This window comes from Conger conger, chromosome 5 (assembly GCF_963514075.1).
Source record: "Conger conger chromosome 5, fConCon1.1, whole genome shotgun sequence".
Taxonomy (NCBI): Eukaryota; Metazoa; Chordata; class Actinopteri; order Anguilliformes; family Congridae; genus Conger; species Conger conger.
This window is the reverse complement of record NC_083764.1, coordinates 19,863,419-20,004,004: the sequence shown is the minus strand read 5'-3', so window position 1 is coordinate 20,004,004 and position 140,586 is coordinate 19,863,419. Positions and strand designations below refer to the sequence as shown.

Genomic DNA, 140,586 nt, shown 5'->3' with positions numbered 1-140,586 from the left:
ACTATGGCAATCCTAAGAAACAACAAGGTGGACAAGTACGTAAAAAGTCAATACTGACAAATGAACAAAAGGCAGTTTTACTCAAGTTCTTGATGAACCAAATCCCCTTAGGAACCGATCAGGAGGAGGAACTAAAGAAAATGAAAACTTGCATCACAATTGTGGACTTCCGTGAACACCCGTGTTACCCTTTACTGAGGGCTTACGACTGCATAGTGTTTCGTGACCCCAAAACAAACCAAAAGAAACTTGTCGAAATTTTTAATGACGATGCCTTCAATAAGAATAACGAGTTGAATGTGAAATGCAGTTTTAAAGTGCAGTTTCACATGTGGTTGTTGGAACTTTCTGAAGCAGTGGTTCTCTCAGAAAAAAAAAAAAAAAATGTTAAGGTGAAGTCTTTCCAAGCAGAGGAGATTACATTTCGGCAGTACCTCCATGATGTTGTTGTTCCTGTTCTGGCTATCTATAAGAAAGCTCAACTGGAAAATGAACTTCCAACCTTTAAATCAACCTAATGCTAAGGAGGAGGATTTTAACCAGACAACTATATCTCCCCTGTTTTTCTAACTAAATAAGGTAGGAGAAGTACAATGTCTGAACACCAGAGCAAGTGGATCAAATGTTAAACTTTATAGGTTCAGTCTGTGATGGGTAAGGATATTTATGATGGAGCCATAAAGGAGAATAAACTGCATCTTTCAATCAAGCAGTTGCAGAACCCATTTGCTTTTAAGACAAATAAAGATGTGAATCATGTCTTTTTTATATTTTAAAATGTAATTAATAAAAATCTCTTGTATTTAATTATGCAATATGTTTATTCATTGCTCAGATCTATGTTGCCTGCTATCATTTTGTTTTACTCTTAACCGTATGAAATTTGTCAAACTAAATGAAACTGTTTATTAACGATGTGTTGATTGTAAATCAGATATAAATGTGATTTGTCTTGACATTTGTTATTTTAATTATGTGTATGCATGATTTATGTACATGGATGGATTTGCTTTCTATTTTCCCCTTTGTTGTTATATCTTCATGCTTTATTAGTAACAGTTGAAATAAAAATGATGTGCACTTTTTCATTGTCTTTTTCTTTTCTTTTTTTATTGGTTGTGTTGTTATGTGATGTGTGTTTAACTATGAGATTTACAGTATGTCAAACAGAAAACGTAGTTTATTTTCTTTCCTCTGGGTGGCAGCCCAGAGCAATGCTGTTTTCCTTCAGTGCATATAACCTTGTGTGACAAGACATGCAAGGACAGAGAAAACATAGGCATAATCCATAGGACCTAAAGTCCATGGACCCCATATTCATATTCCACCCCACTGTATATCTGTATTTTCGCGTTGTAGATGTATTTGCTTAATGCTGATTGTTACTACTGTTATTGCAATCACTCTTGTGGATGTGGTGACTTCATGATGTCCGATTTTTCCACTGAATTACTATTGTCTTTCAGTGTATACACACAGGCAATCGAGGTCTGACAGAGTTGCAGCTCAACATTCTCCATGTGTTGCGGCTAAACATTAATGAATGTTCACACGCATTGTTTCTATTGTTACCAATGAAGTGCTGGTTCCCTTTTTTTCATGAATGAATCTGGGTGCTGCAAGCTATGATTGGCTACCTGTGTGACTGAGCTGGCATTTGTTGTGCGTTTCTTCCTATTGAAAAATGTTCAGGCTTGGTCGGGAACGGGAGGCTGCAGCAGTAGGGCACGCCCCTTACTATAAATTCCAAGCTGCCAAGAACGTCTTTTGGACCTGTAAGTAGGATTCGAGAGGTGATTATTTGCAGTTGTCGAACATAATTTCCAATTGTGTGTATAGCCTTGCTCGCGTCTATTGATTCAGCCTTGCTGATTGTATGTGAGGAACGAATTTACAAATAAATCTAACCGCAGGTGTGACTTCACGTCTGTATATTGTCCACAATTTCAACGGTAAGTCCGTGTTTATGTTTTGTTACTTTAATTTTACGTTTTAAATTGATTTATTTTTAATATTTTATGAATGAGGTATAAATAGAAGAAACTTTGCTGTTAAAACACTTATTGGTCGCTGTTTCCCTGTTACAAATAATTTGTTTAAAGGATAGTGTGTCGATTTTACTGATTGTCCCCGAAATTACGTTGTCTCACAATATACTCGCTATTATGTCGCTGCTGACCATGCTAAAGATGGGGTCGCAATTTCTATAGTGATGGGTTCTTATTTTTGTAAACCGTAGCCTATTAAAACATGTTTTTAGATGGCTTATTTGAAATGAACCCTGCACATGATTATGGATAGCATGATTATTGGTTTGGGAAACTTACACAAAGACGTTCCGTTTTGGTGTCTTGTAGGTGGAGGCAGATGTAGAATATTGTGTCGGCGAGGAGTTGCCTAAAGTTTTGAGCATAATGGAATTGCGCTCTTTTGGTTAAAACTGAACGTGCGTTCACATACTTTGTTTGCACTGTTTATGAGTACAGGGAAGCGTAGGATAGGTCGTATCGCTCATGACAACAAAAGAAGACCCTCGATCCTCAATACTTTTCTACCACTGCTGTTTGTCGTTATTTAATGCTTTGCAAGATAATGTTGAGCTTGTGTCTGCAGCAGGACGTCCGACAGCACCTTGTTTGTAAGTTTATATTTGCATAAACCAACCAATGCTGTAGCTTTCTACAGAATCAAGCCAAATGAAGGCTATCCACATATTAATATGCTTTCATCAAGACACAACAAGGAAAAAGTAAACGGCCGATCTAAGATCTCTGGTATTCCCAGCAGTGGTATATTTTGGTCTATAAGATGACAGGGCTAATAAATATGAAACACCCAGCTAAGTCACTGGTCCTTAGTGCACTGACATGCCTTATGAGCTGGAATTAAACCGTCATCGTCCATCGTGTGCCCAGTGTCTCATCTTGCAATAATGACTTTGTGCTTGTTGTTTTCTTGATAATTGGCTAAATTAGGTTATGTGACTTATTTTTTTTTTTTTTGCATTCTTCTGGGAGCTTGTGGTCTTTCACATTTTCATTCTTGAAGACACGTTTACCAGATGCATACCAGTAAATCATCCTCATGCTTGCCATTTCCTTGAACTGCTTTTTCCCCCAGAATCTTTCCATTTCACTGCGCTCATAGTTAAACACACATCACATAACAACACAACCAATAAAAAAAGAAAAGAAAAAGACAATGAAAAAGTGCACATCATTTTTATTTCAACTGTTACTAATAAATGTCCATTGATACCGAAATGATTTCTTGAGCCTGCTGTTCTCTCTGCTGGTCACTATTATGTAAGATCCACTCCCCAACTCCATCATATGGCAACATGAGCTCCACCCCTTTAGTTTATTATAGTAATTTTACTTTAGTATAGTATAATAAATCTTTCTCTCTCTCTTTTTTCTCTCTGCGTGCTCTGTTTCCCTTCCATTGCGGTAAAAATAAGCCCTGTATAAATCAAGAAGAGGTGTATTGGGAATCTTTCCACATCCTGCTTTCTGCTTTTATATTTAGGTTTCCTGTAAATTCTTCCGGAACTGAGAGGACCATGAACATAGGCCCTTTTGTGCTGTATACTCGCTTCTGCCTGTGTTCTGCACAGGTAACACAGGGTCATAGTGCCTTCTGTGGTTATTGGGGTACGCCTGCCACTGGTTTGTGTTGTGCATTGGCTTAGGTTGTGGAGTCTATTATGCGTAACTGTCACCTTCCTGTCAGCTTTGACCAGTCTTGCCATTCTCCTCTGACCTCTCTCATTAAGAGAACAGAACTCAGAAGCTCACTGGATGTTTTTTTGTTTTTCGCATCATACTCTGCAAACTCTAGAAACTGTTGTGTGTAAAAATCATTCCATGGTCAAAGTCACTTGGATCATATTTTTTCCCATTCTGATGGTTGATGTGAACATTAACTGAAGCTCCTGACCTGTATCTGCATGATTTTAAGCATTGCACTGCTGCTACACGATTGGCTGATTAGACAATCGCATGAATAAGTAGGTGTACAGGTGTTCCTAATAAAGTGCTCAGTGAGTGTAGGAGCCAATAATTCTGGAGCCCACTGTAAATGAACGTGTACTGTTATTATCCTTTTCCTTTCAGTTTTAATAACTTTCCTTCCCTCAGATTGTTGTCAGTGTTAATGTACTGCGCTCCTCATTGTTAATAAGAACCGGAATAAATAACTATTACTACTATTTATTTGTCCTTTCTCCCAGCTCTCTGTTTGTGACTGGTCAAGAGATGACCCAGGTGATGACAAGCACCCCTATGGAGGACCTGCATCATAGTCCCAGGGAAGACCGGCCTTCCTACCAGGTACAGTCTCTCTGCACTGTGTGTGTGTGTGTGTGTGTGTGTGTGTGTGTGCATGTACACTCAGTGATCACTTTAATAGGTAGACCTGTACACCAGCTTGCTAATAATATTTAATGTGGCCACAACTGCATAAAAGCATGCAGACGGGGTCAAGAGGTTCAGCTGTTTTTCAGACCAAACGTCAGAATGGGGAATAAATGTGATCGAAGTGACTTTGATGATGGATAATGGGGCGGCCTGTAGCGTAGCGGTTAAGGTATATGACTGGGACACGCAAGGTCGGTGGTTCTAATCCTGGTGTAGCCACAATAAGATCCGTTGGGCCCGTGAGCAAGGCCCTTAACCCCTCCAGCAGAGGATTGTCTCCTGCTTAGTCTAATCAACTGTACGTCTGCCAAATGCCAATTATGTAATGTAATGTAATGGAGTGATTGTTGGTGTCAGACAGGGTGAATCTCAGAAACTGCTGCTCTTCATGCACAACAGTCTCCAGGGTTTGCAGAAAATGGTGTGAAAAACAAAAAACATCCAGTGAGCAGCAGTTCTGTGGGCAAAAACACCTGAGTTACAGTAGCTGGAAAACTGCACAGAGTAAAAGCCGGAACAGTTTCGGGTGAAAGAAAAGCTTTCTGTGCTAACTCATTCTTCTCATGAAAGCCTCTCTGCATTTATTTCAGTCTCAGACTTTATATGGTGCTTTTATTATTTATTTTCTTTCACCTGTCATCATCTCATCATGGTGCCCAGCCAAGCCATCCCCTGTCTTTTGTGGTGTGGGAGTCTGAGCTGTACAGCTTTCTCAGAGAAAGGGCAGAGAAGGGAGGGCCCGGCTTCTTATCCTGCCACTCCAGCTGCTGTCCCAGGGGAGCGTGGCTACTCCAGCCCCATGCTTTTCCAGGATGGCCTTAGGCCAAGGTCCAAAGGTCTGTTTTCAAAGTAGCATTACTTTATGGTGATGTTTTTTTGAAGACGCACCAATATTTTTTCCGTGTTCCGTGCTAGTTTTTTAAAGACCAGGAAATAGTCTAATGGAATGTTCTGTTATTGGGAAGAGGGGCTTAGTCCTGGATTTTGTGACATTGTCTGAAAAAGCTACGGCTGTGTGAATTCCATAGAGAGCATATGTATGGTGTGTGGGAGTGCAAGTGGATGCACAGTGCGTTCCACTGCAGACCAACAAGTTATTTTCTTCTCGCACCCCAGCTGTGTCCTGCCTCACTCTCTCTTAATATCAGCCACAGGGGGACTTGGCACCCGGGCGCCTTTCTGCCACTCAGCTCTTGCTCAATTGCTCATGGTCTCCGCTCTGCCTCACCACAGCTGTTTGAGCGACTGTAACTGCCAGCCACTTCCCCATTCGTCTCACCATTTTCATTTCATTTCCAGGCCATTTTCATTGGCTCTTCCTCCCCGAGGGGCTCATGTGGGCGGATGCACGGGACTAGGAGCCCGTACCTTGTATGCAGCTCTGAGAGGCATTGTGATGTTTCCGGGAGAAAATAAGTTCCCACTATTCTAGCATTGGTGGAGGACTAGAACATTGTTGTTGGGGAGAGCAGGGTAAATTGTCACACTGTTCATTTCTCTTTTATATCCATTTTGTGTGACTTTGGTTTCAAATTCCTGTTTACATACTACACTGTACTACATACTACTCTGAGGTAAGGATGGTTTTCTTACTTTTCACCTTCAAAAGTAAAAAAGGCACTTCACACTTTACATAATAAAACGTTACAAATGTTCAAAATTATATTTTTGTAGAGGAGAGAATAAAGATAATAAAATATACTTTAACTGTCTGATGTTAAGCTGACCTTATATATAGATAATTAGCACACATTATACATTGACACATTGAACTTTGTTTCAAAGACTAATTTGCAGGAAAGGCGATGTCACAACCCCACATATGCAAGTTGTCACAAGTGCACACCCTCTGCTTAACTGTCTTTTAAATATGAAGATGTAATAAATATGTGCCTGAGACTTAATTCTTTCCTTAATTCGAGCCATTACACTACAGACGCACAGTCACGTGACACTGCTATTGGTCCAGGAACTGGGCTGTGTGACTCATGTCTGCTGCTGGGATCCTGCAGTCATGGAGCCAGGGTCTGTGCCCTCCTCCCCACTGTGTGCAGCGCAGTAGCAGATGTGGTGTGCGTCTTGTGGCAACCTTCATGCAGACAGTGTGTGTGAGGCATCTGATATACAGGACTGGTCTGAGCTAAGTGTCTCATTCCAGGCCAGGGGGTATTTCTCAAAGCAGGATTACCAAGTTAGCTGGATAACTGCATTGAATAAAACCTGGAACAGATCTTAAATCCATGTTTCAGATTTTGAGAAGGTTCCAGGTTTTACTGAGTGCAACTATCCCGCTGACTCAGTTCCTGCTTTGAGAAATACCCGCCCCAGGTGTTTCTCTTTCTCTCTTGTTCTCTCAGCTCTGGGCATCCTGTGGTAAACTTGCTTAGCCTGGGCTGTCAGCCCTGACTGCAATTTTGCATATCTCTCTCTTCTTTCTCCCTCTCGGTCGCACACTGAAACACACATAAAATGGCAGTCTAAGAAAAGCTGTGTCATTTTCCTCTTCTCCTGGGATGGGGAGAGAGGCATACTAAGGCCTTAGATGCAGGGAATTATAATGGGGTCTCCTTGGGATCTCTTGCTGGTTCCAGCACTCTTCTGCATGTATTCCCCAGGTACTTTTACTGATCCTGGCATGATTGAAGTGCATCCCAATTCACCGACAGACCAGTGTATTCAACGCTTTATACGGGAGTGCCATCCAAGCATGCAGGATCATACATTTTCCCTCAACCTATGAGATAATTAGCTTCTCCCTACAGTATGAATCCTCTGTTGCCCTGTGCATTAGAATGATAAAGTATTCCTCCTAAAAGTCTCTGCCAAATGTCTGAATGCTATCCCACAGAATTGTTTTAAATGCTTTTCTCATTATAATGGCCAATAATTTGCAGGAAAGGCTTTTCTGTACACATGGATTACATCCCCCTGACATACGTTGTCTGCGTCTCTGCGTCTGTCTGGCAGATCTTTCCGGACCCCTCGGACTTTGAGCGATGCTGTAAGCTGAGGGATCGGCTGCCCTCCATCGTGGTGGAGCCCATGGAGGAAGAGGAGGAGGAAGTGGAAAGCGGTGAGCTGCGCTGGCCTCCCAAAGACTTTCTGGTTAGGGAGGAAGAGGAGGAGGGAATGGGCAAGAGCGAGGCAGGGCAGCCAGCTCAAAACTGTAAGCACTAGAGGCACACCATGCGCATGGATACACACACTCACTCACACACACGCACACACACACACGCACGTATACATAAACAATGCATACTCGCTCTCATACGAATACACTGAGACATGCATGTGCGCATACAGATACACGTAAATGATGCGTACTCACTCTATTACAGACACACATGTGACAATTGCACACACACACACACAGGCACACATACACACACATACACACACACACACAGACTCCATTTCGTCCAAAGGAACAAAGAGCACCATGCCCTCTCCTTGCACCAGTCACATGACTGAAAGAGATTCTTCCTCCAAGCCATCACTATGGTGTCTTCCATGCGGAGTCCCATCTTCTTTTTTTCTCCATATCCGTGTACAGTATTTTTATGATTATTGTCATATGAGCATTATTATGCAAGTAAAACTGTGTGTCTAAGAAAGTGTGTACAGTAGTGTTTGTGTCTGTGGGTGGGTTTCTGTTCATATTTTGCCTAGGGCGGGGGATGTTTGAAGGGGCAATAGCACAGATGTATATTAGGAGCTGGTGAAGTTCAAGTTGGGTGATGAATCGCAAAAGAGGAGACCATGCAGGAGGCACCATGGGACGAGTGAAATATTTGCCTCCATCTTGTCACCATTTTCATTTACTATCGGGTTTGAACAAATGTCCTCTGCAGGCGGACAACATTAATGTGGCTCACATACCCAGCTTGGACTTAAGCTAGGTTTTGAAACAGCTGGTAGTTGGTTGGCCAGTTCAGACCAGCTACAAGCTTGACATGGTTTAGCTGGTTGACTAGTTCAGACCAGCTCCCAGCTTTACATGGTTTGATCAGCTCAAGCTATAAAACGGCTGGTAGCTGGTCCACCAGCTCAGACAAGCTACCAGCTCAAGCTGGTTGACTAGCTAGACCAGCTTGCCCAACTCAATTTTAAAGTCAAGGCATAGCTGTATTTTACAGCTGGGTAGTCAAACAAACCCCCAGTACCCTGATTTCAATTATGTTAAAGTCTGTATTGTCTGAATTTCCAGTGGTGAGATGGTACACTTGTTGAACTTGTTGTGACCTCTCTAATTACCTTGCCAGTAAACTAGAGACCGTAGTTTCCAACTGTTGTCATTACATTTCTGTTTCAACTTGTGACAATGTTACCGTGACACATACTGGGGACAAAGTCCTGTTTTGAGTCATTTTGAACATTGAACATCAAATATTGATGTCTCATTTTGATTCTTAAATATCATAGCACCTCTGTGCAAGATCTCTCCCTTCATTTCACTCTAGTCCTTAGATGGTATTATGTGAAAACAATACTGATTTATGGCTTTCGATTAGCATCAAAACCTTCAATCCCACAATCTGTTAAGTGTTTTCATAAATGGCATATAAACCTCAATTTGACCTTGTATACATTCTTCAATGCTCTGCACCCTGCCATTTGGGAAAGTAGTTTATTCATGGGGAAGGTTAATCTAGATGAGAACGATAAGGTCACATACTTTTCTGAGAAGACAATATAACCTATAGCCTCTTAGTACTACCCTTCAAGGTGTTCGTTTTTTTTTTTTTATCACACCAGAGGAAACTTTGTTGTAAAAGGAACCAAACTTTTGGGGTTTTTCCATTGCACTTCCACCCACTTGCACTTGTCTTTGTCCTAGCTGTCTTTTACTGAGTAAAATGAAGAGTGTGTCTGTTCCCTCTTTTTGTCTGTGCTGCCTCTGTTTTATTATTATGGCCATTTTTAAAGCTCAGGGAGATTGGATTGGCTGTCATTTTGTTCTTTCCGTTTTGGTCAAAGTGTTCAATCGCCTTCGAGTTTGTAAATAAACATTTGAAAGTTCTTTCCAACCAGGGAGTGTCTGGCTGAATGCGTGATGTGACGTTGTGAAGTGGTTTGGGCTTGAAAAGTGTGAATACAGCAGGAACTCTCAGACCTGGTCTCTAATTCTGTCTTCCCTAACCCTAACCCTAACCCTCTTTCTCTCGCACCCCTGTCTAAGTAACTTCCTGTCCCTCTTGCAATAAGCTGTACATTTCAGTATGTTTGCATGTAGGTGTTTGCACATGCATGCACACACACACACACACACACACACAGCAAATACCAGTGTAACTCCCCACCCCTATGCACACAGACATACTGGCCACTAAACACACCATCCCTTTTTTGTTCATAAGGGATTCTGTGTTTGCATTTTTTCTTATTACCCTGTTACCTTCAGGCTCTGCCTCACACTGTAATCAGCTTGAGCAGCCTGGCTTGATTTATAGGTGGATCCAGTGTCATCGTGTCCTTCGCGCTTCACTCGGTAGGTAGTTCAAGCCTCCATTTCCCTTTCCGTCAGCATCATCCCACTCTCGTGGGAGAGGCCCCTGTTACAGCTGGGCTCACTTCTGTCCGCAATTGTCATTGTCACAGCAAGGTTCCTGTTGAGTGGCTGGGATAAACAGCCTGCAGACTTGCAGCCACATCCCTCGGTGCCACGGTAGCCAGACCCAATTCGCTGGAACAGACTGAAAACATGACTTCAGCACTGTTTCAGTCATACATTTTGTACTGGTCAGCTGACACCTGCATGACATTATTGGGAAGATGATTGATGTACTTTATTGAACCCTGTGGGGTAATTTGTCCTTTGCATTTGACCTATCCTAATTACTTGGGAGCAGTGGGCAGCCACTGTGTGGAACCCAGGGAGCAATGTGGGGTTAAGGGCCTTGCTGAAGGTACCAAGAGCTGTGGCGATCTTATTGTGGCTACCCCAGGGCTTGAACCACCAACCTTCTGGATCCCAGTCATGTACCTTAGCCATGACGCTATGCTACGCAATATTCATTGTCATAATAATTACATTTAACTATGATTGATGTCATTTAAGAAGAAGATAAGCCACAATAAGCCACTGGCTCAGGCTAACCAGATTCCAAGGTCCTTGAGGTAGTTCATGCAGGATGATCACTGACACAGCTGACATTTCCCTCCTTCCTGTTTTCTACTTCCTGGAAACAGGCACTTCCTGCGCAAATGGGTCATGTTAAATTAAATGGGCAAAAAGTCTCAATGCATTCTTGATGATATATGTATGTATTTCCAGGATGTTGCTGAGTGTGGGTATGTCCTCCATGCAATTTTCCAATGGTATGGTGGAAGTGTCATAAGATGTCCGCCCAATTCTTGAAATTAGACAAGGAACAGCGCTGAATTAGACAGAATGGAGGAGGGATTGCGTTAGTCTGACACTGCAGTGTTGTCTGCGTATGTCCTGTAAGTTGAACCACTATTACAGACCTGAGTGGAGACACCGATATCTCTCACTGATCGTTCCTGGCATTTTTTCCAATGGAGACAATCTGACATCTGACACTGAGCTCACCTAAAGCCCCCCCACCCCACCCATAACTCCTCCTTTTCCCACCTGGGTCCCCATTTTAAAAATTCACGCCAGAACATGACCAGTGTATCCACACACATACAACCAAGACGATCTCTGTTTACACTGACATTGACCCCGTCAGTTCACTGACCTCATTTTTCCATCCCTTAAAACACCTCCCACAGGAAAACTATGCTTTCCTCTTTGCAGTCATTCTCACTATTTCAAATTATTTTCAGGATTTGTCAGAACTTTCGGACGTGAGAATTACGAGAACATTACTTGTTACGTAACTTTAAATAGCAGACTGTATAAGTTCAGCAAAGTGCAGTGTTCCAGAACTTTTCAGTAATAAAAACGGGTGTATGAGCTTGTCTATGGCATGTACATGTGCGACATACAGAAATATGAATCAGTTAAATAACAATTCAAAATGGTTTCTCTCATCTTGTTTGCCATCTGTACATAATGTAAATCGTGCATGCTCCCATGTCTGGCAGATACTGTCTACTGTGTACAGTATCTGTCATTAATATAAATAGACAGCTGATGTACCCTGTAATCTTACCTGCTTACCAGAAAGAAAGGAGGGTTGAGGGGATAGAAGGAACAGGAGACACAGGTCGAAGGAGGGATAGTGGGCGAAAGTTGGGGATAATAGGACAGCAGGTGAGAGGGGTGGATATGGAAGGAAGAAAGGACGGAGTGTACAACAGAGTGATTAGAAAACGGGAAGAAGAGAAATCACTAGGAGAGGAGACAGCCAGGAATGCATGAAATACTCAAACAAGTACTTAAAAAATAAACAACTTTAATAAATGTGTTCAGTATCTGACCCGAGTCTGGAGATGACAGAGGTTGACCGATGGGGAACAGAAAGTTAGAAAATTCCAGAAAACAAAAACATCTGGCTAAAAGAAGAGAAGATTGGTAGATGGATAGGAAGCGACAGCTTGAAATCCGGGGCGGGGGGGGGGGGGGGAGGGGGTAGCAGTCTCCAGATTTAATTTCTCCTGTCCTTTTTTCAACCCCGACCTTACTACTTACTTTTCCCTCTGCTTATTAATCCCTCTCTCGGTCCCTCCCTCCCCCAAAATCAACCTCTCTTATCTCATCTCATCTGGCTGCCTCTCTTTCCTCTCAAGAAGTGAAGGTTACAGGGGCAAGAATGTTTAAAAACAATAAACCCAGAGATTCTTTCCAATCAGGCCTTGTTAAAATGCTATTTATAGATGCCTTTAAAAATAAGCCAAAGACAGTGTCCAAAATTCAAATGGCTATCACATATACGTATACCACACACACAGAAGAAGCACAAAAACAACTATGCAAACTTCACTTGTAGTTTTTAGTCGTAATAACGTACCAGGCAATACTCATGGTAACGTATTCCAGTTTTTTCAGATTCACTCACATGGTAATTCACTTTGACTCACTCAGACAAATGCATTTAGATTCACTCACACAAAGGCACACTTATTCGCCTCCATTTGCCTACCATTAAGCTGGAAACAGTCCAAGCCAATGTCCTCAAATAGACAGTTACTGTTACCAGACAACAGTTAGCACACTTCAGTCCTCTGGCTCAACAGCACCCCCTGGTAACCATACAAGTTTCTGTGATCTGCAAGGAGGAAAGCCACTAAAACAGCACATGAATGGCATGCCATGTGTTCTGACATACGGATGTATATTTTACAGAACAAGAAGGTAGCTTCTTTTATTGTATTATTGACCATAACCTTAGCTCCTTCATTTTTAAGCATTTATTGTAAGACACACAGTGCCCAGTAAGTCACAAGATGAGATCAATCCAATAATAGCCTGGTCTATTTAATGACACAGAAAGCAAGCATGGCCAATTCATTTTCTTAGTAACTTGAGCACCTGAAAGTACCTAAATAAGCAAGAGGGATCCAGATATTATCCAAACAAAGAATTCAAAGGTTTTGAAGAGGAAAGGAGCAGATCATAATCAAGCTTGATTGTGGTCTGTAGCAGCCTGTAGTGTAGTGGTTAAGGTTAATTCCTGGGACAGGCAAGGTTGGTGGTTCTAATCCCAGTGTAACTACAATAACATCAGCACAGCTTTTGGGCCCTTGAGCAAGGCCCTTAACCCTGCATTGCTCAAGGGGAGGATTGTCTCCGTCTTAGTCTAATCAACTGTACGTCACTCTGGCTAAGGGCGTCTACCAAATGCCTGTAATGTAATGTAATGTAATATACTATAGTACTGTAGAATTGAAAAATGCCTTAAAAAAGCATGAACATGACACCAACAAGGCACCAACAGATTTCCTCCCAGTCTACTGACAATTAGCCTTGCGTACCAGTCTTGAATGTCTGAAGATCTCTCCGGAATTTACTGTCTGGGGTCTGTAGTAGTTCAACAGACACTTCACATCCACGTTTCCACTTTAAAACAAAATATTTTCTCATGATTTGCTTCAAGCTCACAAAATACTAATCTGGTCTTCATCAGGGAGTTTTATATCAAACCAATGTCTGCACTGTCCACCTACCTGCGTCCAGGATGAGCTGGTGAGAGAACAGTATGGGGTGTTCTATGAGGGAAATGTGAAGCCTTAGCAAAATTCTTTTTATTGATAACTCACCACTACAGAAGATCACTCCGCAAAGAAAAAACATCCTTGGCTTAAATTTTACCCAAAAGAAAGAAAGGCTAAATGACAGTAATAATATTGAGAACAATGAACACACTAACAATTATAGCATATCAATAATAAGAACACAGTAACATTACAAGCATCCATTTTTTAATTTTCCCAACTTCACAATGTTTGTACAATGCGATTATGGGTAATGTAGTCTGCACGGAAGTAGGACAGCTCTGTGTCCTGCAAGATGGACCAGTCCCAGTCCCCTTAGCCAATACTTTCTTTCATATAATGGATCGAAAGTATCCCCTGGCATGGCCTGTCAGCAGAGAGTAAAGGTGTGCGTGTAGAGTAAACAGGGAGCACGGATACCTCACGATATTGTTATGGCAAGCAGGACATCTTCCACAGACTGAACTGAGAACAGTTACTAGCGTCAACCACAGAAGAAGAGCAGTGGTGTTTGCTAGCCCAGTGCATAACTTCATAGAGCAAACAGTGAAAGGGAACCATGACAACCATGCCAGGCCTGCATACACAAAAACCTCAAGCTCCTCCAGTCTCGCTTTGTACTTTGAAATGTGTCCCTTTTACTCTGCTACCCAGACTACTGTAAGATAGCTTGAGTGAACGGCAACACACCCAAAGCCTTGAAACCTTTCCCTTGGTCTGGATGGCTACATGTACATTCTGTCTCTGCAAGCCAATGTGTGGGGCGAACATATCCACACAAGCACTTTGGGGCAGACTGCTGTAAAAGTGTGTGTGTGTGTGTGTGTGTGTGTGTGTGCAGCTGTGTGCTGTGTCCAGTGTGCCACAGCATGCCTTCCTGTGTGTGATCCAGTGTTGTGTTCCTGTCAGGTGCGTAGGCCTCCGTCAATGGGTTCTCGTGAAAAAGACTCCGGGAAGGAAGTGAACCTTCCGGAAGTATAATTGTGCTGAAATTATTATACATTAAGCAGTCTGGCCTTTGCATGCACGCATTTCAAAACTTCAAAATAAACAATCAGTCCAAAAAGAAAAAAAAGGCAAGAGAGTATACATACACACACACTCCTTTCCAGTTCACGGTAAATCATGAAAACGTTAAAATCAACTTTGTCTTCACAGCGACTATATCATGAAAACGTTTTAGAATTAAAATGAAAGAGCATAAAATAAATCCTATATGAGTATCTTTGTTTGTTTGTTGAATGCCATAGTGGGTATGATAGGCCAGGTGTTAGGTGGTTCGAAGGTAAACCCATTGGAGTCTCTGAGTGACAGGATGTTGGGGCTGTCAGCAAGAAGCAACACTGCAAGATCCAGCAGGGAGTATGGGAAGATGAGTTCTCTGGATGTTGACGGGGGCGGGGGCAGACTCAGGAGTTATCGGAGGGAACGTGCTCTTCGAAGCCCTCGCTCTCCCTGACTAGCGCCCTCTCCAGGATGACGCGGCCCTCCTTGTAGCGCTGGCTGTCCTCGGTTGCAAATTCGTAGATCCAGCCCAGCTTACTGTTGCAATTCTTACAGCTGACATCACGCACCATGTGTCTGCCCGTCAGCATCACGCGGTCCTGCACCTCGCTGTACTGCAGGTTCACCACCTGGGGGCGACAGCAGAGCATAAGATCCAAAGCCATAGACAACAATAATTCCAAAGGGTCCAAAGTGCTGGAACCCTATTGTTTCTGTTCAGTTTTGTTCTTTGTTAAACGTGAAAGGACACCAACAACTGTTAATTGTAACACTACGAAACATGGCACTTAGGTTATTGCTACGAGGCTTATCGGCCCCATGGTGGCGCTGTAACGCAGCCATTTACATATTAGCCCATGACTCCTGAACTCCTGGTCTTCAATCAAATTTATGCCAAACAAAATGTATATTCTCACAATCAGACTGTTTCTGGTCTTTCTCTGCTTTTGGTGGTATGGTCCTCAAATGTGAACCAGGATTTGTCCAGTGTTGTGGCTGTGACTCCACCGTGTTTTTAAGCTGATCAGGCACAGCTACAAGCATCTGTATCCACTTACAAAAATACATTTAGGTGAGAAAAAAAAGCTTCCACTGAGTTTGAAATTCCACTGAGTTTGAAATTCTGTTACTTTGTTTCAGTAATATTTTGAAGAGACCTGGATTCTGATTGTCGCCAAAGGGTTTAAGAATAGTAACCATTTTATTTTGGTAAGTCATTTTCAGGTTTGTGTTAAACATAGGGCTCCAATACATCATCATCATTCTGGCCAACAGGTAGTGGTGAATGAAGACGACGATGAACAATAAAATACAAATGAATTTCAAGAAAACGATTCAGTGAATAGATACGACTAAAATGTGCAGCCTGTGTACGCAATTTACATTTACGTCATTTGGCAGACGCTTTTAATCCAAAGCGACTTACAAGTGCATAGGTTCTTCCACAGGTTAAAAGCATCAAATCCATAACTAGCGCATGAAGAGCTGAAACATGCGTGAAGAGCGACATGCAATATTACATATGGGTTTACTATCTTACTAAAAACAGGCTTAATAACAGTGAAAGCGTGTTGGTGCGTAGTGAGGGCGGCGGCCGTGCCTTGTTGAAGAGGAAGGCGCGGCCGGTGGCTCCGGTGAAGCGTGTGGAGATGAGCTCCGAGCGGTTGGTGAGGATGGTGTCGCAGTTGGCGCATGAGAAGAGGCGCGTCCCTCCAATGTGGTCCAGGAAAATCCGCCCCATGGTGCCGTCGTCAACTGGGACCGACCTGCGAAACACACACACAAGCTGTGAGCAGAGCACCACTTGGCCAGGTTGGGGGTTGGCCAGTGGGAGCGGCTAGTGGTTAAGGTAAATGACTGGGTCACGCAAGGTCGGTGGTTCTAATCTCGGTGTAGCCGCAAAAGATCCGCGCAGCCGTTGGGCCCTTGAGCAAGGCCCTTAACCCTGCATTGCTCCAGGGGAGGATTGTCTCCTGCTTAGTCTAATCAACTGTATGTCGCTCTGGATAAGAGCGTCTGCCAAATGCCAATAATGGTAAATGGTAAATGGTTGGCATTTATATAGCGCCTTTATCCAAAGCGCTGTACAATTGATGCTTCTCATTCACCCATTCATACACACACTCACACACCAACGGCGATTGGCTGCCATGCAAGGCGCCGACCAGCTCATCAGGAGCATTGGGGGTTAGGTGGTGTCCTGCTCAGGGACACTTCGACACAGCCCAGACGGGGGATCTGACTGCCAGACGACTGCTCTTACTGCCTGAGCCATGTTGCCCCACATAATGTCATGTAATGAAATGTAATGGGTTCAATGAGACAGCAATTTTCTCATTTAGTGCAGAGAACAAGAGGGTGATACAATAAAAACAAGGAAAGTATGAGATATGGAGAGAGGAAAAGAAAGCATAAGATAGATAGCAGAGCAGATGGCCTTGTTGTTGGTTATCCCTTAGATATGCATAAACAAACTGAAATTTAAGATCTCTCAACTGTACCACCACACTTTGTTCCCTTCGTCTGGAGAGAGAGGTTATTATTGTCTGTCAAACAATATGGCCTGCTTCAAGTTGCAGTGGCTGGTTGGTCATCTCAGTGTCACCCATACATTGCACTCCACACTCACTATTCACTAAGCATATTTCCCCATCAGGCTGAATAAAGTATGACCTAAACTAACCTTCTTTCTTTCTAACTCTGTTGCTAGTGTTTACACCATGATGCACACTAAGAAGCTTGGCCAATCCATTCCTGCTTCTGCTGCTATGGCTTCTATCAGTATCGGTGTTGCTCACCTTCCTATAGGGTACCCAGACTGGAGCCCGTGTATCAGAATGCACTGCCTTTACAGGTCTGTGGAGCCGCAAAGCTAAAGGCAGCAGTCAGGCTTCAGCAACGACCGCGTCAATGTAGATGGGCCCGAATGTCCCTGCAAGACAGCAGAGTGCGACTGAAAGACATACAGCAACGCAGTGTGTGTGTGTGTGTGTTAATGTTACAGATCACAGTGACAGGGCAGTGAGTGTGTATGTGTTATAAGTCACACACAGTAGCCTAATATTGACGTGAATATCCATTTCACATTTGTATTTCAGGTCAGCAGCAGCAATGTACTTTGTGTCATTTGTTTTATCATACAATATAACTATTAGAAATTATTGTATTTGCTTAAGAAATTTTAACATTAAAAAATAAACGCAGCAGACTAGCATAGCCATATTTGACACACAAGACGCGTTTCCACCAATGAAATACTAACGGCTAGTTATCTGTGCGATCATTAAAACAACAATGTATATATCCAACAAAGGAAAACATTGATGTTCTTCTACGCGGGGAGCTTCTTATTTGTGTGTCAATAGCAGTGGCCATGCACAAGGACATTCGAGTTCACCGCTGCGCCACATCCTGCCGCGCACCAAGAGCTACACATCAGCTATGAAAATAGTGCTGAAATAAAAATGCGATAGCTATGCTAGCCACAGATCCTACCGATGGCAAAGAGAAGTCACCAGATCGCCACAAACATTACGAGTACGTAATATAATGTAGCGATTTCTAGACAACAGCATGCACGTCCTCACACAGTCCAGGACAGCGTGTGGTCAGAACAAAACAAAACAGACTCCGCGGAACGAGCCAATGATAAACGATCAACACCATTTTTGATAATCACATTCTAGGCAATATAATGAAAATCTATAACGTTTTTCCGGTAGCAACAGCCTCAGAATTGTTGCCCTTTAAAGCGGTGAAAGTGCAAATCAATGAAAAAACGGAAATAATAAAATAAGACTGGATTGCTATATGGCGAGGTACTCAATTGTATAATTTAAGTTGCCGTACCCGTTAAGGAGAAGCACGGTGCTCACCCCCCACTTTAACAGCCTATGACTTCATGTCTTGTGAATTCGCCGGGTGGCTAAAATCGACAAGAGCCATGCATCCGGCAATTAACAAGCCTATACAGGTTGCAAACGAAGTACTGTAACTATTAAGTTAAGGAGCAAACGTTAGCAAGCTATTCTAGCAAACGCTTAAAGCACAGTACGTTAGCTGTGTTAAAGTAAAAAAGGTTCGATGTCACGTTTGCTCAGTGTTGTCAGACAAACCAGCGGGTTTAAAAAAAAAAAAAAAAAACAGAACCAACAAACAGAATGGTGAGACAACATTACAATAACTATTTTGCGCAATACAAAGTAAATACTTGACAAACGGAATTGCCTTCCATCACCCAGCTCCCCACAAAGTACACATTCACTCAGCTTCAAGAACCTTTTTTTACCCCAAAACTTGGTTTGGTGGCAATGTCGTTAGACATTTGTTGACACACAACTCTAGCCTCTCACCTTCCGACGGGTTTTGCCGGGCTTCTATGCCCTCACTTCACACAGAATTGATATTTTCCGACGTATAATTATTCTAACTAGTTTCTCGACCCTATTCCCTTTATTTTTCTTCTGTTTTGCCTTTCTCTCTCTCTCTCTTTGTCTGTACAAGCAGCAGTATCGCGGTAGATCCGTTGTTTTCTGCCTCAGCTGTTCCCGCAGCCTGTATCAACATCCGGTATGGTGACGTAGCCCCGCCTCTTTGATCAGCTGATCGAAAAAGAATGAGCCGAATGAAGATTCGTCAGCAGTGAATTTATTGCGTTCAATTCGCTCTGTTACCCCAGTGTCAAACAGAGAAGTGCATTGTGCTTCCCATGTCAGTAGTTAACCGTAATTATGGAGTGTTCTGTGGCTTGGCAGGCTTATGATATAGCAAGGATATAGTAACCCTTCGAACTCCGCCAGATAGTTTTGTTTGTTTGTTTTGTCACGGGTTGTGCTACATTTTGTCCCGGTTGGGGCGAGCAATACTTCTAGGGTTGCCACCCGTCCTGGATTCTCCGGGACTGTCCCGGATTTTTGTTGTCTATCCTGGAAAAAAATAATGAAACGAAATGTCCCTGAATTTTTCGAGTGTTGCATACAGTAGTATTGCTGAATGAAATGTAGACAGCGTATCCAGTGTCCGTTCCTAAATGTAATGTAACAAATGGTGCAGAGACGTTATTAACCTTCACGAATTACACTCTTTATTTTTGTAATGAAAGAGGAATTGGCACCAAGCACAAGGTAGTTGCGCACCACATTCCTTCAGGCTCACGCACCCTCGAGAGCGATTGACAGTCCGGCTTACTCAGTTTGCCAGCTTCGTATGTGTCCAGGACTGAGGTGGCAACCTTAAATACTGCCTGTCTGTCAGTATGGGCACAAGGGGACAGAAGAACAGTCAATATTTTAACAAATATTTAAATGTATGTTTCAACTTGAAATCTCAAAAAGCACCACATGCAAGGCATCAAACGTATTAAAAATTGTTAGATTTTAATACTTGAGCAACAACACCAAATGCCTGCACATAATGTCACCTACCACAAGAGGGAGCCCACAGACAGTCCTCATGCAATCCTCTTTGCAAAACATTTAAATATAAATATCTGCAAAATAACCGTCTCATATGGTTATCTTCTGTGCTTGAAGACTTCAACACATATTCACAATAACATTACAAAACATGTTGCATGTATAAAAATGCCCTCTATTAAAATCTGACAATGTGCACTTTAACCACATGTGACATAAATAAATGATGGGTCTTCATCCCAAACATTATGGGGGGCACTGTATATACATTTCTGGACTATCACTGAGTGTATTCAGGAGCACACTTTCTGGAAGTAAACTGTAGTTTTAGGAAGTCCCACAGACAGGAAGAGACAGAGCCATATTTGGGTCCAATGACAGTCCAAATGATCAGAGAGGAATCGTTATGGGCTTTTTATTATATATATATATATAATATGTATATATACATACATATTACGACACTTCTGCAGTACTGTTGGAAAACAGTATGGAGGATAAAGTATGTTTAGTAGACAGTACATATTTTGACACAGTAGTTTAGAGACTGTTTCAGGGAAACCCTGGACATACGCATATCATACAGGGATTTTAATTACACTACATTTAGGGAATATTTCACCTATTTGACCATTTTCTCATCCAATGTACACAGTTATTATACTCAATAGTAGGCATTAGCTGTAATGGAGAAGGCCTATGACTTTCAGACTTCAGGCAGTTATTTAATTCAAAGGAAGTTATTTTTGGTCCCCAAAAATGGGGAGACTATATATAAAAAGTGCTTTAATTCCTACGCAGATAACCCAATGTGGATGTAATTTCCTTCAAATTAAAGCTGACAACCTGCAATTTATGCTCATGTTAGTTGGTTTATTTCAAATCCAATGTGTTGGAGTTCACTGCCCAAATACTTATGGACTGCAATTTATATGGCACTTCGCCACAAAAGGTAATCAGAAATGCATGTCCTTGAAGAGCAACAGATAACACACTCTTGAGCAATCCAAGCCCTGCTACTTATCTGTTTCTTCTGATCATATGATCAGACATATCTGCAGTCCACCTTATGAGGGTTTGCAACAATGCTTAACCTCTCAAAATGATATTACTAGTTTTATTGCCTTAGGATATTCTCTGTGGAAAAAGCCACTGTACTGTACATGCAAATCCCGTATGTACCGTATCTATCCTTACCTTGTTAATGGGCTCAACATTAATATCCCTCCATAGACTTGAATGACTGTCCCCTCTGCATGTATTGCATGGGGAAATTAGCAATAAAGTGTAACTTTACTGGAAACCTGTAGTCTCTCTGTAACATTTACAAAGCACCATTGAAAATAAATGCTGCAGATAGGCTAGCTTTAGGAATTATCTGTCCTCTATTCCCTAAAACAATGTGAAGATAACAAACAATGCTGTTGACAGTCCCTCATCCCTCTTTCCTCCCCTTTCCACTTCTGAATGAATGCTATGCACGATTATGGCTTTGTATATGGCTTCCAGCTGAAGTTGTCATCAGGTGTTTTTCACACATTTAACAATTTGAACATTGACAAAGGTCTGCACATTACCCTATGAACAATTGATAGAAGAAGCAGCAGCAGAGCACCTATTGTATGGAAAAGTGATCAGGAGGTGATTTGATGAATTATTATAGTAACTTGACCTTGACCCTGTTGGTTCATATTGTTCCAGTAAGAAACTAGCTTTATCAATAGGTCATTTCCAAGCAAGTTGGGCAATGTACCATGTATAGCAAATAACTAACAATCACCGATGACCTCAAACTTAAGAAAAGCTATAGGCCTACTGATATCCCCATTTTATTTCTGTCGGTTAATAACAAATGTGGGATGCAAAGCAACTACTTTCTCTCATGAAAAGTCTGTGATACTTCACAGTGTAGTAAATGCCACATCAAAGCCTTTTCCACTCTTAGTTAATCAGGAAATTAATTTTAAGCAAACATAAATTGGCATTGTTCAATTCAAACACAGGTTACAGATGCTTACACAAACCCTGTTCGTCAATCACCAGTCCATCTTGCCAAGTGTCGCCGACGTTCTGCAGCACTAAAATTATTTTTAACATTGCTTGTGACCGTTGCCACTGCTGGGAGATTTATTAATCCTTAGTAGGCTAATGAGAGCCAGCAGATGTGCTCATATAAAAGAATCTGCAGCCTGAGTCCTTATTGTTTTTTTTAAATGAATGTAGAACAATGATCTTTGCATTCTGTGATCCTTACAAAGAAAATAATGTAGGACTAAATGAGCAAGCATGTTTATTGTTATGGTTTATATGAATTGAAATAACCTACAGATTAAATTCATGCATATGTTTTCTATCTTGGAGAATGTACAGTAGTAAGCTATTTAGTATTATAATTTATTCCCAAAAGATCACTTTATCCAAAGAAGTCAGTTGCATGGCAATACATAGCCTATAACCGAATTAGACCAGAGTTTTGTCAATCTTTCGCTGCTTTTATAACTAATTATTAGTATACAGCTACATATTTGTATGTTTATGTGGATTGAAGAATATAGGCCCACGCATTCTAGCAATAGCCAATTGGCAAATTCTGGGAGACAATGTATAAGTGCAACAATATAGATTTTGGTGATAATACAGCTTGGATCAACATTCTCAGTTGTTCAGATGGTTTTGACGGCCCCAGTCAACAGTACTGATAGACAGGGAGCTTTCTCTTGTTACAGTAGCATCAATGACAGGCGCTCGTAACTACAACAATGCAATAAAAACAGACACACGTTAACCCTGTTTTATTTTAGCAATGCAATTTCAGCTCTATTTCTAGCAGTGTTAAATTAAAGAATAAAAAGCAAATTTTATTCTTTCTTTCTGTGATGGATTAAGTGAATTAGCGATTAGAATGCATCAATGTAATTCACTCGTAGGCTTATTTAACAAGGAATACCCCATTGAGATCAAAATCTCTTTCGCAAGGATCAATTTGAAAATTAAAGTAGGCCCATGAATTCTAAAGTTACCCCCTTCATTGCATTAAGTTATTATTATACGGGCTAAGTGTATGATTAAGTCAATATGGGTGTTGTGTCTCGACCTTGTGGGGAAACAAACCCAGTAGAATTGCACTACGCCACTGCCTATAGGTGCAACAATGCTTGGAAAATGTACTCATTTGTACCCAAAGAGAACCTGAACCTTGATCCTTGAATAACAAAAATGTACCTCCAATGTCATTTCATTTCTGAGAGTGTTTGATGGGAAAGGGACATTTCGTAACCTCTCATGAAGTGAATGAACTTAACCCCTGTTCTAATGGATGCTCTCTTCTGGATGTGAATCCCGTAATGAACCCCTTAACATATACGATCACAGATATGTGATAAGAATGTTGTTAACCCCTTAAGGCTCAGCTTAGTGTTTTTTTGGATTCATTCCTTTTTTCAGGGTGCAATTTTCAATCCCTATGGTAGGGATATAACATTTGAGAGTGTTAAAACTCACAGTTCTATCTGTATAACTTATTTTAACATGCCTTTGCTTATTTAAAAAAATGTGGGTGGTACAGCAAGTGTGGGGGGTCCTCACCTTCTCTGCATTTTATATGAAATTCACAGGAGAAATAAAGTAATGTTAGTGTTCTTTTCAAGTGTACAGCAGACCAAATGCATAATAGTTTTTCATTCAAAAAATGTGCTAACTCTGAGAAATGTTGATAGAATGTCCATTGTTAATCAAAGCCACTGCACTGACCTTGATAGACCACAGTCAACACTGCAACCTACAAGCTGATTCCAGGAATGAACATTACATTAGATGGTTTTTATTTCAATGTTTCACATGAAGATTATTCTGATATTGTGTAAGTCTATGTTTGTTCTTCCATGGGTTTTACATAATGAATATTTTGTAAAAGGCCTCTGCTAATGTCCTGCCACAACAAGTGTGTCATAACAGAACCTATGCACTTTCACAGGTGGGTAATAAACTTACGCACAATCAAGAAGGATCTGTTTGTGTTTCCAGTTTCATGTATGGAGATTGTGGATGGATACTTTTTATTATTTTAATGCATATTGAAGCATATTAGGCATTAAATTGAGGCATATTACCAAATATCTTGGAATACTAATGTTTTGTTTATTGATCAAACAGGTGTGTTGTATACACCTCAAAAAGGGTCAGCCTTTCCTGAAATGTTAATAATCACTTAATATGATGATAAATGCACTTGTATTACGTAGGCTACTGTTGGTCCAAACTCCCTTTACATATGAAAAAAAATATCATCAAGCAGTGCAAAAAGATTCACTATGTAAAAGCAATTAAGCTCTTAGGCTTAGGATCTCCGAACTAGGCTACCTTTAGATAGGCTTACTGTACAATTTAATCGTTTAAAGTAAGCTAATAGCCGCAATCTCCACAAACGTTAACTGCAAATGTCAACTCGATCATAAGGTACCAGGTAATTAGGGAAAAGCGGCTTACCTGTTTTCCCATACCAGACTCCTCCCTTTTCCCATTTCACCCATTTCTGTTTCTCCTTTGGAGTAGCGTTTCCCTGGCATTCTGCTGCTGTGTGTTCTGGGACCTGAGGCCAAGTTGCACCTCCAGGTACTAGATTATCTGTCAGCATCTTGAGTGTGGTCTGCTTTGGTGCTTGTGCAGCTGCTTTGGCTGCTGTGTCTCCTCTATCATTACCTTTAGATGTGCCATCCTGGCCTTTTGTGTGGGCGGCGCATTTGCAAACCGCAATGCTTTTAGGGAGTAAAACAGCTTCGAGCAGGTTTTTCGCTCTGTATAGCTTTTCTTGCCGAAGTGAGAAAACCCCAAAACCTGTACTGAAATCAAGTACTTGTACTCTCTTTTTACCTAATCTTATTCCCTCTGCAGTAATCATGTACTACCCCAAATGCCTATCTACTGTGTGTATGTCTACTGTTTGATCCTTAGCTAGGTGACACGCCTGCGTTAAGGCAAACAACTCCGCTGCTTGAGCTGATAGGTATCCTGCCAGTTGGGCGGATTCTAGTGTCTCATTCAGGGTCACTATAGCATACCCAACCTGGCTGTCACCTGTATCAGGGTTTCTGTTTGGAGACCCATCTACAAATACCTCGAGCTTGGAGTTAGGGAGAGGGGTAGAGGGGAGGTCTGGTCTGGGAGACAGGACTTTGATTGCTCCTAAACAGTCATGTGGTTCTCTGTCATCTGCTATGGGGAGAAGAGTAGCAGGGTTTAGTACAGTACATTGCTTAATTGTAACATTTGGTAATGACAGTAAAACATGCTGGTAGTGCAGCATCCTTGCAGGGGAGACATGTGCTGTCTTCTGGTTCAGCAGGATCTCAGCTACTGCAGGAGGAACCAAAACTGTTAGTGGGTGCTCAGCAACCAAGGCGGAGCAGAAGCAGTCACAGCCCTCAGGCAAGGGGGCAGTCCCCTTGCTACAGCATCCAAGCGCTGTGAATAATATGCAGTGGGCCTCAGCTGTCTTCCATGGTTTTGCAGGAGGACAGCTGGCATGTAGCCTGCTTTTTCATCTACCATCAGCGTAAATGGTTTCTCCATGTCAGGTAGCCCCAACGTAGGGGCCTGCTGTAACTGTCTTTTTATTTTCTCAAAGGAGCACTCAGCCTCCTCTGTCAAAGTCACATGGCCGTTAGCAGTCAGGTTATGGCCGTGTGCCATATCCTGTGGTTGTTGGGTCAGTTCAGCATAGTCAGGAATCCATTGTCTATAGAAGCCAGTCATTCCTAGAAAAGACATGACCCGCTTTTAACCTTTTTAGTTTTTGGGTATTTGAGCAATTGCTTGTACTCTCTCGTTACCTAATGTTATTCCCTCTCCAGTGATATTATAACCCAGGTATTTAACTGTAGATCGTGCCAGCTGGACTTTATTTGGCTTTACTTTATTTCTCGTTTCTGCGAGGTATGTTAGTAGACTAACGGCATGTGCTTCGCATGTTTTCTGATGTGCTGAACAGACAAATAAATGATCAACATATTGGATCATTTCCTGTTCCAAATTTAAACGCCGCTAGATACTCTTGTAATGCTGTTAAGAATACCGCGGGTGATTCAGCGTACCCCTGGGGCATTCAAGTCCAAGTATATTGTTTTCCTTTCCATGTAAACGCGAACAATGGGAGCTCTTTGCTGTACTACACTGTTTACTGTGTGTAAATCTTGAACAAATCTCCATAAGCCATGTAAGGGTAATTTTATTTATTGATTCTTAATTGACAATGTGTGTTAACATAAAGACAATCACATCATTACAAATAACCTTTTAGTGTTAATCCTTATTACTATTAGACCACTTTTGAATTAAGTGCTTACTAGGAGTCTTTCTCTGTCTCTCCCAGCAGACAGGCAGCCTTTGACCTTAATGTCTCTGCTTCTCAGCTAGCACATTCTGGTCTTACAGCAAGGTCAACAAGGGGTATTCAGAAGACAAAATACTGATAAATGTTAGTGGCCAGCTTCATGTCTTTTTGTTTTGGTAAAGCCCCTCTTTCTGGAAAAGTGTGTATAAAGAGTATGTCTGATTCAAATCAGAAAGTTGGTAAGCTTTCTCACTTTCAGTTATTTCTTTGCAAATAAATACGAAAGTTAAACTCAAGTATAGCTACCGTTGTTTTTATTTGTTTCATCAGACGATGCTCACCTGTGAAATGTTAAAAAAGGGCCTTTTTCCCCCTAACAGCCATCTGGCTTTTTAACTGGTAATAATGGTTTTAACAGGTCATGGTCCATAACCCCCCTTATTCAGACACTCTCTTGCCCAGTGTCCAACAAAAATTATGTCTGCCAACAATTCTTTGAATACTGGCAATTACCCTTCTTCCGCTTTGCGGGGGGGATATTGCTTTTTGCAAGGCCTGTAAGTTGTTTTTGGTACCGCAGCTAAAGGGGTCGCCCTTCTGAGGAGACCCACGCTTGTTTTGGAGGAGTTGTTGGGTGTATTGTCTGGCTTTGTCAAGTAAATCTTCGTGAATGGCAGGATAGCCAGTCACGTAGTACATTACCACCTGTTTGGTGGTGTGCATTAAGGGGGAGAACCAATTTCCGTCCCCCCTTTTTACCCAATCTTACACACAGTCCTGTGTCCGCCCAAGTTTTTTCAGCACTTTTGCACTGACACGGGCCATGCTGCCTGCTACGGTATACAATGGTTTTTGGTACTCATTCAACTTTACAGACATTGCGCAAATTCCAAACCAAATACAACGCATCCACCACTAGTTTTTCTTTTTCACAAAACCCCTCTGCATATTCTTCATCTCTCCCTGCTGAAATATGCTTTACATGTAAATCTTTAGGGTTCATACAATGTCCGTTTTTTCCCCCCCAAAAGTCTTTTGCTTTTTTCCAGCAATGCTATGCCATCTGGCACTGGTCCAAGTCCCATGCATACCACACAAATTATTTCTTAACTTATCCCTTTCTTTTCACAGCAACTTCCATTGTACATTCTATGTTAATACACAGTTTACACAACAGGTCTCTTCCCAGTATATTGACTGGGCATATCGGGGAAAAAAGGAAAGAATGCTTCAGAGTGGGAGAACCCTCAATTTGCATCTCACACTCTTCAAGCTTCTTTGTATAACGTTCTGTATTACAACCTCCTCCTGCATCTCGACTAAACATAGTTTCTCCAGACATTTTGGGTTTCTTTCCTGTCCACTTTTTAGCCATTATTACAGAATGTCCAGCTCCGGTGTCAACCAAAAATGTAAGTGCTCTGCCACTTACTTGCAAATTCCAAATGGGCAATTCCCCAGGTTTTCCTTTTCCTCGCGGGGCAGTCAGCCGCGGTCCATCACCTCCCTTATTCGGACACTCTCTTGCCCAGTGTCCAGCTTTTCCGCATTGCAAACATGCGTCTGATCCTGGGGGTACGAACGGGCAGCCTCAACTTCCTCCCCGGCCCCCGCGACCTCTGCTTCTTCCCCGTCCTCTCCCTCTTCCCCATCGGAGTTGGGTCGACAGGGCGGCGTCCTCGGCCTGTCTTTTTTTACCGCCTCTGGTTTTCGCCTGGTTCTCCGCGTGGACAGCGTGCCGTACAACTTCTGCCATTAGTACTTCCGAAGACCAGGGTCTATAGACTGACACAACGACGCCCCCTACATGGGGGTCGGGGCATTCTCCCATGGGCAGCTGACTTCAGAGTCCGAATTTTCAAAAACACGTCTGTCCCTTTGAGACAGCTCTATATCCTGTGTTCCATACTCTTGTTCCCATACGGATGCAGCGTGTTCGTTGCGGTAGGGTACCTCACCACGTCTGCAGGTGGTTGCTCTCCTGCAGTCACCATCTTCGCACGGGCCCGGTGACTCATCCAGGTGGAACGATTGGCCTGATCCGGTCCTGCCGCTCCCCAGAGGTCAACATGTCCGCTGCTTCCGTCTTACCCCAGGCACTTTTACCCCAGGCACTTTTACCCCAGGCACTTCCGCGACTGCTTGCGTGTCTCACCTGTGGGTTATCCCAGTAACAGGCCAATTGCTGCGGGGAGGGGGTCGTGACTGGTGGGAGTGGTCCTGCCAGTGCAGCCCCCGGTCCCGCTTGGGCTGCCGGTTGGGGTGGTGGTAGAGCCGGGTATTGAGGAGGAGGTGCGGTTGGGCAGTCGAAATCTGGATATAACTCAGAACAACTCGACATTCGAGGATTAGACACGGGAAATGGCAGTGAGGAATATTCTTGTGGAAGAGGTTGCATTTCTTTCTTTTCATTTTCTAAATGTGCTCTTTCCTCTTTTTTTCGAATTCCCCTTTTTGGTTGTTTAGCCTCCCGCACTTTTGCCTCATTCCACCATAATTTGAAACTTTCCCAATTCACCTTTTTCTTACCCTTTTTTATTTCTTTTTCTTGTAATTTCTCTTTTAATTCTTGAAGGAGGCTTGTACTGAAACTCCCCTTTCCCGGGAATCACCGTGCTTCTTATACATGGTATATTTAGGACCTGAGAACTTCGCACAGTCCTTTGGTACTGTTTTCGAGCAGCTGCTACCCATGGTTCCCAAATTTTCTCAACCAAGATGTTTAACTGAAATGTCGATGTGGGTCTGTTTGTTCAGTTCTTAGTATACCTTTTCTGTGTGCCTCGGCCTGTTTACTTGTCCAACGGTCTTCTGTCGTGCGCCGCTGTTGCCACAGTAGTCGTTGTGTACTACTTCTGTCACGTACACGTCGGGGTATTTTGTCTTTGCCAATTTAATTGATGTTTTTCAAACCATAAGCCTTCTTCCTTGCGTAGGAAATAGAACCTCGTGAATTACTGTACCGCGGTTGAATTGTTATCCATATTGGTCCTGTTTTTTTACTTTTCCTTAGGTAGCCTACCTCTTAACATTGGGGTCTGACTCCAGTGATGGCAGTCTCTTTCTCAAACTTATAGTCTGTTGTTGTGCTCACCTTCTGTATTGGCTTTTGAAGTTTTCGGATCCCTTATCAGTCACTCCCCGGGAGACAATCTTTCCGCTGTTGGGTTCGCTGTCTCCGAATGCACCGAACTGGTTACAGTCGTCCGAGCTTTTCAGGACCTAGCCCTGGCAGGGCATACTGTCTCCTCCCTTTGGTGCAAAACTTCTCTCCTGCTAGGAAAAAAACTGAGTTAGAAACTCACCCCTCCTTTACAGAAACTTGTTTTTGCACAGACATGTATTAACACAATGACAGCCCTTAGAATCATTTGAACATACTTTGATATTATTTTTTGTTTCTAAGCTCTAAAATATTAATACAGAAATTTTCCTTTCACACCAGTCAATCAAAAAAAAAACTACAGCTGGTAAAATTATTGTCATCTGATTATACTGTGAGTCTCTCTCTCTCTCTCTCTCTCTCTCTCTCTCACACACACACACACAATCAGATAATTGATAGTGAAGAGATATCAATGGCACCCGTCCTTGAACAAAAAGTCCAGCCCCAACAACCTACCTCTAATGCACTCTGTCAACCGTGTACATGCGTTAAAAACACAAGCAGATAGATGAACAAGACAGAACGCTTAGGAGACATACAGCAGGTAGTACAGGCAGTGCAGCCGGCAGAGAAACGAACGGGCAGACAACGAAAACATTGGGCAGGAGGATCAGAGAAGCATTCCACAGACTAGAGGCCACATTGAGAAGAACATGGTCACCCTCGGACAATTTATACTCACTGCATTTCTCACGGCACTGTTGGGACTTCATCCAGCATTCCCAGGTTTTTTTCTAATTTTACCTTTTCTTCTTCCATCATTGCCGGGGCTAACTTTGTGAATTCCCTGCGCTCAAAAGGCTTCAGAGTAAATATTAGAAGACAATCAGTGATATTGTGCTCAGTTAGCTAGTGTTGCTGTGTAAATCTGTGTAAATGGATATTTGAGAGGGAGAGGTGCTGATGATAAGTGCATTGAAAACTATAAGGCCACTATTAGAATCGTTATATTTTCAGACAGCGTGTTCAGTTACGCATTTAATATGCATTGAATTATTTGATACAAATATATCTGAATTTAAGTTTTTGTAGCTACATTTGTGTCTCCTGTTGTGTGATGTGTAAATGTACCTGCAAATTGTACCTGGGCCATTCCATGCTAACTCCAGTAGGTTGCCCCTCTTGGGTTTTTCTTGTTTACGGTGTATTGGTAGACAAATTCCTGAAAACTTGAGCTTCATGCTCCTTTTAGTTTTCCCGGTAGAACGATTTAAAGTTTGCCGGATGTCGCAGAAAAGAAAAGACATGCCCTAAATCTTTGTAAATTTGTATGTAGGGATAATATTGTATGTAGAACTAATTTCTTACCTCGACACGTCTATTTTCCATATGGAGACCAATTTTGTGGAGGTAATATCTCCAAAAATAAACACACTTTTATCATTTTAATTGTAAATGAGAGTCATCTGAGAGCACTTTCTCAATGTGTAAAGATAAACAAACATTGCTAATAACATTAGCTGAGATATAACCCATAAAATATTAAATTTAGACCCGTTCAGAAACCAGTGTCAGAAAATCCACCTGACCCTCTACTTCGGATATGTTGAAGTTACATCCTTAATCAGCTTGTCTGGAACTAGGTACTCAGTACCAACTATTCTAACTTCATACATCTTTACATACCTGTAACACCCCTATAACACTTGATCAATCTCAAAATGTTTTTATCTTTGAATAGGATTTATTATTTTGTTTGGATCCATTCAAAGAGTTTTAGTATTGCTTGGAGGACAACCTGAAAATAAGATATGCAGACTCTGATGATGTTGATGGGTCACAGACATCAGGAAGTCATGCAAAGTATATGCAACCAAATACAAAACATGACTCTTTTATTTGACATTATGTTAATTTGTCTCAAACGTTAAAATGGTAATTACTAAATGGTGAAACCAAAATGTTTAAAAAATAACCTATAATAAAAGCTCTGAGTCTATGCTTTTACCGTGTTTGAATTGTTTGATTACAAACAGAGAAAAGGCAGAAAAAGGTGACCCAAACTTTTGAATGGTAGAATGGGTCTCAGCAATGGATGCTTTCATACTGTAGTTCTCAGCAGTATGTTCCTGTTTTTTTCCTCAGTGTCCTGTGCCTTGCAGTCCCTGCTAGATGCATCAAGCAATGTCCTACCAGGATGGAAGACCCACCAGGTGAGTGCATGTTTTAGAGTAATGCATTCGCTCATGGTGTCTCTTGCGTCTGTATTACAATATGTAACTGCCTTATGGGGCAACTAAGGATACTTTATCAAGCAAAAGCACTGGCAATGGTGTTTGTGTTTGAGTCTGAAGGTTTGTGAGTGTGAGCCTGTGAATTTAAGTGTGTATGTATGTATGGATGTATGGATGTATGTATGTATGCATTTATGTATATGTATGTATGTATTAGGGTTGCCACCTCAGTCCTGTAAAAATCCTGGACACATACGAAGCTGGCAAACTGAGTAAGCCGGATTGTCAATCGCTCTCGAGGGTGCGTGAGCCTGAAGGAATGTGGTGCGCAACTACCTTGTGCTTGGTGCCAAATAAAGTGATACAAAAATAAACAGTGTAATTCGTGAAGGTTAATAACATCTCTGCACCATTTGTTACATTACATTTAGGAACAAACACTGGATACGCTGTCTACATTTCATTCAGCAATACTAATGTATGCAACACTCGAAAATATTTAGATTCTAGGAGATTTTGTTTAATTCTTTTTTCAAGGACAGACAACAAAAATCCGGGACAGTCCCGGAGAATCCAGGATGCGTGGCAACCCTAGTATGTATGTATGTATGTATGTATGCGTATGTATGTATGTACGTTTGTGTGTGTATGTATGTATGTATGTATGTGCAGGTAAAGGTTCTTTGTGCCTGTATCATTCAGACAAGCAGCTGGCATGCCCTGCCATGTGCCCAGGCCATGTCCTCCTCCCCCTTCCCTTCCTTTGGTGAGCGTCTTCACTGTTCACTCTGTCCAGAAATGATTAGCAAATTAGTGATAATAATCAATCGCTCGGTGACTTACAGGAAAGATAGCGCCAGTTTATCGCACTGAGAGGTGCAGTTGCCTAGCTGCCCGACTTGGCACGTTTTTGGGTCAGAATCAGACTTGTCCTATGACACAGCTGCCGAAACACTGTACAACACTTACACAGGAAAGCTGCAGAGCAGCACAACCTGTACAGTAGTTATAGTACTAATATCTATGAAAATGTCTAAAATGTATAAATGTTAATCTGATGTTATATACCCTGATTGTAATCCAGTCTATATGTCCTCCACAGTACACAGTCTAAGGCCCTCAGATATAACCAGCGTGTCTGCTATTGGTCTCCCACAATCACAAAGGTACTGTGGTCAGGGGAGCTTCTCTCTCTCTCTCTCTCTCTCTCTCTCTCTCTCTCTCTCGCTCTCTCTTTCTCTCTCTCACTCTCTCTCTCACTCTCTCTGTCTCTTTCTTTCACTCTCTCTCTCTCTCTCTCTCTATTAATTGTATATTTATTTGTGCAGGAGAACAGCGTCCAGAGTGATGAAGCACTTATCTGGTAAGTATATACTATTCTACTCAATTAAGAATGTATGTGCAAACATACATGCTCGCATGCTTGCTGCTCCAAAATATTGAGTAGGTAGGCAATGTGTGTGCTATTGATGGGTATAATTTTATTGTATTGTTTAACTGGACAGCACAGATTCACCCTGAACTATCCCTTCCTGAACTTCAGCACAATTAAATGTTCTCAATAAAAGCATTTGCGTATGATGATATGACAGCAGAATCAGGAAGATGTGCTGCATCAGGAAGATAGACCAGCAGCATAAAGTAGGAAAATGTTTCTGTCAGCAGTAAAACCTTCTCCCGGTGCCAAGTGTCAACTCATACCAATCGCCTGCCTTTGAAAAGTAATATTTGCACAGGGTTTCTCAGGCCAGCTCTCAGTACCCTACAAGAGAATAAGTGGAGCATATAAAGTGTATAACTACTGTCTAACCATAGAATGCAAATAGCCTTGTTTCAGCTCATAGTTAAAGTTGGGAGGTGTTTTAAACCAGGTTGAAGTCATTAAAACCCATTTTTAGTCACTCCAGAGATGTCATGTTACCAAACTACAGTGCTGGCAAGTCATTTAGGACTTTGTGCATCACACAAATATTTTTTTCCAACAATTGTTTACAGACAGATTATTTCACATTTAATTCACTATATCACAATACTCAGGGGATAAACTGAAAAGTTTACAAAATGTTACACTACATTGACTTGGAAAATTCCGGAAAATGATATTAACTTTATTAACATTATTTGAGTCAATTGGAGGTGTACCTGTGGATGTATTTTAAGGCCTACCTTCACACTCAGTGGCTCTTTGCTTGACATCATGGGAACATCAAAAGAAATCAACCAAGGCCTCTTGACCTCTACAAGTCTGATTCATCCTTGGACGCAATTTCCAAATGCCTGAAGGTACCACGTTCATCTGTACAAATAATATTACGCTAGTGTAAATACAATGGGACCATGCAGCCATCATACCGTTCAGGAAGGAGATGCATTCTGTCTCCCGGAGATTTGGTGCGAAAAGTGCAAATCAATCCCAGAACAACAGCAAAGGACCTTGTGAAGATGCAATCGACATAACCTGAAAGGCTGCTCAGCAAGGACGAAGCCACTACTCCAAAATACAGTCTGCAACTGCACATGGGGACAAAGATCTTACTTTTTGGAGAAATGTCCTCTGGTCCTAAGACAAAAAAATTGAACTCTTTGGCCATAATGACCATTATTATGTTTGGAGGAAAAAGGATGAGGCTTGCAAGCCGAATAAATCCCAACCGTGAAGCACGGGGGTGGCAGCATCATGTTGTGGGGATGCTTTGCTGCAGGAGGGATTGGTGCACTTCATAAAATAGATGGCATCATGAGGAAGGAAAATTATGTAAATATATTGAAGAACCATCTCAAGACATTAGCCAGCAAATGGCTATTACAAATGGACATTGACCCACGCATACTTCCAAAGCTGTGGCAAAAAGGCTTCAGGACAACGAAGTCAAGGTATTAAAGTGGCCATCACAAAGTCTTGACCTCAATCTAATCAAAGATTTGTGGGCAGAACTGAAAAAGTGTCTGCGAGCAAGGAGGCCTATGAACCTGACTCAGTTACACCAGTTCTGTCAGGAGGAATAGGCCAAAATTCCAGCCACTTATTGTGAGAAGCTTCTGGAGTGCATCTAAACTTCTGACCCACTGGGAAAGAAATAACAGCTGAAATCAATCATTCCCTCAACTATTATTCTGATCACATTAGGATAACAACTTAAAATAAAGTTGCGATCCTAACTGACCTAAAACATGAGTTTAAATGGATTTGGCTGAGTTGTATGTAAACTTCCGACTTCAACTATATGCATGCAACGCCATGTCAATGCTTCCACTCCATGTGAAGTTGCATCAGTATAACATGGACACTCTCATATTGTGATACTTAAGCCCTTTCTATGTGTGGGGAACCAATGTAGAAATAGAAGGAAGTGCACCAAGATCACAAAGAAGTAACTGAAGAAGGAAGAAGTAACTGATTCAGCAAGAAATTGATTCAGACAGTAAAAAATTACAGGTGGACTCCCCACAACTCTCAGCACCTTACTTCAGCCGTTAGATCAGATCGCCTTACCCAGAAATACCCCGACAGCCAGTTCAGTATTCTACAACGATCATCAGGCCACCACTTAGTACCTTGCAGTGGTCCCTAGACCAGCTTTCAGCACCCTACAAAGGTTCACCGCTCTACCATTTGCAATATCTTTATTACCCCAATATTGTAGTGGCCATATCAGCTGGGCTCTACTTGGCAATCTCCAGACAGTCTCAAAGCCAGCAGTTTTTTTTCCATGTACATTTCCTAAGAGAATGATAAAAGGCTATGGAACAATCCTCACAACACATTGGGATCAGAGGTCCATAAAACTGAAAGCTATGCTGAGGAGGCAAAAACATCAATACTTTAACGCCATCCAGGGTTATTAGATTTCCGAATATGTGTTTTTGGACAAAATTCTAGGTGGTGCTTTGGGCTATGATATCACCACTAACTTTTTCCCAGGCGGTGCTATAGCACCGGTAGCACCACCAATTTTGGCGCCGTTGCTGTAACGTACCGGGAGTTTCTGAAATCAAATACCATGTTCTGAAATGCACAGATAATTTGTTGTACGTTGTATGATTGAAAGTGTTTTAAATTTATTTATTTATTATGCTTAATCATATAGGGAGATTGAATGTTAATGTTGGTCTGTACTTATAATAAGTTGTTGTATTTTTTAATAATGTATTTTGTATTTAATCTAGGACCTCTGAAATTGTATTTGTCTCGGTGCAGTAGTTCCTGACCTTACTTACAGACTTGGCCTATCTACCTGGTGTACTGTACTAGACTTATGTCTGCACTCCTTTTCATTTTATTTTAGAGCTGATAGCCATGGTCAACCCAAATTTGATCAGCCTGTTACCTGACCAGACCGACACACAACAAAGGTAAGACACTGTCTCTAAGTGCATGTCCAGTATGTGTCTCAGTGTGTCTATGTGTCTCAGTGTGTATCTTTGTCTCAGTAGGTCTCAGTGTGTCTCTGTGTCTCAGTGTCTCAGTGTCTCTGTCTCTCTGTATCTAAGTAGATATCTGTCTGTGTTCCAGGAGTCTTTTGGATGAGGCTGATGAGCTGGTCCTCTCTTTTACCACTCATAAGGTTTGCTGAACTCTCTGAATTCATGTCTCATTGAATCATTTCCTCCCTGAGAAGGTCATAGATCCTATTACAAAGTTCTCTGTATCCTTGGTGCCTTCTATTTACATACACTGGTATCCTAACAGCACATAGAAAGGGCTTAAGTATAACAATAAGAGTGTGTCTGTATTATACTGATACAACTTTACATGCAGAAGAAGCACTGTGTTGTTTTCATACTGAAATGGTATTTGGTGTAAAACAGCAAACAGCAAAACCACCCCCTCCCCTTAACTGTAAGTTGAAAAACTGTCAATTTGCATATCATGGTTATGCTATCAGGGTACAAAGGTGTGCAGTGTTACGCTAATGCATAATACCTGGAATGTGGGATATATCTTGCTCTTTCTGAACTACAAACAACACTACAGTGGGAATTATTGCTACCCTGAATAAAAATGGAGAAAAAAGGCTGCTTATAATAAACTAAATGAATAATGATCTATATTTATTGTTCAAACATACAGGGAAATTTACTTTTAGTTCAATGCATGTACTCTCAGGCTTCAATGTTTTGATTTAGTAATGTCAATGTAATGACCTGGTTTTCAGGTTTTGGTAGATTGTCCAGAAGGACATTAACTCCAAGCATACACCAAAATCCACATAGAAATGGTTAAGTAAAGGTGTTTGCAGGAAGTATTAAACCAGGGGTGTCAATGATTGTGGAACCTGTTTTTTGGGGAAATATTTTTTTATTTGAAAAATGTAAGAATTCGGTTGATTCCATTCAATCATTAATAATGTGCACGACTTTATGCATGTTGGAAAATATAGCTTATGACTAGAAGTATATTTTTGTTGTTGTTGTATACAGTACTTTTTGTGCAGATTTATCCAGGGTGCCATTCTCACAGTTTCTGTCTGTCTGACTGTCTGTCTGTATGTCCGTCAGGTTGAGGACTGGAAGCTGGTTCTACTGTTCATCCCAGTGGATGACAACTGTTACTGTTCTGAACAGGTCAGCAATCGCAGACAGCTGCAGTCACTGATAGTTTGTTCTGAGTGAGACCCCACCACTCCACCCTCTCTCGCTCTCCAATTCCAAAAAAAGATTTATTGGCAGGAATATAGTCAATATTGCCAAAGTGTATAGTAGTGCAAAAACAACAACACCACTCCAGTACAATTCTACTACTACTACTACTACTACTACTACTACTACTAATAATAATAATAATAATAATAATAATAATAATAATAATAATGATGCTGATGATAATAAAAATAATCATCATCATCATAATCATAAGCATCATAATCCTTTCCCTGTCTTTCTACACCCCCTCTCCAGACTAGCACAATGGTAGGAGCAGCTATGCAGCAGTTGGAGATGACTCTGGAGACACTGCATAGAGAGGTAAGCTAACTTGTGGGGATGTTTGCAGGCAAGAGCACAGATGCTGTCTGGGAGACTCTCCCCTCTGCACTGCATTATCAAGCATCCCTGCCCTGCTATCAGTACTGCACACTGCCCACCATGCAAGGGGTGTGACAACATTGAGTAGTTGCTCATCCCTCTACCTGTCTTTCATATCTATCCATTTTTCTAATTCATGCTTATCCTTCATCCCGCTTCTATCTCTTTCATTTTCAATTCACCCTCAAGATAACATTCAGTTCTATTTAATAGTGAGCATTGAGAGCCATTTTTAGGCGTTTGTCTGTTTGTTTATGTCCTCAGCTGCATCGTACCGTGGTCAGCGTTGTTGTGTGGGGAGGGCAGTCTGAGGTCAAACTTCCTCAAAAAGACAGGTTACCGCACTTCTTTGTTTCAACTAAATCATTCTCATACACGCATATCATAAAAATCATGATTTACTGTATTCATTGACATTAATGTAAAATGTGCGTTTCTGTATCGTAGTGTGCAGTGTGTTCTGTAACCCAACTGTATGTGGTGATATCAGCAGTACTGTGTGGGCTTACATGTGCTGACGGTGTGCATGTGTTAACAGAGGGTGCCAGTGCCAGGACACGCACAGTGCAGACGAACTCAAGCTTATGAAAGCCATTGTCAGCCAAGTCCTTCAGGTATGCTACCTCAACAGCTGTGTCTGTGTCTAACCTCAGACTGTCAGTGTTTTCATATTAGTGAACCACGCTTACAACTCTATGTTGTGTTTTCAAACCTCAGTTTACTTAAGATGAAAAGCAACTTGAATCACTTAAGTAAAATACCCAGCCATGTACAGTGGTGTGAAAAAGTGTTTGCCCCCTTCCTGATTTCTTATTTTTTTGCATGTTTGTCACACTTAAATGTTTCAGATCAAACAAATTTAAATATTAGTCAAAGACAACACAAGTAAACACAAAATGCAGTTTTTAAATGAAGGTTTTTATTATTAAGGAGAAAAAAAATCCAAACCTACATGGCCCTGTGTGAAAAAGTGATTGCCCCCCCTGTTAAAACATAACTTAACTGTGGTTTATCAAACCTGAGTTCACTTTCTCTAGCCACACCCAGGCCTGATTACTGCCACACCTGCTCTCAATCAAGAAATCATTTAAATAGGACCTGCCTGACAAAGTGAAGTAGACCAAATGATCCTCAAAAGCTAGACATCATGCCGAGATCTAAAGAAATTCAGGAACAAATGAGAAAGATCTCAATTACTTTCTATCAGTCTGGAAAAGGTTATAAAGCCATTTCTAAAGCTTTGGGACTCCAGCGAACCACAGTGAGAGCCATTATCCACAAATGGCGAAAACATGGAACAGTGGTGAACTTTCCCAGGAGTGGCCAGCCGACCAAAATTACCCCAAGAGCGCAGCGACGACTCATCCAGGAGGTCACAAAAGACCCCTCAACAACATCCAAAGAACTGCAGGCCTCACTTGCCTCAGTTAAGGTCAGTGTTCATGACTCCACCATAAGAAAGAGACTGGGCAAAAATGGCCTGCATGGCAGAGTTCCAAGACGAAAACCACTGCTGAGCAAAAAGAACATTAAGGCTCGTCTCAATTTTGCCAGAAAATATCTTGATGATCCCCAAGACTTTTGGGAAAATACTCTGTGGTCTGACGAGACAAAAGTTGAACTTTTTGGAAGGTGTGTGTCCCATTACATCTGGCGTAAAAGTAACACCGTATTTCAGAAAAAGAACATCATACCAACAGTAAAATATGGTGGTGGTAGTGTGATGTTCTGGGGCTGTTTTTCTGCTTCAGGACCTGGAAGACTTGCTGTGATAAATGGAACCATGAATTCTGCTGTCTACCAAAAAATCCTGAAGGAGAATGTCCGGCCATCTGTTCGTGACCTCAAGCTGAAACGAACTTGGGTTCTGCAGCAGGACAATGATCCAAAACACACCAGCAAGTCCACCTCTGAATGGCTGAAGAAAAACAAAATGAAGACTGGAGTGCCCTAGTCAAAGTCCTGACCTGAATCCTATTGAGATGCTGTGGCATGACCTTAAAAAGGCGGTTCATGCTCGAAAACCCTCCAATGTGGCTGAATTACAACAATTCTGCAAAGATGAGTGGGCCAAAATTCCTCCACAGCGCTGTAAGAGACTCATTGCAAGTTATCACAAGCGCTTGATTCCAGTTGTTGCTGCTAAGGGTGGCCCAACCAGTTATTAGGTTTAGGGGGCAATCACTTTTTCACACAGGGCCATGTAGGTTTGGATTTATTTTCTCCCTTAATCATAAAAACCTTCATTTAAAAACTGCATTTTGTGTTTACTTGTGTTGTCTTTGACTAATATTTAAATTTGTTTGATCTGAAACATTTAAGTGTGACAAACATGCAAAAAAATGAGAAATCAGGAAGGGGGCAAACACTTTTTCACACCACTGTAAATGGATTGTATCTTAAAATAATGACAGCTTTCATAAAAATATCCAGCTCTATAAATTGACTTGTGTTTTAAATAATGTAATCTATGCAGGTTGCTCTGGATAGGTGAGTCTGTTGTATTTGTCTACACTCACGGAGCACTTTATTAGTACACCTGTACACCAGCTTGTTAATGCAAATTTTTAATTAGCCAATAATGTGGCAGCAAATAATGGCATAAAAGCATGCAGACATGCTGAGTGAGCAGCAGTTCTTCAGGAAAAAACACCTTGTTAATGAGAGAGATCAGAGGAGAAGGGCCAGACTGGTCAAAACTGACAGGAAGGAGACAGTAACGCAAAAATAACCACACATTACAACAGTGGTATGCAGAAGAGCATCTCTGAATACACAACCCATCAAACCTTATAAGTGGATAAGCTACAGCAGCAAGACCAATTAGTCAAAAAGATATGTCTAATAAATACCTAATTAAGTGCTCACTGAGTGTATATTCTCACAATCTGTCTAGGAGTCTATAGGTCGCCACCTAGCGGAGAAACAATGGTATAGCGACCGGGATGACTTCACTGTGGTGCTGCAGGCCTCTGCCCTTCACACAGACAATGCCTCCATTCTTGTGAGTGACAATAACTTAAGCCTCTCTAGGCCCTTCACAATAAGATAGCGACAGCCCAGTTGTCCCATGGAATGACTGAATACAGTACTATCTTGTGTACAGGAAAAGAGTACTTCAAAACTGGCATTACAGCTGTGGGAAAACATGGTGAGTCACATGAAGATATCACTGATGCCTACTGAGAGACAAATCCGCATTAAAAATGCCCACATTGTCACTGTCTCTGACACTAATATACAGCAAAAAAACAGGCCAGAATGAAAGCGTCAGACTGTATATGAACACTTTACCCTTGTGTCGTCTTGAAATTCTGTATACTCCCCTTGTCCTAAGGGTCAAAAATGACCCGCCTTCACCAAACCCCTAAAATGAAGCAGCTTAATTGAATTTTAAATTTTAAAATCTATTTTGCATGAAGAAACAACCTGTCACTCATCACAAACTTTGTCATCAAATTGAAAAAATATCCTTTAGGGGGTTAAACATTAAACATTTTTAACCCTTCAGACAAGGGTTAACTTTCTAATGAATTTATTGGGGATGGATTTCATCAACTACCTGATAGGCCCTGTCAAACTGAGCATTAAAAACTGTGTGGTTGAAAGTAATATAGTAATAAGTTATGCTCATCGGTCTAACCAATCACCTTCATCCTCTAGCTTCAGCCAATAGGAGGTCAGAGTGAGTCGGAGCATGATGACAGCATCACTAACATTCTATGCCCAAATGAGGTGAGAGTCCTTCCTGGCTGCAATCACTGTGTTCATCCTTTTCAACCTTGCGTTTCCCTTCCAACCCTTCTTCATTCTCCCTTTCTTCTCCGCAGGACCGCCCCTTCCTGCGGACAGAGAGAAACTCTCCCTCAGAATCTCAAACAGAGGACCAAGCTATGCCTGGCTACCTCTTGGACCCTGTGAGATTTCCCATTAAGTTTCGGTATAAATGATGCGTAATGTGAGAAAATACAGTGACATTTTTTGTTTTGTTTTGTCAAACTTTCAGGAATACCTGCCGTTTTTGTCTGCTTTACTAGTTAGGGAGGTTGAGATGTGGTTTCGGCAGAATTTTGCAAATTGTCCCTGTGTTTTTACATATATTTACATTTGTAGATCATGGGTAGTGAAATCAACTGTGAGGACCGAAACCCCTCCCCATCTCTTCCTACCTCTGGTAAGACCTCCCCGTTCACACCATGGATACTGTAAAGAATAATTAGATTGGCCTCAGTCTGTCAGTACACGAGGACAAAGCTCTATGGTATTCTACAGTCGCAGCCATCTTTGTCCAAGATAGAGTTTACAGATGTAAATATGAATGCAATGGATTCAGTGCAAAATGGTTACACCTATATCAAGCATTTTTCCATTACTCAATCTGCTACTCAATCTGCTGTTGCTAGGTGTAGGGAATGGGGCAGGGAATAGTTGGCTTTACATAGAGCTGTCACCAATTTACTTTTGTGCTTTTACTTTTATTTTTCCATTATTTTAATATTGGTTGTGGGTAATGTAGTTTTATCTCCCCATCAGTTCATGCTCTCCGGCCTGCTGATGTTACAGTGGTGGCAGCCATAGGCGATTCTCTGACGGTAAGTCTGTCTCTCTTTGTGTTTTCAAAGCCCTTTGGAACTTTTTCCTGCCATCTATGTCTAACATTTTGTCCTCCTGCTGTCTTCCCTTTACGCAGGCTGCCAATGGAGTCGGTGCTTCTCCCAACAACATATTTGATGTCCTTCGCCAGTACAGGGGTCTGTCCTGGTGGTGAGGTCATCCTGCTTATTATTCCATCGATGAGACTGTGGCAAGACTGTCTACACCTGCAGTTCTCATTCAATGTGCTGTATGTGTGACGCAGACCTGGGTAGTAGTTTTTAATTTTAATACTACGCTTGTCTGGTATATTGGAAGCTATAACATACTTCAAACTCCACCTCTTGGTTGGCTAAATTGCATCGAGCAAGATCAATCGAGCTCAGAAACGTATTTTAATCCAAAACAATTGCCTAGTTGACCCAGGTCTGGTGTGTTGTGGTGTGTTGTGAGATGGGCCTAGAGGTTGACCTGACTTTCCTGTGGCTTTCAGTATTGGTGGAGATGAGAATATCACTACTGTCACCACCCTTCCTAGTGAGTCTCTCAGCATGGCCTTTGCAGACATGTAATATTGATACACCTTCATACTCCATGTATATGTAACATGTATGAACGTAGACTTTAGCAACTTTGTGTGGTACACTCATTTCCTTTCAGACATCTTGCGTTCCTTTAATTCCAATCTGACCGGATACTCGGAAGGGATTGGGAAGCAGGACACCATCAAAGCTTTCCTCAATCAGGCTGTGGCAGGGGCAGTCAGCAGGTGAGTCTCCCAAATTCTCTCTCTGTCCCTTTCTCTCTCTTCTTCTGTCAGAAGATTTCCGATTTTCACTGTTAGGTTCTCTCTTTGTTTGTATTTATTACTTTTCAGGCGTTCTTCCTGTTCCTGTTTTTCTGTCTGTCTGTCTATCTGTCTGTTAGTCTGTTTATATTTATTGTTGTATCTATTACCTGTTTTATTTCCTATTTTTATCGGGGGTTTTTTTGCATTTCCGTATCTATGTATTTACTTCTGTCATATTGTGTCCATCTGTCTGTGTCCTTATCCATCTGTGTTTATCTCTTTGTGCCTTCACCTGTCTGTCTATATAGAATCAATATTTTCATCTTGTGGCAAAAATGTTTAATCTTTCTTTTCAGTGACTTGCCTGGCCAAGCACGCCGGTTGGTGGAAATTATGAAGAATGACTCGGTGAGAAATATATAAACACGCACCTGTCCATCGATGCATGAGAGCACTCACACGAGCCTATGCCTTCTTGCAAGCAGCCACGTTTAACTTAACCTTCTCCCCCATGCAGCGCATCGATTTTGAGAATGACTGGAAGGTGATCACCCTGTTCATAGGGGGAAACGACCTATGTAGCCACTGCAAAAACACAGTGAGTATTAAAGCTAACAACAGGCTGAAGCATTACATTAAACTACTTTACATTAGATTGCACTTCATTACATTACATTATATTACATTAATTTGGCAGACACTTTTATTCCAAGCAATGTACAATGAGTGCATGCTGAAGGTCTCCGGAACAAATGCAAATGCAGGTCAGACAAAGTATAATTCTATCATAAAGTAGCAGGTATTTATAGGTGGAGCTGAGGGGGATTGGGCTTTAGTGGGGATTTTTTAAACAGCTGCCTTCATTCCTCCGTATTTCCTTTTCCTACAGGTGTTTTACTCCGCAGAAAATTTTGTCTACCACATCCAACAAGCTCTGGACATCTTCCATAACGAAGTACGAATATTGAAAGCTCATCCTCTTTCTCTTCCTCTCACTGTTTTTTTTTTTTTTCAAGAATTCACAACGGTGTATTATACAGGTAATCATTTATGTCCTTCTAATACTCAGTCGAGGTTACTGACACACCAGATACAGAAGTGGAAAAGGTCAACACGCACATCACATTATCTGCAGTGCGATGTTGCAAGGAGGAGCTCTAGGGAACGTCGTTTCGTAGATTGTACTCTTTCTGCATTCGTTCTGCGTGTTAGTCGTAAGGGATGTAGTAACGATGTCTTCCCACTAGATGTCACTGGTGCATCAAGCAAAGCAATTATTTTGTCCCTTAGCCTGTGACAGGCCGGCTTAGATTTGGTTCTCACTGTGCTGAGCCCCAGGTAGTGCTCAACCCTTCCCTCTGTCCTTTTCTCAGGTGCCCCGTACCCTGGTTAATCTTGTCGAAACCCTGCACATTGTTCCGTTACGGAAACTGCACCAAGATCGCAGTCTGAAGTGCCCGACCTGGCTTGTGAAGTAAGTGTCTTCTTCATTATGGATGAGGCACTGAGACCAGTCTGATATTATACATTAGACCACTGCAGTGTGTAGTATTACATAGGGCATTGCACTTGTTAACAGGGCTGTTGGTAGAAAGGTTAATATTGAGGGAGTAGTTCTGTAAGCATCCTGCTACAGCACGCTCAGGTAGTGTTCAACAGTCAGTTATTTAACGGAGTCTGCTAAATGCATAAATAATAAATGCTCAATGTGGCTGAAACATTTTGGGAGCTCACTGAAATATTAATATGATTCCCTGGCACTGCTTGCTGTTTGGATGCTTGTTACTGATCATTAATTACCAGAACAAGCATGCCAGAAAATTTCACAAGGCCCTGCTGTTGTTTTATTTTATTTTTAATGCTTTTGGAACAATCAAAGAAAGAAAGAAATTGATTGGAAGAAAAAAGGAGAAATGGCTAATCTTTGTGCTGCAATGCTAGTTTGTGCGGCAATGCTAGTTGCAGTAGTAGTCGATTCAGGAGAGCGTGGGCAAGCTTGTTCTCTACTCCAAAGAATGTGATGTCACTGCCATTTCTTTTCCACACCGTGAGCAAACAAGTTTGGCTTGCACTGACACGAGACGCCAGAAGACTATTTGTGTCAAGCTAAACCACAAGTCTATTGACCAGTAGAGGTCGCTAGTGCACCAAGAGCCATCACCATACTGGCCAGATGAAACCCTCCATTACATTACATTAATGGCATTTGGCAGACGCTCTTATCCAGAGCGACGTACAGTTGATTAGACTAAGCAGGAGACAATCCTCCCCTGGAGCAATGCAGGGTTAAGGGCCTTGCTCAAGGACCCAACGGCTGTGCGGATCTTATTGTGGCTACACCGGGATTAGAACCACCGACCTTGCGTGTCCCAGTCCTTTACCTTAACCACTACGCTACAGGCCGGCCCTCAGTCCCTTCTTGGATGATGCTAGTGCCAATCATGCATAGCCCTACTGGGCTGTCAGTCACAAAAAGGACCAGTGCCTTAACAGGCTGAGCCACCCAGCAACCCCACTATTGATTCTCATGCTTCATATTTATCCCTCCATTTTATGCCTTCTTTCCACCAGTGTTCTGTGCAACTGTGTCCTCCCCCCTAAAGAAGGCTCCAAGCAGCTCCAGACCTTGGATGACCTTAACCGAGCCTATCAGGTAGGTCAGGTCTCCCCTGGGTATAACAGCAACTAAGCCAATCAGAGAGACACCATAAAAAAGAGAGTTAACTTCCATTGCTATTCCAGTGAAAACGGTTGCTTTAAATACCACATCAACCTCAGGAGGAAAATATCTGGTCAATCAGTGGCATGGGGTCATGGCAAAGAAGCTGACCTAATCCACTGGAATTCTCAAGTATTATAATACCAGTTCTGCTGTATTATAACCATTCATGCAGTGTTTTCAACATGAATCTTCAGTACAATATTGTACAGACACATTGCTATCAAAATTCAGTTCTTGCTGTATTATGATAATGTATTGCATATGCTGTATATGGGTAAAGATGCTCTCTCTCTTTGTCTGTCCCTCTCAGAGAGGATTGTGGGAGCTTGTAGAATCAGGTTGCTATGACACACACTCCAATTTCACAGTGGTTCTGCAGCCGTTCTTCAGAGACGTGGTGATCCCCCTGCTGGAGGTAAGATGCACCATCCGTCTTCTTCTTCTTCTCACTTATAGAATACGTTCTGACTCAGTTTGACTTCCGAGAAAATGAAAGTTTACACATCCTTCTTGCCCTTAGCCACACCGCGCAGTTTGTATAACGCAAACTGTGTCATTCCTTTGTGCAGCAATGCGTGTGTGTGTAATCAGGATCTTGTGGACTTTTTAAGGCAGAGCAAAGCACCTCTCAAAATGGCTGATGTTTTACCACATATTGACATAGCGTTGTATACTTTAGAACAATGCTCCCCAAACTTCTCTTTAGTTTCATCATGCCAGATCCAGGTATTTAATGAGCTCCATCTCAAGCACACCTGATGCAGCTAACCATGGGCTGCTCTACAATGTGTCTCATGTCCATAAAATAATGTGACAATGGCTCTCTCTCTCTCTCTCTCTCTCTCTCTCTCTCACAGGATGGCCGCCCTGACCGTTCGTACTTCACTCCAGACTGCTTCCACCTCAGTCAGAAGTCCCATTCCTTGATGGCACGTGCCCTGTGGAACAATATGGTGGGTCTCATACAAACACACTCTTATTTTGGACCACATACAGTGCCCTCCATAATATTCAGGACAAAGACTCAGGATTTATTTATTTGACTCTGTACCCCACAAATCTGTAATAGAAAAAAATGCATGTGGTTAAAGTGCACATTGTCAGATTTTAATAAAGGTTTATACATAGTCTTTACATTTCAGGGTACCAGAATGTTTGGGACACAGCAATGTTATATAAATGAAAGTAGTCAATGAAATGGGGTGATAGAGGGCACACATAACTTCCATACTTGATGTTTGTCGCTGTCTTTGTGTGTTTGACAGCTGGAGCCCCTGGGTAGTAAGACCTACACACAAGACTTCAACTCAATCCCCCCCCTCAAATGTCCTTCCAAGGTAAACCCTTTAGGCCAGTTTCTTTACTAACAGTGGGATTCAGCCAATGGGCCCAGGTGAAGTGTGAACTAATCATGAAACATCATGTTTTAGTACAGACTTTGAGCTGAAGACATTCCCGCTACTCATTAACCACAAGACAGTTAGCGACAGCTCTTTTTGTTTAATTTCAGATACAAAACCAAACATGAGGCATTGAAGTATACAGCCGAAAAGCATGTTAGGCCTTTGTTTAACAAACCTCGACTACAGCACGACTCCAAAAAGGCCGAATTATACTTACTGTATGGGTGTCTCCTAACTCTTCACAGACTTCCCCCTTCCTGAGGACCTATCAGAACAGCAACTACACATATCAGGGCCCTGCCCCCACCCCTCCACCAATCACGGTAAGGAGAATTTGCTAAAGTAAGCTGTTCAGTAACAGTGTTATTATGGTTAAGGCATGCTAAGGCATACTCACCAAGCTGAATTAAAACAGCTAAGAATAATATGCTTTTCACTGGTTCTTTCTACCTCACAATAATTCTGTTCGGTTTGACCCCCCTGCTCATAATGTACTTGAATTCTAAGGAATAATCTATGATTTATTTTGTTCCAAACTGGTTAAACTACCGTGATTACTATGCACATCAATGTCAATGGTGAAAAGATCCCACTTTACAACATGAATTGGCATTAGCTAATTTGTTAATGATGTACATGATGTAAAAATTCAGCGTGAAATTTACTTCAACTACTGACCAATGCATTAGTTACATGAGTATTTATACTTTAGCAAACCATAGGATAAACGCTTAATTAGTTAAACATGAACAAATACATTTTTTATTCAAATGTGAATCAGCATTGACTAATGTAGTTGTTCAGGATGTACAAATACATGAACACACCTGTACAGATTAACTTAGTAGTCAGTAGTCAGTTAACAACTGCAATAGCAAATGCCAATTCATCTAGCATTATTGTAAAGTGTTACCAGTGAAAATTAGGTTGATAATGAAGAATATGGAGATGAAGGCAGTAATAAAAAGTAGCTGACTTCCTTCATCCTTTTGTGACAATGTTGGTCTGTTTGTCCCTCTGTCTTTCACCTTTCCCAGAACTGGGGAAGTGACTTCACCTGTGTGGACCGTGCACCATCGAATCCTGCCCCCACCTCAGGTAAATCACAGAGAGATTAATCTGAACCAAGGGCCAGAGAGTAGGAGAGAAAGTGGGAGAGGGAAGAAAGGTTCTTTGTCATAATTGCTCAATTAGTCTATTTTGTATTTGAAACATGTGGTTGTGGGCTGTTTTGGCACTGGTGGCAGAGTGGAGTCGTGCGTGGTGTGTTAAAGTGTGGTGTCGTACATCAGGGGTAATGTAGACATGTGTGTGAGTTATGGCTACAGTGAGGGAGGGGGCTGACTGCGGTCTCTTATTCAGTTCACAGGTTACGACCGGCGGATATCAAGGTCGTGGCAGCACTAGGAGACTCTACAACTGTGAGTGTGTGTGTGTGCGTGTGTGTGTCAGAGAGAACATTTGAGAGAGAGAGGGAGAGAGAGAGAGAGAGTGATGCTATGCTGCAACATCCATCTAATATAGGTTCTGCCTCTATATACAGTATGTATGTTAATGTTGGAATGAGTCAAGGTGAAAGTCTTCAGGTAACAGTTTTGTTATTTGTGATAAGTACAACAGATAAAAAAATCATATCTATGCACTACTCTTTGCAGCCAGCCTTTGTTTTTCATTGTCATCATATCTGATAGTCCTGTGCGGCTTTTGTACAGTACATTATATACGTGTTTATGCATGCGTGGGTCCCTGTATCTGATGAATGTCCTCTGTATTCAGGCAGGGGTGGCTGCAAAGGCGAAGAACATCTTGCAGCTGGAGAAAGAGTACAAAGGGGTGTCGTGGAGGTCAGAGAGGTTTCATACGCGGCAATCATTTCTAACACGAAAGCTTATGCGAGTGTGTGTAATGTGTGAGCGCGTGTCCGCGTGTCACAAACCCCCTTCTGCGTGTTTGTTTCTGTAGCATTGGAGGTGACGGGACCCTGGAGAATGTCACCACCCTGCCCAGTGAGTGTCCCACTCCCCGCTTTTCAGCCTCTTCTGTTCCGGAACAAAATGTCCCAGAGGAATACGGTTCAATCCAGCACAGCGGCCACCCATTTCATATGTTTTTATTATTGATCATAATTTCTATCTGACTTCCTTGTCATTCAGCCAAACCTTTCACTCTTTTTTTTACTTATTTAGCACAGCCGTTGGGCCCTTGAGCAAGGCCCCCCAAGGCCCCCAACCCTTAATCCTCCAGGGGAGGATTGTCTCCTGTAGTCTAATCAACTGAACGTCGCTCTAGATAAGAGCATCTGCCAAATGCCATTAATGTCATGTAATGTAAAGTGATTACTTGTTAGCTAGTTAAATTTGAATTAGTTTGTTTAGTCATTGCTGGTTTCCTTTTAACAGTGGTTAGCCACCTAATTGGATATAAGATGGCTGCCCTGTTGCATAATTGATTTATTTCTACCCTGCGGTTGCGTGCATCCATAAGTGCTGATGTCCTGCAGATTAGTTCCAAAGACTTGCCATGAATTGCTTGTGCTACAGTACATGGATGCAAAAATTCTTGCTCTACAAATTTGCAAACCTTGGGGAAACTTGTAAGCCTTTCCTGTCTACTTCTTGTTTATATTCCCCTTTTCTTTCCTTCTCTCATTTACTCTCCCTTTTCACATTTTCTGTCTCTTTTATTGACCTTCTTCCACATTTTTCATATCCATAACAATATCACATATCAATGACACTATGTAGCATGTAGTTACAGCTACCCTTGACAACCCTTAGTAAGCACATACCTGTACAGCTCTGTAGAACAACATCGAGTCAAAACTATATCCTTTCTAATAAAACTGTGTGCATCAGTCTCTAAAATGTGTGTAAAGTACTGCGTCCATTTGTTTACCCTTTCTCTCCCATTTGCACAGACATACTGAGAATGTTCAACCCCTCTCTGCGTGGCTTCTCCATTGGTCAGGGGTCATGGCAGAAAGGCTTCAACATGGCAACACCTGGAGCCAAAGTCTCGTGAGTGTACCTGAATATTGGGCTGTTTGCTCAGTCTGCAAGTCTGTCTATGTGTGTTCCTCTATATCTATATCCTTCATGAATTTATTTACTGCCTCTCTTATTGCACCTTTCCCAGTCTGTCTGTTGCTCTCTGTGCTCTCACGCAAACTCTCACAAAGTTTGTTCACAGGTTGTTCTTTCCGCATTTTTACCAAAACCTCACTTTCTCCCTCACTTTCTCCCACATCCCTCTTTCTCCCAGTGGATTCACTCCCACTCTCCCTCTCTTCCAGAGACATCCCAGTCCAGGTAGAAAATCTGATCAAGGCCATGAAGAAAGACAAGGTGTGCCTCAATTCAATTCGACTTTATGGTCCTATTGAACCTAAACGATGATTGAGTGCTTGTTTTGAAATCTGTTTTATATACAGTGCATCCGGAAAGTATTCACAGCGCTTCACTTTTCCCACATTTTGTTATGTTACAGCCTTATTCCAAAATGGAATAAATTGAAATTTTTGCTAATTTATTAAAAATAAAATACTAAGAAATCACATGTACATAAGTATTCACAGCCTTTGCTCAATACTTTGTTGATGCACCTTTGGCAGCAATTACAGCCTCAAGTCTTTTTGAATATGATGCCACAATCTTGGCACACCTATCTTTGGGCAGTTTTGCCCATTCCTCTTTGCAGCACCTCTCAAGCTCCATCAGGTTGGATGGGGAGCGTCGGTGCACAGCCATTTTCAGATCTCTCCAGAGATGTTCAATCGGATTCAAGTCTGGGCTCTGGCTGGGCCACTCAAGGACATTCACAGAGTTGTCCTGAAGCCACTCCTTTGATATCTTGGCTGTGTGCTTAGGGTCGTTGTCCTGATGAAAGATGAACCGTCGCCCCAGTCTGAGGTCAAGAGCGCTCTGGAGCAGGTTTTCATCCAGGATGTCTCTGTACATTGCTGCATTCATCTTTCCCTCAATCCTGACTAGTCTCCCAGTTCCTGCCGCTGAAAAACATCCCCAGAGCATGATGCTGTCACCACCATGCTTCACTGTAGGGATGGTATTGGCCAGGTGATGAGCGGTGCCTGGTTTCCTCCAAACATGACGCCTGGCATTCATGCCAAAGAGCTCAATCTTTGTCTCATCAGACCAGATAATTTTGTTTCTCATGGTCTGAGAGTCCTTCAGGTGCCTTTTGGGAAACTCCAGGCGGGCTGCCATGTGCCTTTTACTAAGGAGTGGCTTCCGTCTGGCCACTCTACCATACAGGCCTGATTGGTGGATTGCTGCAGAGATGGTTGTCCTTCTGGAAGGTTCTCCTCTCTCCACAGAGGAACGCTGGAGCTCTGACAGAGTGACCATCGGGTTCTTGGTCACCTCCCTGACTAAGGCCCTTCTCCCCCGATTGCTCAGTTTAGACAGCCGGCCAGCTCTAGGAAGAGTCCTGGTGGTTCTGAACTACATCCATTTACGGATGATGGAGGCCACTGTGCTCATTGGGACCTTCAAAGCAGCAGAAATTTTTCTGTACCCTTCCCCAGATTTGTTCCTCGAGACAATCCTGTCTCGGAGGTCTACAGACAATTCCTTTGACTTCATGCTTGGTTTGTGCTCCGACATGCACTGTCAACTGTGGGACCTTATATAGACAGGTGTGTGCCTTTCCAAATCATGTCCAATCAACTGAATTTACCACAGGTGGACTCCAATTAAGCTGTAGAAACATCTCAAGGTTGATCAGTGGAAACAAAAATTTCAAAAAAACTTCTTTCATGTTGTCATTATGGGCTGTTGTGTGTAGAATTTAGAGGAAAAAAATGAATTTATTCCATTTTGGAATAAGGCTGTAACATAAGAAAATGTGGGAAAAGTGAAGCGCTGTGAATACTTTCCAGATGCACTGTATATAATATAGCAGCATATCCACATTACTATATAAATTCATATGTGTATTCATGTCTGTATATGTCTATCTCATGTACAGAAGGTAGACTTTGAAAAGGATTGGAAGGTGGTGACATTATTCGTCGGGGTCAGTGATCTATGTGAATTCTGTGTTAATCAGGTGAGTTGCAGAAAGTAGCGCTGAGGCATACATAAATGGGCAACATACACATACACACACATGCATACACACACACACGCACATGCAGACATACAGGCAGACAGATTAAAGTCTTGGTCTTGGGGTTATTTGGCTTTTGGACTGGGACGGTGTCATTTCTGTAGGTGTGTACATATTTGTCTGTACCGTGTCTGCACAGGACAACCTGACCCCTAAGAACTACAGTCATCACCTGATGCAGAGTTTGGACCTGCTGTACAAGGAGGTGAGCCACAGCAACTGTGTGTGTGTGTGTGTGCGTGCGGGCGCATGTGTATGTGTGCGAGAGGCTGTGGTTTATGTTCTCTCTCTGTGTTAAGGTACCACGGGTGCTGGTTAATGTCCTGGAGGTTCTGCAGATTGAGGGAGTGAGAAGAATCAAGGAAGATACAGTGGGATGCTTCGTGCTCCAGGGGTCTGTCTTCTCATCTCTCTTCCATCTCCTTGTATGTCTGCCTGTTTCCAAGCTTGTCTGTCTCTCTCTGTATGTCTCTCACTTTGCCCTCTGCTGATAAAAACAGCTAATGCTAGGTTTTAGTAAACAGCTGGTATTTGGTTGACTGGTTTAGACCAGCTCCATACTCAATATTGTTTGACCAACTTAAGCTATGTTTTGAAAAGCTGGTCATTTCAAGCTGGTCATAGTTGGATTTTACAGCAGGGCCTGCCTGTCTGTCCCTGTATCTGTGTGCTTGTACGGTCACCTCACTGCATGTACCAAGTGTTGGTGTGTCTGTAGCCTTCTGCATGTCTTCTCAGCCTGAAAGGGTCATTGTCTCTGTGCGGTCTACAGGTACATGTGTCCATGTATCCTTTTGCCTGACGAGAACTCCCCCGAGCTAAGCGAGATGAAGAGGATCAACCGTGAGTACCAGGTAAGTGTGTTTGGGGGGGGGGGGTAGACCACCTCTGCAACTGACCAGACAAGACCTGTGTTACCTGAAATTACAGACTGTGTCTGACACTACTCTACTGGCATGTGAACAAAAGCGTCCCATCCTGTATACAACGTGGACATATCGTTCCTCCCTTGTATTGTAACCCAGGTTTGTCCTATGAAAGCCATTGCAAATTCTCTCTTTTACCCTCTCGCTGATTAGGCAGAAACAGAGTACCTGGTCTCTACTGGCCGCTACGACAAGCGCAAAGACTTCACTGTGGTCATCCAGCCCTTCTTCCAAAATTCCATCATCCCTTTAACAGCGGTGAGTTTGGCCTGTTCCTGAACCCTGCCAAACATTCTCACCTGCATACACATACTATATAACTGCAGTGCCCTCCATAATGTTTGGGACAAAGAAGCATCATTTATTTATTTGGCCCTGTACTCAAGTACACATTGGCAGATTTTAATAAAGGCCATTGTTTTCAGGAGAAGCAATTATTTTTGTATTTACCGCGTATCTGGAAGCAGCATGACTTGAAGCCATTTAGCCGACAAGTGTTCCAGACTGTATAAGTGTAATTTACAGCTGAATCTAGTCCTACCCTCCAATTCTCATAAGGATCCATTCTTGCAAAGTATATTAGTATTGCTTGTAGGACAGCCTCAAAATAAGATATCCTGACTCTGATGATCCTACACAGACCTCAGGAAGTCATGGCATGCAAAGGATATGCAACAAAATATTAATCTTAAATACATTCATTTACATAACATTGCTGTGTCCAAAACATTATGGTTCCCTGAAATTGGGGGACTATGTTTGCTGTAATTTTTACATGGTGAAACCAAAATGTATAAAAATTCCCTTTATTAAAATCTGACAATGTGCACTTTAAGCAGATGTGATTTTATTATTACAAATGTCAAATTGTGGAGTACAGAGACAAACAAATAAATTATGGGTCTTTCTCCAAAACATTATGAAGGGCACTGTATATAACTTATATATACCTGTATGTGCACATGGCCACACGCATTCTTGCATGCCTACAATTACTCATTTTTGGTTTGTTAGGATGGGACGCCTGACCGGAGCTATTTTTCTGCTGACTGTTTCCACTTCAGTGAGAGAGCACATTCAGAGATGGCCATCGCTCTCTGGAACAACATGGTGAGCTTGGGGAAGAAGGCAATAAAGGAAGCATCGAGCAAAAAACAGAGGGTGGGGAAAAGGGCTGGGCTGGGACAGGGATTGAGAGGGAACAGAATTGAGGAAGACACAGGGGATGGTGGATTCTCTCTATTCTGTAGAAGGAAATCACTTTTTAGAGGTAGTGTGCACCACTAGTGTTGCCTGAAGATGATGTTAATGTTTGTGTGTCAAATGACAATTGTTGATGTGGTTTAGTTGCAGCCGGTGGGCGGGAAGCAGGCTTACAACAACTTTACCCATGACCGCAACAAGATCCAATGTCCAACTGAGGTGAGAGAATGTAAAAAATATTGAACATTGCACACATAGAATGGAAACCCTTTCAGCTTTTTGCATAGTTTTTTCAGTAATTTCAGAACTGTGTTCCTTATTCCACATTGATAGTTTTTTCTGTTTATTTCCCCTTTTTCTGTTTATTTCCTATACACTGGAGTTTATAGTTTTATTTAGTAAAATGTTGTTTACATATGTACATTATCAGGAAAGAATCAATATCATCAACATCAATACATAGATTATTATTGGTGCCTTATAGTAAGTACTTTGTCCAAGAATGACATCTGTGTTTTAAGATTTCCTCCTTTGACCCTCAGGTCCTAGGTAATGTGCTCTAATGTCCTGCCACATCTGGCCTGTTGGGTTTTTCTATCTTTCAGGACAAACCCTTCATCTTCACCAGGATCAACAGCCTTCCCATCATCCCCACTACTGCCCCTACCTCTCTACCACCCACTACTTCATCTATCTCTCTGGCCACTACCCCAAGCATGACGGCTACCCCCATCACCACCACTACAGCCCATACACCTCTGTGCTCTGAGCCCATGCCAGTGTGGGTAGCCCCAGCACTTGGGGTGGCTGGCTTGCTGATTGGCTGGGCTGTCACCTGGCTCCTCTTCTCCTACAGAGAAAGAAGGAATCGGAAGGAAAAGATATATAGCCGAGAGAAGATAACCGAGATGAAAGGAACTGAATTCTAACATGAATCACATGTATGTGCACGTGTGCGGGTGATGGAATTATGACCGATGTGCACCCAAAAGTTCAACCAAGACTGAGACACAAAGGACAGGGACAAAGCACACGCAAAGTCTGATATAGTCTATTGACTGTGACCAGGCTTTAAAGAATTGCTCCCATCATTGTGGTTCTGTCACAGCTTGCCATATTTGGAGAACTTCAATGGAGTTTAATACCAGATGTTACACTAAGTACACTGAAATTATTAACAGACATAGAGGTTTATATTAGGAAGCATGGGGAGGGATACTGTACAGATTTAGATTCCAGGGCATCCCCATATTCAATTACTAATCCACAAGCAGCTACTCAAAATCTCGTACTAGAAAACAAACCAGAAAAGTCAACCCATTTTGCCAACAGTAATATATAGTTGTATATAGCAATACCACAGGATGAGGCCAATAACCACCCCCCAACCTCCCCTCCACACACACAAAGATAAACATACATACCATTTAAGCATTCTCAGTTTAAAATGATACTAGGTCTATTGTGTATGGAGGATAATGGCTGAGATGTCTCTGGAATCTGGATTGTGTTTAAGATACCACTGCTACCAGTCCACATGGTCAGTTATCTTCCTGTGACATATTAGTGGAGGAATGGCACTACTAAATGGCATGTCAAATGGATTGCCACTGATTCTAAAATGCTCCTGGGTGCCCTCTTAACAACTATGCACCTAGATTTGGGGCCTTTGGATTGCACAGGTCCAGACATACGAAACCGCAAACCTATTACATTACATTAATAGCATTTGGCGGACACTCTTATCCAGTTGATTAGACTAAGCAGGAGACAATCCACCCCTGGAGCAAAGGGGCTAACGGCTGTGTGGATCTTATTGTGGCTACACCGGGGATCAAACCACCGACCTTGCGGGTCAGTCATGTACCTTAACCACTACGCTACAGGCCACCTATGAACTACTTTACAAAACCAAAACATCTACAGTATTTCAGGCAATTGCAAAATCTTAAGGGAAACTCCTTCTTAATCACAGAATACTAATATTTATTTTTGTATGATAAAAATGACATTTCTTGTACAATAACACTGGTTGGTTATGATTTTATGCCCTGTGTGGAACTGGCATCCCCTCCCTATATTTTAATAGCTGAAGTTGTCGACAGATTCCAAATCAATGGCCCATGTTTCTTTCAAAATCACGCGCAAGTGACTTAGCGGCTTGTGTGTTGGAATGTTCTGGAATGTTATGAGTCTACTTGGCAATGGAGATCCTATGAGGCATGCTGGCTGCAGCCAACTGTTGATTAGGTGACATGAAACTGTAACAACCTATTTGGATTGACTTTGGAAAAAAATATGTCTAATGGGAGTCACTGATGGTTATAAATTCTGCTTATGAGGGATATGAATGTGTAAACAGGTCTGCCAGTGACATTGCCATTGAGAGACAACAGCAGCGGTGTCTACATCTGGAGCTCAATTCAGAGTCTTGAGGTGTTTTGTAACCAGCAGCTGATTGACATTGGAGTCACCAGGGCCCAGTATTTCATTCATTCATTCATTATCCTAACCTGCTTATCCTGAACAGGGTCGCAGGGGGGCTGGAGCCTATCCCAGCATACATTGGGCGAAAGGCAGGAATACACCCTGGACAGGTCGCCAGTCTATCGCAGGGCACACACACCATTCACTCACACACTCATACCCACGGGCAATTTAGACTGTCAAATCAGCCTAACCTGCTTGTCTTTGGACTGTGGAGGACCTGAAGGAAACCCACGCAAACACGGGGAGAACATGCAAACTCCACACAGAGAGGCCCCGGCCGACGGGGATCCGAACCCAGGACCTTAAATCTCAAAATTGGGCATTTCAAAATGAGAAACTGTGATCCTGATCCTAAAAATTGTGATAAGGATTTTGTAATCCAATCCTACCTTGAATCTAGACCAAATGTTTGTTGTGGGTATTTCAAAATTCTAAGGTAGAGATTAGGATAGGTTAGGCTACTAAAAATCAGGATAATCTTCATCCCACTGAAAGGGTGGATTCAGGATGGATTTAAGGTTCATGTAGGGACATGTGGGACACATGGCACATATGAAATAAATTGTTTTATCCAGTGATGTGTACATTAATTAACACAAACCCTTCCAAAACAATATCCATTCTAAATTGACAATATAATATTTTCAAGAAGAACCCAAAACACTACAGGTGGTCTAAAGAAAGAAAGTAAATGCTTTGGGATGTTATTTGAAAATATATTGTGTTATCTATTCTAAAGTAATGGGTAGGTTCAAAAAGTTGAATCAGAAAATGCTATGCCAGAATCCAGATGGACAGTCAGAGACACACTGTAATGAACCCTTATTTTAACTAGGGGTGATTCATCAAAAACATTATGCTCTCAAAACAGCTGTATTTGGACGTTTTTGTTTTTAAATTAGTTTTTAAAGTATTTTAAATTATTGTCATTATTCAATCAGACATTGAATTTTGAAATTAGACTGTTTTTGGTATATGTAATGTGTACTAAATCAGATGAATAAGACTAATTATGCAAACTGAATTCTGAAATTAGACTGACTTTGGCCCATGTGTTGTGTACTACTGCAAATGACTAGGACTGATATGCAAACTGAATCACACATTTTCCAACATGTTGGGAAAAATGTTTGTCTTAATGAAATGTTGCATTATTTTGACCAACAGATCGAGACATGTCCAATAAAGGCTGCGAATACAGATTCTGTAATCCTGATCTTAACCTATCTGAAAATTCCTTGGAACAAGATTGATTTGATCTGGGGATAGCAAAAAAGGGATTTAAAAATCCAGATAATTCTGATCTAGATTTAAAATTTTAAAATACTGGGCCCTGGTGATTCTAGCTACCATTAAATACATTGATCTTAGAGCCAAACTGGATTTAAGGTATAATTAATTAGGGCACACCTTGCTATATAAAGTGTATAATGTTGAATATTGTAATTTACATTCAAACTGTGAATTGGACTCATAACCACATACATTTTGTGTTTAATGTTATTAGAAAGCATGTGTAGGCCTATCATGACAAGCAGCCTGTTGTACCAGCAGGCCTATAGGGCTAACATAAGTTTGATCGCAAGAGAAGGCGCGAATGTATATGGAAAGAAACTAGAGCCATATTCTCCCAGAGTGTACAATAGAAACGAAAAGGCACAATGGCAATACAACACAATGAAAGGGGGAGTAACAGGTGTGTGAGGAGATTTTTAAATAATTTATGAACTGGTGTTCAGTCATTGGAGTGCACACTCATTCATTACTTTCACTTCATAAATAACTGGAGGCTGAGATATTTGATTGTACGTATGAATGTCGTTAGCTAAAGGAGTAACGGTAATAATAATCCAACCAAAAATAATGAGCATAGCGTCAGAGGCCTTTGGAATTACTTTTCTCTGCGCGCACTCCCTCTGGTGGTGATTAGGAGAAAGGTGATTCTCCTTCAGACCTCCGAAGAAAATGGCGGAAGGCGAACTGAATGTTGACAGCATCATCTCTCGACTCTTGGAAGGTACGAAATTTTATGATTTTGCATTTGCCTGTACTGCGATTGAAACTGAGTTGTGATTTTTTAGCAAATATCTAATTGTGTATGTCAACGACCAATAACACGACGTAAGTATATTTATAAACAGCCGGAACGTCGATTTCTCGTAAGCGGTTCCTACTATGCAAGTATAGAAATAGAAAATGTGTAGCTCGTTAGGATTAGCTTGCTGTCTACACTGAACTAGCTATTATAAAATCGGCCAGCATATGTTCCATACCAGCGGCCAAAATGACATGGAAAAACGAGTCGAATCGCCTTTTCAGAAGGTTATTGCCTACTTTACCTAACTGCGTAGAATCGCGTCGGATTGTTGTTGCCAACTAGCACGCTAGCTAGCTGGAAAGCTTAATACTGTTCTGTTGTGTGATTCTCTAGATAGCTAGCTAGCTAGCTATGTGTGTTTTGCCTGATGTTTTGGACTGCAGTGACTGGCTTTCAAGCCATGTAGCTAGTGCGTTTTGATTGACAAATTGCAACTAGTGCCGTTTATTTTTCACAGTATGATTGCACTTCGGTCATCACCTTCGTTGCTGTTTTTTTATATCGAAGCAGTACTCGCTAACTAGGCAGATGCTAGAGAGGTGGGACAGAAAGTCGAATGTAGCTCGGCGCACGCACACACCCCCTCCGCGCTTGGAAACGTACAACAACGGCGATATTGGAATTCTGTGCACGGCAACAGAGGGGCTGTTCCCTCGGACACTGAATGCATGATCGCGAGTGCAAACTGACCAGGGAACAAGGGAACATTGCCTGTCTTCACATAATGGCCTCTTTCTGCTTCTGCTGGCTTTTTCAATCCCTTACGTTATTTGTCTTTCTGACAATTTCATCATCTGTCAGTCTGTCTTAAGCTCTTCAGAACGGTTGCCTTGCGTCTGACTGTCTGTCCCGGCTAGCCCACCCAAATGCCAATCTCTGTTTTTGACTTTTAATCCTCTGGACATTGCTAATGTTATTCTTTGCAGTAAGACGTGACCAGAAGAATTGGCTGATTCGAAACCAACAATATAATCGTTCATTCTATCCCAAAGATTATGTTCCTTGATACAGATAATGTTAAACATTATAAGAACTAATTTGACCTCAACCTCATTTTGAGATTTTGATTAAGTGAAGCAAGCTAGCTATTTGTTATATTAAGCATATGAAGGCGCTGCAGATTTCTGCTCTGCAAATATAGCCTGGATTATGACAGGCCATTTTTTTATTTTGTCAGGCAGGAACAAAATAATAAGATAAATGCATGTTGAAATGTCAGTTGAATTATGAGTCTGTCAGAAATTGGGGATAACCTTGCCGAACAAACCAGTCTGGCAAGGTTTTACAACTCCACATTTGGTTTTTGTAAGGGGAAATTTTTATAACTGTTGAGAATTAATGCTCACAACTGTTCTGCAAAAGGAAAGGGTGGCCTTTAAAACCACTGCGAAACAGAGATGGCTGGTATGAAACTTCAGAAGCGTCTCCATTGAAACACTCAGTGGAGAATCCCAGAAGAGGTAGCGAAACAGTCTACACAACTGCAATTGTTTCTCCTGTGGGTAGCGACCCTTGAAAATCCATTAACATAGTTTCAGTTTGACGTACAGTAGTTGGCCTAATCCTGAAATGAAGCAGGCCCAATATTTACTAACATATCTTGGTATTATTATAGTACAGTACTACAAATGTTTCAGAATTGAATGTACTTGGCCAACACCATCTCTCATCCAGTTCCTTCGGGCAGCACAAACAACCATTAAGAGCTTGTATGGTGAACCCGTGTTCACATGAACTGTGATCTCGCCCCCTTTCGTCAGAATCCAAATTGGGTCCTTTTCTCAATGTTCACCACTGACTTGTCCTGCTGTTACCTGAATATTTTTGTATAGGTCGTAAATTAATATTTGACTCTTCTGTTACCCTGAAGTGTGGTAGGAAGGGTACATTTAAATAGAATTTGCCATTTTTTGGCTACCACAAAATATATCTTCCCCCTTTCTTTTGGACTTTGGGGATGACTTGACACAGTGCCTGTGTGACTTCTGATCCTGCACAAGGAGAAAAATATATTGAGGCCTTATACTCAGGTCAAGTATTGTTTGAAAAGATTTTTGTGCAATTGTTTTCAATGCCATTGATTATAGTGAACCCAAAGGGAGCAAGAGTTGAATAGATTTTTCCTCCTGGAAAGATGTGTGTAACTGGCATGGGGAGGAGATTGTATTGGGCTCTCTGGACAGTCAGACTTCCCTCTAAAGCACCTCACATAATTAGAGTTGCTTTAATTAGCCTCGCTCCTCAATGATTAATCACCCACCAAAGGAGAAAAGCCAGTTGCTCGATGTCCAGCTGACATCTTACTGTCTGCCCGATTTGAACCCAGCAGAAGGATTTGAATTAGCAGTGAGACCCCTGCCAACCACAAACATTTTTTCCCTCTTGAACAACAGCAGTCAAGCAATGTCCCTTCGACAGCGACCCAGCATTACATTAAATTTATTTAGCAGACGCTTTCATCTGAAGCGATGTACAGTAAGTCCATACCGAAGGTCAATAGAACATTTACATTTACATTTTACATTTTAGTCATTTGGCAGAACAGCTACAGAACAGGTTGGATAAGGTACAACTCGCATAAAGAATCAGCTGTCTGCAGGCATGAACATCACGTTTAGTACACATGTTAAATAGGCCAAGTCAGTACGTATGGCTTGCCAAACTATCGATAAGGTAAGCAACTACAGCACCAAGATGAGTAGAAATGTAAATATGAAAGTCCTAGATTAAAATACAAAGTATAACAAGAGGGCTAGCAGATTAAAACAGGTGATACAGGAGTGATAATAGATTTGTGAGCTCCTGCCGAGAAGTAAAGTTAAACTAGTCTAGGTACTGCGCGTGGAGATGAGTCTTCAGACTGCGGCGGAAAATGGGCAGTGACTGAGCAGTTCTCGGAGGACCGGGGAGGTCGTTCCACAGCCGGGGAGCGAGGGCGGAGAAGCGCCGTCCATATATCCCGCCTGGCTCCGTCGCCACCGTCATCTCGTCTTTTAATCCTCGATCTAGCGAGGGAAAGCGACGCTCGGGCCAGATTAAGACGGTTAATTGAATAGCGCAGGGGAGGGCGAGGAAAGAGTTCCCCTAATCCGGCTCAGACCACCCCGTGCCGCCGAATCTAATCCGTCACCCTTTGAGGAAAGCGAGCGTTGAAGGGAGGAGAGGGAGAGGCGAGGCTACGGAAGACGAGACCCTTCTGGAGACGTGCCGCTTGAGCGGTGTCCACTCTGTCAGCAGCGAAACCGGCTCTCCCGTCCCGCACAGCGGCCTGGACATTGATACCCGTTGTTATACTTTCAGCCGTCCCAAGATGGGTGGGCTTCGGTGCAGATTTGTCCCAAGGACATGGCCTGTGACTGTGAAGAGCATCGGAGTGAGTTCGGATTAATCGGGCATTTTAGTCATGGGCTGCTGCTGCATATTTTCCCCCCAGGTGCTGATGTGAGACTGTAAAACAGAATTCTCACTAATTTCCATATGAGACCGTTAAGACTGAGCTGTCTCTTATTTCCGTATGAGACCGTTAAGACAGAGGCCCTTCTTGTTTCCATATGAGACAGATTGATCGTCGCATTTATATCACTCTTTTCTCACACTCAAAAGCGCTTTACAGTGATGAGGGGAACTCTCTTCAACCACCAGCATGGGTGATGCAACAGCAGCCATTTTGCTCCAGGATGCTCATCACACATCAGCTAAGGTGGAGAGGGAAAGAACAATTTTTTGCCAATTATGTTGGATTATCATGTGGCAGGTTGAAAGGACAGTTAAGACTGAGCTCCCTCTTATTTCCATACAAAACAGTTCATACTTATTATACCAGTTACTGAGCTATCTATTATTTTGGTGAGACAGTTAAGACTGTGCTCCCTTTTATATCAGTGAGACAGTTAAGACTGTGCTCCCTTTTATATCAGTGAGACAGTTAAGACTGTGCTCCCTTTTATATCAGTGAGACAGTTAAGACTGTGCTCCCTTTTATATCAGTGAGACAGTTAAGACTGTGCTCCCTTTTATATCAGTGAGACAGCTAAGACTGTGCTCCCTCTTGTTTCTATAGGAGCTTGCTAAAGCTCTGAGTTCCATTTGGCAGCCAGTAAAGAATCCCCTCTTGCATTGGTGAGTCAAGTGGCTTGCAAATGTCTTACGGTGTATTTTTTTTTACAGACTAGGCTAATCCTTAATAATAGTCTTGTTTTAATAGTGAGGGCTGTATTTGCATACTATCTGAACTGTCTAAATATCTGAGAAATGTTAAGCATTTTAGACGTTTTCTTGATAATACAAGTGTAAATTGGCAACGATTGTTTCATGTATTCTTCAATGGGTCATGATTGTAATCCATCATGGAGGTCACAGTTAGCCAGAATTAAGTTCTGGTGAACGCAGACTGTGGCAAATACATGACATATGGGGCGTTCTATTCATATTCTGCATTGCAGTTTATCTGATAAACACTCAGACTCTCACAGATTCTACACCGGAGAGAGACAGAGCTTTTTCCTGTAACCTAGTCTCTGCTAAATTGACATTTGAAGATGCTTTGATCGTAAATTTAGGTCTTTGCCAGTATCGCATTCGTTCCATTGACTACAGTGTCAGAACACACATGTAGAGCAGGGCTGGGCGGTTCTATTCCTGGAGGGCCGATATGTGTGTTGGTTTTCTGTTTCAGACAATTACCCTGGGTCACTTTGCTAATTAGCTGGAGACACCAATGCCGACACGCTTGTAGATGAAATCAAGGTAAAACTTTCCTTGTGGGGACACAGAAATGGGTATCAGCTGGCATTCATCAGATTGTCAGTACGCTTCGAGATGATGTCCTCTACTGTACAACATGAGCCTCAAGCAATAGGAGTGGACTGGTTATGAGGAATAAGAGAATGTTCATCAACGGTCCACCATATTATTATGTTTTGCCAAAAAACCTTCTTCCTTTCTTCTTGTTAATCTCATTGGCTACGCATCCAACGAAACCCTCCTACAGTCCCATTTATACTGTATTATGACGGACGTCTTCATTTAGGACAGTTCTCCGAAGTTAGAAGCATTTGTTGAATCCGAAGTGGCGCACTCGTACGCGCCCTGTGTATGAAAGAAGTAGGAGAAATTAATAATAATATGAAAATCTTCTTTGCATGGGGCCCAATGATTGGAAAGACCATACTGGGAAGAAAGTCAAATTTTGGGAAAGAACGAACCACCACCCCATCCACCTACCTAACTATCCACTCTGTCCAACAGTGGAACAGTCCACCACCCACCCTCTTGATCTTCTCGCAACGAGACGAGACAACGAAGAAGCCTATGTTTGCACTGCCAAAACAATACAGTTCTGCAATGGGTTTAGTGTTACAATTCAAAAGCCGACATTTACATACGAATGTGTTATAATACATTGCATTTTCATTATAAGCGTTGTGCGTGGTTACGTAACAACGCACTGAATTTGCACTCGCATATCTTTAGATCCACTCAAGATTTGTTTATGTGTGGTCCTATGGCTGACGTTGTACATGCAGTGTGTGGTTGCATTATTCTGTTTATCCGTATTACCCTTCAGTTATCCGCATCATGGAGGATCAGTGCTGCCTGACGGAGTATGTTTGAAGGTTCTGTGAAAAACCGGAGGGCTAACTGTTGTGATGCAAGACCCAAGACCTTACTCACGTGTGATCCATCAATGAGAGTCTTTACACTTATGCAGATCTTAAATGTCTCTCACATGCTGCTACCTCCAGGCGTCAATAAAAAATGAGCCAAAGCGTCAACTGTCGGTGTGAGAAGATTTCAGTACAGAATAAACGGCGCTGGTAAACAAGCAAGTGGAGCCTTGTCCACAGAGACAACAACGGTACATCAAGCACAGGCACCAACGGGGTGTTTGTGTGTGTGTCTGTGTGTACTGTGGACAGGGGCTCCCCAGCGTGTATTAGGCGTACTGTCTCTGTTAGCTTCTTTTTGAGGAGGAGGTTTGGTTTGGAAGTCTCGCTTGGAATGAAGAGAGGACAACTCCTCGAGGGTAGTCGAGCTGCCCTGTGTTAGAAATGGTGATGGATCAGGTTCCGGCTCTCTCCAGCTTTCTGCTCACACCTGTGGGATCTCTCTCTTGTCTCTTTCTCTCTTTTTCTCTCTCTCTCTCTCTCTTCGTCTCGCTTGGCGCCCGACCAGGAAAGCGCCCGCCACCCGTTCACCGCGCATTAGCCATTTAACCCCATTACCGAACATTTGGCGGTTAATAAGCAGGGATCCAGCCCTCTGTCAACCACTTGGCGGCTCATTGCTTTTGAGGAAAACTTTGTATTCCACATGCTTAACAACAACGGTCAGGTTTTGCTTTTAAAAATGGCATATAAAAAAATAATAATAAACCTTTCAGTGGCCATTGAAAAGTAGTGGGGTGAAACTTGGGGCGGGGGTGTGGATAAGAAACCAGCTTTGTCAGCCTTAGCTCAGTTTCTCCCGTACAATACCCTCATTCACACTCCTAAGGGCATCAGAGAAGAGGATGGCTCTGTGTCTCAGGAAGACCCTGAAGTGCATGGCTCAAGGACTAACCAGGGATCTCAAGCGCTGAGAACTGCTGCTTTTCCACCCTTTACCTGGGAGTCTGGTGTGAAGACAGTCTGGCCAATCGGTAGCCCTATTTCTTCACTTAATTACCCGGGAGAAAAGAAAACCAGGGCTGGATTTGGATTCGAGGGATAGATGTCATGACCCCTGTACTAAACCAGTTCAAATCCTGTCACTGGTATTCATACATGGCCCTGATAGTGTGCCTTTTTCATGTTCACGTATGGAATTCTAGTGCATGACTAGTTAAGCATTTTCCCCAGCATTAATGGCCGTTTATACACTATAGTTTCCAATAAAATTTCGATCTAGCTGTTTTTGTTTCAGTCAATCCGCTCTGTACTTCATACTTATTATGTTCAGTTTTCTGATACACAATATTGTGAGTTTGGCACTTCTAGAACCTGAATCACGATGTGTATGTTTTGGGGGAAGTTACAGTACTTGAAATGTGTGTCAAAAGCACTTAGCAGTTAGACTGAATCTCTGGACTGTCAACGGGTTTGTTGTCACTGGCCCTCTTGCAGAATAACTTATCAAATGAAAACAAAAAGAAGGCTTATTTTTGCATAACACGTGTTTGGACTGAACAAAGGTTTCTTTGCGGTAATCTGTGTGCTTGCTGGCGTGAACCTCGAACCCAAAAAGCTCACTATCCAAGCTTAAATCTGCAGCCTTACGTAAGATGAGTGCAAAAAACAGCATGGCGCATAAACAGCACTCTGAAAAACAGCCCCCTGGTAGGCAACGGGGGAACGCTGAGGGCTAGCAGCTGGAGAATTCAACAGCCAAATTTTCTATTTATAGAAGTGACATAACCACCCAGACTGGGAACTGCATCGAGGCAGTTTTAATTAAGTGCAGTGCTTTTTTAGAATTTTTTTTTATATAAAAAGGAACATTTAGAACAAAGTGGGTTACCCTACTGAAGCTCAGGTTTGTGAGGAACTAAATATACTCTGGCCTTGTCACAGGGTCTTGCTGGCTTCGAGCAGTCCCTTCTGTCTTAATTAGGCCTAGATACGCAGTGTCACTCAACCGCAGTAATCCAGTTTTGCGATTTTGCAGTGGCTAAAGCTAAAATGATGAGACTGAGAAGCTGCCTGACAGCCCGGAATAAGATCTGGATTATGTCTGCCACTCACACTTTTTCTTTTTGGTTTTTTTCATACACACGCTTCAAAAAATATTGTGGTCACTTGATACTGATATTGTGGTGTCAGTTGTTATGATTTTAAACATCTAAGTAATGGGAGAAACGGTGCCATTGAGCTGTTACCTTTATTCTTTGCTGTGTCAACATTGCTGTTCCATTTGCAATTTTTGCCTGTTACCCGATCACACAACTGTACATTGAAGAATTAAAACATATCTATTGTTTTTATGTAAACTAAGCGCTAGTTATACTTTAGTGGTGGGGAAATGACAAGCTTTGTTGGGTTCAGTGGCCTGTTCTCCTCAGGCGTACATTTGTTGCCACTCTGCAGAAACCAAAAAATAAGTGAATCTCAGTATTAGTGTATGAGTATTAGTTTTATATTGAGGCTTAATATTATTTCTTGACATTTTCGCCAAATAAGCCAGAAATATTGAAAATGAGGAAAGACTTTGACTCGTTTGCCAGTGGGGCAAGACATTTTCACTTGTCAACCCAGAAGTAACTTCACATTAGCTAAAACGTTCTACTTGTGAGAAAGAAATAAGATCGTAATTATCTTATTTCAAGACTAAAATGACAGTCATTGGTGCAGAGAGGCTGGCTGTCTTGCTGAAGAAAAGCGGTAGAGGACCGATGCGGGTGCGGTGGTTAATGTGTGCTCCCCTCCCCCAGTGCGAGGATGTCGCCCCGGGAAGATCGTTCAGATGACGGAGGCCGAGGTGCGGGGCCTGTGCATCAAGTCCCGGGAGATCTTCCTCAGCCAGCCCATCCTGCTGGAGCTGGAGGCCCCGCTCAAGATCTGCGGTCAGTCCAGCCGTTCTCACTCCCAACCTCCCTCCACTCTTTCTCTCGCTCTCTGTTCTTATCCTCTTCCGGCCTCTGACTCTCCATCCCTTCTTCATTAGAGGAAATTATAGAAGGCATTTTGGGAAATATACCATTTTTTAGACTTAGACGAGATTTAATTTTCGTCCGTAGCCTACCTCCTTCGAAACGAAGAAATACACAGCAACTCCGAAGCTGTCTTATTGAAACAAGGTGTCATGTGTATTTTCAATACACATGCGGGAGAGACGTTGTTTTCGGAAATGTTCTACCTTTTAAAACTTCAGATGGTGCCCGGATCACAGGATACATGTGTGTTCAGCGGTTATAGTTCCAACCGTCTAACTTCTCAGAAAACAGTCTCTCCTTTGAATTTCTTTCTCACACATGTATTTCAAATACACAATACTTTGTGTCAGCTGCTGACTCCTATAGGCTTCAAGTCTTTATGCTATGCTAACACATTATGCGAACATGGAAATTGTGAATGCACAAAAATGAAAATGAAATCGAACATCTCGTCAAAGTCTGGTTAAGTCAGAAAAAAGGCATATTTCCCAAAATGTTGCTGTTTTCCTTTATTGCTCTCGTTCTGTCATACTTTCTTTTCCCATCTTCCCATCTCGCTCTTGTTTTTCTGCCTCTTTCTGTTTCTCCGCCTATTTGTCGCCACGCTCAGTTTTCAGCTGGCTGGCCAGGCTGTCACTCAAACGGCACAGTGATCTTATCTGAAATGTTGGGCTATCAGACAAGCGTACTGCTCTCGTGTGTCACTCTCTCTCCCACAGTCTGTGCCAGAGAGGTGCATGCTGGTCCTCCCCCGGGAGTCAGAGACACTTTAGCCTTGTCCTGCAGGGCCAGTTCCTCTCTCCAGAGGAATTCTCTCTCCACAATTTTTAATGGAAGGTGCCAGCCTTTGTTCTCTGTGCAGCTCAGCCTGCCAGTGTTACAAAGCTGCTTCTGTGGTTATTCGCCATATTCTGTTTTGCCGTTATGTCTGTTGTGGTCTCTCTCTCACTCTCTCACTTTCACTCTCTCACTCCCTCACTCACTCTGTGCGTCTCTGTCTGTGTGTGTATGCGTGTGCGCACACGCTTCCAAAAAGATGATCTAATGGCCTTTTGTTGCGATACTTCAGTTGTCCAAAGTACGGCGGACAATGTGCCCTTGTGATCTCAGATTCATGCAGCGAGCCCGTTTCAGGGACTCGCGTCTGAGGGAAGTTCTTTGCATTTCAGTTTCCTTTTTTCTTTGCCCCTTTCTCTCTCTTTCTCACGCTCCCTCCCTCTGTCTGTCCGTCTCCCTCCCTCCTTTCTTTGCTCTCTCTCCCTCCTCTTCCATACACTCAGGATTCATGGCGAGCATTTACACACACGTAAATAAGGGAAGCCTGACTGCTCAACACTCACAGTTAAAGGAATGTCATGTTAGTTTATAGGAATTCAGCCTCCATTTTAACCTGTGTCAGATGCGGTGGGGTGCAAACATTTTGTTTCCACTTATTCAGAGTAGTATTTGTCGATCCAGATAACTGGTCACATTCCAGTGAAACTTTGTAAATATTCACTGCAGCTCACCTTGGTAAAACCAACCTTGCGGGTCCATTGCTTTCTGCCCTCAAAGCAGCAAAATGTTTAATTTTAACAGCAACATCTCCAAATTCAAAGTTTCAACCAAACTACCCCATTAAGTGTTGCAGTTTGTAGTCATAATACCTGGAAGTTGGTTAGCATCTACAGATCTTAAAGGGTTTTCGGCAGAAAATAAGGTCTGTATTTAACATAAGCCTAAACAAGTTTAACATTTTGTTATACAACATAAATCACACCAGTTAATATCTCAACCATGAACTGCTAACAAGTTGTTATATGGAAACTACAACAAATGGTCACTTTCTGCAATGTCTTGACACCACTCAAGTTGCATACTACTTTGCCTGCACCAAACTTTGTGTGAATATTATTCAGTTGCCATTGTTCAGGTAGTAGTTATCGAAAAAGTATAGAAATTAAACTCTGTGGATATTTGCGAGTACTTTTGAAAGAACGGTTGTCGTTGAATTTTTGGAAGTTTAACCTGGTGAGCTGCAGCGAATATTTAGAAAAACAATCTGGATGAACATACACCACAGGTAAGTAGAAACATACCTTAATGTCGGTATTCTGTTTCTAATGGAGTCCCACGTTGTCTTGATTCCCTGGACCTTGTCTGTTCGGGCCAGGGCAGGACTCGTGTCTGAGGGATTTGATCCATGCTGGACACTCACTGCAGTGAGGACTGTAGTAGCTGAATGTTGTTCATCAGCCCAGTGTGGGATTATATAAGACTACAACTACCCACAACTGATTCCCTACCTGTCCTGTAAACAGCACATAAATGCATACACACATGCGGAACACATAGACTCTCACATACATGCGCGCACTCACACATACACACGCACACATATACAGTACAAGCAGATGGGGAGAGAGAGAGAGAGATGGGAACCCAGAAAACGACGTTCATCCTCCCACAAGTGCACACACGCGTTCACTCATACATAGATACCACACACACACACACACACACACACACACCCCATGCACAACCCGCATGTGCGTGCACACATACCCACTCATGTACACACAACATACACCATTCAGAACACACAATATGGACAACACACATGTAAACTCAGGAAATGTGCACACTTTGTTTTTGCCTGCATGCTAAAAGCCTCTCTGTATCACACTGACCGATGCACGCGGGCTTGTGCGTAGGTGCGTCTTTAAATAGGAACGAGCGGGCGGGTTGCTCAGGAGTGTGTGGACGGGCACGTTGGTGGTGTGTGCGCTTGGCTACGATGAGATGAGACATTTTAGCAGCGAGCGTGGGGTGTGTGTGTGGGAGGATGAACGTCGTTTTCTGGGTTCCCATCTCTCTCTCTCTCTCTCTCCCCATCTCTTTAATTCCTGGCACACTTCCTGTTCTACCCGTCGAGTGATAGAGCAGCTTCCAACACTCTCCAGCTTTTTGCTAGCAATTGAGAGCTTTCTCTTTTTCCCCTCTTCCCCATTCCTCTCCATCGTTCCCTGTCTCACCCCCTCTTTTTCTCCCACCCCCTCTCTCACTCTAACACACTTCTTGTCCTCCCCATCTAGTGATAGACTGTCTTCCAGGCTCTCCAGCCTTTTGTTTGCACCTGAGGGTTTTCTCTTTTTTCCTCACCTCTCTCTCTTTCTTTCCGTCTTCCGCTCTCTCACCCCCTCTTTCTCTCCTTCGTAGTCTCATGTGGCTCCGTGGAGGAGCCTGATTAGCAGGAGGGCAGAGGCCTCCCCGCTCCTCCCTTCGGCTGCAGTGCAGCAGGAGGGGGTTCAGATAACGCATGTGGGGCGGCTGAGGCCGGGCCGTTCTTTCCACCACCCACAGTGAGAAATGGGCTAAAGATGAGGCTGCAGTTGAATAAGGGGGTTTGTGCCGTGCAGAGCGAACAGCCCATCAGCATATTATGGGATGGTTACATAACCTGTTTGGTTGCATTACAGCAGCGGTCTTTTTAGTTACTGGAATGCAGTAGTTGTTTTTACCCCGAATAAAGGGTTAGTGTGAGTGCATGCATGTGCGCAAATGTGCAAGTGTGAGTGACATTATCAGGTTGGGTTCCTCATCACCTAGTTGTCCCATCCCCGTGGTAACAGCCTGACAATTACATCAGTGTCACTGTGTCCCCAAGCATTCTGCTCCAAGTGTGTGCATGTGTGTGTGTATGAGTGTGTATTCTTTTTGTGCGCATGCATGTGTGTGTCTCTGTGTGCCTGTGTGTGCCTGTGTGTGCCTGTGTGTGCCTGTGTGTGCCTGTGTGTGCCTGTGTGTACTCTGCTTGTGTGTGTGCATGTATGACTGTCACACATGTGCTGTCCTTAGCTCTGGAGGGACTCTCGCTGAACTCATTTGAGTGCCCGCCGAGAGAGAGAGAGAGAGAGAGAGAGAGAGAGAGAGAGAGAGAGAGAGAGAGAGAGAGAGAGAGAGAGAGAGAGAGAGAGAGAGAGAGAGAGAGAGAGAGAGAGAGAGAGAGAGAGAGAGAGAGAGAGAGAGAGAGAGAGAGAGAGAGAGTCATTGGCCCCACCTCTTAATCTCTCACTCCCAGCAGTGAGCTGCTGTCACTTCTGCGCCCCTCTCCTTCCTCTCTCCCTCACTCTCTTCGACCTCCCTCTTCTTTCCTCTTCACTCTTTCCTCTTGCGCTCCTCTGTCCATTTTCTCTTCCTCGTTTCTGGAACCCAGTGCACTCTTGAGAAAAGCATTTTCCGGCTTGTCATACCATTTCATCTTCTTCCCAGCCTTCTGTGCAATATTGCAAGCCATCTGCATTTTCTGCACACATTAGCTTTTGTGTTTATATCACGCTTTACATGAGTGAACATTAATGTAGCTTTTATAATCGGTTAACAGTCATGGAAAATACAAGACGTTAAGTATTTTATCTATTTATATATAGTGCAGTCCGTAAGTATTTGGACAGCTGTGATGCCAACTGTCCAATTACTTTTGGTAAACTACGTATGGGACTACGTATAACGGATCACCTAATATTGATGTAAATACCCTCACATTAAAGGTGAGAGTATGCACATTAACCTCATATTCATTGTTTAATTTCAAATCCAATGTACTGGAGTACAGTGCCAAAAGAACAGAAATTGGACCACTGTCCAAATACTAAAATCTATTTATATATGTAGGGTTAAATTAAAGGGTAATTGTTTGACCTTTTACAGTGAAATAAATTACATAATCCATTTTGTTCATTGTATATTTGTCAGTATTGTTCCAAAATCACCTCTAAAGGACTATTGTAGGCTGTACAAATCTGTCAGGAGAGCTGTTTTGGCAGCTCCTGATGTCAAAGGTGACTAGAGTGTAAAGCCATTTGGTGCCATGAAAGGGGTTCATATTCCCTTTGCTGGTGCTTTTTGGAACATTTAACGGGTTGGAATGTCCTTTAAGATGGCGGACCTCGATCAATTTCTTGGTCAGGAGCAAGAAAAAAAAGAAGAAAAAAAAAAAAACATTGCAAGGAGCCCCATGTGCCTATGTCATCATCCCTTTCTTCCAGTCTCTCTCTGATCTCCTGATTTCTCCTGGCTGCCTCTCTCTCACGCAGGTGACATACACGGGCAGTACACAGACCTGCTGCGGCTCTTCGAGTACGGTGGCTTTCCCCCAGAAGCCAACTACCTGTTCCTGGGGGACTACGTGGACCGAGGCAAGCAGTCCCTGGAGACCATCTGCCTGCTGCTGGCCTATAAGATCAAGTACCCCGAGAACTTCTTCCTGCTGCGCGGGAACCACGAGTGCGCCTCCATCAACCGCATCTATGGCTTCTACGACGAGTGTAAGGCCCGCACACATACACACACACACACACGTGGGCACATGCACACACACACACACGCATACACACACACACGTGGGCACATGCACAAACACACACACGCACGTGAGCACATGCACACACACACACACACACACACAGACACACTAGCTGCATCCACTGTGAGACATGCACAAACACACACACACACAGTGCAGTCCATAAGTATTTGGATCTTTTTCTCTTTTTTTTTTCTTCTTTTAAATTGGGTGGACTGCATATAAAAAGGGCTGTAATTATTAGACAGTTCACCCAATACGGATGTAAAAACCCTCAAATTAAAGTTTTGAGAGAATTGAAAGTCTGCACTTTATCCCCATAGCGATTGTGTTATTTAACTGTTTACAGAACGAAAACCTGTGTCCCTGTCCAAATACTTACGGACTCCAGTGTACCCACACACACAGACACCACATCTTTGATTAGTGTAAGACACACACACATGAAACACCGACAAAGAAGTGATAGAGCTTTATCAGCCAGTCACATGTCCCAAGTCTAATCATTAAGGTTCTATTGAGCTCACGTTGTGATCGGACCATACCCGGACCATCCGCCAATTATGCACGTGTTGAATCCGCATTGGTAGCTGATGGGGCTATGAAATGGAGGATGTCTGCCACCTGATTCTTTCTCTTCATCCCTCCGTTTCTATCTCTCAGGCAAGCGCAGGTTCAACATCAAGCTGTGGAAGACCTTCACCGACTGTTTCAACTGCCTGCCCATCGCCGCCATCATAGACGAAAAGATCTTCTGCTGCCATGGAGGTGTGTGGGGATAGGTGGGGTAACTGACCTGAGTCAGATCAGTTCTCATGGATCCAAATACTTTTCTACACTTTACTGAACTCCCCTGGTGTATTGGAACATATGAGATCCTCTTCAAAAGTGCACCTTCTGGTCCTCTTGGTTAGTTCAATTGGAGCCGGCAAGATCAGTCGAGCACAGAAAAGTATTTGAATCCCAAATGTTATTGACTGAAGTCTGTGGGGTCGAGCCAAGCAGCTGTTCCCTCAGTGTCACGGCCTCCTGATAACGTGTTTGGAGAGTTCATGTCCCCACATCACACAAAAACAAGGCTTATACTCGCTCTCCCTCCTCTCTCCCTCTGAAAGCGTGTGTACAGCAAACCAAAGGAATTATAAAATGAGTGATATGATATTAATAATAACATATCACTCATTTTCTAATTGTTAAAGTTATTAGAGCGTGATTAGTGAGATACAGCCTCTCTCCTTCTAGGTCTGTCTCCTGACCTGCAGTCTATGGAGCAGATCCGCCGCATCATGCGACCAACTGATGTTCCTGATACAGGTGTGTGTGTGTGCGTGCGTGCGTGCGTGCGTGCGTGCGTGCGTGCGTGCGTGCGTGCGTGCGTGCGCATGCGTGTGAGCGTGAGTGCATGCATGCGTGCGTACGTGAGTGTGTGTGCGTGTCTGCGTGCGTGCGCGTGTGTGTGCACGTGCGTGTGTGTGTCTGTGAGTGTGTCGGTGCGTGTGTTTGAGTGTGGGAATGTATCTGCACACATGCATCTTAAAATGGTTACTGTAGTGTGGATGGTTATTTTATTTATTGAAAATTGCATAGGCAACCAAAAAGTACTGTTTTTTTTTGGGGGGGGGGGCCTGCGTGTAAGTATGGTGTGCACATGTATGTGTGTAAACATTAACAGTCTGTCTCTTGCAGGCTTGCTGTGTGACCTTCTGTGGTCAGACCCAGATAAAGATGTCCAGGGCTGGGGGGAGAACGATCGGGGCGTGTCCTTCACTTTCGGGGCCGATGTGGTCAGCAAGTTTCTCAACCGCCACGACCTGGACCTCATCTGCAGAGCACATCAGGTACTGACCTGAGGCTGTTGTGTGCAGCTAGAGTGATGTAAATCATGTGCTATTTTGGACAGCTTGCAAGGTCAGGTTCAGTCCCGACAAAAGGCAGCAAAACGTTTATTTAAACCGAAATGGTGGCGTGTTGAACGTTGATGGGATTCACTGGTTTGCTACTATTGCGTCTGAGAAGGCCATTCTGTACATTCTCTGGGCTTTAAAGCATAGCCTTATGTCACTATTGATTCTGGCTACAGCCCCGACACACCCACCAAACCAGAGCAAACATACCTGTGGCAAAACGTGGCACACCGTTGGGAGGAAACATCATTCAACCCAGAATCCATTTTCCGATTCAACATGCCCCAGGCTTTCATTCCAAACAATCACTTCACCTGCTGATTTCACCAATTAATACACCTTCAACCAGAGAGGAGGGAACTAATTACTGAAATCAGCAGGTCCAGTGATTGGTTGGAATGAAAACCTGCATACTTTGGCTTCTAAGGGACATGGTTTCCAAATCTTTCCAAAATACTGCACTTAGCCTCCATTTCTACTAATTTATTAATACGTATTTACACAGGATATTAATCTGTTTTAAATTGGCCTTAATTGTGCCCTTTCAACGGTGATTGCTGGTGAGTTTGATTCTGTTGACAACGGAGCAAAATGTGACATTTTTGTGGTTTTAATAAAACTGTGTAGCATGTCTAATGGTATTTGGTGTTTGTATTGTTTAGTTGTGTATATTGTGTGTGTATATAATTAGGTTGAGTTGTATTGTGTATAATGACATTAGGTCATGTGTGTTTACTAGCGCTCAGTCGTGTGTAGTCTACTGCATTAACGCTGTATTCTGTAAACAGGTGGTGGAGGATGGGTACGAGTTCTTTGCCAAGCGACAGCTGGTGACGCTGTTCTCGGCTCCGAACTACTGCGGGGAGTTCGACAACGCGGGTGGCATGATGAGCGTGGATGAGTCCTTAATGTGCTCCTTCCAGGTGAGGAACCGTACGCACCTACACACAAACCGAATCACTAATTATGAATCACACACACTCGTAGACACGCATAATGAACAGTGCAGTCTGTTAGTATTTCGGCAGTGGTACAATATCTTAGTTTGGCTCTGTACTGCAGCATGACCATGAAGTGCAGACTGTATTTACACCTGTATCGGGCGATCCATGTAAGAATTACATCCCTTTTTGTACATCGCTGCAGCAGAGCCCAAAGAACAGAAATTGTACCACTGTCCAAATACCTACGGACTGTACTATATATATGCACATGGTTATCGTTCACCGCGCACAAGTAGAATCCGCAATCTCAAAGTCTGCATGCAGTCTTGTTAAGAAGTGGCTAAAAGCTCCACATTTCGGCATCAGCGAAACTGTGTTGGTGGCCGTCTTATATTCCTCTTGCTAAAGCATCTCTAGCATAAATGGACACAGTGTTAATATTTTACTCTGTCTCTGATAGATCTTGAAACCATCGGAGAAGAAAGCCAAGTACCAGTACGGAGGGGTGAACTCGGGACGTCCGGTCACCCCGCCCCGCACTGCCCAAGCCCCCAAAAAGAGGTGAGCGGCTGGTGCGACCTGCCGGCCCCTCCCCTGAACCCCACGACCCCCCCTCTCCCAATTGTACCCCTCTAACTACCCTTCTCATCCGCCTGTAGGGGGCAGTCCGGCACCCCCACTTCCACACTGACAACTTTCTTATACACGTGTACATATAAAAATTTTGCCGTGACCAATATCTTTTCTTTTTTCTTTTTTTCTTTTTTTTTTGCTTGTTGGTATTTTCGATATTAATATTATTTAGTCGGTCGGTTTCCAGGGCCGTGTGTCGCTCAGTTTCTGGTATTTTGAGGTGCAGCAATATGACTCGGAGGACTGTGAGGGCAACACGTGATTTGCCTGGTTGTGTTTTTCCGATCTGTTGGACTCCGTTAAAGCATTTACAGTGAATGACAGTTCCGGCCAGATTTTTGACTGAGAGAATGTAATTTCACTCATCTGGACTTGCAAATTTCCACATGGAGAAACCCTAATGAAGTTATTTGTAGAACCATGAAAAGTATGATGGCACCCGTACATGTATATTTATATACGACTACATGCACAGTTTGGTACCCAGTGCAATAGGTAGAGCAGATAAGTGTGTTCACACTCAAAGGGCTCTATATAACAGTAAGATTGTTAGTATTTGTGGAGCTTCGCCACCCGTAGCGTAAGGTATGGCACTGATATGACGCTAAAGAGGTCTTTCGAATGTCCCCATCTAAGCCAGCTTCGACGATAAAGGTCATATCCGTCAAATGAAACCATTTGGAAGTTAATGACAGTTACTCTGGAATGGTGCAGTCTTCACTGAAGGAACATGTTGCTTTTGTGGGTGTCTGTGTGAATGTATGCGGATGCTGGGTGTGGTCAGAAGTATTAAGAGTCAAAAGTGAACGATTGGCTGAGATTTCCCCACTCTGACGGGCGTGATCATCCGGACCAATGCTTCCACGTACATCCACAACAAAGCGAGTAGAGGTCAAGGTTAGTTGTGTGTATTTATATATATATATATATATCCGAGAAATGAGTGATGTCTAGCTCTGCGTGCTTTAAGTTGTTTGTGGCACCACCTGGTGGTATTACTGCATAGGTGAATGTGCAAGTTGCCACGGTTGTCCTCACAGCCTAACCTGGCTTGAAGGTTTAACGATTAATGACACTGCTGTTGGACCAGACCGAATTTGCCAGTCGGAATGGACTGCCTGTGCTATGGGCTTCAGAATAGTGTACGCATTCACACATAACAAGAATATGTGCAAGTAAGAATTCAGTTTCTCTTTTCTTTTTTAAAAAAATGTTTTTGGTTTGAGTTTTGTCGTTTGCTTGTTTAATTTCTTTTATTTCCTAATGTGAGGAAAACTAAAAGTATTAAAATAAAAAAAAACAGCAGTTTTGAAATTTGTACAAGTTTGTTTCAGACTCTTTGAAGTGAATAAATGGAACAGAGTGTCGTAAAGCCAGCCTTGTGTGTGTCTGTCTTTCTGGGCTTGATTTCCCAAGATGAGCCGTGATCTTACTCTGTTCACCCGCAGCACCCTGATCGTAATGAGAGGAGAGAAGTCACATACGTTAATAATACAAATTTAATACAAATCTGGACCTTTATTCATTCATAAATATTCAGACCCAGTTTAAGCCTAGTCCTAGACAAAATTAATTTCTGAACGGAGATTCTCGATACAAAACTCAATTTAAACTAACCTTAATCAGTGTCTTTAAAGTGGCTCATAACAAATCACAAAAGCATAAAGTTAACAAAATACCAGTATTCCAGTGGGCGATGTGTGCTATTTAGCAAATTAGCAATGCCACGCGATTCGTTTCTTGTTTTGCTGCACAGGCTACGATTTCCTAGCACATTAGCCTAGCTCCAGGTTAACCGGGAGGCGGAAGGGAGCCTGTCCCGGCCGCCCCCGTCGCCCTGGCTGTGCGTGGCTCAGTCACAGGGCAGGGCCTGCAGTACAGACTGGGGCACTCTGCTCCTGTAGTACTCATGGTTGCGCAGCGCAGCTAACACCCCGGCTGAGTTCATGTGCTTGACGTCCGCGTCGTAGCGGTAAGCCTTTCCGTGCATGTCCGTCAGCTTGCCTGCAGGGAGAGGGAGAGGGAGATGGCGTGATGCGCGAGTGCCACCGTGAAGCGGCCCAAGGCTCAAAATACGTCAAACAAACACTTCGCTGACGCACTGTTGGCTCGCACATTTGGTGTGAGATTCATACTAGAAACACTGTTGTCTTTTGGATCAAATTTTTTTACATTCATTGTCTGCCTACTGCAATGTCATTTAACATTAAAAGGTACAGTGGCTTTATAAAGTATTCAGACCCCTTCACTTTTTGCACACTTTATTGCCTTATAGATTTAATTTTAAATAGATAAAATTCCCATTTTACCCCATCAATCTACATTCAATAACCCATAATGACAAAGTGAAAAAATTATTTTTGAAAAATGTGTAGCAAAGAGGTGTAGAGTGGTGAAGAGAAACAGATGTATGCAGTATATTCAGCCCGTATTCAGAGAGTAGTAGGTCAACAGATTCTTACCCCCCACGGCGTGGAGAATCGCTTCAGTGGCACACGTGTCCCACTTCTTACAGCCCGGACTGGCAAAGACGTAGGCCGAGGCCTTCCCCTCCACCAGCTGGATTATCTACAGAGAGAATAATGATAATGTTTTATTTCACGTGTATTTATTTACAGTCTATCAAGAGTCTCTGCTCACTTTACATACAGAATCTTTAAAAAGAAAAAAATGCCACAAACTTACTTTAAAAAGAAAAAAATGCCACAAACTTACAACAAAAACATGCACAGACATAGAACTGGACAATAAAATTAACCCAAAAAAAGAGTAAAGATGATGGGTACATCTATAAAAATTGCAGGTTCAGAGGTCACCTATGTATAACTGCCTTTAATTTGCCTTGCAAAATGGCAAGATGATTGCTTAAACACACCGATAAATACTGGATTACATTCATGATTGCTTAAACACACCGATAAATACTGGATTACATTCAAGTACTGTTCACTATGTTGAAGCACTTCACAATGAAGGAGAAAACTCATCTTCCTTCATTTTGTGCCTAAATGCCCACCACAGATACACTTCAGAGTACATTAAGCCGATAGGCTAGCTAGCAAATAATCTTGGGTTACCAGATATTGGCCCGGTTTCACAGACGCAGATTAAGCTTAGTCCTGGAGTAAATTGAGTTTTGAATGTTTGTCTTGAGTTTTTTTTATACATCTAATCTCAATTCAGAAGTGAATATAGTCTAGGACTTGGCTTACTCTGGGTATGTGAATCTGGCTCCATATCTATGAAATCCACTTGATATTTTACTGAGGCAGACAACTGAAATGATCCCTTTCCAAAACTAGGATGAGATAGACACCTTTCTATGAATAAAAAACATGGATTGGCTGAAGTTAACACCAAGAGGCAGTGTTCTCTCCCACACTCTACTATCTACTGACCTTATTCCCAGCCCCGCCCACCCTGATGACATCATGGGGCTCCATGGCCTGCACGCAGTCCATCACCACCTTGTTGCTATGGGAGCGGGTGGTCGTGATGACGCGCCGTCCCTCGGGGGCCTCCTGCAGCTGGAAGCCGAATGCCCCCAATCCCACAACTCCCCACAGCGTCCTCCCCAAGGTCGCGCCCGCCCCAGCCTGGGCAGGGAGACCGATGACCGAATTTTACTGAACCGTAAAATTCATTCATTAGGGGTTGTCCACAGAGTGTACCGCAGTGAATACACTGGAGAAAAGAATGTCAATTGTGCTGAATGCTTACTTGGCCCAGGTAGAGGAATGTTTTTACTGAATGTACAGTCGCAACAATTACACTGAGGTGGAGAAAGGAAAATACCCAACGCGCTACAAGCCAGCTAAAAAAAAAAGATCAAATTGGTGCACTACAAGCAGGACTATACAAGACTCGTTACCGGGACTACTGCACAGAGACTAGGCCGAAATAAAGACACGGTGGAGCAAACAGAGGCCAGAGAAATGCACTCTCTTTAACGGACAGGGGAGACTGACGTTTCGATGTCAAACAGAAAAAGGAAAAAAAGGAGGAAGACGTCATTTGACACTGATCATTTGTCTATTATATATCTTGGTCAAGTCTAAGTCAAGAACTGTTACTGAATTTACTGAAAAGGACTTTTTTTTGCTGAAGTTCACTACCTGGTAGTTGAAGAAGGGCTGATTGATGACCCCGGCAATGGCCATCCCTTTGTATGCAATCCCAATCAGCACAGTCACATGATCCAGGAGCCCTTGGACACACAACAAAGTGTTGTTGCTTTGCTGCAGACAAGACACCTCATACTATATCTCACAAATGCTGCACGATAGCTAGCTCAAGAACATAATATTAACAAGGAAATGAGCTGGTAATCATATACAACATCAACACACAAAATAAGTTTAAATAGTTATAGCCACACCCACACACTGGATAAATACCACAGCAGCCATCCTTATGTCCCCAAGTAGCTGAGTTGTCATCCATTTCATTGAAAGATTTTACCATACCAACTTGTCAACTGGGTTCATTCCCAGCACTTTAAATAATTTCATTTTAATCCACAGGAACATTATGTGCCATATGTGGTGTCCATGCGCTACGTTCAATAAATGTTTCCATTGCATAACTAACAATCAGTCTTCTTACACTGTTATTCCCTTTGCAGCATTTCTTGGCACAGAATATTTAGCCCAGAAACACAATGCACCCTCTACATACCGTAGTAGGCTACAACAATTCTAAGCATGTGTAATCGTATTGTTTAAATAGTTTAGCATGCAGCACTGCTCCTCCAAGAGAAGCAAGCCCATTTGTTAGAAGGTTTTAATGCCCATTTGAAATGAAGCCTTTTATTTCTTTCTGTTAATCCTCTTGTATTTAAATTATACAATTTCAAGTACATCTCTTAGTTATCCAAGAGCTGTGATGTCTGTGTTACTAAATTGTAATCTTTTAGAAGAGCCCTCCCTCTCTTCTACTAATGCCGTTTGTATTCGGAGTATATTGAGCCCCTGCTCCCTGTCCTTTCATCCGATTCCCTGTGTACCCGCACCCCTATCTTCTGTGCCTCTGTCCACTTCCCTCTCTGTTCACCACAGCACCCTTGCCCTCCCAGTATGTTTACGACAGCCCGCTCTCCACCGTGGCCCAATACCCAACCACTCCGCCTCCACAAACCGCTGTCCACTCTCAAGGCCTGTTTATGATTAGGCGATGTATGATTGGATGGATCTTGCTACATTGCCACCAACATTACATTATCGCTGTAAGTATAAACTAAGAACTCATCACCAAAGTAGAGTCATTGCTAGCTCAGGACATGGAAGCTAGTTAATGACACTTCCCTAAAGATAACTATAGATGTGAACGTTCTACAATAAGGTTGTCATGACAGTTGAGCCAACAATAGGGTCAAAGTTCAATACAATTTATCTCTCAGCGATGGGCCAACGATGATAGTGATATCAAATCGTCCATCGTTTTAGTATCAACCAAAAAGTTGTTGTGGCCGACCATCAAATGTGACAATTGCTGGTGGCAATGATCATACATTGGCAAACTATAAACTGGCCTTCAGTTCAGAGCTCACCACCATACAGGTATGCTAGCACTGGGCCAGGGCTACACAGACCAACAACAGGTCAAGAGCAGATTGCTACACACATTTATGTTGGCTGCTCAAATCAAGCAATGCACAGGTAGGCATCTTTCATCTTTTGGTTTGCAGGGGTGGTGGACGGTTGAGAGACAAAACGGAAATATTAGTTTAATAATAGGAGAGAAACAGACTGCAGTGAATATGAGGAATGGAGGGCACTGTTCTACATTCAAAGTGTAATGAAGGGAAAATAAAATACAGCCATGCACTCCCAATAGAAAAAATAAATAGGAACTATGCCCCAAATAGAATCTGTCTGCTTCACTGAGTAAACCGTGTTAGTAATGACTGACAGCGAGTGGATTATTTCAACCTTTAAACACCAGGGACAATTGGCTCACCTTCAGTATACTCTTTAGTGCCATCCAGAGGATCAACCCACACTACAACCTGAGAGAGAGATTCAGCATTCAGAGCACTGTACACTGTGTTATACTTCACACACATATCTACTCATAGCATGTGCTTTTCTTTCTAAATCAGCATATGTGGAGTGCATACTTTTCCACATGACTGGGTACAGTATGTGTACATGTGTATTCAGACTTTGCTGTGGTAGTCCTGCCCCCACAAACAATCTGTAAACATCTATGACCCAATATTTCCATTGGCTCCCTCCCACTCAGCCACAAGCACCTCTTCCTCTTTAACGTTGCAGTATTCTGCCGGACAGGGCTTCTGCAGGATCTCATCGGCCTGGCCGGTCTCGATGAGGTCCTCTCCCACAGCCTCTTGCGGCAGGTCCTGCGAACGCAACCATCGAGACAGAGTTTGGGTGGGGGAGAGACTCCGGTCCAAAGGGCAGGTAGATACACCCATGATTAAACATGCATAATGAGTTACACACACCTTGGCCCGCGTTGGGTCTGATAAACCTCAGGTGAGGCGGAGATCGACAGTGCTCCCATTTTTGGAGCATTTGCTCCTGAAAGGAGCACAGGTACTAATTGGAATGCATTACTAAGCTCCTAGATTTTTCAACTTCAGATCACGCGTGAGCCCTGTATGGCCAGAGGTTGGTCGCACATAGGCTCAGGCTCACCTCCTCTCCGATGATGGTAATGTTGGGGAACTTTCGCGACAGAGAGGCACAGATGCTCTGCTGGGCCAGCCGGTCAGCCATCGTCTGCAAGTCGTTGGCTCCTGTCTGTGCACACGGACACGCCGAGAATCAGCTAAGACCAATGGCATCACTGACTTCGCCAAAAAGGGACAATACCGCTTCGCAACGTAACAGACTGGTCGTGACCTTGGAATTATAAGGTTCCATCTGCTTTCTGAGTAGTTTTGAGATATCAAAGCTTTCATACCCTAACACAGCAAACCTGAAATGCAGGGCTGTTCTTCATAGATCAAAATGACAGACACCCTAAAAATACTCTGAATGTACAAAACCAAAATCCAATCAAATTGCCCAATAATCAACATTACATTACATTACATTACGTGGCATTTAGCAGACGCTCTTATCCAGAGCGACGTACAACAAAGTGCAAATCAATCACAAGAACAAGTGCAAAAGTAGACCTGAGAGGACAGTACAGTTCCGAGTCCTAGTGCAAACATACAGAAATTCAGAACCCTTGAAGAGTACAATCAACTTTCAAACTAGCATACCACAGTTGGCAGCTAGAATACAACAACAGCCAATAAAAACAACAATACCTATACAAGTAACGATATCTACACATAAGTACCAATACGGTCTAAGGCTAATCACAGTGATTGTGAGTTGGGGAGGGAAAGGTGTAGCCTGAAGAGATGGGTCTTCAGTCTGCGCTTGAAGGAGGTCAGAGACTCTGCCGTTCTGACATTCACTGGGAGGTCATTCCACCACCGTGGCACCAAGACAGACAGCAGTCGTGAACGTGAAGTGCAGGTATGGCGAGGGGGAGGTGCCAGACGGCACAAAGTGGCAGAACGGAGGGGTCTTGTTGGTGTATAGGTCTTGATAAGGGATTGAATATACACAGGGGCTGATCCTTTAACTGCCTGGTATGCGAGCACCAAAGTTTTGAATTCTCGAGGTCACAGCTCACTGGTGTACTAACCCATCCAATAAGCTAACCCATCCCACTGATAACTGCCCAAAACTCTCTGCCTTCATGGGCACCCATACTCCCCCTCTTACCTTCTCCACAATGCCGAGTTCCCCGCTGCGCATCACTTTCCTCACGATGCCCGCGGCCCGTTCCGCTACACTGAAGGCCGAAGCCACCAGACGCATCACCAGAGCTGGGCTGCCTGCCATTGCTGAACCTAGGAGAGACGCACGCAAAAAAACAGGAACTGAGAAACTGGACTTGAGCGCAATAAGTGTATTACCAGAGCCCTGGCATATCAAAGATGAATTGCCATCCAAGCAGAAACATGTTCAGCCCGTGAGAGAAGTGCTTTACCTTGACACTGGAGAACAGAAATGACAATAGTGCCAACCCCTCATAAATAATCATGTCTTCACACAAATTTCATCATGCTCCAGTTTCCTAACCATCACTTGCTCAACACACTATTTGTTATGAAGGCTTTCAGACCTGAAAATCTGCTTGCAATCATTTGAATCTGTTGATTTTATTTTGATTGTATAGATCCCTAATAATCCACTTTTAACACAAACCTAGTGTATTATTCCCAATAAATCAGAAACATGTTAAGGTATAAACAAAAAAGTTTGGTTGATCAATAGTGGCCTAACCTAATTGTATTTATTCAGTTTATGATTATGTTAAATCTGGTATTACACGAATCAGGTGATAATAAAGGTACGTTCACGACGTCATTCAGATGGTTCCGACACAGAAAACATGTAGCCTAATCACTCAAATTTTCCCACTCCTAACGAGGGGTAGGTGGACAAGGGGGAACGTTGGTTTCCCATGGCGAGGACAAAGCAGAGCTCGGTAGTGCATATGATTGAAGAATGAAATTGGAATTTGTCCGTCGGCTGTATTTACGAGTGCATAGCTACAATCCCTAAACAAAAAAAGAAGAAGAATGGAAGCTCGTAACGTACCAAGCAAGTTTCGCAAGATAGCCTAGCTCAGGGGTCGGCAACCCTGGTCCTGGAGAGCCGCAGGGTGTGCTGGCTTTCGTTGATACTTGGCATTAATTGATCAATGAAAGCCGTTGATTGCACAGTTAACTCACCTCACCTGGTTTCTTGGGTCTGAATCGGTTGCTTATTTTAAGGTGGAGACGAAAGCCAGCACACCCTGCGCCTCTCCAGGACCAGGGTTGCCGACCCCTGGCCTAGCTATACATTACAGCGACTTATTCGTTGACAACGTATTTCGCCTTTAACAGGCTAAACATACATATTGTGTGAACAACGACGACAGTCATAATGATATAATAGCTAGTTAGCTATGGCGTTCTTCGTTAACTCCCTACTAATCAGGTGATTTAATATAATTTCCCACAACGTTACAAATGAATGAATAGTGCACAGCTTATTATGGTTCACGGCAAGCCATGTGGCCAATTTATAGCATGCCAGCAAAGTTATCGACAACGCCAGCTATCTGTTTAGCTTCGCCAGTTACACTAGTACATTGAGCAACTTAACGTTAGCTAAGTATGCATCTAGTAGGCATTTGATTCAAATTAAAAAAAGAGACTGCACGTAAAGACTCGCGGGCGTACAACTGAGTAGAACAGAGATGGTCCAGATATACAAACAGTATTAGAATAAGTTAACGTTACACGATTTGTGGTGGTCTTCTCGAATTATCCGTTTGTAATCAGGAAATTATAGTGGAACTGTCAGCGGTAGATCCATGGGGTAGATCAATAAAAGCAGCGGAATCGGAAGCGGGAACTCAAGCTAGCGATATTTGCGCCTCCCAGTCGTGTTGCAAATGTAGCAACTTTATGGCCAGATTTAGCCACTTTTCGCTAGCTCTAGCAACTCACCTAGCCACAGTCCACACATTTAATCATTTTTTTGAATGTGCTCAGGAGGCTATTAGCAAAGTAAAAAAAAAAAAAAAAACCCAATATAAATCATTCAAAAGTATAAATGATTATATTTGTATTCACTGCATTTTACTTCCACGACGTTATCTACTAATGTTTTACTACTTGGCTACAATTGATCAGAATTAGCCTAATAAGAAAAGTTTCATTTTTGAGGTATGCATATTTGCCTACTTGAGTATTTGCATTGTTGTTGACTTTCTGTTCAGTTCACTTTTTTGCAAAAACTAGCAATACAGTTTTGAATGCAAAGATTATAGAATGCAGTGCGGTGACATAATTTGTGTCTCAACAGTTGTGTCATAACATTATTTCACATCATTTGGACAGTTTTTGAAATCAAACTGGAAACACTGGTTGTGCTCCCAGATCAGTGGATCAACTCCCCTTTACCAAGCAACCACCTACTGCCTGTTGATGTTGTAACTTTATGTTCATCTTTATGTTCGTCTTCTTCTTTTAATTACCCATGAAAAAATAATTAACATGTAACAATGAAGCAGAATGTACCATAACGAACTTGATCTGTCACTACAGTCAGCCTTTTTGATGGTGTTGCAGTATCAATAAACAATCTAATTGAGATTAGAATTAAGGAACTTACTGCATGCCAATGAAGAATTGAGACACCGTGTTCTTGTGTGACAATATGTGGTCAAGAACAGGAAAAAAGAATGTGAAATTTTAGGCAGGAATGGTAGCTTGCATCACTCCTGCTATTTCATCACACATCTCCCAAGAGAAAAATAATCTTGTCATTGGTTACACCAACATCTTTACATCCTTTAAACGGTGTTGTAGCTTTCACTCTGCTAATTTCATGATCTGAGAATTTGAGTTGTGTCCTATCTGTGTTCTGAGTAGTTTTGAACTATTGAGCTTCAAAGATTCCAGAGTGAATGGGCTCCAAGCAGATAGAACCTTTTAAACTGAGCATTTTTTCATACTTTTTAAAACAATATTTTTGTTCACACATATATTTAGTGCCATATGAACAACATATTTATGACACCAACTCATTTTTGTCAAAGATGTCAGTAAGAACCTTCTAATTCTCACTATTTCCTGATTTACTGGTCACCAGCTTCTACACTGCTACTATTGTCATGACATTCTCAAACATTGACTAAATGAAACTTGGTTACTTTTTGAACATTTATCTTCTTTTACCCCTGCACCACATTTTTCAGTAACCTTCCTTACTTCTTCAGAAACTCCTTTTTATATATTGTGCATCTCCTCAAAATATTTGTTTACCTACAGAGGAAACCAATGTAACTTACTGTAGATTCACTTCATTTTAGAATCAGCTGCATGGGAAAGAAAATGTGAAGACCAAAACCTCAGCTCCTTGCAGTTCAGAAAGGTGGTTACATTTATTACACATTTAAAAACATATCCAAATGTGTTGAGTTTTTATTGTTTTCTTTCATCAGTGCATTACCCATGTCCATTGTTCTAATGGTTAATAGTAGTAAAACTGTATCACTGATTCAGAGTTCACCCCGTTCATATTATATACATATTTACCACAAACTCTCCAGGCCCGAAAATCTACACTCCCATGAACAAGAAGCAAATGAGAATGACCTAGCTTCATTACATTCTACAAATTACACATGTGCACCTGCATGGCCCTCCTACACCTTAGCCACATTATCTGCACAAAACGAACTTTGGCATAAAAACATGGATTCTGACATGCAACCTACTTCATTTAAATTTTTACCAGTGCTATCTTCAACTTCCTATAAAGCCCTCTGATGATACTGGCAAGAGCAGGTACCAAAGGCCCAGTTTTGGGTTCAGCCATAGGCGTCTTGCTCAAACCAGGAACGGTAAATAGGCATTAAATATAACAACACATCATCTCTTTCCGTGGGCAAGTCATTGTTCCTTTTTCCTGTCCTGAGTGTCAGGCTATGGTCTTAATTTGGCTAACTGTTAGCCAGTGGTCTGTAGCCCATCTCTCCCTCCAGCTGTTGTGCTGTGAGTGTCCCCAGAATAGGCTGACAATCTGGGTTAAAGACAGAATAGGCACTGAGCTCTCCTGGCTGTCGTTCGGTGGGCTTTCGCAGACCCTCATAGAGCCAGTAGAAAAGAGAAATGAGGAAAAAAGGTAGTCCAAAGCCCAGTTCAGAGAACAGACCAAGCAGAACCAGCCAAAGCAACACTTTAAACAGGGTGATATTCGTCTTTCCCAACCAGCGGCCCACAGGACTGTCCATAAGCCAGGAAGGGATAACCTTAAAAAGGGAGACATATTTAGTTGAATTTAGTGTCACTTCTCTTGACAGCAAACATCTTATGCATATTTTACAGTCTTGTGTACCATTCCAACGAAAGCAACATTACATAGCTAGCTAATAAAAATGTATAAAGCATCAATTAAGAGTAGGTTACTTAAAACGAACGGTCGATATTGACATTTGTATCGACTTCCTGCTTGCTTCGATCGCTAGCTTGCTCAAAGAAGCAGTACTTTCTTTGGATGGTATTATTAAATGGTCTGTTGTTTATTGTTGTATCTTATTGTGTAGCATTCCTACGAGAAACTGATAGTAAGTTGCATTCCTCAGATCTCACCCGAGATCCTTCTGTTGTTACGACCACCGGAGAGCTCTCAGTTGTCACTGGTTCTTCCAGTTTGTCCATTTTGTTCGTTGGGGGTACAGGGCTATGCGACTTGGGACTTGATTCTGATTGTGCTTTAGACTGATTTCCAATGACTTCGCAGTCCTTAGCCTCCATGGCTCTCTTTCGAGCTCTGAACTCCGCCAACTTCTGTTCCATCTTATCACAACTTAGCTACATGGCAAGTCACAAGACAACAGGAATTATGGCGTGGCAGTTTCTGCGGGGCGGATGTAGCTAACTCGGATGTAATTCTGCGGGTCGGAACTAACTCACTTCAGATAAACATGCAGCGCCATCTATCGGCAGGTTCTAACGATCGCAAGCGCATTTCTAGGTTCCACCCTTTCGTGTGAGGCGTGGAATTGAACATTGTCAAGTATTAAATATTCCGTAGTTAGCATTCAAGCCATGATACGAAAATTCATTCACAGATGGAGAATGGCTTATAGAATCAAAATATTAAGTCGCATCAAAATGCATCGAGTCACTAGCCCACATTCAATTTAAGCCATTTGATATTATAGCATGAGTTGTGAGCGAGTAGGCTATATAAAGGTGGTGTAGAGCGTATAGAAGTTAGGATAAACGGATGCATACAATCTGATACTTCTATCATAAAAGGAAAGCTTTAAAAAAAGCGCGTGGCCGAGTTCATCCACATCTATTGAGGGCGACATACAAGAAATCCACAGCTCAAGCGCTCAGCCACTCGGCCTGTGTTTGTCTTTTTCTCTCAATACGTCAGCGCTGTAAAAAGCATAATCAAACTGCGAAAAGCAAGCAACATCGGATTACCTTGCTAAAACCGCTGACCAATATTTGAACTGAAGTCACCTCGCTTTATGTCACGAATACAAATAAATAACATTCACGTCGTCTGTTGTAAGTCTGCAGTCAGAGTTTTACAGTTTAACGTTAGCTAGCCCCCAATTCTCTTGGTGTCAGGGTTGACTCGCTTCGGGCTCGACATGTCCTGCTGTCTGCTGGAGTTCTGTCGGGCTCAGGAGCTCAAGACAGTCCGAGAGTTCTTGTTCCCAAAGAGCCTACGGACCACTGCATCAGATAATAACATCAAGAACAAGACAGGTAATGCCGATCGGGCGGAGCAGAGTAGCATTAGTTACGTTGGCTGCCGAGCTCGAAACGCATTGTCGGGTTTTTCGGATTAAGTTTTAATGTTGTTTTCTACTGTTTGTTCTTAATTTCAGTTAGCACGTGAATACTAACATGCCACAACATTAACGACATATTTCAACACACGTTGGTAGTTTAAACCCAGTTTGGTGTGCTATTGGGGTGACGGCGAGTTGTACGTCCACGAAGTGGGGATGGTGATCAGCGACATTGAAAAGGGTGGTTAGCTGTGCCAATCGTGGTGCGTTGTTTTGCTCGTTTGTGCCTTGTGATTATGACTCTTTAGCACATAGCTACAGGCTCAAGTGACCACATGCTGACACGGTCAAATACAGCAACTAAACTGTCTTAATGTTTGTAGATTGCTGACACGCTCCCTGCCAAAATAATTTACAGCAGTGACAGTGCAGTTACAGCATTTTGTAGAGAGCATCTTTGTCACATTGTCGGGGACGAACGTAAGATCACTCGCTACATTGTGTAGGCTACATTTTATTCCTGGGACATAATTTACCGATCCAGGCAATGTTTCAGTGGATGTGTTACATCTAATGTGCAATTATCTGCAATGAACGGGCTTCTGTATTGGAGTTTCGCGAGTTCCTCTGAAGGATGGAGGGGATGAGCGAAGCATCAGTGGTAGCCTACAGGGGGGCGGGTGCGGCGGTTGTCCTATGAGTCATCAAAGGAAAGGGCATCAACTACAGCGTAGATATACGCACGGACACCTTGAGTGGGTTGCTCTTTATCTGAACAGCCACTCAGAAATAAAGACTTTCCTCCGTCCTTTTCATTTTCCTTTGTTCGATAATGTCTTTATTTATTTTTATTGTTTTTGTTTGCTCGATGCCCTCACTCTCTAGCAATTATTTTTGTAAAATGTATGATTCGTACTTTCACTCCAGGGCGACACGGTGGTGCAACGGATAGCACTGTTGCTCGGGTTCACATCCCAGCAGGCGCCTTTCTGTGTGGGGTTCCTCCCACAGTCCAAAGACATGCAGTTAGCTAACTGGAGATTCTAAATTGCTCGTTGGTATGCTTGTATAAGTGAATGGTGTGTGTGTGTGTGTGTGTGTGTGTGCGGTGGATTGCGGAACATTCAAGTCCATGATGTCCAGGGTATACTCTGGCTTGCAGCTGTGAAATTGCTTAATGCAATGGGTGGTAGCCAAGCACATTCACCGATCACTATGAATTCGATTAGAGCCAGTTTGCAGCATAAAAGTTTGAAAGTTGTTTTGAAGCTGAAGTCTGTTTGCTTTCCCCTTGAGGTTCTTGGGGTCTGTGGGTATATTGCACTCGTATGTTCGTGTTGTAGTCTCTCTCTCTCTCTCTCTCTCTCTCTCTCTCTCTCTCTCTCTCTCTCTCTCTCTCTCTCTCTCTCTCTCTCTCTCATATTTTTTATCTTTCAGATGAGGAGGTAAATTGGGAGGAAGCAGACTGGGGCTCTTGGGAAAGTCCTGATGCCCAAGATGGTCAGAACACGGTCAGCACTCACTTTTCGTAACAGATTTGCTTGCGAATAAACTAAGCCGTTTGAGGATGGAACTGACACTGTGTGACCCTTACTCAGGAGGAAGAGGAGAGCGTGCCTTCCTCCCAGAGTGCCGCCTGGCTACAGGACTGTGCAGTATCTCTCTCTCCTTGCTCCGATCTGCTGGTCATCGCCCGGGAGCACAAGGCTGCGTTTATGTCCGGTGAGTCCCTCTCACACATACAGGCTTAAATGCACACACACATTTGTACACACAAACATGCAGCATGTACAGGCGTGCATCCACGGTAACGGTATGTCTTGTGTCTTGGAATTTGCAGCAAAATGGCGGACAGACGAGGCGGGGCAGGAGGAGATGACCCTGGCAGTGTCCTGGAGCGGAACACTGAGTACCGAGGAGGGGTGAGACAGCTGGGGGACGAGAGGAGAGAGGAGTCACCGTACCACACTACCACACTAGGGGTGCCATCAGGGAGAAGAGCAATTTAAAACAAATGAATAATAATAATAAATAATTTGTTATCCAAAGCGACTTATAGTTGATTTGACAAGGCAGGAGACAATCTCCCCTGGAGCTCTGCAGGGTGAAGGGCTTTACTCAATCTTATTGTGGTTATACCAGGGCTTGAACCACCAACCTTCCATGTACCTTAGACGCTAGGCTACAGGCTGCCCCAACTGTGGAGGTAAAGGGGCAGGAGTGTGGCTTGGAGAAGAAGTAAATAAGAGAGTATTTATGTGACCTGGGCTGTATACCAAAAGTAATACCACACACACTTCCTCCACTGAGCAGCAAGAGGAGAAAATGGTGGACAACAAGCAGCATTTCACAGACTAAAGATGACAGCATGTCTATTTCTGTGTGCCTGATTTTCTGTCTGTTTGTGTCTTGGCTGTTTTCTAGCGAGTGTGTGACCAGCGTGATCTGTATCCCTCTAGCCAGTCAGAAGAGGTGAGAGTTTCCTCTCCGCAAAACACCTCTGAATGTCCCCCTCCCTACGATATAATTACTTGTCTTCTAATGATTAGCAGTAAGAACATTTTCACGCTTGGATGGTAAACTCCACGTGTCAAGCTGAGGAATTGTCTCTGTTTGTGTGCACAGGAGCTCGACTGGTCGGCCAGACTGGACCTGCATAGTTGTAGGGTTCACCTCGGGATATGTGCGCTTCTACACAGAGGTGAGGGCCATGCTGTGTCATCACTGCAGTCCGGTGATTTGTGTTTGTAATGTGCGGTGATTGTCTGCGATATTGTGTTGCATTGGTAGAGTTGGGTGCTGGTGTTTTCTGTGTTATAATGTGCATTGATCGTGAGTGGTAATGTGTGGTAACTGATCTGTTGGCAGAGTGGGGCGCTGCTGTTTTATGAGTTGTAATGTGCCATGATTGTGTTGTGTTATCAGAGCTGACTGCTGTTGTTTTGTCTGTTGGAATGTGCAGTGATTGTCTTGTGTTGTGTTGTCAGAGCGGGCTGTTGTTTTGTGTGTTGTAATGTGCAGTGATTTTGTTGTGTTGTCAGAGCGGGCTGCTGGTGTTTTATGAGTTGTAATGTGCAATGATTGTGTTGTGTTGGCAGAGTTGGGGACTGGTATTTTATGTGTTGCAATTTGTGGTAACTGATCCTTTGGCAGAGTGGGCTGCTGGTATTTTGTGTGTTGTAATGTACAATGATTGTGTTGTTTTGGCAGACTGGCCTCATGGTGTTTTGTGTGTTGTAATGTGTGATGATTGTGTTGTGTTGCCAGAGTGGGGTGCTGCTCCTGGCTCAGCTCCTACATGAAGATCCTGTATTACGGCTCAAGTGCAGGACCTATGAGATCCCACGCCACCCGGGAGTCACTGAACAGGTGCCCAACACAACCGGCACTACACACTACACACTACACACAATACACTGCCTGCCATGCACTGTGTACTGTACATGCTACACACACCGTACTGAATAGTCATTAACTTGATGGTAATGTTTTAACCCCCGTTAATTCACTGTCCGGCATGCCACATAGCTGTTGCTTGATCCATTGTATTAATGAATGAGGCTGCATTGATATTAATGGAGTGGCTTTCCTCTGTCAGCATGAGGAGCTGAGTATCCTGTACCCTGCAGCACTGGTTACCATTGATGGTTTCAGCCTCTTCCAGTCCCTGCGAGCCTGCAGGAACCAAGTGGCACGCGGTATGTGCGTTCGTGAGCGTGTGACTGAGTGGCGCGTGAGTCAGTGTGTGTGCTTCCGTATGGGTGTATGTATGTATGTATGTATGTGTGTGTGTGTGTCTTCAGTGTGTATTTCTGTACAAGTGTGTGTCTGAGTGGGTATTTCTGTGTGAGTGTGTGGTTGAATGTGTGTGAGAGCATACATTCCTGTTCCATTCTCTTCCACTCTGAATTCACACCTCTCTCTATCTTTCCCACTGGGGTCCGCAGCGGCTGCGGCAGGCAGTGACTCGGTGCAGCCCCCCCCTCTGGCCTATAAGAAGTGGGGCCTTCAGGACATGGACACCATTGTTGACCACAGCAGTGTTGGTGAGAGAGTGTGCGGTGTTTTGTGTGTTGGGAGCCGATTGGACAGGGGTGGGAGGCGCACCGGGAGGGGAGGACCAGATGATTTGTGTTTTGGTTTTGCATGAAATAATCTCCATCCCCGCCCGCTCAGGCATCATGACCCTGTGCGTGTTCGACCAGATGAAGAACGCTTCTATCCTGGGGGGCTTCCACGCCTCAGTGAAGGGCAGCCCCCCCGCCATGTGCCAATATATCACAGTAGGGGGAGGCCCCTTCACTGGATTCTACTACGCTGTAGAGGTCAGTCTGTCTGTTCGCCTGAGACTTCAGATGCACACTACAGTCCTTATTGACACGCATATGAGCAATCTGTACAAGGACGGCATGTCTTCTTAGGTGGTTGAGTTTGAGTTGGAGTGATGTCACTCCTGTGTGTTCTCATGGGAGAGGCTGTATTTGTGTTCCTGCTCTGTAGAGGTATACAGTGCAGTCTGTATGTTTTTGGACAGTGCTCGAATTTCTGTTCTTTTGGCTCTGTACCCCAGCACATTGGATTTTAAATGAAACTATGAATAATGAGGTTAAATTGCAAACTGTCACCTGTAATTTCCGGGTGTTTACATCCACATCCATATCCCTTTTTATACAAGGTCTCCGCATTTTAGGGGACCAAAAATAATTGGACAGTTGGCTTCTCTGCTATTTTTGATTAGTCATTTGTATTCAATAACTTCCTTAATGCGTGTATAGGAACTGTATATTCAGAGGTAGAGTGGAGTGAGAAACGCATTGTGATATGGGGGTCTCTTTATTTTTCTGTTTCCAGGGCAGCTCTCAGCCCCTCCTGTCGCACGTGGCTCTCGCTGTGGCCAGTAAACTCACGTCTGCTCTCTTCAGCGCAGCCAGGTGTGTGTGTGTGTGTGTGCCCGTGTGTGTGCGTGTGTATGCATGTCTGCAAAATATATGGGTGTGTCCAGGTGGTGACTTTTATTTGATGCTTTAAACTGAAAATATACTCCCTCCCTTTCTATCTCTCAGTGGATGGCTGGGCTGGAAGAATAAAAATGAGGAGGAGCCTGTGCAGAAACAGAAGCCAAAGGTGGAGCCGGCCACACCCCTGGCAGTCAGGTAACCCCTCCCCCTGTCAGCCTCCATCGCTTAATCCACCGTCTGTGTCCGAAATCGCATAGTAGTTCACTATTTAGTGTGTAAAAATAGTGTACTAAGCTACCCGGATGTCACACTAAATTCAGTTAATTATAATAGCATGCAAATGTGTTGGTACACACAACTATCCCACAATGCACCATGCTCGGTCATGACCTAAGCAACCAGGAGGGCAGTATTCAAACCAGAAATAGGAATACTTGAATCAGTATGGAACACAAATCGAAAGCTCCAGATTTATATGAAAAGCTCAAAAGCACAAAAAAAATATGCATGTGGGCCTTTAAAAACAATTAGCAGCTCATTCAAATACAGAGCTTGTCACTGTGGTGACAGCATAAACCCAGCATAATCAGTGGGTTCCCAGGACCAGGATTGGAAAGCATTGCGCTAGGGAACTGACTGTGCATTTTTATGACACATATCAGCGCCGCTACACGTGGGTGGTGGAGTCATCACCATGGTAACCTTGACCCCCCCCCCCCCTAATGCTCCCCTCCCCCCCATGCAGATTCGGTCTCCCAGACTCACGGCGCCATGGCGAGTCCATCTGTCTGTCTCCCTGCTACACGATGGCCGCTGTGACGGACGACTTTGGGAGAGTCACCTTGCTGGACTTAGCACGAGGCATCGCCATAAGAATGTGGAAAGGTAAGACAGAGACAGAGAGGGTTCTTGTAAAATAGAATTAGTTGGTTAAATAATATTTATCATTCCATGGTCACCATACATTTTTGGAATTATGCATCTGAATCCCTGAAATAAGTTGCTTTGACTTTAACTGGTTTCTTTATTTTGTGTTTTTTGTTCCGTCTTTCTCCCCACCGTGTCTGTCTCGTCACCTCTCCCTCTCCCTCTCTCTGTCTCTGCTCTCATCCCTCCATTTGACCCCTTTCCCTTTCTTTCTTTCTCCCTCCGTCTCCTTTGCTCCGTCTCCCAGGTTACAGGGACGCTCAGTTGGGTTGGGTGCAGGTGTGTGAGGGGAGGGGGGAGGGTGAAAACGTCACCTCCCCCACCTTCCCCCGCCGCCACGCCCAGTTCCTGGTGATATACGCTCCGCGCCGGGGTATCCTGGAAGTGTGGGGGACCCAGCAGGGGCCACGTGTGGGAGCCTTCACTGTGGGGAAGCACTGCCGGTATTAACACGTACAGTTTACACGCTTTTGACAGACCTAGGGTGCACTTCCCTGCACATTCCCGCTGTACAACCCCTTCACCTCTTCATACAATTCTACCCAGAATGCTATAGTTTGTAGTCCTAAAATCCTGTAGTTCTAAAACCTGGAAAATTGTTTGCTTTTTTGAGCCATGGGTTCCCTCAGCAGATTTCCCATGTTTTTTTTCTCTCACGGATTATGATTCCGGCAAAATATAAGGTCCATGGTTAATGGATGACGTAAGAGAATTTCACGTTTTGTTCTACGAGATAAGTTACATCTGTTAATATCGGAGCCGTGATGGAGGGCTGGTATGAAACTTGAGTGGTGGCTGGCTAAATATGACCATTGTTGTAGTTTCAATGTAGCAACTCATTATCAACCTGCTTTTTTACAGCACACAACAGCATAAGAATACATGTTTTAGGTATTAACGGATGTAATTTAACTTGTATAACAAAATGAGAGACGTTTTTGTATTAACCATAGACCTTTTGTTGGGCAAGAAATCCTTATGAGGATAAAAGCTTGGGAAATCTGTCGAGGGAACCCATGGCGGAAGAAACTGTACAAAAAAATGTCATTACTGTAACACTAACGCTCTCTCCCTTTCTCCCTCTCCCCCCCCCCCCCGCTCCCTCTCCCGCGCTCTCTCTCAGCTTGCTGTATCCTGGCTACAGGCTAATGGGGGTGAACAGCGTGACCAGTCACGGCTGGCAACTCCACACTCAGCAGGTGTGTCTGCTGGACCCAACCACTGGAGTGCTGCGGACTATCACTGTCCCCTTTCACCTGGCTCTAAGGTAAGTGCGCGCGCACACACACACACACATACCACACCACACCACATGCCCAAACACACACCACACCACACCACACACACACACACACGCCACAGCCTGCTAACAGCCCAGCCATTCTGGTATGTACTGTAAGCGTGTGTTTCTGTGCGTCAGTGATAAGAAGAGCGAGCGGGCGAAAGACATGCACCTGCTGAAGAAGATGACCACCCTGCTGAGGACCCAAGAGCTGGAGCCGGGTGAGGAGCTGCCATCCACACAAAAAAGTTCCTGTAAAACGCATGCACGTAAATACCATGAAATAAAAGCTGATTGTCTGTACTTTTGTCTGATTTTCATATATTGACCTCAAATCCAAATGTCCAAGAATTAATTAATGAATAAATTAATGCATTAATTAAATTAATTCATTCATTTGGAGGCCACTGTATACACACAGTTAATTAGTTACGAGAGAATGCTCATTTCTTGTACGTTTCTGAAATGCTCCTGATATGGCTTATTCTCTGTTTCACCCATGGTGGGTACAGTAATGGCAGTCATGCAGAGAAAAGGACCCACCCTAGAACCACACTCCACTATTACAGCACATTATGTTCCCACCTGTAAGCACAGTGTGGAGGTTGACTTCTGGCCCTCACCCCTTTCCCACAGACGTCCTGGAGAAAGAAGCCCACACTATCCTTCTGGACATCAAGCATCCCGCTATTAAGAAGCAGGTGAGAAAAGAGGGTGTACTGCTCGTTCTGTGAGAAGCGCTATCGACATTAACTACATTGTAGCATAGAGGTTAAGATGCATGACTGGGACCCGCAAATTTAGTTTTCGTACTTTTTGTTTTTGCATCCATTTGCAGTGTTTTTACACAGTGTCTGTATTCAACCACCTCACAGCGTTCAGACAAACTTGCTTCTACATGAGCCCCCAAGCTTTGTCGCATTCCCACGCTCATAAATCTGCATCATTTATCATTAATAAGACTCCAGCTCTGAACCCATGTTAAATGTCAGTTGGTTCTTGTACTCAAAACATTTGCATTAATTCAGTGGTAAGACACGGAGCCTTGTAACAGCTGCGCTCATTTCCCTAGGCATTTCTGTTGCTGATAAAATGCATTTTTAAGACGCTAAGGAGGCTTGTATCAACAACCTTGCATGTGTTTTTGAGAGATAAAAGCCCATTCTTCCAGATAAATAATATAATTGACGGATAACCGTTTCAATCCACTGCTGCCTGTAGTCACTTGGGGCAGCAGATGTATTAGACTGTAAAATAAGACAATAAGAATCTCATTCCTAGGTGTGAGGATAGAACTTTGCAATTATGTAATCATATATTAACTTTCCAAAAATTTGGTCTGATGACTTTCCTTGTAAAACCAATTTTTCTCAGTAATGTCATAACAACTACTGTTTATAGCAGTAATGGTTTGGTTGTACACGTATTGTGAAGGTAAAATATCCACGTCAGATTTGTATGTTTGCTGACAGGCTCTGGAGTCATTGTTATCCAATAAGAACGCACCGGTCTCGTGCCTGACCAACATCACTCGTGCACTCTTGGATAGCATGAAGGGACAAGGTACTGGAACCTGGTCTATGAGTAATATTCTGATATACACTCACCAAGCACTTTATTCGGTATTTATTAGACTTAATTTTTCAGACTTCTGCTGCTGTAGTCTGTCCAATTACAGTTATGATGTGTTGTGTGTTCAGAGATGCTCTTCTGCATACCACTGTTGTATTGGCATTACTGTCACCTTCCTGTCAGCTTTCCAAGGTCAAAGTCACTTAGATCACATTTTTCCCCATTCTGATGGTTGATGTGAACATTAACTGAAGCTCCTGACCCGTATCTCCATGATTGTATGCATTGCACTGCTGCCACACAATTGGCTGATTAGATTATCACATGAAAACGTAGGTGTAATAAAGTAATAAAGTGCTTGGTGAGTGCATTTCGGCTATTTCTATTGGTCGGCTTTAGTCTTGTTCAGCATGTTAAAGCTATCAGTTCAATGATTGGGATATGTAAGTACAATGTGTATGTGTGCGTGTGCATGTGCACACCTGTATGTGTGTGTGTGTGTGTGATTGTATGTATATGTGCGCGCATATTTGCGTGCGTGTGTGTGTGCATGCATGTGTATGTGTTTGTGCGTGTATGTGCGTGCATGTTTGTGTGTATGCGTCCGTGTGCGTGTGTGCGTGCATGTGTGTGCATGCGTGCGTGTGTATGTGTGCGTTTGTGCGTCTGCGTGTGTGTGTTTGTTTTGCAGATCCTGAGGCAGTTGAAGAGAGCCTGTTGCAGCTCTGTTCCTCTCAGTTGAAACTCCTGCAGCTCTACACTGACATCCAGGCCCTTCATTCTGCCAGCACTGACACAAACATGGTGAGTAGGCCACAGTTAGCATAGCTCTTTAACATGGTGAATACACCACTGTGATAGTGTTAATACAGTGCACTGACAGTCTGCATTACACGTATGCTATGAGAATAGATCTCTAACACAGTGAATACAACGCAATTATGCTGTAATATACAGTCAGGTCCATAAATATTTGGACATTGACAAAGTTATTGTTATTTTAGCAGTCTGCCACAGGATTGGAAGTAACTAATGAATATGAGCTCAAAGTGCAGACTAAAAAAGCTTTAAATTGAGGTTATTTATCTAAATTGGGTGAACGGTGTAGGAATTACATCCCTTTTTACGCATAGTCCCCATAATTTTAGGGGCTCAAAGATAATTGGACAAATTAACAATCATTCAATTATCAATTTTTTATACTCGGTTGCATATCCTTTGCATGCCATGACTTTCTGATGTCTGAGACATTTCAGCATCCTCAGAGTCTGGATATCTTATTTTCAGGTGGTCCTACAAGTGGTAGTAAAACTCTTGGATCTTGATGGGAATTGGGGGGGCTGTAAATTATGCTGATACAGTATAGAACACATTTGTTGGCTAAATGGCCTTAAATCATCAAGGGTCCAATGTATCAAATGCGCCTCAAACCATCATGCTGTTCTCAGATATGCAGCAGATGGATGGAGGGTTGTTTCTCTGGAATAATCTTTCCATTAGGTTCAGTAGGACAATTATTCAGGAGAAACAAGCCTTGAAGTGAACCATCCATATCTACTGCATATCAGATGGTGGCATGATGACTATAGCTGATGGTGCTTGTTGCTTTAGAAACAGTTCTATTGTTACAGTGCCTGTGCAGTAACACTGTACTCGTGCCACACTCAATCAGTGACAACTGCCTCTACAGCGATGTAACCAGCCTCACATTAACTTGACTTGGCATGAGAAAAAAAAGCTTACTGCTCTTGAGAGACCACCCCATAATTGTTTTAAGAAGAATCTGGGTTTCGCCACCAAATATTGATTGTTGAACCCTTCCTAAGCGAAGGCATTATATTTATTATTTATTCATGGATTTGTTTAGTTTGCATTATTGAGTGGGCAACAACACTGTGTATTTTATCATTTTGACCGGTTGTCATTTTATGCAAATAAATATTCAGAATAACAATGTTTTTGTTTGGAAATAAAATCAAATGTGATTAATAGTTCTTGAAAGAATATCAAAAGTTTAGACAGTTTACACAGACCTATAAACTGAAAATGTAATGTAGTTTAAGAAAAAAAAAAATCTAAACCAGTAGTATAAGAAACACAACAGTGACATTCCATCATTTTTCCTTCAGGCTCCGCCCAGCAGTATCGACGAGCGTATCGACCAGGATGTGGCTCGCGTCTGGCCAATGCTGCAGCGCTACACCGAGTTGATGTCCCGCCCCTCCGTCTCCTTCGCCCAGGACCCTGGGGGCGCACTTCCTGCACGCAACTTCCTGTGTCAGCTGGAGTGCGAGACCGGGGGGGCTTTGCGAGTATTAAGGGGTCAGGACACAGACTGGACCCGGCTAGGTAAGACAGACACGGCCCTGAAAATCCTGGACAAACAGGCCTAAACTCATTTAGTTCCAACACTTTGGGTTTAACACACAACACATTTGTAACTGAGCTAAAATGTATTTTGTGTTTGGAAACAAGGGAAATTATGTCATATCCTGCTCACTTTTATAGTAGAACATCTACGGACCAGAGTCAACGAAGTTCACAGTCGTGACTTTGTCAACCGGAAGGAATACATTTCAGGAATACAGTGGCCAGAGTCCTGCTCTGAGTGTGTAGTTTCCTGACCAGTTGAGTGTGTTCCCTGCAAAAGCCAAAAGAAAAGTCAATCTCAACAAGTATTTTAGTGAGCTTTAAAGCAGTGGTTCCCAAACTTAGTGTGTATGTATGTTTTCATTCCAACCATATTTGGAATCTCAGAATTTAATAAGCTGCTAATCTTTCTTAATTCTGTGCAATTATTCATTATTTATGTTTCAAGTGATTATTTACACTCTTAAGCCAGATTGTCAGAAATAGCTATGTATGCCATGAAGAGTAAAATTCCCCCGTACATAATGTGCTTATTCTGCTGTATTTTATCTCCCGCAGGAAGTTTTTTCTTCTGGGGCTGTCTGTGTGGGGAGAGCTCCGTAGAGAAGGTGTGTGGCACACTACAGGACGCTGGCATCAGTCCCCAACAGCTACTGGTGAGTGTGGGCCCACAATTCAACAGAGAGGAATGTCTGTAAACGTCTGTTTCAGTGGGGATATCATCAACTTGAAATGAATATGTTTTATCCAAAGCGATTGATATTTTAGTACTGTTGTGTAGTGACTGTCTGTGTCTCTGTGTCCGTGTGTCAGTCTCTCTTGTTGAGTGTGTGGCTGCACAGAGAGAGGGAGCTACTGAAGAGGCCGGAGGCCGTTACTTGCCTGCATCTGCTGCTGACTGCACTGAGCAGCATGCCAGGTACACCTTGCCTGTTTATTTATGGCTTTCATTAGAGCAGAGTCGGTCTCTTGTGTGTGTCTGTCTCTGGGTGTGTCTGTGTATATGCCCAGGAGCCTGTATGTTTGCACTGCAAACACCAAAAATAAGTCAACAAATATTTTTAGTCTTGTATTTTGACTTTATTTTATTATTACTGAAAATATTGCCAGTGAGGTGAGACCGTTTTACTCATTGCAAGGTAGGGGTTAGAAAATTTCACTTGTCAAGAGTAAAACACTTAAAGGTAAAATTGGTATTGACTTCTAATGTTCAAGAGAGGAATTGCAGCAACAAACACCCTCAAAGCACAACACTGTTTATCCCTCCCCCTTCTCTGTGAATTCACACACACACACACACACACACTCACACACACACACCATTGGCTGTGGCAGTTAGAACCAAGTTTCAGCCAATGAGTTTGAATTATTGTACAGCTATACAATGTTTTGGTACAGAGTGTCGGTCCGTCAACTGTATATTTTGAAACCTGAATTTAAGGACAATAAACACAGGCAGAGGGTGAGTCAGGAAGGGAAGGGATTTACAATGGTACTTCTAACAATATTTTAACACAAAAATCTTGCGTATTGTACCTTTAAGACAGACTTTTTTTGCAGTGCGTATGTATGCGCAGGTGCGCGTGAGTGTGCTCATATACACCTAGCGCACCTCATTCACTGGCCCCTCCCCTCTCGACAGGAGCTGTGGATGAGTCCTGGGACATGCAGTGCGTCTCCCCCTGGTGGCAGCAGGTCCGAACTGCGTGTTTAGATTCGGAGAACGCTGGCGCCGCCCTGCTGGCTGCGCTGGTGGCCCACAGGTCTGCCAAGAACTGCATTACCGCTCTGGCTGAGAGTAAGGTATAAAAATCACACCTAGCTCAAGCATAGCGCATATCTGAGCTGTGCGTTAGGGATCTCGCGGGACTGGTGGTTTGAAGGGTTGCAGTGTCTGCTGGTTTCTGGTGTTTCAGCAATTACGTGCTTAAATTAAGTGCTTAATTCATTGAACGGCTAGAAAATCTGCAGACGTTTCCAAGGTCTAAATGAAGTGGGATCAAAGAGAAACCACAAAAAACGCGCTGACACCAGCCTCCTCTCACCGTCCCAGGACCGGAGTGTAAGATCCCAGTTGTACATGACCGCAGAACAGTGTGCCCCCTTGGATGTGTGCACGTTTAAACCAACCATGACACTCGTACTGAATGATAATTACGTAGACAAAACATATACATTGTATATAAAAGTAAATAAAACAAGCAAAAATACATAAATAAACAGAAACACATACACGTGTGAGCGTACCTATCGCATACATTTTAGGCCATATTGATTATATTAAAGTGTATCTTTTTGTTGTACCAATGTTTTTTCTTTTATTAAAACGCATTCTTTTTTTTTTCTTTTTTTAAGCAATAAAGTAATTTCCAATTTCCTAATTATGCAATAACGCATCCATAAAATAATGCAAAACAATACCAAAAACCCAGTTCCACATTTTGGTCTCTCTCTCCACCCGAAACAACACAGCATGCTTTTCTTCATTGATAATTTCTTGCTTGATACTTGGTTGTTTTCTTATTTTCATCTTTTATTTTTTTTAATTGTATGCTAAATAATTAATTGACAAAGATGTTTCAGTAAAAGTGGCATCAAAGTCAAATCTGTCCCTCAGTTCCAGTCGGAGTGGGAGGCCGTGTCTCTGGAGCTGGAGCAGTGGTCGGTGTGCGTGAGGCAGCTGGAGGACCTGCTGGCCCTGCAAACACTGCTCTGCCTGCCCTGCCCACGGGGGGCACCAGGGGGCGCCCTCACCCGCTGCTCCATCAGAACCCTGCTGGAGAGCGGCAGAGGTACACAGTCACCAGTAAACAGTCACCGTAAAACACCATAGAAGCAGTTGTACAACGCTTTGGATAAAGGCGCTAAAACAAATGTGAATAACTTCCCCTTTTGCCCATTCAGGTGGGGTGGCTGACAGTGTAGCAAAGTGGGTGTTCAGGCAGGACTTTGTGCCCGAGTCGCTGAAAGAAGTCCTCCAGAGGAGGGCGCAGCAGGAAAGGCAACAGCCAGAAGAGCAGGGGGAGGAGGAGCGAACAGCAGAACAGCCCCCTGAGGAGAAGGGCGAGAAGGGCGACTTCCAGAGGGCGGCAGGTCCGTGTTCACGTGTGCACACGCACGTTCACACTTTGGTGTGTGCATGTGCTTGTGCACATGTGTTTATGTGTAGCTTACATGTTTTTGAAATGTGTGCTTTTTTTCCAGAGCTGCTGGTCTCTGTGAGACAGCGTTTCCCAGAGTCCCTTTCTCCTGACCTGCTGTTCTCTCATTGCTGCTGGGAGTATGTGGTGCAATGGAACAAAGACCCAGAGGTAGCTAACAGTTCCAGCACTTTCCGCCTGCTTCTACTGCAGCTGATGCTTGCATCTTTTTCTTCCCCCATAGGTTTAGTATTTTTACCTTGTATGTATTTTTTATCTTGTATATTTGTCCCTAAAATGAGTCGTCAAGGTTTTCCACCCTTTCATTCTTGACTGCACGTTACAGCATTTCAGATTTTAAATTACCGGCCTGTCTTCATGCTGAATATAATGTTGACAGGTGAGTTGACAGGTTGGCATGAAGTGGCTCTTGGTCCATTTGTTTTTGGTCTGTCCCTGTAGGAGGGTCGAAACTTGTCCTGGGCAGTAGAGCACCTGAAGCTGGTTACCAGCCCACACATTCAGCAAGGTCAGTGTCCTGTGCAGCTGATTGATAACAACCAATAGACTGAAGTTTGGATATTTACTACCATATCAGGTCTTATGTTGAAAAAAAGACAAAAACAGTGGCAATGACCGTTATTGTGTGTGATAATTATTATTGCGGTATATGGCCCAGCCCTCCTGTGGGGTCTGGGTTGGGAGAACGGCAGGAAATGCATAATGTGTATTTTGTTAAATGTGTACATCCTGTTTATTATATTTATTGTCCTTTATATTGCACTGTGGTCCTGGAGAATCACTATTTCACTCCCCTGTATATCCTACATATTGTGGAATGACAAAGCTAACTAAAAAATTCTGGTCAGTTGAATTAAGGGGTGCTCTGTGTCTCATTCAGGTATCGCGGTGATGATGTGGAACACGTTCATTGTGAAGCGCTTCTCTGCTGCTACGTTCCTCGTGGAGAAGGTGAGGGAGAGGGGCTGGTTTTGGAGGAGGCTGGCTGCTTCCTGGTCTGACTCACCTGTGTGCTCACTGACATGTCTCCAACACTTCCTCTACAGGTGGGAAAAGCACCAAAGGATCGACTGTGTCGACGGGTGAGTAAACGTGTGTGTGCATGTCCAGTGTGAGTTCAGTGTGAGTGTGTATGTCTTGTGTGTGTGAGCGTGTGTGAGCATGTGAGTGTGTATGTGATAGTGTGAGAGAGAGAGAGAGAGAGGGTGAGTGTGAGTGTGAGTGTGAGTGTGAGTGTGAGTGTGAGTGTGAGTGTGTGTGTGTGTGTGTGTGGGTGTGTGTGGGTGTGTGTAACTGTGTCTGTGTGTTTCTGCAGGACTTGGGGATGGGAGAAAATGCCATGACATCCTTCCTGGGCTCCTGTTGCCAGCTTCTGCAAACACTAATGGAGGTGAATAAAGGCACTCTGCTCTTGTCAATAGTACCCATACAGATGCATCCTACATTAACCACAAAAATACAAAAAACAACCCATACAAACACACCCTACCATCCTGCAGTGGTAACCATACCAACGCACACCCTACTAAACTGTAGCAGTAACCATACCAACACACACTCTACCAACCTGCAGCAGTAACTATACGAACACACTACCAAACTGCAGAAGTAACCATACCAACACACACCCTACAAAACTGCAGTGGTAACCATACCAACGCACACCCTACTAAACTGCAGCAGTAACCATACCAACACACACCCTACCAACCTGCAGCAGTAACTATATGAACACACTACCAAACTGCAGTGGTAACCATACCAACGCACACCCTACTAAACTGCAGCAGTAACCATACCAACCACATCCTGATGCGCACACTGCCGCCCCCTCTCTCCAGGCTGACGCGGCCGTAGACGAGGTGCCCCCCCCTGAACTGTGCGTGGAGGAGGTGTGGGGAGGCGCGGACGGCCCGGCCTCCATCGCAGAGCTGGCTCTCGAGCAGAAGGGCGTGCACTACCCCCTGGTGCAGCACCACTGCCTGCTGTCCTCCATTTTACACGCCACCATGATGTTCAGGCTGAGAGGGGTGAAGCCCCTGAGCTTGTTCGACAGCAAGGTGGGGGTCTGAGCATCTACAGTACTGTGCAGAAGTCTTAGGCACCCAAGACTTTATTATATATATATGTTTCTTTTTTTGTTAGTATAAAAGAAAACATTTAAGATTTACGAATATTCATTTTCCAAAAGATTTAATTTTACAGAGACATTTTTGTATTTAATGTAAAAAAGTTACATATTACTGTAAGCAATTGACTACTTTTTACATAAAAACTTGATCAAGGCTGTCTGAGATCAGAAGCAAGGAGCCAACCAAATTCTGCAGAAGAACTGTGGCAAGTTCTCCAACATGTTTGTAACAGTGATGCAGTTTTAACGCCGAAGGGTGGTCACGCATTGATTTGGTTCAGTTTTTAACTATTCTGCCAAATTACTAAAATGTAATGTAAAATGTATAGAACATTTATTTCGGACCTTTCATTGCATCATTTTTGAAAGAATCGTATCTGTACAGAATGTTATACAGGTGCCTAAGACTTTTGCACAGTACTGTACGTCTCCACAAACCACTCAAATCCAGCTTGGTCAGTTATGTCCTCCTTCTCCCCCCCTCACACCACTCACATGCCTTTTCTTTCCAGGGGAAGAACGCTTTCTTCAGAGATCTAACGTCCATCCAGCTCATGCCCAGTGGGGATCTGGACCCCAGTTTAGTGTCCCTGAGGCAGGAGGTGAGAGCACCCTCTGGAGTCCAGACAGGGTACTGCAGGGCACAGCTCTGGAGTTATATGTATAATGTTTTTTTATTATCTTATTTGGTATAACTCATACTAACTCAAAACTATGACATACAATTCTTTTTTTTCTCTCTATACCTTTCTTTTCTCTCCATATCCCCTCCTTAACTCCCTATTCACTCTCTCCCGTCTGTACTCTTCTATTCATCTCTCATTCTGTCTTTCCTTCCACGTCTCCTGCTTGCTCTTTCTGCCACTCTCCCTGTCTGTTTTGTTTGTTCTCTTGCTCTCATCCTACATCCCTCTCTTCCCTGCTTGTTTTCTGCCTGTCTCTCTCCCGCTCGCTCTCGCTCTCCTCAGCTCCTGCTGAAAGTGCTGACGAGCTGGGTCCAGACTCAGGGAGAGGCGGCGGATTTGTCCTCCGAGCTGGGACCCATCGACGACTCGTGGCCCTCGCTGTGCCTGGATTTGGGGCCTGTGCTGCAGGTGAACCCTGACATTCTGCGGAGGCACTTCGTGTGCGAACTCTACAGCCAGGGCCTGGACCAGCGGGCAGAAGAGGTACTTTGCTTGCATTTTTACAGAACACCGACTCACATCAATTTATCCACTCATCACCACCACAAGTCTCACGCTGACACACATATGCAGCACTGATATAGTCTCACACACTCTCTCTCCCTCCCTCTCTCTGTCGCTCTCTTTCAGGCAATGCTGGAGGTGGAGGACAGGGAGGTTCTGGGCTCTCAGTTGTTGATTCTGACGGGTCAGAGGTTGTCCTACTCCCTGCTGCACACTCAGACCAAGCCTGGCATGGAGCTTCTGGCCCGCCTGCCACCAATGCTCTGCACCTGGCTCAAAGCCATGGTGAGTGCTGGGACTACCAGTTACACTACAGTACTGCTACTTTTGCTATTGCTGCTGCTTAGGGCTGCATGATATAGCAATCACGGTACATCAAATCGTTTTTTTTGCGTAATAAGAACTATCTCTGGCAGGTGGTGGTAGGTTTCGTTCCTTTTCGTCTTTAATCATACTTGATACGGTAACACATCTCCAAACCTCAGTGAAATGCTTCTGGGGAGAAAAAGAATCACTTGCATCTATTCAATGTTGGATAGCCTATTAGTTTTGAAAAACACATTGCATCGTTTTTCACTCTTTATCCATGTAGTCATGTTTCATGTAGTCATCTACCGCATGGCCCTGTTGCTGTCATCGACATTGAAAAGACACGAGTTCCACCAGTTAACCTTTTCAGTCCCAAGCCCAATACAAAGTGGCTCCACCCAAATTCCAAGGTTTTTTTGGGGGTTTTAATAGGGGTTCAAAACAATAGTATAGCAGTAATTTTGATTGGTTGAAAAGGTTGAGAGTGCTATATGGCGCTCTTGGAATTTTACAGTAGTTACAGTTTTGACAGTTACAGTTTGAGTGCACTGTTAAAAGATCCTGTACATCTGGTTGCTGTATGGTACTATAATAAGACTGACACTCTCTCTCTCTGCACCTCCCCCCAGGACCCCAGCAACCTGCGCTGTCCCTCCGTCCCCCTGGCCTACAACAGTCGGCTGGTAAGCCGCACGGTGGAAGTGTTGCCCGAGAGCCACGCCCAGTACAACCTGGCCCTGCACCTGCAGGAGGCCGTGGACATGCTGGAAGGAGAGGCCTAAAAACCAGGAGAGAGAAAGAGAGAATGATGCATAAGATAGGCATGGAGAGATGGGAAGAGGAAAAGAGACCTGAGGAGGAGATAGGGTGAGGGTGGAACAAGCGGAAGACATTAGACTGAAGAGTATTGGTCTTAAGTAGGATTATATTTGTTTGGCTGTGTACTGGCTTTGCACTTTCAGCCTGCTGTACATAGCAGCTTCTAAACCAGAACACATTCATACCAACACATTCTCCTGCTGCCAAGGCCATGTAAGGTGCAGGAGATATTTTAAGGGTGTGTGCTGTCTCCATGATCTGTCTGCATAAATGGTTAGCTGTAGTTTATAAATGTGTAAGAAGGGTATTTCACCTCTGTCTTTCACTATCTGCAAAGACTAACAATGTATTATAAAAAATAAATGAATACCTTATTTTACTTATTTATACATATACACAGTACTGTAATAGCTGTGCCTGTTGCCTCCCATACTCTACATGGAAGCGTTTAGCAGATTCACTTGTATTCATATGCGCAAAAGAAAGGATTAAAACTGAACTTGGTACTCTGCGTCTTTATTTGGGGACTGTGCCACCTGTTGAAGCAGGAAGACAGCCCTGCTGAAAAAAACGCTGAAGAAACAGCTTCCCGGCTACCAGCTTGAAATGGTTTGACCTGGTCAAGTTATGTTCTGAAGCAGCTAGTAGCTGGTCGACCAGCTACCAGCTCAGACAAGCTACTTGCACTCGCTGGTTGACTAGCTCATACCCAGCTAGACCAGGTTAATGACAAGCTTGTCCATGCTGGTTGACCAGCTCATATTCAGCTAGACCAGCTTATGACCAGCTTGACCAGCTCAATTTTCAAGCTGGCATTGCTGGATGTTACAGCAGGGGGATCACCCAAGGTGATATTCCGGAGGTGAGGTGTTCATGGTTCACTCATTGCAAATTTGTTCACATAAAGCTAGCTACAGCTACTGTTTTGATAATATTATATTGCGGGAGTCGAGTCAACAATATAGTTACAATGTCAGATAATGCGTTTGTCATAAAGTAACTCCTGCTACATGTAAGACCCACCTCATGGTTTCTGTTTCATTTGTAAATAATTTAAACCTTTGAATTTGTTCACCCACCCACAGCTTTTGTTAGTTTTGTTTCCTTCGGAATGGTTTAGAGGACGGACAACTACGGATCTTCGTAAGGGGAAAACCTAAAACAAAACAAAAAAAAAACGCTTTTCAGCTGATTAGGGTGTAGGACGATTTGCAAATAAATCATCCGTCTTAATGTAAATATTTTGATCATAATATTGGCTAGTGGATAGGTTGAGCGGCACCTGTGTGCCTAACGTGCCTTTGTTGTCTGGAAAGTCAGAATTGCTTGACTAGGTCCTGCTGTTCAAAGCTAAGGTAAAAGCAAGCTAACATGTTGTTTCATGGTAAATGCATTGCACGTATATTACGTGTATGTTAGCAGACTTTCAGTGATTTGTTATGGTTTTTAAATCAAACGTATTTTCTTTGTTTAGCGGAATAACTGAACGTTATACTACACATTTAAGTCTAGTATAGAAATCTAGAGATCAAGGCAGGGTTCTAGCAGACATGCTAAGGTAACATTAATTCATTGGCTAATCTAGCTAGCTAGCCCATCTGAACTCATTGGAGTGGCTCGAATAAGGTGTTATGGGTCGTTGGCTTCACACTGTGTTTAGTACGCGCTAACTAGTTGTAAATATATAGCTAATAATAATAATCAGCTACAAATTAATTATTCTCAAAACTGATAAGTTGGTTTGCAAAATATTTGAAGGTTGTCATATGCTAGCTGCGCGGCCAGTTCACTGAAATGGACAGATATTTGTTATTATTATTTTTTTTTTTTAATGGTAGCTTTAACGCGACGTTCCTAACGTTTCTGATTGTCTGTCTCTAAGCCACAACCGGCCCCTCAGCATTGTGACTATGGCGTCAGCTCCAGCGCAGCAACCCGTCCTTACCGTCGAACAGGCAAGAGGTGAGTGCGCGCAATGCATGCATGATTTGTTGCTTAGAAATGGATACAGGTATGAGTGTTGTGTGGTAATGAAATGAGCCGTAATGCACATTATTGGCAGTATAGCATTATGATGTGTATATTTCAGACGAGAAGAACAGTGTTATCCTGTCATCGTGTACCAAGCTGTATTATTACATTGCAACACAATACATTGGAATGATAAGTAAGGGCTTTACGTTCATCTTATTTTTTAAAATTATTTTGTAAGTGGTGCTAAGTGAGGTGATTCAAGCCTTCTCCGTTCCGGAGAACGCAGCGCGGATGGAGGAGGCGAGGGAGAGCGCCTGCAATGATATGGGAAAGATGCTGCAGCTGGTGCTTCCCGTCGCAACCCAGATCCAGCAGGAAGTGGTAAAGGCATATGGCTTCAACAACGAAGGGGAAGGTGAGGGCCACAGGCGCTGTAATTAAGCTTTGATGATGTTCGAAAGGACTGAGGTAGAATATCTGATGCTAAGTGCTTCAGATATTCTAATTATGGGCGCACTTCACGTTACGTGGAAATGAGTGAGAATGGCATTTTTTTTACCGGTCTGCTTAGTTTCCTGTATTTTACTGTATTTTACTATACTGTTCATTTCTTTTAGGTGTCTTGAAATTTGCGCGACTGGTCAAGATGTACGAAACCCAGGATCCAGAGATTGCTGCCATGTCTGCCAAACTGAAATCCCTCCTACTGCCCCCCATGTCAACCCCACCCATAGGTGGTGGAATCACAACCTCTTAGACACGCCAAACTTTATTTTTGTTTTGAAAATTTCTAAACAACCATGTAAAAACCTACCAGAACAAAATCAAATTAGATAGATTTTTCAATTGGCCAACTGAGACCGAATTGTCAGATATTATGTTTTGAGACTGACATCCAAGAGATGCATAAGATGAAACATTCAGTTACACAACTCTGTTACACATTCTGTCATATGCTTTAGAGCTGGGGTGCCCAATCATGTGCCATGGAGGGCCATTCCAACCTATCACTACACCTGCAGGTTTCACTAATTACTTCCCTCCTCTCTGGTTGAAGATTAAATCCTCAGGTGTAGTGATTGGTTGGAATTAAAACCTGCATACTCTGCCCTCCCTCTGCTTTAGAGGGAAGTGTTGAAATAATCACCTGCTGCCCTGGAGGCAGGAAGATGAATTTTGAGAAGAATGTCACCACATTCCCACAGTATATTCCAGAGGAAAATGGGATCAGTTCCACACAGCCAACTCAATCAGCATTGCTTGCTAATTTATTCCAATGTTATACATTTTTGACAAACTTTCTTTTAATTTCTATTAATTTCTTCCTCTTCCCATTCCCATTTTGAAGTATTAAGTCTTGTCCTGTTAGAAAACAGGTTATTCCACATGTTTTTATATTTATGTGCACAGCTTAATTTAACATCTGTTCTTTAAAGTCTCCATTACCAAATAAACACTACAATGTAAATTGATAACAAGTGTCCCCTTTGTCCCATTAATGCAGTTTGGAACTACTAACACATGCATGTTGGCTACAATAGAGAAGATGCAGAATGATTCTGCAATACCAGATGTCCATGGTTATGTACACTCAGTGACCACTTTATTAGGTAGACCTGTACATCAGCATGTTAATGCAAATATTTAATCAGCCAATCATGTGGCAGCAATTAAATGCATAAAGGCATGCAGACATGGTCAGGAAGGAGCAAGAAATGTGAGCTAAGTGACTTTGACTGTGGAATGATTGTTGGTGCCAGACATGGAAACTGCTGATCTCCTGGGGCCGGTTTTTCAAAAGTAATCTGATTGGATTACGGCTATCGGATTGAATCAAATCTTGAAAATGGGTTTTTCAAAAGAAAAAAAGGATTCAGAAATTGGATTGGATCACGTAATCCAATCTTGTTGTTGATCCGGATCAAACCTTGAGTTTGGGTTTTTCAAAACTTTTTGGTAGGATTGGGATCCAAAAATCAGGATTAAATTGATCCCAGCAGGATGGTGGATTCATGGTGGATATCAGTAATAAAACTAGGTAACTAAAATTGGTTAGTTAAATAATACAACATATTATGCATTTTACAGTATTTATATTTATTCATCAATTTCACTTGAATTGTTCAACAGGAAGTACATAAAGTAGGTAGGCTATGTAGGCTAGCAACCTTTCCGTACAGCAAATTATAAATAATAAATATTTCGGCCCCATAAAATAATCCCCCAAACAGCAATATTGAACTCAAATAATAAATTCTGTCTTTGTTCATTCAACATTAATCACACTGACACAATCATCAGTCATGGACTTATCAAAAATAGTGTCTAACAATTGCATCTCTTATTGGTCGTCCAGTCGGGCCCTCATTCTGACAGAATGCCGGAGGTCGGTCAGTGTCTCCAATGGGCTCAGGTGCATCAGGGACGTCATCACAGAGAGGGACTTTGCGCCTGGTCGCGATGTTGTGTAGGACAATGCAAGCAAGTATTATGTTGCATGCTTTCTGTGGTTCTACTCTCAAGTAGTTAAGGCATGCAAAGCGCCTCTTCAGAACTCCATTTAAGCGCTCAATGGTGCATCTTGTTTTGCAATGAGCAGTGTTGAAGCGTGCCTGCTCAGGCGTGTTTGCAGCCAGAAAAGGGGTCATCAGCCATGGTAGAAGAGGGTAGGCACTGTCTCCTAATATAATACCATTTGGTTGGTTGGTTTGGAGCTCTCTATATAGAGCGCTCTCCCTCAGGATGCGCGCATCATGGACAGACCCAGGCCACTTCACAACGCAGTTTGTGATGAGGAGCTCAGCATTGCCCAAAAGTTGAACGTTGATGCTGTGTCTCCCCTTTCAGTTTACAAACTCCCACTCATTCTCATGAGGTGCTTGTATGTGCACATGGGTGCAGTCGATTGCTCCAATAGTATTGGGCATATTCCCCAAAAGAAAAAAATTCTGCTTGGCCTGGATGATCTGGTCATCCTTCGGAAATGAAACAAATTCATTAATCAGGCTGGCCAATGCAGTTGATACACTTTTCAGAACATCACAAACAGTTGATTTTTCCACACCCATGTAGTCACCCACAACTTGGTAGAAAGTCCCACACGCATAGAAACGAAGAGCAATGAGGACCTGTTCCTCCACAGACAGACCATGACTCCTTTGGGTTCTGCATTGGAGGTTGGGCCTGAGGAGGTCCACAATATACTGAATATCAGCTCTTCCGAAGCGAAACCGAGCATACAGCTCCTCATTGGTATATTTCTGCAGTGGATCTATACGCTCTACATACACCCTTTGACGGTATCTTCTCCTGTGGTGGCGATGGACAACACCTGCCATGTCACTGCCTCTCTGTGACCTTCTCTCTGAGTCCTCTGAGAAAGGCTGAATATACATATGGCTGTGTAAATTGGTCTTCCCAAACACACCTGTTAGCTTAATTGCTTTGGTTTGTGATCAATTAATGGAATCATACCCAAGGCCTATAAAATGATGCTTGCTACATCAAAGCGGTGGAACCATGGACTCAAAAAGCCCGAATTTCTCTGCTGCTGAAACCCACGCCCTACTGGAGGGTGTTAGGTGCCATTATAGGTCATTGGTAGGATCTTTTAGTTCTGCGTAAGGGTGGTGAAGTGAGCAGTAAAATGAAATTTGGGCTGAAATCACACAACATGTGAATGACATGGGGTTTGGCCAGAAGAGGACAACAGAGCAACTAAGATTTCGGTGGAAGAATCTTAAGGCCAGGGCAACAAAAGACCACGCTGAAGCCAAGAACAGCCAAACAGGCAACAACCCATATAAGAGGGGTGAATACACAGACATAGTCCTTGATATTATTGGAGGTGAAAAGTCGGAAGCTCTGCATGGGATCCAAGATGTTGCAGAGGATGGTGAGCCTGTGATGACAGCAGAAAGTAAGCCTTCTTCAGAAACATTTATTCTTAATCTCAGCCCTGTAATCGAGGGAGAAGGTCAATCACAGGTGGAGCCAGAAGGCCTAGTTCCCACAGGACCCCCAGAGAGAGGCTCAAAGCACCCAAAAGAAGATGACACCTATAAGGTACGTCTGCAAAAAGAGACTGAAAGGGCAGAAGTGCAGATCCATCTAGCAGAGGAACAGCTTATTCTTGCCCGACTGCAGCAAACCAAGGCCAGACTTGAGATCCGCCTCCTAAAGGCCAAGCTTGGACAAGCTGGTCTCTCCACAGCAGACGAAGCAGATGATGATGATGAAGAAGAACTACTCATAAGAAGAACTAAGAAGTAATTAATTTTGTTAAGTATTGGGCATTTAAGCCTTTTTTATCCAGTTCAATTCAGTTCGAAACATCCATAATGTATTTGTGAGTAAAGTATGTATTTATTTATTTGTTGTAGGTCTCAGATGAGCGGACTGCCAGTTTCCAAGAAATGGACAATGGAGGGGGATGTTTATATTGTTTGTTTGCTGTTCCGTTCAGTCCTATTTTCTGTTCAAATAAAGCATATTGGAGTGACCCCACACTATTCTACCTGTTGTTCTTTACATAGCTACATTGTGATAGTCCCATTTAGACCACAGGTAATCCAGATTTCGTGAAAAGTTTGAATCCGGATCAGAGTAATCCAATGCCACATTGCTTTGAAAAACCAGCATAAAAATAAGATGGATTACGTGATCCTGGATAGCAGAAAAAGAGATTTCCAAATCTGGATCAGTTTGATCCAGATTAAAACTTTTGAAAAACCGGCCCCTGGGGTTTTCACACAAAAGGGTTTAGAGTTTGCAGAGAATGGTGCAGAAAAAACAAAATGCATCCAGTGAGCCAGCAGAAAGGCCAGACTGGTCAAAAGCTGACAGGAACGCAAAATAACCACACATTACAACTGTGGTATGCAGAAGAGTATCTATGAACATGTCAAACCTCTTAAGTGGATAGGCTACAGCAGCAGAAGACCAATACGTCTAAAAATTTGGTCTGATAAAATTCCTAATAAAGTGCCCACTAAGTGTATAGCAGCATAGGAAAGTTTGTGGGTACATACAAAAAAAGGGCATTACAAGACTTTTTAATATTGTGTGGAACACACCCCTGTAAGTTATTCTAATAAAGGAAAGTATGCTCCATGTTTTAACACTTGAATTACTGGTTCTTGTTCTGATGTTAAAATAAAATAAAGTTCTGGTGTATTGTTTATGAGATGGTTTGGAAGTGGTTTTGGCACACAAGTTTCTGGGTTATCGATTCATAAGGGCGCACTTAGTTACCTGTACAGAGAGTGCAATACATTTATTTTGTGTCTTTCCGGTCCTTGTCCAACCAAATCACCCATTTACAAGTGGAAGAAAATTCAGTGCATAACACATGAATCTTAAAAATGGAATGTAACTGGTGCATGTAATGTTCCACGTTGCAAGAGTGCATTGGCAGATTCATTGACTTTTAGACAGATTGATAGACTGATAGACTTTATTATTATTGTAAGGCTTTGGCAGCAGATTACATAGTAATATATACAGTAGACATTTCTTTTCACATTAGACTGTGGGGCTCTTTCCAAGGATTTCCATAGCAGCCTTGCACTGTACACCACAATCTGAGGCCTTTGGTAAGACTATCGGCTGCCCATGGATGCACACACACACATCTGGCATGGGGTATCCACATATTAACTTTTAAGTTTGTGTGCAGCCAGAAACAGCCAGTGGAACTCCCACTTAACAGGTCATTGCAGATCCACATCTAGCTGGTTAATAACATACTTGGTACATTTCACATAAAAAAAGTTAATAACCCCATGTATCCAAATACAAAATATAACTGTTTAGGTAGGTAATGTGTACACAATGAAGATAAGAGATGAATTCAGCCACTGACAGGCTGGGTGGAATGAACACATCGTCATACATGTTAAAGCTTTCAAAGATTTGACACCCATTACCTGAATAGGATGGCCCCCTTTACCGACAACCTAGTCATTGGGTGTTCTTTCCCCTTTTTTAGTTTGTGCTTGTTGTATTTGATATATAGGAAGACTTTTATTGCTACACAAGCTTTTTAAAGTAAAATTAAAAAATTTAAGTCCCATGTTTAGAAATGTTGCTATTCATTTGCTTAATTTTCATCCAGTAGCTTGAGAGCTGGAACACTGGTGCAGGTGGAACATGCTCAGACATTGGGCCTGTCTGCTATCCTCTTCCATGGTCAACTTCTTGTAACTTGTGCCAGTCAATTTAATATGTCAAAGTGCAAATAGGTGCATAGCATTTACAAAGTAAAAAAGAAAAACAAACCAAAAAAAACAGCCACCCTGCAAAGTGAAAGAAATCAAAGCCAGTTAAAGGCTGATGACATCTGGCATTACTACCCACCCAAAATTAACAAGTCTTTCAATGTGAAATTTCCATTGCTTTAAAAATGATTTGCTTATAAATCATCTTGTGTTGACATCCTTGAAGTTATAGCAGTGAAAATTGAGAGTAAGCCTTTACTTACTTGCTCTGCATTTCGTACGGAACATTAAGCAGTCTTGGATGACAAATACCAGAAGGAATACCCTTCATTCAGGGAAATTGCTAAAATGAAAGTTTGTGTGAATGTTTGTTGCCAGACGGATCCTAATACTAATGGAATAGTAAAAGGGCAAAAAGGGCAAAAAGGAATGCAGCTGCTTCCAGAGGCCAGCAGTCTGCACTGTTGGACGCATTTTGAATACTGTAGTGCTCCTGAGTTTGACATGAATTCTAATATTGCTCCCCCAGTGAGCAATTGACGCCAGTGCCTTTGTACCGATTCATACAGCAAATCTGCATGGGGTACACTTCAGAGGGCTGGACAAGTGCGCCATTCTGAGGCATAGAGGGGCAATGTCACATCTCAAAATGGCGGTAGACGCTCTCCACATATCCCAGAACCCTCTGCCAGTCTGGACCTTCCACTCTCAGCATCTCGTCAATGGTCTATAAAAGAGGTAGAACACACAATTCAAACCACAAAAGACTTATTCTGTCTTAGCACATGGAAAAATACAGACAAGTACACCAGCAGTAACTCACCAGCATAGCTATGATTCCCACACTCTCCCCAGTTTGGAAGGCCAACTCTAGGTTCTCTTTCTTCACAAAACATCAGAAAAGGGTGGGATTATGAACATCCACATACAATACAGGGACCCAGAAAACCCTCATTCAAGATTTCCTCCATGTATTTTTTGTGTCCATGAATACAGAATGTATAAAGAGGCATGATACCCATGAAAATGTCTGTATGAGTGTAAAAAGAGAGAAATACTGTAGAATTACCGCATAATATTTATGGCACTCATATGCACATGCATCCATGTCAGACCTGGGTCAAATAGGTAACTGATTCAGCGCTTAACTGAGCTGGTCTGGAGTATTTGAACTTGAGGAAACCTTGGAACTTGGTCCTCTTGGTTGGCTCATTTGCACTAGGCAAGATCAACCAAGCACAGAAAAGAATTTGAATCCAAAACAATTGCTTATTTGACCGAGGTCTGATCCATGTACATGTATCTGTCTGGGATAATGCTGCTGTTTTTGATATGACTACTGGTGTGTGCGTGCAGGGAGTCCCTACCTTGCTGTCCTGGCTGAGTGTGCTGTAGGGGATATGCGTGGGAAGATAGGTATGGTACACAGCACAGAAGGCCAGCCCATCCACCCAACTGCTGCTGAAATTGGTGATGTCAATCTTCTACACAGAGTAAAAAAAAAGAAGAAAAACAGGCACAAGATGCAAACTATCCTTTGACCTAGTGGTACAGTCCATCTTCTGAGATTGTAACCTTCTGAAATTTAGTTTAAAGCTGGTTTTGTCACGTTTCAGGTCTGTCTCGCCATGTTTTATGTTTATTCATGTTGTCTAGTCACGAAGTGTTTTATCATGTATTATGTTGTCTAGGTTCGTCATGTTGTTTAGTTATGTTTCGTTACGATTTATTTTCTTGTCATGTCTAGTTATGTTTTCATACGATTATATTACCTGGTTATGTTGAGTGATTATCGTCTTAGTTTCGCTTTGTGTTATGTTTCGATGTATGTTTATTGTTACGTTTAACTGGTCGATTGTTATGCATACACTTTTACATGTTTTTCCGCAAACCTTGCGTTCCGCCTTTTCTCTCTCTCTCTCTCTCGTTCTGTCCTTCACTCCCCTAATGTTCTATTTGTCTATTTACTAAAACTACTAACGCTAGATCAGGATTGGGTAGAAACTAACAAGACTAATCATGTGTTCATGTTTCCTTACGTTTCTCGTGCATGTCATTTACTAATTTACTAATGCTAGGGCAGGATAGGTTTATTACTAACGATTACTAATCTCCTTGTTAAACTTGTCATCCATCGCACCTGTTTTCCATTTCCTTGCTACGCTCTTACTAATTGTCTACACCTGTCTACACCTGCATTTATAGCCCAGTCGCGCAACTGTTCACTGCGAAATTGTCTGCCTCTGTTTTTTCACGCAACTCTTGAGCATTACTTACTGTTTGATTACACGTTACGATCCACGCCTGTTTACTGACCATCGACTATTGATTTCTGTTTTGTGACCTTCGTTTTGTTCTTGACTACGTCCCCGCCTACCGTTTTTGTACTTTTGCCCCGCTGATTGTTTCATGGTTTCGACTCCCGCTTCGTCCACGACTACGCCTCTGCCTGCCGTCCGTCTGTTCATCTGCCCCGCTGACAGCTCTCCTGCTACCGGACCTCCCTGCACGCCTACCGACTACGAGATTGCCTCTTCCCTCGGCACCGTGCCTTTTGTTTGTTTTGTATTTGTTTGGCTGGATCTACGTGTATGGACTTTGCTTGTGTTGACTACTCTCCTGGGATTCGTCCCGAATAAAGCCCTGAGGGGTCTTTATATTACTATTGTTTCTGAGTCGTGCATTTTGGGTCCAACCCCCACGCACCCGTCTCAGAACAATTTCGCCAAAATGGACCCTGCTGACTCTACTGCCATGTTCTACGCCCTCCAGGAACAAGGAGCCATCGTCCGGCAGCATTCACAAGGAATCTCCGAACTTCACCTGGAGATTCGTGAACTGTGCGCGGAGATGAGGAGGCTTGCCGTCGCGGTCCTACCACAACCACGGGAGGAGCCTTCCCACCCACCCACATCCCCAGCGCTCAACCCCACGGGAACCTGCCAATTCCGAGAGCCCCAACAACCCCCTCCGGAGAGGTTTGGTGGAGAACCTGAGAGGTGCAAGGCTTTCCTTCTACAATGCGACTTCGTGTTCAGGCAACAGCCCCAGACCTACAACAGCGACGACCGTCGGATTGGCTACGTGATGGGGCTACTCAAGGGGAGGGCGTTGGACTGGGCTACGGCGGTGTGGTCCGGGGATTCATTCCCTCCTCTTTACCCAGTCTTCGCCGATGAGATTCGGAAGGTCTTCCAACACGCATCCAGCGACCAGGAGCCATCCCAGAGACTGATTGCTCTGCGCCAAGGACGGAAGACCGCGGCAGACCACTCCATCGACTTCCGCACCCTCGCGGCGGCTACTAGCTGGAACGATGCGGCGTTGGCAAATCTCTTCCTGGCCAGCCTGAGTGAGACGCTCCAGGACGAGTTGGCGCGACTGGACCCCATCACCCAGTTCGACCAGCTCGTGCGCACCACGATCCGCCTGGACAACCGTGCCAGACAACGTCGGTCGGAGAGACCGATCCTTCCTGGCAACCATTACCCCAGGCAGGGGCCAAGTCCTCGACTGGAGGAGCAGCAGTCTGAGGGATCCGAACCCATGGACCTGTCCCGGGCCGGTACAAGGATCTCTACTGAGGAACGAGCACGCCGCAGAACCACGGGTTCGTGCTTCTACTGTGGGAGGCCGGGTCACACCCAGGCTCGGTGCTCCTTCAAGACCAGGAGACCAGTGGAGGTGAGAGCTGTCGACAGACATGAGGGGTCTGACAGAGACAACCATCGTCCCACGCTCACGACTCTCTTAATTCTGCCCGACAGAACGACCCGGATTAACGCGTTGGTGGATTCTGGAGCGGACGCCAATCTCATTGACGAAGTTTTGGTGTCTGAACTGAACATCCCCACCCTCCCTTTACCCCACCCTGAGAACGCGCGGTCGCTGGATGGAAGGACCTTTTGCCGCATTACACAAATCACCATTCCCTTACAACTGATCATTTCTGGGAACCATCGGGAGATGATCCAGTTCCGCGTCATCCAGTCCCCTAATGACCAACTCATCTTGGGATTACCCTGGCTCCAGAAACACAACCCCACGATCAACTGGAGTTCTAACCAAGTGCAAGCATGGGATCCTAAGTGCCATCTGTCCTGCTTGCGTTCCGCCCCACCACCAGCAGAGGGAGTGCCAGCTCTACCACAGACTCCCAAACCCTCCCTGGAGAGGGTCCCCTCTCCTTACCATGACCTGGGAACAGTGTTTTCCAAGACACAAGCTCAGTCTTTGCCGCCTCATCGACCCTACGACTGCGCCATCGAGCTCCTCCCTGGTTCGTCACTTCCCTCAAGTCGCCTATACAACGTCTCCAGACCAGAGAGGGAGGCGATGGAGAAATACATCCGTGACTGCCTGGCTAACGGACTAATTCGCCCTTCTTCCTCTCCCGTCGGTGCGGGATTCTTCTTTGTTCAGAAGAAAGATGGCTCCCTACGCCCGTGCATCGACTACAGGGAGCTGAACAACATCACGGTGAGGAACAAGTATCCTCTGCCCCTGATGGACTCCGCGTTCCACCCACTTCACGAGGCCACCATCTTCACCAAGTTGGATCTCCGCAACGCTTACCACCTGGTCCGTATCCGCGAGGGCGATGAATGGAAGACCGCCTTCAACACCTCTCTCGGACACTTCGAATACCTGGTCATGCCATTCGGCCTCACCAATGCTCCTGCTGTGTTCCAGGCCCTGGTGAATGATGTTCTTCGGGACTTGTTGGGTCGCCATGTGTTCGTCTACCTGGATGACATCTTAATCTACTCCACCAATGCCAAGGATCATGAATACCACGTCAGGCAAGTCCTACAGAGACTCCTGGAGAACAGACTATTCGTCAAGGCGGAGAAGTGCGTCTTCCACTCCGACACAGTTGAGTTCCTGGGGTTTATCCTTGAGAAGGGACGGATCAGGGCGGATCCCAAGAAGATTCTGGCAGTTACCAACTGGCCCACACCCACCTCACGTAAGCAGCTCCAACGCTTCTTGGGATTCGCCAACTTCTACCGGAGGTTCATTAGATCCTATAGTCAAGTGGTCTCTTCTCTAACCAAACTCACGTCCCCTGCGGTGCCATTCCGGTGGAGCTCCGAAGCTGAGACGGCCTTCACCAAGGTCAAGAGACTGTTCTCTTCCGCTCCCATCCTGGTACACCCCGACCCCACCCGCCAGTTTGTGGTCGAGACAGATGCTTCCGACACAGGGGTGGGAGCAGTGCTCTCTCAGGTGGCGGCCGCGGACAACCGACTACACCCCTGCGCCTTCTTCTCCAAGAAGCTGTCCCCGGCAGAGAGGAACTATGACGTTGGGAACCGAGAGCTGCTAGCAGTCAAACTGGCGTTGGAGGAGTGGAGACATTGGCTGGAGGGGTCCGAGAAGCCGTTCATCGTTTGGACCGACCACAAGAACCTGGCATACCTCCAGACAGCCAAGAGGCTGAACTCCCGACAGGCGAGATGGGCGCTGTTCTTCGGGAGGTTCAACTTCTCTTTGACCTACCGTCCAGGTTCGAAGAACGTCAAGCCCGATGCCCTGTCCCGTCAATTCAACACCTGTTCTGAGCGTGAGATCCCCGAGAACATCCTTCCTACCTCCTGCACCATCGGATCCGTCACATGGAAGATCGAGGCGGTGATCCAGAGGGCTCTACGGGAGGAGCCCGATCCCAGGTCCAACCCCGGATTACGCCTATACGTCCCCTCAGCCGCTCGGACACAGGTGCTGCAATGGGCCCATTCATCCCTCCTTTCCTGCCATCCCGGCTTTACCCGCACCTTGGCGGTGCTGAAAAGGAGATTCTGGTGGAGCTCCATGATCCCTGACACCAGGCGCTTCATCAAGGCATGTACCACCTGTGCCAGAAGCAAGGCCTCCCACCAAGCCCCTGCTGGTTTACTCCAACCTCTGCCTGTGCCCAGCCGACCCTGGAGCCACATCGGCGTGGACTTTGTTACCGGACTTCCCCCTTCCGAAGGTAACACCACCATCCTCACTGTGGTGGACCGATTCAGCAAAGCGGCACACTTCATCCCCCTGGCTGGATTGCCCACCGCCCAAGAGACCGCAGAGGTTCTGGTGAGAGAAGTATTCCGCATTCACGGACTTCCCTCGGACATCGTTTCTGACCGCGGCCCCCAATTCATCTCCCAAGTTTGGAAGGCATTCTGCGTGGCCCTCGGGGCCACAGCTAGCCTCTCTTCGGGCTACCACCCTCAGTCCAATGGCCAAACGGAGAGGGCCAATCAGGACCTGGGGGCCGCTCTACGCTGCGTATCTGCAAAAAATCCAGCCGGCTGGAGCAAGATGCTAACCTGGGTGGAATACGCACACAACACCTTACCCTGCGCCGCCACCGGGAAATCTCCGTTTGAGGTCTCCTTGGGCTACCAACCTCCACTGTTTCCTGACCAGGAAGCCGAGATCGCTGTTCCCTCCCTCGCCATCCACATGAAACGGTGCTCCAAGGTTTGGAGGGATGCCAAGGCCGCGCTGCTAAGCACGGCAGATCGTAATCGGCCTTTTGCTGATCGCCACCGCACTCCAGCTCCGGCCTACAAACCAGGTGACTCCGTCTGGCTGTCCACTAAGGACATTCCCCTCCAAGCCACCTCTCACAAACTGCAACCCCGCTTTATTGGTCCCTTTAAAATCCACAAAATCATCAATCCTTCCTCTGTTAAACTGTCACTCCCTGCTTCCCTTAAGATTCACCCCACATTCCATGTTTCATGTATTAAGCCCGTATCCTCTCACCCCATATGTCCCCCGGATCCCCCACCACCTCCCCCCCGCATTATTGACAACCACCCCGCATTCACGGTTAAGAAGCTCTTGAACATTCGTAAGAGGGGCCGTGGGGTGCAATACTTGGTTGACTGGGAGGGCTATGGCCCTGAGGAGCGTTCCTGGGTCGCTCCCAGTCTCATTCTGGACAAATCGCTCATCAGAGACTTCCATCGTGACCACCCTGATAAATTCCAAGGACCGCCAGGAGTCGGTCGTTAAGGGGGGGGTCCTGTCACGTTTCAGGTCTGTCTCGCCATGTTTTATGTTTATTCATGTTGTCTAGTCACGAAGTGTTTTATCATGTATTATGTTGTCTCGGTTCGTCATGTTGTTTAGTTATGTTTCGTTACGATTTATTTTCTTGTCATGTCTAGTTATGTTTTCATACGATTATATTACCTGGTTATGTTGAGTGATTATCGTCTTAGTTTCGCTTTGTGTTATGTTTCGATGTATGTTTATTGTTACGTTAACTGGTCGTTGTTTATGCATACACTTTTACATGTCTTTCCGCAAACCTTGTGTTCCGCCTTTTCTCTCTCTCTCTTTCTGTCATTCACTCCCTAATTGTTTCCTATTGTCTATTTACTAAAACTACTAACGCTAGATCAGGATTGGGTAGAAACTAACAAACTAATCATGTGTTCATGTTACCTTACGTTTCTCGTGCATGTCATTTACTAATTTACTAATGCTAGGGCAGGATAGGTTTATTACTAACGATTACTAATCTCCTTGTTAAACTTGTCATCCATCGCACCTGTTTTCCATTTCCTTGCTACGCTCTTACTAATTGTCTACACCTGTCTACACCTGCATTTATAGCCCAGTCGCGCAACTGTTCACTGCGAAATTGTCTGCCTCTGTTTTTTCACGCAACTCTTGAGCATTACTTACTGTTTGATTACACGTTACGATCCACGCCTGTTTACTGACCATCGACTATTGATTTCTGTTTTGTGACCTTCGTTTTGTTCTTGACTACGTCCCCGCCTACCGTTTTTGTACTTTTGCCCCGCTGATTGTTTCATGGTTTCGACTCCCGCTTCGTCCACGACTACGCCTCTGCCTGCCGTCCGTCTGTTCATCTGCCCCGCTGACAGCTCTCCTGCTACCGGACCTCCCTGCACGCCTACCGACTACGAGATTGCCTCTTCCCTCGGCACCGTGCCTTTTGTTTGTTTTGTATTTGTTTGGCTGGATCTACATGTATGGACTTTGCTTGTGTTGACTACTCTCCTGGGATTCGTCCCGAATAAAGCCCTGAGGGGTCTTTATATTACTATTGTTTCTGAGTCGTGCATTTTGGGTCCAACCCCCACGCACCCGTCTCAGGTTTAAGCTGTGTTTTCGACACTTTTAGCTAGTCAACCAGCTGTTCACCAGTTAACTAGCCTATATAGTCAGCTAGTCTATCAGCTGACCACCAGCTTACTCTACCAGCTTAACCACCTTTGTCCAGCGAGAAACCAGCTATGACCAGCTACAGACCAGCTGTGAACAGCTAGAAGTGTTGAAAACACCGCTTAAACCAACTTAAACCAGCTTAGAATCACAGCTGGTCTTAGCTGGGTCGCACAAGATACCGTGACAATCTTTGGCCTGCATATGTGTCCCGAATGCCTGTTGAGGGGTGCAGATAGGATATTTCTTCCCCTTCTCCTCACCTCATAACCCTGCGTGCGACTCTGGCACCAGCGCAACAGAGAATTTCGCTTTGAGCCACCATGACGACGCAGCAGCATGCTGAAACTATCCTGAGGTCTGGGGACATGAAGAGGAAAGATACCTTGATAGTCACCAATAAATCTGTGTAAGCAGTAATACAGGGAGGGGTTTATGATAAATGCCAGGTCAAGTAAGAACCAGATTAACTTTGTTCCAAAACATTCCATTCGTTCACACGGTTCAATAATTATCAGTGATTTTGGAATAACCTTCAACTTCAGGCCCTATAAAACAAAAATGTAAAATTCCTGCTTTATGCAGATCATTTGGTTTTGCAGATTACTTGATTCACACCCTTTTTTCTGCTGGACTTCTACTGTCAGAATTAGGCCCTGGCATTAAGAGCCTACATGAAGGCTGACGTTCACTTTTTAATTCATAAAAAAAACATCTGGCTTATGTTACTATGTTTTTTTTTTTTTTTTAAGCAAATATGAGTTCAACTCACTCAGCATATTGTGGAAATGGGCAAAATCATCCAACTGAAATCTTACAGTATGTGCTGAATACTGCAAAAAGGTTATTGGACAAAAGGCCAGTAGCACATCAAGTATATGATGGTCAGGAATTGATTGGTGAATCAATACCTGTTGGAATCCAATAGTAGATTATGGGTCCCATCTGCTCAGACTGCTTGCACAATACTGAAGTTTCATCAAGAATTTCCAAACCATTCTGAGATATGATACTCATGCGCATTACTCATGAGTACCAGTCATGTATATTACAGAAAAGAGAACAAAAAGACAGTCCTTTTGTTATGAACTGGTGTCGTAATGTACTTAACTCAGTGTTTATTTCGGGAAACAGTCTGTTCTTGGCTGGAGATCATTACAGTAACTTGTCACGTTTGCCTATGCCTACTATTCTAAAGGAAATTACATAGCCTCAAAACAATAAGAACCTCAGAAATAAGAAAAAATGTCAAAACATAAAATTATGGATATTGGAATAAAGACACTAAAGCTCAAAACCAATGCCATTGTTATTTTCCCTGAACAAAAAATAATCTCTCACTGGCAAACTCAATCAGTCAGACAAAATATATAGACAGGCGGCACCAATTGCAGGCTTAGGGATCAGTCTAACCCTACCAAAACACAAAAGACCTAGCAGTTGATGAGAATTGTAACACATTTTCTTCTTTTAGCTAGTAATTATATCCTACAGCAGAACGAAGCAGAAAATCCACCTTCATCATGTCGGCTAACCTCTAGGACTGGAGCAGTTTTTAGCAGATACTGTACATCACCATCCAATTATACACTGTGTGCCATGCTTAGCATCCAATAAATATCTTAATGTGCAACTATCTGAAGCAGTGCCCTCCACAATAAGCTTTATAAATACCTGACACCTGATAGGCAATCATCAGAAAACATCACATTTCAGGTTACATGAATCATCACAAATGTTCATCTGTCAATTTGACACTGCCCACTATTTTGTCATATGAGAGTTGGTTTGAACATGGAAAGTAAAGTTCAGAAACATAATAGACCCTTATTTTAAAATAGATATCTTTTCATAGCTAAGTTGTGTAGAACAACCATTTCATATAATAATTCAGTGGACTAACCTGATTACACTGTTGATCACAGACGATGGATCAGGGATGTGATCCTCCTGTTTGCCTGTCAGATGCAACAAATCAGTCTGTAAGACACGGTAAGACACAACACAAACAAACCACAAAACCCATAAAACAAACCAGACAATTTAACATAAATCATTGGTTTTAATTCAGAGATGGGAATATTAACTTGATGCTATTTTGTTTAATTTTGGATTTGAGGATAAGTTATGGCATGTTATAAAGTGGGCTCCAGAATTATTGATCACTAATATGTGTAAAGATGTTAGTATTACTGCGCTTTATTCATGATTCAATGGAATCAACCAAGGTCTTACATTTTTCCACTAAAGATATATATTTCCCCAAAAAACAGGTTCCATAATTATTGGCACACCTGGTTTAATACCATGTGCAAACACCCCTGGCATGAGAAGACGGCCATGAGTCCTTTCCTGTAATTTTTTCCTGTAAGGTTAGAGAACACATTTGGAGGTACTTTTGACCATTCCTCCAAGGTTAACTTTTCAGAATCATTGATATCCTTGGGATACCAGACTCAGCTTCCGAGCAGAGGCAATCAGATTTTCTGACAAAATTTCCTGGTACTTTATTGCATTAATTATGCCATTGATCTTAAATGTTGTCACTGGACCACTGGTAGCAAAACTTCTCCAAAACATCCATGACCCACCACCATATTTTACAGTAGGTATGAGGTGCTTCTCCTTGTATGCATTCCATGTTGCTCAATGGTGTGCATGGCCAAAAAGTTCCATTTTGATCATATGTGACCATAGCACTCTCTTCCAGTCATAATTCCAATGAGGTTTGGCAAATTCCAGACGCTTGGTTTTGTTTATTGTGCTCAGTAAGGGCTGTCTTTGTGGCACCCTTTCAAATAGTTTGCTGGCATGGAGGTGCCATTTGTTTTTGTTTTTTAGATTTGGTGACCCTAAGACACAACCAATCTTTGCCATTCTTAAACTGTGATTCTTGGGTTACTTATGGCCTCCCTGTATTTTTTTTGTACCCATTACCCAACTTGTGATGGTCAAATGCCACCTGTGTGGTTCTTTGACTTTTCCCATGCTGATGGTTGACAAAAGGATTTTGTATGCCTGTTACTTCATTTTCTTTAATTGCATTGCCAATTTCACTTTCGTTGATCTGCACTAACAGTTAGGGGTGATAGTAGTGATCTGCAGAAATAGTTAGGGCTAATTTTGGCACCTGTGGTTTTCTAAAAAAAATTTATTACTGAATAAAAACATTGAAACATGCATAAATATATTGAAATAAAAGTTTTTATGTATGTTTCAACATAAAATATAGCCTTTTGGGTGCCAATTAATCTGGAGCCCACTGAACATACTTAGTAAAGATATAATACCCGCACACTGCTACTAATGTTCCCTGGTGATATTTATTAAAGTGAGCTAGACTGATGACATTTAATCCTGTTTGGGCAGGTAGAGGTCCAAGCATTGTCTATCTAGCTCACTTTAATACAGTAAATATCACCAAGAGCATTAATAGCAGTGTGTGGGTATTATTTCCTTACTTACTTTTTTTTTTTACCTAGCACCTGCATTAATGTTTTGTATGTGCGCTTGCTTCTATTATACTAGCGGTGCCATACATACTTATAACAGACATACATAAAATATAACCTCTCTCTCTCACTCACATACATGCACACACACACACACACACACACACACACACACACACACTTGAATAGAAGCTGGACCAGCTGTCTTGTCTTTTTAGGATTCGGTCCACCCTCATTCCTCTTGCTGGGTCTTGGTTCTGCAGGGAAAGAAAAGTGGAAAAACAAGCGTCTCATTTTGTGTCTGATATTGCACCACATAAATTTAACAGAGTTCCCAATTAATAACGAGAATAACTGAACACATTATTTGTCAGCTAACCTCTAGGACTGGTTATTATTAGATCTACATTATTACCATCCAATTAGAATCTATGTGGCATGTTTAGCATCCAGAGAAATGTTATTCATTAACTACAAATCTGAAGCAGCTGTCCTCTTCAATAATTATTGTAAAATGGACCCCTCTATTGTCAAAACACCCCTCACGTGACAGGATGTGATCTAACCTTGCTGAGGGGTCCAGTTGTTGTTGCCATAGGCTGGGAGCTACCATTCACTGCTGATGGGGTTTCAGAGGGCAGGGGGATTCTAGAGAGACTTCTGTAAAACAACAGACCAGGCTAAAATTCTGAGTATTGAGAGGCTCCATTCACTTTGAACAGGGATAAGTAATAACACAGGAGTATACCAAATTATCTCACCAAAAAGTTTCGTAACCACAATTGTAGTGATTCTTTTTCTTACAAAAAAAGTTAATGCAAGCTGAAAAACTTCTCCCTCACACCACTTAGGACTCCCACTTGAAAGATTTTCTACCAGTTATGTACATGGTTCATAAAATGCATGGAGCAGCTGAGATACTGTGGGACTAAGATTATAAGTACTTTAATAAGAGGATATCATAGCTCATGTATAACTGGAATAAGTGTGTTTTAATAACGGAGCTCAATAACTACACTTCATCTGGGTGAAACTTCAATGTTTTCAACAAACCATTGTACTGTAGGAGAGTGAGAAGACTAGTAAGTACAGTGTATGCAGTGAGCTTGTCTGGTGGCTTGAATCATAAAAGTTTAACTGAAGGTTGCATACAAAAGTGTTTTTTTCTCATCAGATTAATCTACACAGTTCAAGTTTTTATCCATGTGGTCACTTCTAACACTTGGAACAATACTTCCCTCTGGATAAGAGCATCTGCCAAATACCTGTAATGTAATGTAATGTAATGTGCTCCTCATCACTTCTTGCTGTGTATACTTTCGTTTTCATCCAAAAAGCACATTCATTGCACTGCACTGCAAGCTCTCACGTTCTTCATTCACATAACTATTATTATTCACAGAGCTGCATCATTACAGAAGCCGTGGAACACCCCCTTTCGTCCTCTACCTCACTTCCCCCATTTCCCCAGACTGCTGCTATGATTCCAGCAGTAGTAAAGTTTCTGAACATTCGGGCAGCTGAGGCCCAGCTCACCTGGACCTCTCAGACAGCATCACTATTCTCCGGGGATCCCTCCCAGAATATCCCTCTTCTCTCTTCTTCTCCACCGCCGCCACACTCCTCAGGTACCACTCCGCCACCCCCTTTCCCCCACGTTGTGGTTCCTCCCCTTTCTGGATGTCCTCCGAGATGCAGCTTTTGTTCTCGCTCTTGGTCTGCTCCTCCAAGTCCTGTACCTTCTCTCTCCCTTTCCCTTTTCCCCACGCCACCCCCGTTCCCCCATGTTGTGGTTCCTCCGCTCTCTGCATGTCCTCTGAGATGCAGCTTTTGTCCTCGCTCTCGGTCTGCTCCTCCGGGTCCTGTCCCTTCCCATTCCCTTTACTTTTCCCTTTTCCCCACGCCACCTCTGTTCCCCCACGTTGTGGTCCCTCCTCTTTCTGGATGTCCTCCGAGATGCAGCTTTTGGTCTCGCTCTCGGTCTGCTCCTCCAAGTCCTGTCCCTTCCCATTCCCTTTACTTTTCCCTTTCCCTTTACCTTTCCCTTTTCCCCACGCCACCCCCGTTCCCCCATGTTGTGGTTCCTCCTCTTTCTGGATGTCCTCCAAGACGCATCTTTTGTCCTTGCTCTCGGTCTGCTCCTCCAAATCCTGTCCCTTCCCTGCCTGTGTCCCCTCTCTGTCCTTCAGTGCTCCAAGCTCCTCTGTGGCCTGCTGGTGGGTCAAAGTCAAGGCGGACAGTTTTTGGCAAGTCTCTTTGTGCTCGGCCCTGACGGTCTCCAGCTCCTCCCTGGCCTGCCTGTGGCTAAGGGCCAGTGTGGACAGTTTCTGGCAGGTCTCTTCGTGCTGGGCCCTCAGGGACTCCAGCTTGCCGTCTGTCTCCTGCTGCTTGCAGAGCATGTCAGCCAGCTGCCGTTCGGTGTCCTGATGGGTCTGTCTGAGCTTGGCCAGCTCCTCTTCTGCTTCCAGGCGGAGACGGTCCGCAACTGCTACCGCCACCTGGAGGTCTGCCTGGAACTGCAGCCATTCACTCCGCTCTGTCTGCCGACACAGAGAGATGCAGAATTACTCAAAGTACGTAAACCCAGAATTTAAAATCCTGCCTCAGAAATCATAAATCCAGGCTACCTAGTATTTCATTCCAATCACCTGGAATTGCTAAATTAGTACAGTTCTTCAGCTAAGAGGTAGGACTGATTAACGTATTGAAATAAGACCAGTTCAGGGGTGGAAGAAACACATGGCAGGACTTTTACTTTCTGACCCCCCTTTTCTTTCCATATTTGCATAAATCAGAACTTAATGACCCAATTCCAATCTACAAAATATTCCTGTATAAACACTGGACAAAGTTAGGCAGGGCCTTGGTTATGCTGTCTCAGTTATGTGTCTGAGGGGACTGGGATAGAGAATAGGACTGATTGCTCATTTGGCAGCAACATGCTTAGCTTAACATTTCTGAACAGGTAATCAATAACTGCTCCCTTAGTGTGTGTGGCAATACAGAAGAACTCCTGTTCTCTTGTGCAAATACGACTCCACCGTGACCTCACAGTTTTCAATTGCACAAGTCGCTGGTCCCAAAACAGTGGAAAACACTCTTGTACCCTGTGCCAAGGGTGTGTGTTTGTTGCCAAAGGTTATTCAGGTGGGCTCCTTCAGAGCAACACTTCAGGAATGTAAGCTACACAGGCATAGTGGAATTATGGCACTCATGTCAATATTTGTGTACAAGCCTGCAACTGGGACAAAGCACACAATTCAACCATGAAGGCTGCTCAGGTATTTACAGATGGTGTCTGCTCATAGATAAAACACAAGCTGACTGCATAACATGTTGGAAATGGCATGCCACACCCTGCTTCAGCATGCAATGGCTGAGGCAAAAGCCCAGGTGTCAGAGACAGAAAACGTCCATCTTGAAAATGCCTGGCCATCTCTGATCTACTATATGCCATATTCCAGTTATGATAATCCCACAGATGTTTCCATGACCTAGTGGCATTACATAAAATGCAAACATGAGTCTGAAGTCCAAACCCTTCTGTACCTCCTTGTATACACACTGCTCCATGTTAAAAGTTCAGAAATTTCGGTTCTGCCCCACCCGACAGTCGGTCAATGAACCGCAAAGAAGAAATCTGGATACCAGGCAAGCAAATACCATTCCTTAAGATCTTAGAAAATCAGACATTCTAAGAAAGATTTTTTTTTAATCTGGATTGTGGCCCTACGGGACTATAGCTCGTATCAGTGATCTCCCGCCACAGCCTAAAAGCAGAGCAAGGTCCTGGCTATGAGATGAATAAAGAACTTTATCATAATAATCTGTTTATACTTCCTACAAGATTCCTTTACAAGTGCCTTCAGGAAGCAGCCTGTGATTAGGTCCCAGCAACCCTTGCAGTGATGTTTATGGCTTTTTGGTCAAAGATGACAGGCTGGCTTGTGCTGTCCCCTTGATTGGTATCGTACAGAATTCTGACCGTTACCTCAGGGAATGGGCCCAGGGGTCCTCCATTTCCTGCTTGGTTCTGTCTTTAGAAGCCAAAGTTAGAAGAACCTTCTTTCAATATCATAATCCGCTCTAAATGTCCCATTTCATGAAATGTGTTTCGAAATGCATGCCCCTCACATTGTGTTTTCAATGTTGTCATTTTGAATACGGGGCGGCCTGTAGCGTAGTGGTTAAGGTAAACGACTGGTCAGTGGTTCTAATCCCGGTCAGTGTAGCCACAATAAGATCCGCACAGCCGTTGGGCCCTTGAGCAAGGCCCTTAACCCCACATTGCTCCAGGAGAGGATTGCCTCCTGCTTAGTCTAATCAACTGTACGTCGCTCTGGATAAGAGCGTCTGCCAAATGCCAATAATGTAATGTAATGAATACACATATAAATAATCACCCTAGGGAGATGGTCGGTCAAAATGTATACATGATATTATGGAAATGCATTAATTGCTTTTGGTATGTTATACTGTATCCCTCAGACGGTCTTAGGAATGAAGCACTAGGGACTAATGTGGCCTATCCGTGCTTTTGCATATCCCTGGTCTGACAGAAAGGAGCAGGGGTGAGGCCAGACCTCCAGCTCACCTGTAGAATGTCCTTCAGGCTCCTCCCCTCCTCCACTAGCTCCGCCCTCTCCACCAGCAGCTGTTCAAGCAGAGCTGAAAATGCACACAGACAGAATTCACACGAGACGACTGAGCAAGGATACCCAACATCAACAGGTCTTCTCCAGAATGTCCATCCCATCTATTCTACATAGCTTCTACATGCCACAATATACAGTCGCTAAGCTAACTGATGATGCACATTCTTGTATTGCCTCCACAAACTACTTTCATCTTGTTAAATCAGTCTATGGTTTTCTTTTTTGGTTTGGTCAGGCTGTCAGAGATCATACATCCGGGATGGGCAAGGAGGGCCCTTTCTGTTATTGTATTTCAGACCAACTTCTGCTCTTATTTACTTAATTTATATTATCTGTCATTTTTTAGCCACATTCCGGAATCTAAACAGCAGTTGATAAATGCTCTTGTTTTGTATCATTTTATTGTGATCTAATTTGCAAGTGAATCGGTCATGGTGCATACGGCTAATTAGCTGATTGAGCCAGGGTAGTGGGTGGCAGAAAAACCCAGCATACACATCAGCCCTCCAGGACTAGAGGTGCCCACCCCTGTCACACATCCTGACCAGAACAATGGCCATGGTGGACTGAACTGGAGGTACACCAGTGTCCATCCAACCTCCCACATACCGCAGCTATGGGACAAGGAGACAGACCTACCTGTTGAGCACACTGGTTCCTCGTGGACAGGACTTGACTCTGGGGAAACCATGTATTGCTGCTCCTGCAGCTCCAGTGGGGACAACGTGGTGCCTTCCCCAGCTGCGGCCAACAAGGACTGTTCCAGCCCACTGTCCTTCTCCTGCCAGCCAGGGGTGAGGCACAGCACCGGGGTCAGGGGGGTGCCCAAGCCCTGTCCCCTGGCCACCTCAGTTCCTGCCCTGCTGGGCAACACCAGGGCTTCGGGTCCAATCACGGCCCACTCTTTTGTTAAGGTTTTGTTAAGCGGGGACTCTGGGTGGGCGCCCTCCTGGGAGGCCGACTCCCCTGCACCCTCAGACACCAACCTGGCCTGAAGATCTTTGACGGCAGCCTGGGGCAGCAATGGCCCAGGTAAGCTTGGGTCCAGGGGGGAGGTCGGTGGTGTGTGGAATAAATCCAAATGTGATCCTGTAGAGAGAAGAGCTGAAGCGGTACAAGGAACACGAATAATTAAGTCAGTCAACGAATAATTAAATATTCACTGTTCCTGACAGACAATTCATTGTGCAGGGTAGACGTAGATCATAATACCGCAGACAACTGCTTGTGAGAAAGCCTTCTCCTTGCTTGTATGACAGATGTGCGCTGTATGCCAACTCATTATGTGTCCTTGAAACAATGATGCCGCGGTCAGTTGTGCTTGGTTACTCATTCAATTAAAAGACTGATTTTATTGTTCTTTTTAAGGGCCTTTATTTTGTTAGCATCACATAATCAAGACAAATGAAAGAGTCAGTCTCATCCAGCTGCATTTTAATGACTTGAGTCAATTTGCTTGTATTATATTTGTCCTCATGTGTGTACACACACACAGACACAGACACACACACTTCTTAGGATTTTTCTGCTCATCGAATTTCTTTTTTTTTTTGTCCTTGTTCTGAACTGAAGAATTGTGCTGACTCACCATCTGGGGCGAGCAGGGGCTGATGAATTACAGGAGGATGATCAGCGTGTGTCTGCAGAGTGCTGCGAACACTACACCCAGCCCTGCCTACATCATCGCCTTCCCTGTACAATGACTAAATGCTGAAATATCTCACAGAGGATCAGTAAGGGTATGTGTATTCCATGTGGATGTGGTTTTTTTTTTTTTTGGGGGGGGGGGGGGGGGGGGGGGGCAGGATGTCTTTGTCCTTAGTAGAAAGTTCAATAGATGGATGACAGATCAAAGAACAAAAGAAACAATGCTGGAGATAGCATGTAACTTGGGAGAGGAGAGTTTGCCTTTGTGTGATTAAGGTTTTACAGTAAATTACCTGTAGGCCCATGGCCATCCTTGCTGGTGAGATTACCCATGATACAGTGGGGTTAGACCACCTCTGTATCCCAGTGTCCGTCAAACTGTCTTCACCAGCCACACTCTCCACCAGGGTGTCCTCCCACAGTCTGACCTAAGACACTCCTGTAGATGAAAAGATAAAGGAGTCCTGTCATCACTGAGTGAGCCAACCACAATGAGGCGCCATACTAAAATAAGGACTTGGTAGTCAGCTGCAGAATTATTGCTACACTTGATAAGAAATAGGTGTCAACATTATTGGCACCCCTAACAGTTATTGTAAATAAAATGAACAAATTGGCAATACAATTTTACAGTCTAAATGAACTATATTGTCATTCCGTCATGAAAGTATAAAAATGAGGTTAACAACATTTCTCATCCATCAGCATGGGAATATCCAAAGAACTATCAATTCAAAAGAGGCAATTTACATCACATGTCTGGTAATGAGTACAAAAACCCTGTAAGTGGCCTAACATATGGTTGCAAACAAGCCAGGAAGAGAATGCAAGTGCACGTTGTCTCCATGGACGATGAGGAAGACGGTAAGGGAGGCCATAAAGAACCGAAGGATCACGGTTAATAAATTGCAGGGATTTGTTTCAAGTCTCAAAAAGAACCATAAAACTGCAGTTCCATATCAACAAACTCTTTGGAAGGGTGGTACAAAGACAGCCCCAACTGAGCACAATAAACAAAAACAAGTGTCTGGACAAATAGCACTGGAACTATGACTGGAAGTGTGTGTTATTGTCAGATGAGACCAAAATGTAACTTTATGGCCATGCACATCATTGACACAAAAGAGGAATGCATACAAGGAGAAGCACCTAATACTGTACCAACTGTTAAATATGGAGGTAGGTCATTGATGTTTCAGGGATGTTTTGATATTTAAGGTCAATGGCATAATGAATTCAACAAAGTACCAGGATATTTTGGCAGAATATTTACAGTATTTACAGTATTTCAGAATATTTGGAGCTGATTCTTGTTTGAGTAACTCAAGGTATAATACAAGCTTTTAAAACCATTTTGTCTCTAGAGGGCCGAAGTTGTGCCAACATAATACAGCTGATATTTTCAAGGTATCAAACCCTCCAAAAATAAACAACAACAATAATAGAACTTAAATTGAGCCAGATAAAGCTAGAGAGACCATTTCCAAAAGAAAGCACTGCTTTCAAAGCAATTTCTGTATTGCCCTAACAGTTTATGACAGATTACCAAAGTTTGATTTTCTGGTGGGTGCACTTATCTCACGGTCAGAATATTTCAATACAAATCCATATAAATTCCCAGGTTGTACTAAAACAGTAACACCATAGTTTAGAGTGTCTATTTGTGAAAATAAACATTTTAAAGGCTCTAAAATTGTAGTACATCCACCGACATACCGCATTAATGTTTCATTTTGATCTGTAAAAGAAAAAAACTAAACAATTTGAATTATATAGCCTACTGAATTCTGGATCTCACCTGGCTTAGGGTTTTAAATCCACGTGACATTAGTCAGATGGCGCACCGACTAATATTTGGTTTTGGGTTTATTGGCACACTACGCTTTTGTTCTGGTTTGTGGAATTAGACTGACAGCACTTGTCCGATTGCTAGCAATGTGAGTTTGGCCCCCTGGACTGGCTAATACATTGAAAAAAAGATGAATACACGAATCATCGTCGAGCCATATCAATTTATATAAATGGCTTGTCACTGCGGGAAACTAATATAGAATCTGCTGAGTCGAATGGAGGCTTCCAGAACCAATTGCTCCTGTCCTGGCACATACAGCGCTGTAGCCTACATGTTACAATCTGGGAGATAGCCTACGCGAGGCTGATCAAAATATTATTGTCGCATTCATTTAGCAAGTAAGGTTGGAGCACATCAATGCGTTTTTTCTTTCTCATTACTTCATAGCTGCTTTTTAGAAGACTGAGTTTTAGAATACCCTTTACACCACAGCACAAGTGGTACGTGCTTGTAGTTATAGCTTCCGAATCAACGCACCCCATTCGGGGGGAATCGTGTAAAAGTGCAATTACATCCCATCCTAATTAGGTGATAAAACAGGTTCACAATACTGCACGCAAAGATTATCTTTGAAAACACCTGCAAAACTGGCAAAACAAATAGCCCACATAGACAAGCTACCTCGACGAACCTTTTTTGGGTGATTGCTTAACCCTCCTTCCCCGTGCGTCTCGTGTTCGGATGCGTAGATTCCAGCTAAAAGTCTGGCTTCGGCAATCCTTTACATCACGCCATGAAAAACACATAATCATTTCCCCAACTTGCAGTCATCTTTCTAGTCATGGAGGAGGCAGTCTCTTCAATTTCCAAGTTTAACAGGGCAAGGGACGAAGGAAGCGAACTGGTCCCGAGCAAGGTTCCAGCGCATCTGCGCTCTCAATGCGGCAGACTAGCTTACTGACAAGACTGCCACCAAGAATCCTGCCCAATTCGAAACAATGTGTTAGGAAAAATATTTCAAATGTAATGGGTGATTTCCCCTCACTTCATTAATGCCATATTGTAGTCATGACATATGGTTGTTTATTATGGTAATTACATGTGAAATGTGTATGGTATTGATGCACATTAGAAACTGCACAAGTCAGCTGCCACATGGACGAAGAAAAGCTTTTAGCTTTTAAACTCCCCACGCACAAGTCCGCAGCAATCCACGCTGTCAGCTCCATATGCGTGAGCCGGTGGCAGAGTGATGTCACGTTGATTAATGCGGCGCAAGAGAATCGTAGCAAAGTTAAACGCATTGTGTGACGACAGTGATGTTGCAGTTGCCAACATTGTCTGTTAAAATAGAGGGGGCATTTCAGGCAAAATAACTGGAGGCATTATTATTAGGATCCGGAATGACACAGTTTGGAATGCTTGAGAACATCAGTCATAAACGACTCTCGTCGCTTTAATGGCTGGCGGTGTTTAGGCTACACAATGATAGAATTGAAATGCAAATCACACCATTCCAAGAATAATTGGCCAAAGGTGCATGGGAAACCGAGCATTTCACCAAATCGTGGATAATGAGGCTGCGTTTCTTGCCAATAATAGCACCCACTAACAGGTTGACAACTACGTATTTGTTTAATTTCAGCTAATTGCTAAATCAATTGGATTATTGCCCACACTCCTGCTGGACTGGGATGTTTGTAGCCAAGACTACGGTGCAGGACATGCTACTTCGATACTGAATTAAGTTAGCAGCATGCGATTCAAATAGTTTGTCTTTCCTGTAACCCGGTGCTTACATTTTTACCAAACACTCCCTCGGTTAAGGATGCAAATTACATTCGTGTTTTCTTAATAAAGAGAAATCCTGCGCAAAACCAAAATAGATATGAAATCTCTCTAAAGCGGGGTTATCCTTTCAATACTTCGTAAATATCATACATGGGTACGTAAATGCAACACATCTGAATGTCATCATAGACGATTTAATCATGATTTTTGTGATTACACTGCAGTGCAAAATGGCGACCTCTAGCAATTTGATATAGTATTACAATAATGTTGGTAGGCTGTGTTTTATACCTTTTAATGACATACAGTGGAATCCCTATGTATTTGGCCAGTGTCCACTTTTAATGACATACAGTGGAATCCCTATGTCTTTGGCCAGTGGGACATTTCTTGGTGTTTTGGCTCTGTACTCCAGCACATTGAATTTGAAATAAAAAAAAATGACTATGAAGTTATAGTGCATACTTTAGCTGTAATTTTAGGGGTTCTACATCCATATTGGGTGAACAGCGTAGGAATTGTAGCCATATGTATACATTGTCCCCTTAATTCTAGGGGACCAAAAGTAACTGGACAATTGGCTGCTCAAATTTTTCTTGAACATGTTAATCGTTAGTTCATGAATAAAAGAGCAAGCAAAAGACTCACCTCGTTCTGGTAGTTGAGTGCCATCTGCATGTGGAGTCTGTGGAGGACCAAAGAAGTGTCAATGCCAGTAAAGCAGGCCACCATTAAGCAGAAAAATTAGGTGTGTCAAATTCAACGGTTTGGTACATTAAGAACCAAGCTAACTGGTGAGCTAAGCAATGGCTAACAACCTGGTAGACGACATAAAGCCAGTGTAGTGGATGACAGAAGAATCCTTTGAATGGTGAAGGAAAATCCCTTTGTAACTCTTCAAAAGATCAAAAACACTCTCCAGGATGTAGGCGTAGATCTATCCATCAGGAGAAGACTATGACAGAGGCTTCACCACAAGATGCAATCCCCTTGCAAGCCTCAATAATAAAATGGCTAGGTTACAGTTTGCAAAAACATACATTAAAAAACCTGCAGAGTCCTGGAACAGATGGGCAGGTGAGACGAAGATCAACATGTATAAGAGTGATGGATAGTGTGGAGAAAAATAGGAACAGCTCCAAAGCATACCACCTCATCTGTCAAACACTGTGGTAGTGTTATAACTTGGGTGTGTATGGCTGCCACTGGTACTGGCTCAATTGTGTTCATTTGTGTGATTGCTGATAACTGCAGCAGAATGGAATATGCAGAAACATCTTGTCTGCTCAGATTCAAGCCAATGCCTCAAAACTGATTGCACAGCTTTTCATCATGCAACCAGACAATGATCCAAAACATGTCACAGCAACCAAGGAGTTTTTTCAACTCAGAAAGTGGAATGTTCTTGACTGGTCAAGTCAATCACCTGACAATTGCAATTGCACTGACAATTTCACTTGCTAAAGACCATACTGAGGCTGGTAAACATCCTCTGAAACAAACAAAAGCTGAAGAGGGCTGCAATACAGGCCTGAGTCAGTAATTTATTGCAAAGGATTTGCAACATAATATTAAATGAGGACTTCATTTCAGTTAGTGTTGCTTTTAGTCACTTAAAATGGGGGCGGGGGGGGAGACTTTGGAAAAAAGGGCTATATTTCATACACTGTTCACCCAATATGGATGTAACCCTCAAATTAAAGTTGCAAGTTTGCACATAACCACACTGTAATAGTTTAATTCTAACAGTTTGAAAAAAATCTACAGAAATAAAAATATGTAGCCTCTGCATTTATTATATTCAATTATTATTGTATTTACTATTTTCAAATGTATTCATTTACATTTCGTAACAGAATTTGGCCTTCTAGATACGAAATTGAAGTTTGAAGTCAATCCAAATACCAGAAGGTGCTGCTTTGCCTTTTGTACTGTTGCCTACGTACTGCAGCCTATTCCATGTTACATTGTAATTTATAGAACATTTTAAATGTATATTTTCTATTTGTGTACACATTCTGATTCCATGATAGGCAATTATTCTGATTGGGTCAATTCTTTGAACAATTGAACAAATGTCTGGATTTAAACAATACCTAGTGCCAGTTTTGGCATCACATGGGTTTACCAATCACGGCAAAGGAGTCCCACATGTAAAACTAAAGGAGTATATTCTTATCCACTAGATGGCACAGTTGAACCATATCGCATGTTATGAATTTTTCCTTTCCTTTTAATAGTGTTCAGTCTTAAAAAAAAACTTTCCTTGGTCATGTCTTTATTCATTTATTCTGTGTTAATTATGCAGCAAAATGTTGCCAAATAAAGAAATAGTAACAATTCATA

General features: G+C 43.2%; 9 protein-coding genes and 1 pseudogene across 20 annotated transcripts; 5 read left to right on the top strand and 5 right to left on the bottom strand.

Annotated features, from left to right (window-relative positions):
• Nucleotides 1-1,720: 1,720 nt before the first annotated feature.
• Nucleotides 1,721-9,448, top strand: LOC133128795 (protein LBH-like). Of its 2 annotated transcripts, XM_061242585.1 has the most exons (4): nt 1,786-1,793; nt 1,914-1,952; nt 4,232-4,331; nt 7,386-9,448. In XM_061242585.1, exons 3-4 carry the CDS (start codon nt 4,257-4,259, stop codon nt 7,593-7,595), a joined length of 285 nt encoding a protein of 94 aa, XP_061098569.1. In that variant the 5' UTR covers nt 1,786-1,793; nt 1,914-1,952; nt 4,232-4,256; the 3' UTR covers nt 7,596-9,448. The 2 variants fall into 2 exon arrangements, with proteins under 2 accessions (XP_061098570.1, XP_061098569.1); XM_061242586.1 differs by lacking the exons at nt 1,786-1,793; nt 1,914-1,952 and adding an exon at nt 1,721-1,775.
• Nucleotides 9,449-13,556: 4,108 nt separating this feature from the next.
• LOC133128714 (protein yippee-like 5) lies at nt 13,557-19,143 on the bottom strand. 2 transcript variants are annotated; one of them, XM_061242434.1, is made up of 4 exons: nt 18,899-19,143; nt 17,345-17,478; nt 16,147-16,312; nt 13,557-15,175 (listed from the first exon to the last, which is right to left on the bottom strand). In XM_061242434.1, exons 3-4 carry the CDS (start codon nt 16,285-16,287, stop codon nt 14,951-14,953), a joined length of 366 nt encoding a protein of 121 aa, XP_061098418.1. In that variant the 5' UTR covers nt 16,288-16,312; nt 17,345-17,478; nt 18,899-19,143; the 3' UTR covers nt 13,557-14,950. The 2 variants fall into 2 exon arrangements, with proteins under 2 accessions (XP_061098418.1, XP_061098419.1); XM_061242435.1 differs by lacking the exon at nt 17,345-17,478.
• Nucleotides 19,144-35,925: 16,782 nt separating this feature from the next.
• On the top strand, nt 35,926-56,322 carry plb1 (phospholipase B1). The gene is made up of 37 exons (XM_061242619.1): nt 35,926-35,981; nt 36,142-36,193; nt 37,128-37,193; nt 37,527-37,592; nt 37,917-37,987; nt 38,191-38,266; nt 40,549-40,656; nt 41,316-41,387; nt 41,483-41,569; nt 41,766-41,826; nt 42,186-42,244; nt 42,343-42,416; nt 42,739-42,782; nt 42,906-43,014; nt 43,392-43,443; nt 43,553-43,633; nt 43,925-43,990; nt 44,409-44,509; nt 45,607-45,688; nt 46,068-46,172; nt 46,615-46,710; nt 47,023-47,094; nt 47,406-47,483; nt 48,198-48,258; nt 48,523-48,581; nt 48,937-49,004; nt 49,123-49,166; nt 50,078-50,177; nt 50,453-50,504; nt 52,147-52,227; nt 52,427-52,492; nt 52,587-52,681; nt 53,060-53,141; nt 53,367-53,471; nt 54,228-54,323; nt 54,561-54,635; nt 55,022-56,322. Exons 1-37 carry the CDS (start codon nt 35,926-35,928, stop codon nt 55,343-55,345), a joined length of 3,042 nt encoding a protein of 1,013 aa, XP_061098603.1. The 3' UTR covers nt 55,346-56,322.
• Nucleotides 56,323-58,814: 2,492 nt separating this feature from the next.
• ppp1cb (protein phosphatase 1, catalytic subunit, beta isozyme) lies at nt 58,815-77,834 on the top strand. The gene is made up of 8 exons (XM_061241319.1): nt 58,815-58,923; nt 67,412-67,543; nt 72,709-72,939; nt 73,641-73,745; nt 74,220-74,291; nt 74,664-74,815; nt 75,670-75,804; nt 76,286-77,834. Exons 1-8 carry the CDS (start codon nt 58,872-58,874, stop codon nt 76,388-76,390), a joined length of 984 nt encoding a protein of 327 aa, XP_061097303.1. The 5' UTR covers nt 58,815-58,871; the 3' UTR covers nt 76,391-77,834.
• A 109-nt stretch (nt 77,835-77,943) lies between these two features.
• On the bottom strand, nt 77,944-85,933 carry bpnt1 (bisphosphate nucleotidase 1). 2 transcript variants are annotated; one of them, XM_061241320.1, is made up of 9 exons: nt 85,778-85,933; nt 84,207-84,334; nt 83,118-83,222; nt 82,712-82,819; nt 82,417-82,465; nt 80,574-80,665; nt 79,857-80,054; nt 78,921-79,026; nt 77,944-78,462 (listed from the first exon to the last, which is right to left on the bottom strand). In XM_061241320.1, exons 2-9 carry the CDS (start codon nt 84,324-84,326, stop codon nt 78,311-78,313), a joined length of 930 nt encoding a protein of 309 aa, XP_061097304.1. In that variant the 5' UTR covers nt 84,327-84,334; nt 85,778-85,933; the 3' UTR covers nt 77,944-78,310. The 2 variants fall into 2 exon arrangements, with proteins under 2 accessions (XP_061097304.1, XP_061097305.1); XM_061241321.1 differs by lacking the exon at nt 85,778-85,933 and adding an exon at nt 85,089-85,223.
• A 1,468-nt stretch (nt 85,934-87,401) lies between these two features.
• saysd1 (SAYSVFN motif domain containing 1) lies at nt 87,402-88,966 on the bottom strand. Its single transcript, XM_061241775.1, has 2 exons — nt 88,637-88,966; nt 87,402-88,296 (listed from the first exon to the last, which is right to left on the bottom strand). Exons 1-2 carry the CDS (start codon nt 88,841-88,843, stop codon nt 87,988-87,990), a joined length of 516 nt encoding a protein of 171 aa, XP_061097759.1. The 5' UTR covers nt 88,844-88,966; the 3' UTR covers nt 87,402-87,987.
• A 245-nt stretch (nt 88,967-89,211) lies between these two features.
• Nucleotides 89,212-109,024, top strand: rab3gap2 (RAB3 GTPase activating protein subunit 2 (non-catalytic)). Of its 2 annotated transcripts, none has more exons than XM_061241773.1 (35): nt 89,212-89,773; nt 91,237-91,310; nt 91,398-91,521; nt 91,640-91,721; nt 92,224-92,271; nt 92,425-92,500; nt 93,067-93,168; nt 93,398-93,497; nt 93,747-93,845; nt 93,976-94,124; nt 94,651-94,730; nt 94,863-94,952; nt 95,503-95,642; nt 95,932-96,127; nt 96,808-96,951; nt 97,105-97,235; nt 97,603-97,667; nt 98,439-98,529; nt 99,230-99,342; nt 100,668-100,887; nt 101,467-101,564; nt 101,722-101,827; nt 102,551-102,711; nt 103,526-103,700; nt 103,813-104,001; nt 104,113-104,219; nt 104,511-104,577; nt 104,950-105,020; nt 105,116-105,151; nt 105,385-105,459; nt 105,911-106,129; nt 106,713-106,802; nt 107,169-107,369; nt 107,517-107,675; nt 108,329-109,024. In XM_061241773.1, exons 1-35 carry the CDS (start codon nt 89,656-89,658, stop codon nt 108,479-108,481), a joined length of 4,149 nt encoding a protein of 1,382 aa, XP_061097757.1. In that variant the 5' UTR covers nt 89,212-89,655; the 3' UTR covers nt 108,482-109,024. The 2 variants fall into 2 exon arrangements, with proteins under 2 accessions (XP_061097757.1, XP_061097758.1); XM_061241774.1 differs by having other exon boundaries at nt 89,399-89,773; nt 97,105-97,187.
• Nucleotides 109,025-109,121: 97 nt separating this feature from the next.
• On the top strand, nt 109,122-111,970 carry grcc10 (gene rich cluster, C10 gene). 6 transcript variants are annotated; one of them, XM_061243352.1, is made up of 5 exons: nt 109,122-109,380; nt 110,401-110,480; nt 110,608-110,685; nt 110,779-110,907; nt 111,110-111,970. In XM_061243352.1, exons 1-5 carry the CDS (start codon nt 109,298-109,300, stop codon nt 111,247-111,249), a joined length of 510 nt encoding a protein of 169 aa, XP_061099336.1. In that variant the 5' UTR covers nt 109,122-109,297; the 3' UTR covers nt 111,250-111,970. The 6 variants fall into 6 exon arrangements, with proteins under 6 accessions (XP_061099336.1, XP_061099337.1, XP_061099341.1 ...); XM_061243357.1 differs by lacking the exon at nt 109,122-109,380 and adding an exon at nt 109,585-109,873; XM_061243354.1 differs by lacking the exon at nt 109,122-109,380 and adding an exon at nt 109,902-110,076.
• Nucleotides 111,971-112,804: 834 nt separating this feature from the next.
• On the bottom strand, nt 112,805-113,830 carry LOC133128811 (putative nuclease HARBI1; annotated as a pseudogene).
• Nucleotides 113,831-115,929: 2,099 nt separating this feature from the next.
• On the bottom strand, nt 115,930-137,607 carry LOC133129305 (cytospin-A-like). Of its 3 annotated transcripts, none has more exons than XM_061243287.1 (12): nt 137,141-137,607; nt 134,951-135,096; nt 133,650-134,099; nt 132,950-133,023; nt 129,892-130,895; nt 128,922-129,015; nt 128,537-128,612; nt 126,807-126,861; nt 125,167-125,263; nt 118,078-118,194; nt 117,534-117,593; nt 115,930-117,437 (listed from the first exon to the last, which is right to left on the bottom strand). In XM_061243287.1, the coding sequence occupies exons 2-12, from the start codon at nt 134,988-134,990 to the stop codon at nt 117,348-117,350; spliced, it is 2,157 nt and encodes a 718-aa protein (XP_061099271.1). In that variant the 5' UTR covers nt 134,991-135,096; nt 137,141-137,607; the 3' UTR covers nt 115,930-117,347. The 3 variants fall into 3 exon arrangements, with proteins under 3 accessions (XP_061099271.1, XP_061099269.1, XP_061099270.1); XM_061243285.1 differs by having other exon boundaries at nt 133,650-134,114; nt 137,141-137,606; XM_061243286.1 differs by lacking the exon at nt 137,141-137,607 and adding an exon at nt 136,456-136,591 and having other exon boundaries at nt 133,650-134,114.
• Between the last annotated feature and the right edge of the window lie 2,979 nt (nt 137,608-140,586).

What these genes read in the sequence shown, in the direction of transcription:
- LOC133128795 (XM_061242586.1), top strand. Translation starts at nt 4,257, where the DNA reads ATGACCCAGGTGATGACAAGCACCCCTATGGAGGACCTGCATCATAGT. An exon ending in AAGACCGGCCTTCCTACCAG is followed by an intron (nt 4,332 to 7,385) that starts GTACAGTCTCTC and finishes TCTGTCTGGCAG; the next exon opens with ATCTTTCCGGACCCCTCGGA.
- LOC133128714 (XM_061242434.1), bottom strand. Translation starts at nt 16,287, where the DNA reads ATGGGGCGGATTTTCCTGGACCACATTGGAGGGACGCGCCTCTTCTCA. An exon ending in GCGCCTTCCTCTTCAACAAG is followed by an intron (nt 15,176 to 16,146) that starts GCACGGCCGCCG and finishes TGTCGCCCCCAG; the next exon opens with GTGGTGAACCTGCAGTACAG.
- plb1 (XM_061242619.1), top strand. Translation starts at nt 35,926, where the DNA reads ATGGTCAACCCAAATTTGATCAGCCTGTTACCTGACCAGACCGACACA. An exon ending in ACATTCTATGCCCAAATGAG is followed by an intron (nt 41,388 to 41,482) that starts GTGAGAGTCCTT and finishes TCTTCTCCGCAG; the next exon opens with GACCGCCCCTTCCTGCGGAC. An exon ending in TGGACATCTTCCATAACGAA is followed by an intron (nt 43,991 to 44,408) that starts GTACGAATATTG and finishes TCCTTTTCTCAG; the next exon opens with GTGCCCCGTACCCTGGTTAA.
- ppp1cb (XM_061241319.1), top strand. Translation starts at nt 58,872, where the DNA reads ATGGCGGAAGGCGAACTGAATGTTGACAGCATCATCTCTCGACTCTTG. An exon ending in CATCTCTCGACTCTTGGAAG is followed by an intron (nt 58,924 to 67,411) that starts GTACGAAATTTT and finishes CCCCTCCCCCAG; the next exon opens with TGCGAGGATGTCGCCCCGGG. An exon ending in CTATGGCTTCTACGACGAGT is followed by an intron (nt 72,940 to 73,640) that starts GTAAGGCCCGCA and finishes TCTATCTCTCAG; the next exon opens with GCAAGCGCAGGTTCAACATC.
- bpnt1 (XM_061241320.1), bottom strand. Translation starts at nt 84,326, where the DNA reads ATGGCAGGCAGCCCAGCTCTGGTGATGCGTCTGGTGGCTTCGGCCTTC. An exon ending in GCAACGTTAAAGAGGAAGAG is followed by an intron (nt 82,466 to 82,711) that starts GTGCTTGTGGCT and finishes TCTCTCTCTCAG; the next exon opens with GTTGTAGTGTGGGTTGATCC. An exon ending in CACTAAAGAGTATACTGAAG is followed by an intron (nt 80,666 to 82,416) that starts GTGAGCCAATTG and finishes TGTGTGTCCAAG; the next exon opens with GGCTCCTGGATCATGTGACT.
- saysd1 (XM_061241775.1), bottom strand. Translation starts at nt 88,843, where the DNA reads ATGGAACAGAAGTTGGCGGAGTTCAGAGCTCGAAAGAGAGCCATGGAG. An exon ending in TAACAACAGAAGGATCTCGG is followed by an intron (nt 88,297 to 88,636) that starts GTGAGATCTGAG and finishes TCCCTTTTTAAG; the next exon opens with GTTATCCCTTCCTGGCTTAT.
- rab3gap2 (XM_061241773.1), top strand. Translation starts at nt 89,656, where the DNA reads ATGTCCTGCTGTCTGCTGGAGTTCTGTCGGGCTCAGGAGCTCAAGACA. An exon ending in CCCAAGATGGTCAGAACACG is followed by an intron (nt 91,311 to 91,397) that starts GTCAGCACTCAC and finishes ACCCTTACTCAG; the next exon opens with GAGGAAGAGGAGAGCGTGCC. An exon ending in ATCCCGCTATTAAGAAGCAG is followed by an intron (nt 97,668 to 98,438) that starts GTGAGAAAAGAG and finishes GTTTGCTGACAG; the next exon opens with GCTCTGGAGTCATTGTTATC.
- grcc10 (XM_061243352.1), top strand. Translation starts at nt 109,298, where the DNA reads ATGACCAGCTTGACCAGCTCAATTTTCAAGCTGGCATTGCTGGATGTT. An exon ending in ACAATACATTGGAATGATAA is followed by an intron (nt 110,686 to 110,778) that starts GTAAGGGCTTTA and finishes CGGAGAACGCAG; the next exon opens with CGCGGATGGAGGAGGCGAGG. An exon ending in CTTCAACAACGAAGGGGAAG is followed by an intron (nt 110,908 to 111,109) that starts GTGAGGGCCACA and finishes CATTTCTTTTAG; the next exon opens with GTGTCTTGAAATTTGCGCGA.
- LOC133129305 (XM_061243285.1), bottom strand. Translation starts at nt 134,990, where the DNA reads ATGGGTAATCTCACCAGCAAGGATGGCCATGGGCCTACAG. An exon ending in CACTCAGCCAGGACAGCAAG is followed by an intron (nt 117,594 to 118,077) that starts GTAGGGACTCCC and finishes TGTTTTGTGAAG; the next exon opens with AAAGAGAACCTAGAGTTGGC. An exon ending in TGGGAATCATAGCTATGCTG is followed by an intron (nt 117,438 to 117,533) that starts GTGAGTTACTGC and finishes CCTCTTTTATAG; the next exon opens with ACCATTGACGAGATGCTGAG.